This window comes from Psittacula echo, assembly GCF_963264785.1.
Source record: "Psittacula echo genome assembly, chromosome: 5".
Classification (NCBI taxonomy): Eukaryota; Metazoa; Chordata; class Aves; order Psittaciformes; family Psittacidae; genus Psittacula; species Psittacula echo.
The window spans coordinates 34,601,477-34,711,941 of NC_137739.1; the positions used below are offsets into that span (position 1 = coordinate 34,601,477).

The window sequence follows — 110,465 nt, forward strand, 5'->3', positions numbered from 1 at the left end:
GGCAGCTTCTACAGCTTCTGTTATAAGATATGCAATCTGAAGAATGATGGAGAGAGAGGCAGCGGCAGATGGGAAAGGGAAAAGAACAGAAAAAAAAGTAACAGTGATAGGAAGAGGGAAAAGGGAAGAAAAGTAATGGAAGGAAACAAATGTGATCGTGATGAGAAAAAATTATAATAATAAAAAAAGAAACCTGAAAAAATGTCTACAAAGAGCTCCAAATTCAAGAGTTTATGGTTAAAAAAGGTTACCAGGAGCCATGGAAGTAACCCACACATATTTGCTATATGCTGCACTGAGTTCATGCCTTACTCATGCCTTCCACTACCTAAGTCCTGACACCTATTTCAGTGGGTTGGGGTCGATATTCCTTGTTAAGCATCGACAACGTTTGCTGCATCTCAGTATAAGCGGGCAGTTCTTGTCGTGCGACATTCCTAGGAGGGAAGAGAAGCCCCGGATTTGCTAGCGTTAGTGGTGGGGTGCAGCCTGGCACTGTACCCCGGCGCGGAGACTTCGTGACAAGCCGTGGCACTAATTGTATCCCAAACCCGAGAAGGGTGGAAAGCTAAGAATAAACGTGAAGAGCTGGCTTCCGGCGCGGTAGATCAGAGGGCAGTGCTGATGGGGCCGGGGCTACGCTGCTGGGCGAGGGGCGGAGGACGGGCGGGTGACAGATAAACCACTCAGCCGCCCCGCCCGGGAGGGCGGGCTGAGTCCAAGGTGCAGGTAGAGACCGGCGCTGGAAGGCTGGAGTCCTGTAGGAAGTTGCCGTTGCTTTTCGTCCGTCCATATGGAGATCCGGCTCCTGGTCGGGGCGCTGCTGTGCGCCTGTTTAGTGGGTGAGTCTTCCACCGGGCAGGGCGCGAGGATGAAGCGGGAGAAGAAGCAGGGTGAGGCAATCCTAGCCATCATTAACCTGCTACTGTTGCCTTCCAGCCCTATATCCGTGGGGCGCCTGGGCGCAGCTCCCTGCCGGCGGGCACATACCCCTCCTCAGGTAAGGGCTTGCCGAGGCACAGTGAGGTGTGCGGCTGGCAACCCTGAGGAGGGCAGGGTGGGGTGGTATGTCTGGGCCGAGCAAACCGTGCCTTGTTCTCCTGCTCTCAGCCAAGGCAGCTCCGCGGGACCTCGGAAAGGGAGCGGCCTCGCAGCGGCGACGCAGGTATGGAGCACGGGCTGGGAGCTGCGAGGGGCAGCGGGCGGCCATGGCGGGTCTGGGTGCTGTGGGGTCTCCTGGGGGAGATGAGGCAGTCGGGACGAGCGGCTTTTCTCTGAAGAGCCCCCTGCGAGAAAGGCAGCCCCTTCCTGTGGTCCACTCCCTCGGACAGTGGTGCGACTGGGGCGCATGAGGCGGTGAAGTGTCTTGCCGGAGATGGGTGCCCGGCTTTCCCGCCCTGCACCGTCGCCTGGCGAGACCCCTCTGAGGGATGCCTGGCGTCAAGGTAACGTGATTCTCGTGTCTTACCTGAGTATGTCGGTACGTTACCATGAAATCGTCAATACATCTGATAGCGGTTGTACCCCTTGTGATTCTTTAGGACTTGTCCTTCAGTGTCGAACGTGTACCTTATCCTGGCCACAAGGAGGCTTGGGTTGGAAGGGACCTCAAGGATTATCTAGTTCCAACCGCTTGCTATGGACTGGCACAGCCAACCTGGTCCTGAATACTGCCAGGGCATCCACAACTTGTCTGGGCAACCTGTTCTAGTGTCTCACCACACCCTTAGCGTCAGTCATGTATGAAAGGAAACTTGGAATTTAAAGTGTTTAAGCAGTGAGGGAAGATGGTAGCTAGACCTTCAGCTCATTCAGAAATAGTTGTATGTAAATATGAAGCATCTTTGCTCCAAGGAAAGCTGGGGTCTGGTCTGGCTTACTCAGCAATAATTGCTTTGTGGGAGCCTTTTCACTGCTTAGTAAAAGTAAATGAGCTGGCAGTATCAGATCACTACAATTCAGTACTGGGTTTTGGATGTGGTTTGTCTTGGCAACCTGATTGTATCACTGATGGCATGTTGCTGAAATGTAATTAGGGTGTGTGGTTCCTGCTCCCTTGTTTGAGGGTGGGAAAAGGAAAGTTTGCTGTGTAGCCCTTGTTTGAAGCTCTGCAGAGGAGTTGCCTTTCTGCTTGCTCCTTCTGGGAAAAACTCCTCAGTGAAAATCATGGCACATAACTGCAAAGAGGTAACAGAATCAGCTACCGATAAGAGCAAATGCTTGTGGGTTGAGGTTCCCCTGTTTTGCACTCCCCCCCGTCCCCCCCGCTCCCCCCCAGAATTCCAGATACAATAATAGACTCTGTTTCCTTTTTGTTAACCTTCTGAGCAGAAATCTTCAGTAAGAAATAAGCTTAAGAGAAAGAAAAAAAAAATCACATAAAAATAAATATGTCAATAAATATATAAATTTGTTTTAAAAAAGGAGGAACCTGAGGAACCTTCTAGTCTTTTGAAGGGTCTAAACCAATAATGCATTTTTATATGTTCTTGCTTTTAATAAACTCCTTCAAGGCGAAGAGGTAAAGCAACACTAAGCGATGGTAGTTAAGCCCTCTGCAGAATTTTATGTCCATGAAGACTTAGTTAATGACATAGCTTCTAAGACTGGTTTTCAGTCAAATATCGAAAAAGGTATTTAGAATGCAGAAAACACCTGATATATTTTAAAAATACTTGTGGAATTGGGCAATAGATGGAGAAGTGTGAATGATAAAACTCTAGGATATGAAAATTAAATGCAATAGATCAAGCTAAGTCCTCAGGTAAAATTATGTAGCCATAGCTGGTGTTGTTTATAATGTCAATTTGGAAATATTTTGCTTGATTTTTTTATATCATTTTAGGCATACACTGTAGCCAATTTTAATGTTATTTTGGAAATATTTTGCTCAGCTGTTTGTAGCACTATACATATACATTGTAGCTGTTTATTAACAGATACTAAATTTGTCAACTGATTTTTTCCTTAATGGAAACTTTATTCTATAATTTTGTTACTGAAATATGAACATTTTAGAAGATATAGCTGCTGCTCTTCATAAGGTGAATTGAAGAAATAATATGAAATGGCTGTAACATTTGTGTTACTGTATTAAATGAATGGGTAAATGTAATTGCCTCTTCAATAAGGAAAAACTTACTGTGGTAAGCCATTGGCTTATTAATTAATACTAAACTGAGAAAAAGATTAGTCACCCTAGATGTTCTAGGGCAAAGATAGGTGATTATAGAGAAGGTGAGCAACATTGTTTTGACAAAGGCTTGCTAATTAGGACTTAATCTTCTAGCTGTCATGAATGTGGCAATATGACCACATCATGACAAAATTTCAATGGATTTTTGTAATTTGGTTAAGCAGGCCTGCTTTTCTGTTTTCTCAAGTAGATGATATAGGCTGAATTGGCTTTTTTAATTTGATGTGTTTCAAGTGCTAAAACTTAGCACTTGCAAGGGAAGGACCTTGTATGTTCACACATCATGCCTAAACTATGCACCATGCTTGAGTAAAACAGTGTGAAAGTATGTTGTCCCTCCAATTTACTTAGATGCTGTTGGGTGGCTAGTGACCATGAGTGACTTTTAAGTTGTTAACGCCTAATCTATGGGTTCTTTGTTTTGTTTTATTCCCTTAAAGTATTGAAGTGAATCCTTGACATTGTACTCTGGTATGACTTGGTATATTTCTGGTTCAGAAGTGATGCACGTGCCACTTTGTAAGTAGTTTGAGTTCAGAAAGAGTGCAGGGATTGTGACTGGCACCACTGATAGATGGAAGAATGAAGTGGAAGTTGGTTTAATAGATGAATGTGGGAAGAATGAAGGGGAGTCGAAGTATCATGACTTACCAATTTAAAAAAATTATTACAAAGTAGAGCAGACTAAAACCACTAGAGTTCCAAAGGGATATTTGTTGGAGAAAGAAGCTTCATTTACTATAGTATGGAAAACTAATACAACAAAACTCAAGATACCTTGCTGCCAGCTGTTGAAGGCAGAAGTGCTAATGAGAAAGGAAATACAAGAGAATAAATGCTTTAGTCTGTCATCACATATTTTTGAATGTTAGAACAGCAGAAGATTAAGGGGAAGATGGTAGGAAATATTTTGAAAACTAACCTGGGTGTTTATGATTTCTTGGTTGTGTTTTTTTTGGTTGTTTTCTTGTTTAAACAAAGAAACAAAAAAACCTTGATTCAGCTGTGTTTTGGATCAGGTTCTTGGAAAATAATGTGAATTCAGGACTTTATAAGACATTTTGCTAATTACGATGATGTTGCTTAGTGATTTATTCAGGCACATTGTTAAATATTTTAAGTAGCTGTAACTGAGCGGTAAGAATTTCCAAGGCTGCAGAATGTTTATTCTGAGAATTGTTAAATATATATGATGTACAGAGGCTGTAAATGAGAATGAAAGGAGAATGGAAAAGGGCACAGGGGACAGTGTTTAAATAGACAGGTTTAGGCGTGTTAGCTTAACTGACTTAAAATCTGCCAACTGTTTTCACGTATAATGTACTTTGCTCCTTTAGTGAAGTCTGGAGTAGAGTGCACTTTTTACTTTACGATAGTGTTTTTGATAACTTTTTAGTAAGATAATATGAGGCTGTGAGCTTACTAAAAGTGGTAAATTTACTGATAGTCTGTGAAGAGATTTTTAAAGTGTCTTGGCTATAGCTGGTGATATCTTTGTTCTTTCTGAAAGGAATCTGGAATGGCAGTTTATAATGCTTCATCTACTACAGTGTCCTTGTCTCGGAACAGGAGACTTCACAGTACGAAATGTGGACCATCCAGTAAGTTAATTACGTTTCTACACGATGCAACTTCAATTGTTCTTTATATTCAGAATAAATTATTTTTCTGAAGAAAAAACTGAAAATAGCTAATACAGACCTTTATGGTAAGTGGGGTCTACCTTGATTGGTCTCAAAATCATATTCAAATTGTCATATTCTTTTTAGGAATATGACAATTTATCATGGAGTTTGATCTAGCTTTAAGTTTACCCCTGATTCTGGTTTGGTCATTTGAAAGACTGTCTCTAACTACAGCTTTTTTAATGAAGATCTTTCAGCAGAGAAAACTGCTTTTGTAGTGATATGCCTGAAGATGTGGATTGCTGCCTAGATGCCATTAAATTATCTGTCCTGTATCTCCTCTGTGCTTTAAGGTTTTTTGTTTGTTATGGCTTTGCTGAGGTTATCTATGGGTTAGCAGGATGTAGTACTCTTAGCAACTTGCAGTGGTGGGTATTTGCTTGAGGAATTTGCATTTTGACTTTGTTTCATCTTACTTTCAACAATGAAAAGGACAGGCTTAAATATCTTTGTTCAAGGGTAAAGATCCTCTCTGTTAGTTGTGTAGAGCCTGTATCATGCTTTTCTTCTACAAAAGAGACACATCAGGCAAATGCTTTTCTTCTACAAAAGAGACACATCAGGCAAAGTAATTCAGGGTAATTTTAGCTAGTGATGCAAAACCTCTAGTTTCTTTTCAGTCAACCTGATTGGTTGCATTGGATGTGGAACGTACCTAATAGTGAATAGTCTGGATTTGCATTCCCTGTATTTATAGCATGAAATCCAAGACTGAGGTGTGGAGTAGGTTGTTAACTGTGATTAGGGTTGTGCTCTCTCCAGAAGATTGCTTTTAATACATACTGGCTTTAGAAGCTTTTAAGAAGTATGTAGCTGAATGTGAGGGAACAATAAAAGGGCTTAGAGAAGCACAGGATTACTCAGGTAAAGGTTATTACCTATGAACCTCTCCAGTATATGAAAAATATCATATATATATATATTCATTAGTGTATGATGAAATTGCTCTACAAATATAGCAATCTGTACCAGCAAAACCATCTGTTTTTTAGGGTTTCACCAGCTTTTTGTCCAAGAAGTTGTTATTTTCTTAGCTCTATTTATTTTTTTTTTCCAAATAAAGCAGTTTCCAAAGAGAAGATGTGTAAATCAAGCTGAGACGTTTGATACCATAATAATTGTTTGGTTCCCTAAGTTTATTTTTTTGCAAGTGAAAATTCCTTTAATGGAATTAGTGGATTTCATGTTCTGCTTCAGAACACCTAGCTCAAAAAAAGGCATTTAAGATTCCTTGTGTTGCTGTTAAAGTGTGCAATAATAAACTTGCACATAAACCCTTTGCAGAACAAGACTTCTGTTTAAGAACTCCAGCTAAGGGAGTGTAGGTTCATTGCTTATTAAATAGTCTTTATATTTGAGAAGGGGAAGATCAAATCTAGAAGGAGGAAGGATGAAATGGGTAGCAAGTACTGCATGTTAACTCCAAGTTATGGCCCTTCCTATCGGAAGAGAAATGCATGCTGCTATAGCTCTGCCTATGGACAGAGATTTGCACCAATGTCAGGACACAGTAAATATTTTTTCTCTTAAACACAGCAAGGTAGGTTGTCAGCTTCCCCCTCCCCCCCCCCCATTTTAGTGATGTCTCTATGAAAATTATTGACATACTTATGAAACTGTGATTATAACAGATTTACATTTCATCCTATTACAGTCAATTCTTGTTGCAGTAACATTTGTTCTTGCTTCCTGTAACTCTGTCTATATAGATAAATCAACATGTTTTATGTGAAACTTTTCTACGATGGGTGCATCACTTTTGTGTGCAATAGATCTCTTTTCCTTTGTGTTGTATTAGTCGGCTGAAAGTAGTTTAGAAAGTGACGTAATGTGTTATAGGTCAATGAAACAAAATGTTGGTCTAGTACAAATAAATGCCAAGAGATAAATTCTTGTGTTAGGTTTTTGTACCTAGGGGGAAAAAAAAAAGCCCAAACAAAAAACTTCAAAGCTGAAGCATATTAAGAACCTGCGACAGGAAAAACAACTTGTTTCTGGAAGAAAGTTTCAAACTATTGCTGAAAATACGTAACAGGTCACATTTTCTTATGTTGAAATGCTGTAGCAGCCATGAGTCTTCAGTTTAAAGTCACTGTTACTATAGAGGGTACTTGTGGCTTACAGTATGTGTGTTTAAAGACTGATTTCAAATGATGTAGCAGAGCAGAAAATCTGCAGCTCACTGGAAGGCCCTTAGAATTCAAGCATTAAAACTGCATCCTACTCATTTCACCTTAGTGTCAAAAAGGAAAATTTTACATCGTGGTGCAAGGAGACCTTTGTTGTCATTTCAAGGCTCTATTATATCCTCCTGAAGCCTGCATGCCACAGAAAACTTGTGCTGTTACAGGCAGATGTTTTCAAAGACTGTGAAGTTGAAGGTTAAAAGGTAATGCAAGAAATATTTGTTGTGTTAGTTCTCCTGGAGTCCAGGAAGTGCCTGAGAGATTTCTAGAGAAAGTGTACTATTGAAATTATGCAGAGTTACAAAATATAAAGTTTCAATAACACTGACAGCAAAATATAAAATACTCAATTTTAAGCTCAAAATATTGAATACTCAATTTTTTCTACTTTTATTCATGACTATAGGTCTAGATGATGTTTCTTGCAAATTCTTATCTCAAACAGTTTTTTTTTTTTTCTCTAATCAATCAATAATAATCAATCTTTCTAGTGCTTCAATAAACATCAGGCAGACCTCTCTTCTACACTTGCATAGAATTTTAAAAATGTGTCATCTTTTAAAGAATCCTGAAAACTAGAAAGTTTTTGTCTGTTTCTGTAAATGACTCCCTGGAGCTCTGAAACTGTTTGGGCTGAAGCTGGTAAATCGGCAGAATCCTAAGAACTGAGGGAACAGGCTGGACCTTGTAGCTTAAGTAAAGTGTAATCACTTTCAGATCTCTAATCTTCTGTATTTCAACTTTTATGTTCAAGTGAATCTAGTAATCAATATCCTGAAAGGAAACCTGTCTCCAGTGATTTACATTAAACAATTTTTTAATGGCATATCTTAAACAGTAGTAAAATACAGAATTCTAACACTAGGAAGTGCTTAATATTTGACAGAAAAACACTTATAGGAAGGTCCACATCAGTCACAAATCTTCAAGAGTTAATAATGTATTGATGATAATGGTATATAACAGTGAGGTCAAAATTCATCTGGAGCATCTGGATTCATGTGACAGCTAAAACTAAAGTCAAGTATTTCAAAGAAGAGCATGGTAATTTGAGTAGTCAGACATGTCCTTGAATGTGTTGGCTTTTATTTTTGTGAAAGCTTCAATTGAGATGTACATTTGATTTAGTATCTTAACTCTTGTACGGGATACAGATACATACTTTATTTGGAGTTACCTCTGTGTGCTCCAAGAGGACCTCCAAGTTTTAGTGGCTCTATCTCCCTTCACGCTAAAGGGCTTCACGTTATATAAATTACTTTGAGCTGTACTTATTTTATTCCTAATAAACATGTTAGAAGATGAGAAGATCAAATAACGGGTGAGCAAATTTGTACATGTAGTCCATTTGCAACTGAAATAAGTTTGAGATCTTAAGTAATCATTAGAGATAAGAAAGCATAATAAACTAAGGGGACACAATATTATAGATTCAAACTCATGATATCCATTGCATCTATAACAATATTTCAAAATAAATACTCATTTTGATGAAGATGCAAGATGCCTTTGAACAGTTTTTTTTGAAATTGGCATAATTGTGCTTGGAACCTAGGTGAAAAACATTTGGAAGGCCAACCAGCATTTGTTCAGACTGTAGTGTATTTCAAAATGGATTTTGGAGCTCCCTCTTGTTAGGTATACATGATGCTACTAAAACATCTCTTTTCAGAGAAGGACAACAGTAGCCACCCCTGTGAACCTTGGACAGTGATCTCTAAAAACACTTGCAATGAAATGCAAACAGGCTAGGTTAGTCTCCCTGTTTCAAAGGCTGTGATAAATAATGGGTGGGAGGTTCTGCTACTGCTTATAGGGTGCCAGCTCTAGCCTGAAGTCTCTCACTGCCTGACACTTAGTTCAGTTCCTTCTTCTTAATTCTTCAAAGAAAATTTCATGTGCCCGAGGGACTAAAATAATGTATCCATATTGAGTGGGGTTGCAGCCTATGCAGTAATTACCAGATGGTTGGAGTATTTAAGCAATGAGAGCAGCAGAGAAGAATTCAGACCTATGTTACAAGATGATCCCAAGTCTTCACTCTACCCAATAAGGAAGGAATCTGAGACAAGTCGCTTCATGACAACAATGGTCATATTATCAGAGGGACCTGCAGGTTGTAAAGGCCTCACTGGTTAGAAATCCCATTATTACTTATTCGAGACAAATCATGTTACTTAGGCCTACTACTTTCTGCTAGAAAACTCTCACCAGTTTTCAATTTCAGATTCCAATCCAATGCACTCAACTGGCATAATGTCAAAGGAAAAAGAAAAGCTAAGGACTTTTTAATAGAGGTCACTTTCAGGTAAACAAAGGACACAATATTCTGCCATGACCTTTCCTAATTTTAACCTTCACTTACTCTAGATGTTTACTACCTTTCCGCAGATGTCAAAACATTTCTTATGTCCCTAGAAGGGACCTAAACTTCTGACATGATCATATGGGTTAACTTGTTTAGGGAGCTTATATTTCTTTAATGACAGAGTGAACTGTTACAGGATCTTTATTCTGGATACCTGAGGAAGTGTTCCTGTGTTAGTTGAGCAGAATTGGATAATTAAAAAAGGCCACATTGCTTACAGTAGGAAGAGCACTAAATGTGATCTGAATCAATGCTGTATTCCACTTGTTACCTGGTTAAGGATAGCTAATGTTTGTACACAGAGCTCTTCTGCACAGTGTAATGAAAGAAATTCTACAGTGATGTGAAAAGGGAGATAAATACAAGAACTATATTTATCATATTTTCTTGGAATCATATATGCATAGAAGAGAACTTCATAAAGAAGAAAATACTCATTGTTGAGTTATTTAATTTCCAATCCACAACTGACTAACTCTCTAAAAGGGAGCCAAGGAGATCCTTCCCAGTGACCGCAAGGGTCCCCAGATCAGCTGAATGCGTTCACAATCTGAATAAATGTGGCTTGAAGTAGGTTACCTGAGCCATGCTTAAAGGAGAATCATTCAACCCGAAACATCAAAAGGGGGATAACTTCCTCTAGAGCTACAAGGAACATGACTTGAAGTCGAATTGCACATTATTGTAACTGAACAGCCAATGGGGCATATTCTTAGAGAAGCAAAGAACAGAGACGTATCTCTGATTACACAGGTCTCGCAACACTTGAGATGAAAGAGATCGATGTCTGCCTCTCTTGACAAGAGGAATAAAGCTTTTGCATTAGTGACAAGATTGGTCACTGTGAGTATGCAAATGAGATGGCTCAGTCCAAATAAATAGGGACCTTTCTACATGGTGCTTGCATTAGTTTTTAAATTGAACTCGTGCTGGTCAGGCAGGGAAAGGAGCAGTGTATCTGGGGTAGCCAGGAAAACGAGTGTTCTCTTTTACTTTGTCCACCTGCCTTGTTCTTCTCAGAATGGTCTCTTTTTTTTTTTTTTTTTGGGTGGGGGAGCAATGGTGTGTGTTGAAAATAAAGGAATCAAAAGTGGTTGTTTGGATACTTTAAAAGTCTTCATGTAAGTAATTAGTATTTATGATGTATTTGCAATACATTAATGAATGTATTTGCAATACATTAATGATAATAGCTAAGTAAACATTAATGAACTCTACTGACAAATTTTGGCAGAACTCAGTAAGGAAGTGTTCTATAAACTTGTAACTGAAGATAATATTTTGTAAAATCACATGGCCTAAAATAGATGAGCATGTAAGTGTTCTTTTTTTAATTATGGTACACTGTAAATTTCTTGAAGTCTTCCTCTTTCTAACATTATAGCTAGTTGTGAGCATAAAGCTTATTTTTTCTAAGTTTCTAGGATCCCAGAAGGCAGAAGGAACTTCAAATATGACCTTTTTCCTCATTAAACTTCTACATTGACCACACTTGGGAAAACCAGCTGATGATGATGATGTTGGAGGTAGCCACACAAAAAGCAGTCTTAACAGCATTCTATCCATAAATTCTGACTAGTTTGCATGTGAATTAAATTTTGGGTGCACTGTTACTTGGTGTGTACATCTGAAAGTAATTTGTGTGTGGTAGATACTTGCAAGCCAGGTGAGGTTTTTAAGAAGTATTTGGAAGTCTTTCTCAAGCTGAAGTAGGAGCTGGAGAGTGTTTGTAGCATCTTCTTAAAAATGCTGTTTCTCATTCTTCTCAGAGGTTTACTTGCTTTGGGGTAGGATACACTCACAGTACACCCCCCATGTGCAACTTGCTTTTGGATTATTTTAGTGTATTTAAAGCTTTTAGTAAGAGAGTATGGCTCACTGCCTTCTGTAATGGTGCTTCTGTTGATGTTTTCTGATGCTGACAAAGCAAACTGTGCTATAAAAGATGTTGGGAGGAAATTTGCATAGGTAAAACAGCAATAAAACAAGCTTCTAGAAGAGAGGAGAAGAATCAGTAGGGAGAATACAACCTCAGAAACTGATTTATTTTTCCGTTGCTCTTACTGGAATCAAGATTTCAGCGTCTGTTTAATGGCAGGAGGATGTCAATGGTCAAATCTTGTCTTCTTAGAAAACACTTGTTTCCTTGCAATCAATTTATAAAAATAGCATTTCAATTATTCTGTAAAGTAGTTCAGAATCTGCTTTTGATGTCTGTGTTTAGCGAATGCCAAAAGTGAGAACAAAACTTAAAGATGGTGTGGGCCATGAAATCATAAAACAAATCTGAAGTCTGTCAAGACTAACTCAGTTGCAGAGTTTACTTGGATTGTAACTAGTGGAGCTTGTTTTATTTTGCCTGCAACAAAGCTTCAAACCCTCTTTAGCAAAGCTTTCTCAAAAGCCTGAATGTACTCTAGGTATGTCAGGACTTCTGTGCATATGTGATATTTATAAGTGAGGATTTTACTGAAATGGAAGAAAGTGTCATCTGTGAATTCTGGTTTTCAGAACACCACTTAAAAATTCATATAAAAGATATTTTTTCGAGAATGTTGGTGTTTATAAAGAAAACAAGAAGGCTGAGTCTTTAGTTTGCCTCTTCCTGAAATAATTTATTGTGAGAAACTTGTCTGCAACAAATACAATCTCAGTTTCTGTTAAACAAACACAACAATTCCTAATTCAGTTGTTAGAAATCAAATGCTTTCCTAAAGAGACTTACATTATAAAAGATCTAATGTTAGAAAAATAAGTGAATATATTAGAATTGTTAGAAAAGCATTTAATCACAAAGTCTTAATCTAGTAGCAAGAAGCTTTGTTTCTGCTTTTGCACATCTTTCCTTAGACTGTGAAAACTTGTTTTGTCAGATTTTGATGGCGATCTTCCCAGGGAAAATAAGAAGTAAATAATCCAATACCTCTCTCCCACAAACCCAAACCTCTTTGTGAGTCAGGGAGCTTGCTTTCTGTACAGTAGGCTTGCTATACTTAAGCATTCCTCTAATAAAATAAGAAAAAATAGAAGTGGCCTGTGTCTTTATGGAAAATGTTTGTGGTTGGTACTCTTGAAACTTGCAAGATGAAGGAGGACCGGCAGCTCAAAAATTTACAGCTGGTGTGTTTCCAGAGCAGTACGTTCTCATCCTGGTAGAGCTTATGCATGAAGTGTTATTTGTAGCAGTCTTTTATGTAAGGATATAGACATTTTTTGATATGTAATCCTTGTTCACTTCCTCTATTCATGCTTAGGGGACTAAAACCATGTCAGGCTTGATTTGGCAAGTAAATATGCAATAGATTTACTTCATCTGGCTGTATTTCTTGAGGTGAAGCTTTTGCAATATGTTTCCTGTTCGTGGAGGCCTGTGGGATTTTCCTGGACATTTAAATGCTAAGCTGACATCTCCTGTCATTCATGGATTACATTCAGTGACAGAACTGGGTATTAAGAATACAAATTAGCATAATTTATATTTAACATGCCTTGTTTTTTCCACTCAGATTCACTTACATGTTTTAATGGAGGAGAATGTATCAACAGATTGCTGTGCAACTGCAGTCGATTTAATGCAACTGGACCAAGATGCCAGACAGGTGTGTAAACAGAGAAAATGAACTGGGTTTCTGGGATTGTACTTGGATTCCCAGTGCTACAAGAATAACTGCCCACTGCCAAAAGGATCCTTCGTGTCCTACTATTTTTCCCTCCCTTTCTTTTCTGTGTTGGTATTTCACAGCATAACACATATACTATTACATCTCAACTGCAGGTTGAATCTAAAAACCAGCACTATGTCTCAAGTGACTCTCCTTTTGTTAGTATATAACACAGGTGCTGAAAGAGATCATATATGCAGAACGTGGGGTCAATATAATTTTGAAACTTTTGATGGACTCTATTATTATTTTTCTGGGAAATCCACATACGTGCTTGTGAGACATACTGAATTAGATGAACAGAGCTTTTCCATACAGGTAAGGGTCTGTGCTTCTACATTCCTTTTAACTGTTGTTGAACATGCTAATAATGCATTAATTTTAAGATATTAAAAATAACTTGAGATGATAGTATGGTGTTCTAGAACGAAACGTTGGTTTAATTCTAACATGATGTAGTCTACCAGTTACAATAGCATAAACAGCTGGAAGAAAACTGGTGCATGTACTTCCAAAGCCTGCTGCTGCTGTGAAAACACCATTCCAAGAAGAGTGCTAATTGTACTCATCTTTTTGGGGATTTTTTTTGGGACCAAACTACTTGTTCACATGCTCACAGTGGGAATGGGGGTATTAGTTGTATAATGTGGATTACAAAGAATTTGGTTAAAATCTTTGACTTTGACACTAGTGGTTTTATTTGGCAGGTGAATAATGATCCTGAATGCCATTCTTCTCCTTATTCCTGCAAACGGTCCATTAGTTTATTCTTTTCTGGAGATGAACAGATAAAGATGAGCAGTGAAGTCACCTATAAAGGATTTGGGTAATTGCACTCATGTTTCTGATGCTGTAGTTACACTGAAATGAATCTCATGGTAATGCTTTGATAACAGAGATCTAAACTAGATCCCTTATTTGTTGGTAGCTCAAAGTAAGTATCCAGACCACAGCAATACTCCCAGTCTACTGAGTAGTGTCTGAGGAAGGTGATACTGTAAGTAAGCAGTATACAGTATTAGCAAGTGTAGCCATTGACATTCATCCTTTGATTTTTGCTGCTATTTGCAACTTCATCTCTTTTAGTGGTGTTAACTCCATATTTATATCAGGGTTTTTCAGATGCATGAGTGAGTCATTAAATCAGCAAGTAATTTATTTGTAATGGTGATATTCTTATGTGAAGTTGTTTTTGTTTCTGTGTCATTTCAGAGTACAATTACCTTATATTATCGGAAACCTTCACATCCAGAAAATAGCTGGATACTTCCTAGTCAGGCACCAGAATGCTTTTACTGTGGCTTGGGATGGTACATCTGCAGTGTATATCAAAATGGCACCAGAGTACCTGGGCAAAACACATGGACTGTGTGGGAATAATAATGCTATCCTGCAGGATGATCTTGAAACTAGTTACGGTGAGTATTTAAAATATTCCCCCTTGTGTAATACAGTGTTGTTTGGTGGTTGTTGTTGGGTTTTGTTTTGTTTTGTTTTATTTCTTTGTTTTGTGGGTTTGGTTTGGGGTTTTTTTGTTGTTTTTTTTTTTTTTTTTTTTTTTCCAGGTAAAATTTGTTACTTTGCTTAGTTTTTGATTGTAATGCTAATAGAATTTATGATGGGCAACTTCTAAAATGGAAGATTAACAGAAATACTTCTGGTAGATGATGCTGTTAGTGAAAAGGGACAATTTCAATACAGATGGAACTCTGGGGAGAAAGATCTTTAAAAAGCTGTCTTACTCACTTACTTACAATAATATTTGTACTTCAGTGTTTTGGGACCTGAAAGGTAAAATCTATTTTTAAATGTCCACTGCCCTCTTAGCAATTTTCCACCCTGTGGAAGTCTGAGATACAGCTATTGGAAATAAATTAATAATTTTCATTGCTAAATAATGTCAATGAAGACAAATCTTTTTTGATCTGGCTTTTCATTTATGCTAACACTTTCAGAAGTGACCAGTGATCCTTCAATACCAACTTTCAGACACTTCCAAGAGGCTTGGCTTTCAATAAATACTGAGTGAAGACCTCTACAAAATATAAAGAACTGGAAGGGGGTGGGGAGGGAAATCAGACCCCTTGAAAGGTATCTCAAGTTAGGTGATAAAAACTTCTGGAAATCTTTGCTTTGGGCTGTTTAAATTTTTGCATCTCCTCTTTAAGATTAGGATATTTCTGTGGAGTACTACGTCAACACTCAGATTATATGGGGTAGGCTTCTTTTATTGTGAGCCACTCAATTTCAGAAAACATCAGCCCTGCACTATTACCAGTCCTTACCCCCATTGAATAGTTTGCTCACTAAATCAAAATGTTTAACTTAATGGCAAGATCAATAGTTCATTGTCCCCATTGCCTTCAGAGACTTTACTCTCCCACCTTTCTCTAGGATATCTCAGTCACTTAAAGCTGGGATTGTAGCGTGAGTTGCTACACTGCGTACAGGCTTTGTCCAATTAGCTTGGGGAGCAGTAGTAATACAGATACGGCAAGATACGCATTCGTGGGTAGTGCAAGCAGTAATCAGTGTCACTATTTGTCTATGATGGACAGTACCCTTCTTAGCGAGCTTAACACTAGTGTAGACATACTTACATGAAAAAGTCACACCTTTTTTGGTTAATGCAGAAAATTACTTTGTTACCCTTGCAGTGACGCAGGAATGCCTCATCTTTCCTGGGTTTTAGACTCTGTTAGGAGTTTCAGATAAAGTATCAGTGTAGACCTACATATGCATGTACAGTTTGTCACATCTTCTTTCCTGTCTTCCATTCAAGGAATGTAACAGGCACAGTCCTGCTCCCTTAAAGCCCTTCCTTGCCAAAACGCCTACCTAAGATTTTCCTCCATTTTAGAGCCTTCCTACTATAGTCCTTTTAAAAAGTATTTTTGTGTTTCTTTAAAGGACCAGATTGTCATCAGACTAACAGCTGATTCATTTAGTTATAGGAAGGGTTTGGTACACTCTGCTTAATGTGGTGTTTAGATTATTGAGATGTTTCTCTGGGAAATCCTATAGAGATGCTGTTGTTCTTCCAAGTCACTGTGTGTATCTGTGTATGTATCTTGTTTAGGAAAACTGACAGATGATGTAACAGAATTCGTAGAGAGTTGGCAGGAAAATCCTCCACAAGGAACACCCATTTGGGATAAATCTCTTCTCAATGAACCACCCTGCCTGAGACAAAGCCATGAATCTCTACAGGTCTGGATCAACACAAAAGGATTATTGCAATAGTTGGTGATTCTAATTAGAGTGAGAATTTGTCTTGCTCTGAAGGAGACTGAAAATATTCACAGTTCTTCTTTGGAGAGATGGATTTAAATGGTTGCTGCAGAAGAGCTTCCCTTGTCTTCTCCTTTTGCCCCCACTTCTGTGTTTCATTCTTGATTTGTTCAAATATTATATTGTCTGTATAGCAACCAATAGAATCATTTGAGTCTGGGAACTTAAATGAGTGAAAAGTTGTAAAGTATGGGTACATTTTAGAGCTGGTTTCTATTTCTTCCCTTAGGAATGATGGAGAGAAGCAAGTAAGCAAAACCAGAATGAGATCACAGTTAATTTGCCAGTGTTTAAAAATTATTCTTTCATCCATCACATTGAAGCAGATTATCCTTTTAAGTAATATTTTCAAGACATAACCCTGAAATGAAGTGCTTTAAAACTAAAGTTTTAAAGTATTGAGTGCACCCTCAGTAAATTTGCAGATGACACCGAGTTGGGTGGGAGTGTTGATCTGCTGGAAGGTAGGAAGGCTCTGCAGAGGGATCTGAGCAGGCTGGACTGATGGTCTGTGGCCATCATGTATGAGGATCAACAAGGCAAAGTACCGGCTCCTGCATTTGGGCCACAACAATCCCATGCAGTACTACAGGCTGGGGGAAGAGGGGCTGGAAAGCTGTTTGGCTGAAAGGGACCTGAGGGTGCTAATTGACGGCTGAGCATGCAGTGTGCCAGGGCAGCCAAGAAGGCCAAGAGCATCCTGGTCTGTATCAAAAATAGCATGGCCAAAAGGGTCAGGGCAGTGATTGTCCCCCTGTACTCAGCTGCACCTTGAATACTGTGTTCAGTTCTGGACCCCTCACTACAAGAAAGATATTGAGGTGCTGGAGCGGATCCGGAAAGGAGCAAAGCTGGTGAAGGGTCTGGAGAATATGTCTGATGAGGAATGGCTGAGGGAACTGGGGTTGTTTAGTCTGGAGAAGGCTCAGGAGGAACCTTACTGCTCTCTACAACTACCTGAAAGGAGGTTGTAGCAAAGTGGGGGTCAGTCTCTTTTCCCCAGTAACAAGCAATATGACAAGGGGTAACAGCTTCAAGCTGCACCAAGGGAGATTTAAATTGGATATTATGTAAAATTTCTTCCCTGAAAAGGTTGTCAGCTACTGGAACAGGCTACCCAGAGAAGTGGTAGAATCACCATCCCTGGGAAGTGTTCAGAAACCATGTAGATGAGGCCCTCACTAACATGATTTAGTGGTGGACTTGGCAGTGCTGGGCTAATGGTTGGACTTGATGATCTTAAAGGTCTTTTCCAACCTTGCTGATTTTAAAGCTGATGCCATACATGTTTTATTTCTGTTGCCTTTCACTCTGTAATATGACTAAAATGAAGACTATTTCACATCATCTGGGCTTAGCTGCAACACGCCCTATGCCTTTCTTGGGGAATGGATATATTTTACTACCACTGTTATGACCTTGGATAAAAGAATGCTCTGGCATGGACAGCAATGTTGCTATCCACTGCTTCTTGTTGATGAAAGTGATTCCTAGGCACAGACTAAGATGTCTGTTCTGATTTACCATAGTCTTCTGTTCTGCTTAGGTTTATTTTTTAAAGCCTTCTCTTCACAACAGCTATCTTATTCATTTCAGAGGGCATACACGCTGTGTAACATCCTGTTACATCCCCCATTTGAAACATGTCATGAATATGTGAGTCCTCTTCCTTTTATGGCAAGCTGCGCCAATGATCTCTGCATGTAAGTAAATGTTTTTTGAGTAATTCCAAAACTATTTCAAAAAACATTGTCCTTCTATTATGAGAGTGAATTGTAAATGTTAACAGGACTAATTTGTGTCTTTTTCTGCATGTTGTTTTTCATCTAAGTCTTTTATCTTGCCTTTCTGGTTTACTTCTGTTTTTACTGCCAGAAATTCCTGTGGAGTTGTTCCTGTTTTCTTTGGTATAAGGATGACCAAAATCAGGCTCAGATATTTTCATAACTTGTTAGCATACCTGTCCTTGAATATGGCATCTGTTTTGATTCTGAGTGTGCAACATCATTAGTGTTTCTAGCCTTAATGAACAGTAATGGTGCATAGGTCAGTTTGTCATTTGCAAGCCAGATGTTAATCCAACGAAAAGAGGAATTTGATTACTATCTGATTTTATGCTATCATTTCACAAGCTGCTATGCTCCTTATTCAAGTAGTTTTGACTAGTTAACAGGCAGGGCAGAAGATAATTTCCATTTCTTGTACCATGGTGGAAACTTTACACTTTCCTCTTGTGAGTTTTCTTAACAATGTTATTCCTTTTGTAAAAATCAAGACATTTATTCAGGTCTGTTAATACTGCTCTGTCTCTGGCTTTCATGGATTTATTCAAGAAGTTAGTTTCAGGTCTCAGGTTTGTTGATGACTTGTCTTCAAGTGTGCAATTTAACACTTTTAACCTAGACAAACAGCACAGTACTTTAGAACATTATTAAAGTAGATTCAAAAACATGGTTGCATACAATGCAGGAGTATTCATGAGGTTATGATTACATGTTTGAATGTAGGAAGAAAATAATATGTCAATTTTTATTTGTGTAAGGTCAGCAGCTGATAATGCAACTTGGTGTCGAGCATTAACTGAATATGCCAGAGCATGTGCCCAAGCAGGAAAGCCACTTCATGGATGGCGAATGCACTTTCAGCAGTGTGGTATGAAGATGCTTTCGTACTTGGAAAGACTGCTTAATAGTTGTATTTTTAAAAGTGTTCATACTTTTACCTCTTTTTCCTTTCTCCTATTTTGAACTCATATAGCTCTCACTGAAAGCATAAATATAGACTCAATTCAAGGATACTTAAACAAAACAGAAGTTCTTTTTTTTATATGTGTAATTTGTACTGAATGTATTTAAAACACTAAGCTTATTAGAATGTGTTTTAAGAACCTTCTTACTGAAACATCAGAGATTCTTTAGGATGATTAACCATTTGTTTTTTCATAGAGCTACTCTCAAATATTGTCAAAGTCTTCATGGATTTCTAATACATAAAAATTTGTCAAGAGTGTTTAAAAGTAAACTTGAATTACTCTTGTATAAGTCATCATCTTAGAAATCACAGAAAGTAAGTTTGAAAGGGACCATCTAATTTATTTGCCTGTCTGGAATACAGGACCAGAACTATTATGTCATTCATGACAGCAGGTTTCCTCTATGTTTCTAAAAATATTTGTTAATGGATGTTCTACTACTTCCTATGCTGGTCTGAGTATCTAAATAGCTCTGCTGTGAGAAAGTTCCCTGAGCTTTCCTTGGCTTAATTTAAGATTATTCCTTCTTAGTGCATCTTTAATGGACAGAATATGAATATATGTATATTGTGTGTTTGTGTGTTTTATTAAAGCCATTGTTTCATTGTTCTAGACAACAGATGCTCAATTGACTTATCAAAAAGTAAATACCTGAAACAAATATCTGCAGTCTATTTTAAGTGCTGAGTCAGAAATACAATACTTTGCTATTTATAGAATCATAGAATGGTTAGGGCTGGAAAGGACATTAAGATCACGGAGATCCAGCCCCCCTACCACGGGCAGGGTTGCCTCACACTAGACTATGTCACCCAAGGCTCTGTTCAGCCTGGCCTTGAACACTGGCTTGGGAGACATGGTCTGTATCTGTTTCTATTTTTCAGTGATTACTTGTGCTGAACCCTTGACCTACAATGAATGCATCAACTGTTGCCCTGTTTCATGTCATCAAAAATCACAGTGCATTGACAGTGAACTTCCCTGCATTGATGGATGTTACTGTCCGGATGGTAAATTTTGCTTCTCAAATATATGTTATATAATGCCATGTAACTTTCTGATTGCTATCGCCCAAGGTTAGGGGCTAGATTAAGGCACTCACAGGAGCTCTTTATAAAGGCAGCGCAGAGAGTGTGGATGAACGACCTTGTTTTGCTTGTAACTGACAAGTGCTTTTTTCTCCCTTTAACAAGTGGGAATAGGTTTTAGCACAGATCCACATTCTAGCTGTAGAACTCAACCATTTGAATGAAAAATTGGGTTTGCTCTGTTGTTAACAGAGCAGCCATCTTCCTGATTCTGGTGGTATTTTGGCGAGTTGGGTTTTTTTCTGGTGTGCTTTGCCTTTAGGTTTGACTGATTTTATGGTTTGGTTTGGGTTTTTTTTTTTCACCCTGAAGAATTACTGCAAGGTCAGGTGTTTAGGAGAGCTCAGAAATGTGACATGACTAAAACTCATTCATGTGGCCAGAAACAGGTTTTGATACTGATATTCTTCTGCTGTTGTATAGTTATGGCAAGTGAGGTATTTAGCAATGCAGCCTGTGGCAAAACTTCACCCTTGTTACCAAAATATACTCTGATGTCCAGTTTTATCCTTGTTACTGGCTTCTCTTGGGTACATAATTCTATCTAAGAGAGGTCAGAGAAAGTTATATGCTGAATCATAAAGTCCTGCCTCTTAGACATACCCTGATGATTTATAAATATAATCATCTTTGTCATACGTTTTATCTTTTATGGCCTAGTAAAGGCTTTCAGTTCCTGGATCTCTTAGAATGGAACACACACAAAACCTCCCACAAGTAAAAAAAAAACCATTATAATAAAATAAAGACCAAACAGTACCTTAAAACATAGAAGCAAAAATTTGTGAATGTGTCAAAAAGGAAGCCAATGGGTACTCAAAACAGCATGGTTTGCTGTTTGTGTGTGGGGGGTGTGTGTGTGTGTGTGTTAGGTTTTTTTGTTTCTTTGTGGGTGGTTTCTTCCCCCTGCCCCTCAATATTAAATATTTGTTATTCATGCTACTGTTACTGTATCTCAAGCAATTCTGGTACTTGGTCCACATAATATAATACATTTAATATAGTTCAGATCAAACTACTGCAGAAATAGTGTAGAGTTTTATTATCATACATGACTATTTGTGTTGTTCTTGGGTATACTTAGTGCTCCATCAGCCATTCGTACAGATATTTTATTTTTTCCTTGTTGTTTCATTTTTTCTAGGCTTAATTTATGAAAATGAATTGTGTGTCAAACCTATGGACTGCCCTTGTGACTACCATGGAAGCTTCTTTGAAATGGGCTCAGTGGTTTATGAGGAATGTAATAACTGGTTAGTAATTTTTCTTTTTATGCTGTGAACTTAAGCCTTTCATGGTCATGAGAGACAACTTTTGTAAGACCTGTTTTGGTTAAGAAGTGAATGAAGTTGATAAGTACTCACTGTTTCTATGTGCAAAACTTGTTGTTTCATATATTTTGCAAAAAAGGGAAAGATAAAAGAAACTATAGAGCTATTAATGTGAAATAGGAGCGAATGGCAGATATTGCAGAGAATACTGTAATGTTTAATACACTTTTCACCTCAAACTCTGCCTCAAAGTAAAAGGAATCTAGAATTCAAAATCTGAACAGGAGAATGACTTTACTTTGTCTCCTGGTTTTGTTGTCTCACTTGGACACAAAGAGCGTAATGTCATTATGACACTAAGCTGCTCTTTTGAGAATTTCTAAGTTAATTTCATACATTGAAAAGAAAAGTTTGTAGGAAGAGATAATGTCTTTATTGGATAAACTTAGTTGATTAAATGGATGAGCTTGCAGATGTGCAACTTGTTTTTTCCTATCAGATTTTTTTCTTTTTAAAGTATTAAGATTCAAATTGCTTGTGTTTATTCTTATCAGTTTTAATAATCCTTAACTTTTATAATGGTTATCAAGGAGCTAAAAAGAAAGAAAAGTGTTACTGGATGCACGGATGAAATTTCACCTGATCATATCCTCATGACAAGCACTTGCCACAGCTCCCAGGCATTCTAGTGAGTGTGATAGCACTGTTGTACCCTTTTGTGAGACTCAAGATACCTGGTAACCACTTCATATAGAAGGAAACCAGGAAAAACAACTGAGGGACAGCCATATATACTTCAATTAAAAAAAAAAAAAAGTCTGAAACTTTTTTTTAATATTAATTTATTTATTTATTTATTTCAGCACTTGTATTGGAGGAAAGTGGATTTGTACAAATCTTACATGTCCAGGTATGTCAAAGTTTTGAATACTTAACTATTTAATAACTGAATTTCTACTTTGGGTAAAATATTACTGTTAGATCTGAATAAGCTCTTTCACTGTATAACTTGCATTTTTATTTCTATCTACATGTAAATGCATTAACACACAGTAGATCAAATATTAAAATAGTCTGAGGAGCAGGAATCTGCCTTTCAACTTAGTGCAATATGTCTCCCTATACATCACCATCATGTCTCTGGTAGATGGCACTACCTTGTCATTCTTGTCATTCAACTAAAGTTTGCTCTGCAATCTTCACTTGAAAGACATATGGCAAAATTGCCTTTCCCCTCTTCCCCCTGCCCCAGCATTGCTGGCTAGAGATATAGTATCTAGGTATTGCAAAAATACCAATTAATTTTTTTTGACATGCCTGTGGAATGAGGGGTGTTATTCCCACTTCACAGGTGGGCAGCTAAACTACAAAGAGATTAAGGTCAAAAGGATTTTGCATAGTTCTTATGGTTGCCAATAGATTCAAGCACTGTCTTGGAGTTGTCAATTAACTGTGGGAGTGTTTAATGTTTCTGTAAATCTAAAAATGTTTTTAGAGCCACAAATCAAATATCCGGAATGTAAGGATTACACGTTATTGTCACCTCCAGGGTAAATTGTTTAGATATCTTGGCCTGGCACCAGGTAGGAACTCCATAGCAAAAACAAGGATAAGGATCACTTCTTCACTGTGTTCCTAGTACCTGATTATAATATGAATGCAATTTTATAAATTATAACATGTATCAAAGTGTATGAACTCTACAGCAGTAGTAACTGTTGAGAGTACACTGTCTTTTCTGCATACTTCAATACATTATTTATGTTTGTCAGCTGAATGCTCAGTTTCAGGAGACACACATTTCATGACCTTTGATGGGCGCAAATACACTTTCCAAGCTACCTGCCAATATATTCTAGCAAAAAGCCGTGCATCGGGAGCATTTACCATATCCTTGCAAAACGCTCCTTGCGGACAGGTAAGGCTTAGAACTCTCTCGTAATGTTTATATGCTGAAGGGCTTACTAACCGGGGGGGGGGGAGCAGGAAGAATACTAAGAAAAAAAAATCATGAAAGCTACCTGCAATGGCATACATTAAAATTAATCAGTAGCAACAATTTTCCTTGATGATGAAGTAGTTGAACAACAGAGTCCAAGAAACCTGAGAAAGGTGGTTGTACGCAGTGTATATAACACTGTCCCACACGACATCCTTGTCTCTAAATTGGAGAGACATCAATTTGATAGATGGACCACTTGGTGGATAAAGAACTGGCTGGATGGCCGCATGCAAAGAGTTGTGGTCAATGGCTCGATGTCCGGCTGGAGACCAGTAACGAGTGGTGTCCCTCAGGGATCAGTGTTGGGACCGGTCTTGTTCAACATCTTTGTCAAGTAACATGGACAGTGGGATTGAGTGCACCCTCAGCAAGTTTGCCGATGACACCAAGCTGTGTGGTTCTGTTGATATGCCGGAGGGAAGGGATGCCATCCAGAGGGACCTCGACATGCTTGTGAGGTGGGCTAATGCCAACCTTATGAAGTTTAACCATGCCAAGTGCAAGGTCTTACACCTGGGTCGGAGCAATCCCAGGCACAGCTACAGGTTGGGCAGAGAAGAGATTCAGAGCAGCCCTGCAGAGAAGGACTTGGGGGTGTTGGTCGATGAGAAAATGAACATGAGCCAGCAGTGTGCGCAGCAGCAGGTCGAAGGAGGTGATCCTGCCCCTCTACTCTGCTCTCGTGAGACCTCACTTGGAGTATTGTGTGCAGTTCTGGTGTCCTCAACATAAAAAGGACATGGAACTGTTGGAACAAGTCCAGAGGAGGGCCACGAGGATGATCAGGGGACTGGAGCACCTCCCGTATGAAGATAGGCTGAGAAAGTCAGGGCTGTTCAGCGTGGAGAAGAGAAGGCTGCGTGGAGACCTTATAGCAGCCTTCCAGTATCTGAAGAGGGGCTATAAGGATGCTGGGGAGGGACTCTTTATTAAGGACTGTAGTGATAGGACAAGGGGTAACGGGTTCAAACTTAAACAGGGGAAGTTTAGATTGGATCTAAGGAAGAAATTCTTTACTGAGAGGGTGGTGAGGCACTGGAAAGGATTGCCCAGGGAGGTTGTGAATGCTCCATCCCTGGTGGTGTTCAAGGCCAGGTTGGATGAGGCCTTGGGTGACATGGTTTAGTGTGAGGTGTCCCTGCCCATGGCAGGGGGGTTGGAACTAGATGATCTCAAGGTCCTTTCCAACCATAACTATTCTATGATTCTATATTGAAGCTATATCCTGTACTATATGGTTGAAGATATGCAAAGGGAATACCCAAAGAAATACTCTAAGGAACTTTTCTTATCAAATTAAAGTTGAAGCATGAAACCCACAGTTAGATACCTCTCAGCCTGGCCTGTTAGAAAACCCATTAATTTGACAACAGAGGTCTGGAGCAAATACATACTATGGTAATATGCAGGATATGTATTGTGTGTCTCATTCCATTTTGTGTTACAGAATGCTTATTTCTGTGTTCAAAACAGACAGAAATGTGCCTTTTAGTTTAGTTGTTGTGGTGATACTTTTGTTGGGGGAAGCAATAATCAGATTAGTTGGTTTTCTGCAGCACTTGTGAGATCACCAAGAACCTTGCAGTATTTCTCGCGTCTTGTTTACCCTGACTTAGGGAGTTTGCTTAATATGTTTCCGTGTCCGAGTAGTTTGTAGGTGAAAAAAACCCCAGATTCTCTTGGCTTTTACTATATATTAGGCTTCATACTTAATTTAGCCTTCAACAAAGCTAGCCTAATCAGTCCCTCATAGGTACAGACTTTTACAGAGTTTTGAGTGAAGCTTTCTGGACATTAACAGCCAGGTGGGTGACCAGAGACTTGTGTGGTATGTTCCAGGGTGACATACTGCTAATTAAATTATCATTGTACCAGTTATGGGAGGGTAGTGAGAGCAGTCTGAGTACTATAATGCAAGAGTGTGAGGCTTCAGTGCATCTATTCAAGTGTCTTATCAACTAGCTGGTACCACTTGGCAGAAGATCTGCTTTACAGTTCTCTAGGCACCATCCATTATCTTTTTCCTATTTATAAAAATTAATGAATTGAAATGGAAAGCTAAAAGATTTGTAGTGCAGAATCTCATATTTCTTGGTATATCCAGATTTTGTGCTTTTTTTTAAAAAAAACCCCAACTTTATCAGTCCCATCTCCTTCAAGTAGATTAAAAAAATGTAGAAAGAAAATACCTAGGGAGATTTAGGTCTCTGAATCACAAAGAATCCAGTCATGTAGAGTCTTAGATCTGGTGACATAATCAGTCATCAGGCAACAAGTTATTTCACAATGATGTGAAATTTTCTTTAAGCACCTTTTGGAAGGAGAATCATTCCAGTGATCAACACAGCTTGACATTATCTGAGTTTCAGGTGACAACCTCACTGGCTTTGTAGTTTGTATGATGAGAAGATCTTCTGAATATAGACTTTTTTTTTTTTTTTTTTTTAAAGTGCCTACTGAGAGATATCACCATTCCTGTGAAAACACCTGCTGAAAGTTAGCAGGGGCAGTGCTGTGAAAGAAGCAGTTCATTGGAACAGAGAACAATTGTCAGGCAGAATTTCTCCTTTAGTTTCAGCATGAAAGAATAGTAAAGCTTTTGTCAACATTGTGTAGTAATTTATATAATATGGAGGCTCATTCTCTTGTTTCTGGTCTGCTACTCGTACCAGCTGGTATTGTTTTATTTTTTTTTCTTCTTAAAAAGCCAACAAAATTGTCCGTTTATAGCTGTTATTGCTGAATGACAGGCACAGAAACCTAATGTCTTAGTAAAAAGTCAAGACAACAAGGTAAGCTACAAGAACACAGCTTCACCATGCAGATATCTGTCTTCACTATCAGTCTGGGAGAGCTGGTTGAGCTGATGAAATATCTTCCATAATTTTTATAATTTGCTATTTTTAAGTTTCTTTTTATCATTTCAACTGTTGGTGAGAGATCACTGTTGCACTATCATTTAGAGACAGGAAAATTCTGAATGTGGTTTTTAATCTTTGCACACCACTGTGTGTACTTGTGTGTCCATGGTATTTGAAGGACTGACATAATCTGCTTTGTGCTAGTTCAGCATCTGTCAAAGCCACATGGTAGCCCTAGCAATTGTTTTCAATGAGTAGGGCAACATTTGTCCGCTACTAGGCAAGTCCCAGTGAAAGTCAGTGAGAGGAGGATGAAAGTGTAAGTCTTTGAACTGAACATCCTAATCTGTTTGCAGTGTGGATGGTATTCATGGTATAATTTTGCAGTTAGTGTGACAGTCCAAAGGTAGGGATATTTTAGCTGCATCTTGTCCAGTGCCTCTTTCAGCACTGCAGATTCTTAACATTTTAATATTTCACCATAGGTTATGTCTTTACTGTAGGCAGTGGGATTGAAAAGTGTAGCTGCCTGCACCTCTTATGGACATTTCTTGACTGCAGCTCAGGACCAGACCCAATCAATGAGATTTCCTTCAGTGACACCTAGACTGCTGTTTGCCAAGTGATTTCAAACATGTATGTTTTGGTATATAAGACATTATGAGACACTAAAGAGGCATAATCAAGATGAGACTAAAGTGAACAAATAGTGTGCCAAAAATAACTGGACTCAGTTTTTGTCATTGTTCTTGAATACCTTTTAAATGGTTACAAGGTCTTGCAGTGAAGGAGGGTGAACAGAAGAAACAGCAGTTGGATGCTTCCCCCTTTCCTCTGTAGATGACAGGGAATAGACAGTCTTCTAACTTTATCCAGCTACACTAAATCCATGTAAATAAGCTGATGTCTTAGCTATAGTAAAGAGATTTAAGTATAGCAGGAGTGGCAGAAACTTAATTACTTCCTAGAGAAAAGAAAAAGTAGAAGGTGGATTCTTATATCTTTCAGCGTGTAGCAAGGTAAATTACAGAATGCTGACATGGTTAAGTTCAAGTCATCTCTCAATCCACCTCTATGCTTGATTCTCTGTGATAGAATATTTTTCTTTTTTAAAATAAGTGGGTGATCAAATTAATTCTCTCAAGAAAAATTTGGTAATCTTCTGTGAGTAATAAGCATGCTTTAATGAGCATTCTTTCCCTATTGGCATCGAAAGCCAAAATACCTGTAGTTATTTTAAAAGGTGGAAGTCCTGGCCTAACTGTCCTCCTAGATAGGAATTGACTAGTGTTAACCTTTCTCTGCCTAGTTTCTATGTTACTTAGTGCAGGTGTATTTGTTGCTGTGGTATGTTGAAAGCAGTCAATATTCAGTAGTCTTCAGACTTGTGTTGCTTTCCACCCATGTAGTATGGTGTCTAGTTGAAGATCACTACAGTAACATAAAATGTGCATGAATTTTAAATAGTTTAAGACATCATTTATGTGCCGATTGGTTTCAGAACTTGAATGGAAAAAAAATCCATCATAACTAACACAGAACATGTACATGATGTACATGATACTCGACTTCTGTTTTGATTAAAGCAGTTAACCTCAATTCTTGATTTTTAAGCTGTGTGAAAATTTCTTCTCTAGGGCATGTAGCTTCTTTACGTTGTGGAATTTCAGCATGAGTCTCAATACTTTGATTTTTAGGATTTCAGTCAATAGCTGCTTTTGGTAATGTTGACAGTTAAGTGCCACTGAAGAAGGTGGTTGTGAGTTAGGCAGATGATGTTGAGCTAGGATTTCTTGGAGTATGTTTCATCCAGACTGAAATGCAGTATTTCTTTCCATGTTTTTTCTGTGTGACATTTTGACTTAGAGAACTGAAAATGAAAATAAGAATAAGCAATAGTAGTAACAATAAGATAGGTCAGTTGGATGTTGTGATACTGTATGCTGGTGTGATGCTGCCTTTCTTTTGTCAATATTCGTCCAGGGAGCTTATGAACACACTCCACAACTCCTCTCAGAAATAATGATTTTAAATGTTGTTTTAAATAACTATTCACAAGGTGCTTCTGTCTTTCATTATTGTGTGCCTTTAAAAGAATTTTATATCTTACGTATGCTTTGAAAAAACCTAGTTTATCAGAACACTTTAAAGTACAAATTTTGATTTTTGTGCACAGCAGTGCTGTGGATAATGCAGCCTTGTTTGTGAGCATTCGTTTAACCTTAGTGGGTCTTTAATCAGGGGGTTTAATCATGAATTGCAGGTGTGTTTGTACTTAGCTATGTAACAATTATTTAGTTTCTCTTTCCAAATCCCACTTTTGAGCTGTACTAAACACACATGTGAAATCATTCCAAATACTAAGTTTTCTTACTTAGCTGTAAAGCTGTTTTACAAGTGCTCTCTGCTAATAAGATAGATACAAATGAATATTTTCAATTCCCCACTAATTATAGCTTTACTTGCAGTCTTATGTAACTTTTATCCTTCTTAAGGTTTGCTTGTTTGTTTTAAATGTGTTTTGCTCTGATTTGTAGAACCAGGATGGATCATGTATCCAATCAATCAGCCTTATTCTTAAGCAGGACCTCAAGAGACAAGTGACTCTGACTCATTCAGGAGATGTTCTGGTATATGACCAATACAAAATTAACCTGCCTTATGCAGATGGTAAGGAATAATACATAAACTTACAACTTCTATCAAGCACTAAGGCAGTATTTTAATGGCATATGCATGTGTTGTGGTACTGAAGTGGTATATTTTTAATATTCTGTGTAAAATGTTTCTCAAATTAACTTTTCTGAGGAGAAATTTTCTCTGATTCCTGAACTTCATAATTTCTTTTCCTTTCTTTTGTAAACAATTTGAGTAAATATAAATGGAAGGAGCCCTGTCACGGATGATTTACAAACCAAAAAAGAATATTTCTTTTTGCTTCAGTAAGTTTTAAATCTCTCCTTCTGGAAGGTGTTACCAAATATTCTGTGTAGGAATATGTGACACTGTTCTGTGAGATTCAATGTTAACTTTAACAAGAGATATATATGCAAAAAATTAGTACATTTATTGTCTCTGCGGCCTTGGCTCTTTGGGAATTTCCCCAAAAAGGCTTTAGCACAGGAAGTAAGTTGCTGGTGTTGGTCTGCAATGTTTGTATCTCTAAATTGATTTACTTTTAGTTAACCTTTATGAATATTCTGGTGAACTCTGGATGCATTTTTAGAAAATGCAGTACTGTTGTAAGTTCCTTGTTTTCTTTAAAGTTTGAATCAGTGTAACGTTTGGTGAGAAATCAATGATTAGAGGAAAATTTGGCCTTAATAGGAAGAAAATGTAACTTACATAAAAATGATACAGAACAAAACCAGTGAAATGACAAGAAACAAAATGCAGGCAGGTTTCCTTTGCTTTTCAACAGTCTCTGTTTTTAATCACCAGACTTATTTGAAATACGGAAACTGTCCTCTGTATTTCTTCAAGTAAAGACACACATCGGATTACAGATACTGTACGACAGAGAAGGATTGAGGCTTTACCTTCAAGTGGATGGACGGTGGAAGGATGATACTATGGGCCTTTGTGGAACCTTCAATGGAAATACAGAGGATGATTTTTTGTATGAATAGCTGCAAGATTTCTATTTGCTAGTGTATATATATATCATCTACAGTTAGAGTGGTATATCAAATGTGGGCTGAAGTTGAATGTATAGATATCAAGACTAATTTACTTCAAGTTTTGTTAGTGAGATAGTAGGTTTTAGTTTACTAACAAAAAGATCTGTAAATTCAACTATTGGGTATCAAGCCAGGTTTTGCTTAAAATACTATAATACAAAAATACAGTGAAGTATATATGACTAGTGCTAGTTTATTTGCAAAGTTTTGTCCAAAATATGGAGTGGCCTGTAAAAGGGACTTCCTGTCTCCCTTCAAACCTCTTCTTTTTCCAGCTCCTATTTTCTGCTGCAGGTTCTAATCTGCTGTCTGTGGCAGAGCCTCCATTGTTCAGTGCCTTCAGGCTAACAACAGGAATTGACTGTTGCCTGAGCTTCACTTCACTGTGATGCAGTGAAAGGTGGTTAAAGCTGCCTAAGCACCACAGTCAAGATTGCTGCTTGTCCAGCTTCTTTGTAGCATGTTTCCTACAGATAATAAAGAGCAAATTTGCTTCCAGAGGACTGAGCAGCCTAATGGAAGTGGGAGAAGGAGAACATGAATTTGGAGCTTGGCAGAATATCTCTTTGACCAAGGGGAGGGGAAAAAAAGAGAGAAGAATTGAACTTCTTTTTCTCAAAACTAATAGCAAAATGGGAAATCTTTCCATAATGGTTCTTATTGAAAAACACACACACACGAATACATTAGTGTTTTTTTGATGAATTTCAATCTTAAAGATTAAGAAGTATTAACAAGATTTTTTTAAAAATGAGACTAGGAAATATATAGACAGGATCTCAATGAAGAGATTATTTATGTAAAACTACTTAAAAAAATTCTGTTTGAAGCACATAAGTTTTGTAGTGTGTTTTTGACAGTCTTTGAACTTGTTCTCAAATAAGTGAGAAATTGTTCAATAGTTGATATTTGTGAAAAAAACCCTTAAACTACCGGAATTTATGAATTGTGCTGAGACATGACACAAACCATAATGTGCAAGCATCTTGATATGTACACGCAACACCTGACCCACACCAGATTTGGGGCACTTGCCAGAGACAGTGATGCCTTTTGCAACACCTTCACTCCCAACTGCTTTACCAGAAGTAATATTACTGGTTGTGTGCTTAATGCAATCTTTCCCAAGAGTATAAAATTCCATGTTTAAATGCACTGTTTCAATCATTCTTCCTGTACAATAGAAATGTGCCTTGGTTATTTTGATCAGTCTTTCTATCTTTCAGCTTCTGCTGCCTGTTTGATTACCTCATTGAATCCTCATGGATTCAATTGCTTATGCAGTTAAATTTCTTTACCTTTGAATTTCTGTTCCTTCCTCTTTTGTGCAGAGACTAGAGGGCCTAGGAAGTCAGCTGCCTAGGAACAGACAGGAGAATATAGCTATAGGAGAGACAAAAATGAATCAGATATCACTGAGGAGGCAGAATTATGAATATGAAAATGCAGACTTTCAGGGCAATGGTTCTCCCTCCTTCTTTCTTGTGAAAATGGAACTTGTTCTGTTTTGATCTGTCCTTCCTTACAAAGTATCTAATGGCTTTAGAGCACATCTTCTCTTGTTTCTGGGCCTTCGCCTGGAAAGAAAGAGGAGTCCTGAAACTTAAGCTGACTGCTTTACATGGAAATGCATGTGAATATGGAACAGTGGAAGGGGAGCTTGAATCAGCTGTGCTGAAGAGGGTGGTAGAACTGAGGCCATTCTGTAAATTCACTGTGTCTTTTGTGACTGACTTCTGTTTTGTAAAAGATCTCCAGTTGGAGTAACTGAAAGCACTCCAGAGCTGTTTGGAAATGCATGGAAAACTTCTTCGGCGTGCATTCTTGTGCATGATGGTTCACAGATGGATCCATGTGATATTCATCTGCAGGCAGGTGGGCAGTGAAGGTCAATTGTTATGTACAAATGTACTTTTACTTATATCCATGCCGATTTTCCTAGTTGGATCAGGGTAAAGTGATAAACAGTCCTACCAACTGAAAAAAATAATACAGATAACATTTGCTGAGTTCTATTCCCTAACAAATCATGAAGTGTGTTGGTTAAGTATTTTATGATACTTACAGAGGCACTTGGAATACCTTTTTTTATTTCTGGATTGCAGTTACAATGTGTTGAGTTAGACATGCATGAAAAGTTGGTAGTATGTCTAGTATTGGTGATGCTGCTGGGTAAGATGGAGACTCAAAAGTATTACAGTATTCAATTTTGAAAAATACTGAAAAAATGAAATATTTGATTTTGTTGTCTGATATCGAGGAAAATGAATAGGAGAAAGATACCGATGCATTGCCAGCCCTTAGACTCAGCCAGAAAAGTCCAGTTGGGAAAGATGGTAGTGACTCATGCCATGAGGACCACAGATGGTCACTAAGACATCCTTTAATAGTGATGAACTCTGTAGATCATCAGTTATATCAGTTTCATAGTTCTTATCACTTCCTGACTTGGACTCTACATGCTTTTTGGCAAGATATAGGGGTAAAATATTGAATGAAGTTTTGCTTGTAATTTCAGCAGTGCTAGGAAATCATCACATCTCCTGCCACATCATCCCATCTTTTGAGTATTATACAATGTGCAGCACTAAGAAGCTGCATTCTTGTTAGTGGGTTTGGACATAAGTACAGAAAAAAGTGGCCTGTACAGGAAATCAGAAATCCTGGAAAAGGAATTTTGAAGTCCTAGTTCATGCATGCCTCTTATTCTGGGGGGAATACAAAGTTAACTCTTTCTGGGTATGCTAATGTAGCATAGTATTTCTTTTGATTATTGTTGCATAAATATTTAGTGCATTCAGAATTAAGATACTCAGATGTATGCTGTGTTTGGAGCTTCTTATGTAATTATTTGATACCGCTCTCCCTCTCCTGTGAGGTAGTGCCACCTTGAGCTGGGAGCTCTGGCTCTGGCAATGGAAACAATGGGTAACAGGTTATTCTTTAAAGCAGTATGCATTTATGAAAGGCACTGGGTAGTGTGCAGCATCTGTTGCCTAACCCACATTGATGAGTCAGTTTAAAGACTGTATGTAGGCACTGTCTAGGTATTGTAAAATTTCCTAAATACCTTAAAATCATTCCCTGAACAAGTTCAAAACTATGAGCAGCTACTTCTTTTCTGACTTTTCATGTAGCTGTATAGATAACAAAGATAAAAAGATATATATGGCAATAGTATATAACCATGATCAGTTGCTTGTTATAGAAGATACTTTTTATTCCAAGTCTCTTTAAACTCCCTCACTGAAACAGTGTTTAATCTGTTATTTGTATAGCCTCTTATGCAGCGGAAGCTTGTAGCATCCTTACGAAAGACCTTTTTGCTCCATGCTACCCCTATTTGAGTCCTGTTCCCTATTTTGAGCAGTGCAGAAGAGACACTTGCAAATGTGGACAGATATGTTTTTGCTCTGCTCTGGCCCATTATGCTCATCACTGTCGAAGATTTGGAATTGTAATAGATTTCAGAGGACATGTCCCAGACTGCGGTGAGTTGCCTTTCACTTCTAGTTTTAAATAGGCTTCAGACTGAACATAAAACTAAATGAATATAATATTTAAATGAGAAATTAATTAATTCGATAATGATCTGTTGTGTACAAGGCAAGGTTCTTTTTTGTCAAGATAGAATTAGTACAAGTGTTTTTAGAGGATTGTTGATTTTAATTTAAAATGAATGGTAGAATACAGATAATGTAGAGATAGCCAAAGGTGACATCTGTTAACTCCTCTGTAATGCCTCACAATTATAGGATTGGGGTTATATTATGAAATTTTTCAGTTTATATGGACTTCTAGTGATGTAAAAGATGTTGATTGGACGTGTAGTGCCCTTGTATAATTTTTTTTTTTTTTAAATTATAAGATTGAAAACCTTACAAAACAACACTAAATTGACACCCCTGATGTTTCAGTAGGTTTGGCTGCATAAACAAGGCTGAAAATCTTCTCTTAGGAATATTAAAGAATTTAACATGTTAGCTTTCATCACATCATGTAATTAACCATGCTGTAATGCATGGTAAAGAGGATTTTGGAAAGTTGGTCCAGCTTAAGTATCTTGAGCTGGAGTTGTCTGTATATCTGAAAAGTCTGGCTGGCTTGCCATCATTATGATATGCATGTCTGTGTCTATTATAACTAAATGAATCATTTAAACCATTTAATTTTATTTTACTCTTCTAGAAGCAAGTATAGTTTTATTAGAACATATTTAAAAGTCATGCTTGTCAGGTTTTAAATAGGTCTTTTTAGTACTTCACGAACTTCAGATTTTTTTTTTAAGGAGAGATTTATAGGATGTATGTATATATATCTCAGAAAACTTATGATGATATTGAGCAACATCTGCAAAGTACACATTTTATTTCTTGCTTCTAATGTTTTTGTTAAGATGCTGTGCATTTGCTAAAGCCCATGCACAAGAGCCATGCATATTCAGAGTTAAAGAACCTTCAACTGTTCTGTTTTCCCTGTGTAAATCTGGATTAACTGTGCAGACTTCTTTGTACTTGTTATTACTGTGGATTTACATCTGTGTAGTGTACACAGCATAGTGCCAAGATAGCAATTTTAGTGGAATTTAATGTGATTGGGAATGAAAGAATAGAGATGTTTACCAGAAAAGTGTTGGGAGGTACTTGACTCTCTCGCACTGTAATTTGAGATATTTGTTCCATTTGGACAGCTCTTTCATGTGAAGATACAAAGGAGTACAGTACTTGCGTATCTACCTGTGGCAGAAACTGCCAAGCACTGTCCATGCCAGAGACATGCAGCAATGATTGTGTAGAAGGCTGTGCTTGTCCTTCTGGAATGTATTTGAATTCCAAGACTGAACGATGTGTACAGAGGTAGGTAAAGTTGCATTTCTGATAGTCACATTCACTATTTTAGACCACTACATTTGCAAGTCAGAGTGAAAAACTAATAAACTTGTAACCTTGTGGATATTATGAATCTGTAAACTGGGAGGGATCATAGAATTATACAGAACCTGTGTGTTTATTAAAAATAGCTCTTTTATAGTACTGACACTCATCCAACATCTTCAAAGCTAGTTTCTACATATTATCTGGGTTTGGCAAATAAGAGATACAAAAGGTGTTCACTGTTGTGTAGAGGTGCTGCTTTGTTACTGATTTGGTTTGGAATGTGCTCAAAATATATGGCATGTTGAGATCAATTTCCTGTATTTAAAAATCAAACAAGCAAACAAAAAAACCCCCAACCACAAAACCCCAACCCAACCAACCAAAAAAACTCACCAAAACCAAGAAAGCAACCAATTGAACTTTGAACAGCAATTAAGTTATTGGGAATTTTTTTTCTTCCTTCAGTTTGAGTTAATCATAGTTATGTATTTTTCCTCTACTCCAGAAATGAATGCCCGTGTTATTTTCAAGGAGTTGACTATCCACCTGGAGAAAACATCATGACATCTTTGGGCAAATGGTAAGATACTTACTTACTGTGTTTATTTTTTAAGAGATCTGGGTCAAGTCATTCTGGATAGTCTGTTGGTGTTTTTTGGTGGTGTGTTGTTTGTTTGTTTGTTTTCATTTGGGTTTTTTTTAAGTGAAAAGTACAGAACAAGCTTACATCAGTTTCCTATGCATGTTGGGACAGAGCTTCTTTAGAACTTAGGTTTTCAGGTGCTTATAATCCAATATATTGATGTGCAAAGTAGAGAGAAAAGCCACTGTAATTTTGTACATCCGTAATAATGTAGAGAGCTCCAGAAAACCCCAGACACTTGCTGATTGTCGATTCAAATTTGTTCAGCTAGATCTTCATTGCTATTCTGCTTCCCTATACCAGATTGTAAATCCATATATATATCTCAATATATCTTTATTGGCAAGTTAGCTTATCTTTACCTCAGGGCAGATTCCCTGGAGAGTACCAGGCAACCCACTCTGCGTATGGGGATGTGCAAAGTCTGGGTGCACTGTTGCCTGCCTTCCTGGATATTTTTTACAGAGCTTGTGCCAGACAGCAGTTACAGGAAAGAGCTTCTCCTAGTAGATTATTTGATTGATTTCCTTTCATCCTCCTCCTTAACGGTCTAGTTTAGCTCATTATGCTAAGCACTATGGCGGAGATATGGCTGAATGCACACCAATCTGTGATCATTCACAAATGCATTGTTTCAGAAAAGAGTTATGTGGAATCTGGCAGCGTATGTTTCATGTGAATCTGTTAATTAAAAATATATCTACTGGTTTATACTACTAGTCTTGAAGATAAGAGATCTGTATTTCCTATTTAGTCATGAATTTGCCTGCCATGTTTTAATAAGGCTGTATACATATCTGTTGGGAGGAAAGGCTTTCAAGCTCCTTTGAATTGCCTTGTGCTAAGTAACACATTAGGAACTGTATAAGACTGTATGTGTGGATGAACTGGAAACAATGTGCACAACATGTATTATTTTTAATCTGTCATTGCCTTTTTTTTATTAGAAACAATTATGTTCTTTATTATGGACTCTCTATCTTTCTTATCAGTTGCTTCCTTTTTGGAACTTCCACTTTCAAACTTTAATTTCTTCCCATGTTTGTCTTGGAGTAGCTTTCTTTCTCTGTTCTCAGCCAGTTCTTTGAAATATTTTCATTGTGATACCAGCATTTTATCAGCATTTGAGTCCCCTATCATGCCTCACTATCAGTTTGCTTTAACACTGCTTTGCATGTTGGCTGTGTTATACTGTGAAGTCCTTGCCCACTTTTCGTGCAATACTTTGGAGTTCAGACACACCCCCAAACATGACAGCAGAGTGTCTGTAGCACATACAGAATTCAATTCTGAATCTGCTGACAAGCAGTGAGTCTACTGGGGGCATCCTAGCCACTGCGAAAGAACGGAGAATAGCTAGAGTTTGTGGACTCAGGTTCTCTAGTGAAGCACAGGAGCTGAAATAAAGCCAGTGTTGCTACATTTTTTCCCTGGCAACAAGTTGCTATCAGATCTGCTACCATTTTGTAAAAGGACTGGATAATTTTGGTTGGAATTAGACAGGGGCAGTGTTATGTTGCTCAGTGCTTCCCTGCACACTTTTTTCAGAGTTCTGAGGTTCAGTGCAAATATTTGTACAGTTACTTCGTGTTGACTCATACTGCATGCTTCAGTATTAAACATTCATATTTTTAGATCTTCCTGGCTCTTACGACATCTTCATATGTTTTTATTGCAGCCATTGCAGGGATGGAATAATGAATTGTGATAACAACATGATAGGTGAGTGAAGAGAGAGAGGGGAAAAGATATTCAGGTCAAATGAATATGCATTCTCTAATCTCTGTGGGACCTGTTATTTGTAGTAGAAGAACATGCAACATGTACAAATGCATGTACTTGTAGGAGAGGATCAATCATTTAGGAATTATAATTCTGGGTGATTGGAAGAAAGGCTGGTGAAAATCAGCAGTGTAACTGTCCAAAATACTGCTAAATCTGAGCAACTTTTTTTTTTTTTTCCAGTGCTTTTAAATACTTTTTTTTTTTTTCTTTTTTTGATTGTTAATATAAGTAATCTCAGCTACATGACAAAGAGCAGAACGTCAGAAGGACGAACAGGTTAGCTTTGCCCCATAAAATGTGATTGTAGGAACTGAACACTGACAGTAATTTTTCACAGATATTTGTTCTTTCCCTCCACAAACCTTGAGTAATTGAAATATGGAATAATATATCTTGTGTCATACTCAAGTAAAAGAATGTAGCAAGTGCTTTTTTTCTATTACAGTATATTTTATATATGATTAAGTATCATGGTCCATATTGTTGTTCTAATGCTCCTTTTACTTCAGTGAGAAAGACTTGTATTTGAGGTTTCAGCTCTAAAATTACCAGCTTTTTGGCTTTTAGCAGAAATCTCTTCCCCATGCACTTGAAGGCAGTGGTTGTACTGATTTGACAGCCAGAACCTCTCTCCCTAATAAATAAATAAAACCCTAGCAACCAACCAAAACATCTTTAAAACACTGCCACTGCTTCAGGCATTTTTGTTAACTCTACAAAGTATGCTAAGTGAAACCCAAAGGCAATTGTGCAATTGAATTGTTTTATTCAGTCAGTGACTAAAGCATGGAAAGTCACACCTAGCTCTCAGACCGCTTCCTGATTTTTTTTTTTTTTTTTTTTTTTTGACTTCTATTGATTTCTAATTCTCTCTTGGTAGCACTTTGCATTTCTGTTTCAGAGGGCTGAATCCTGACTGTTTAGAAGGTCATGTTCCTTACTAAACAAATATATTAATTTCGGTATTTTATATGAGATTTTACAAGGGCATGTAGGGATAGGAAAGAGGGAATGGCTTTAACTGTAGGAGGGTAGATTATGATTAGATGATAAGAAGAAAAGAGGGTGGTGAGGCCGTGGCACAGGGTGCCCAGTGAAGCTGTGGCTGACCCATCCTTGGAAGTGTTCAAGGCCAGGCTGGATGGGACTTTGAGCAACCTGGTCTAGTGGAAGGTGTCCTTGCCCATGGCAAGAGGGTTGGAAAGATGATCTTAAAAGGTGCCTTCCAGCCCAAACCATTATATGATTCTGTGATTTATAGGGGTTCTGTGAAGTTAACAATGCTCAGGAGAGACAGGTAGTCAGATGTTACTGAATGATACACCTTTGTGTTACATATTCTCAATCTAAATCTAATGCACCTTTATGAAACACAAAATTTCAGGCGTGAAGACTAATATGTTTGTCAATTTTTCCCCTCAGCACAGAGCTGCCCAGTTGGACAGATTTATATTAACTGCAGTAATCCACAAGTTGATCCTGAACTTAGCAGAGAGAGAACTTGTGAGAATCAGCTGTTAAACCTCACTTTCTCAGCACACCTTCCTTGTGTTTCAGGTTGCGTCTGCCCACCTGGGTGAGTACAGACAGATTTGTGTCTTTTTGCGCCCAAACACAGATGACCACCTTCATTAGTGATTGAGCAATTTATTCTGCTGACATAATACGTTTCTACTTGGAGAATTTGAGGTGTCAAAGTGTGAGCATCCAACCTGCAAAGGCTTATCATGCAACAATGTGGACTGTTTAAGGCATAAGGAATGGTAAACTGAGAGACAGGTGGAGCTAAAGGTCTAATACCTCACAATAATAAAACCAAAATAACAGAAGTATAGAAAGGCCATTGCAATATTTGGTCTAATCCCTGTACTGCAGTGGAATTATGTTTACCTAGACAGTTTTTTTCAGATACCTGACTTCGTTTTTGGACATATCACTGAGGGAGGCATGTTTCTTCATGCCGGGGCATTTCTTTCAGTATCTTCTCCATCAAAATATTTTCTCAGGGATTTGTGCTGAAAATTTGCAGATGAGCTGCCATTGTGTTTTGGAATCAAGCACTGTATTGCAGATATTTTTTGAATATAAAAATAGAAATTATGTGTTTAAGTTACATTGGTTTTGATGGGATTTAGTCTCTTAAGCACATAGCTAAGAAGTTTTTGAGTATTATTACCCTAAAATTACTGTTTATGCCTCAAAACAAAGAGTAAAAGCCAGATCCTCTGTCAAATTGTGTTGAAATAGCTAATTTGAAGTCTCTACTACATTTGGAACAATTCAACCTAAGAGTTTGCAGGTTTGTTTCTTTTTCCTCACTAATGTTCTCACAGAATAGAGCTATGAAAAGATAGTAAACTGAAAGCTGTAATATCCTGTAACTGTTATGAAATTTTGAAACAATGAAACCATTAGGTGCTACAGTAATATTATTGACACCTGCTGGTTTTTAAATGTTATTTTATACTGTTTTCTGTTTAGAGAAGTAATGGGTGGTGGTGGAATTCTGGTATTAGGAATGTTACCTGCTGCTTATTTAATTCTTTTTACCGCCCTGAAACTCTATCGCAGATGTTTTATTCTTGGGACAAAAGTCTACATGGCTGCATAAATCAGTTGGCAATAGGCTGTTTCCCAAGGGAGTGAAAAGAGCTCTGCAATACAAAGTATGGTGAAAACTGCGCTGCTGGAAGCTGAGAGAGTTATTTTTTAGTATTCTGATCCAGATTTGTGGGTTTTACAGAAGCAAAGAAGTTTTTGACTCACAAGTGGCACATTGCTTCTAATGGTGCCCTTACCAACGCTATTTATGTATTTGTGTTTCTGTGAATGAGTAAAGCTATAGATAATAAAATAGTAATTGCATCATCAGTGTAGTGAAGTCATAGGTGTCCTTGGATCTTTGCAGTTTATTGTAGGTTGGGGAGTAAGTATAAGCATCAAGAAAAACATCTGATACTTCAAAGAGGAGCTGTGTACAGCCTCTCTGTGCAGTATTTGTGGTGAATCCTTAGATCATTGAAATCTATCCATTTGCTTGGCTTTACAAGAGAGAAAGCAGTTATCACTTGTTTTAGCCAGGGTAAGAAGGTGAGGAAAAAACTGTATTTAGTGTTACTTTGTCAGTGTGACGCTCTTTGTCTGAATGTGCCCTGTCCAGTTCTGAGCAGCTTTCAACCAGTGGGAATTTCAGTTTCAGAGTTGGTTGTCTTCAAGAGACACAATATTTAAAATAAATATGGATTACGAAGAGCACTTCACATACCCTGAGTGAAAATTGTAGTTTCTCAGTTTAATGGGGGATGGGAGTTTAAGATGTCTGCACGTTCTCATTAAGAAGAGCTACAGAGTGGCAAATTTCTATCTGATAATGAACACAATGAAGAAGAATCTAGGTTACAGTACAAAAATTACCAGTTCATTAATATGAGTAAATAAAATGTTCCATGATAAATGCAAATCTTTCCTTTTGGATACCTGGGAAGCAAAACAATGTCGTCACCCTGTGCTTTACACCCATGATCTCTTGTCCATGGTTCAGGGCTTCTTTTAAAGTAAAAGCACGTACCACTAGTGCAAAGGGGCATGATGGCTCCCACATATCTTGGAGGATCTATTGTCTTCAATTAAATGTAAGTTAATTGTCTGAGTTACAATAAATTTGGTGAAATTTAGAGGTGGTCTGGAAAAATCTTAGTTTCCCAGACTTTAATAGTTATTTGTTAATGAATAAGTCTTCATGGGGTTAGTGGCTAAAGGGCTACAGCTGGAAGTGCTAGCACTTACCAAAGATTCACTTTCCTGTGAAAGGAAAATTCCAAATTACTTATATAATCATTAATAAAGTTATGCCTTTTCCATTTCAAAATATTTAAAATATTTTTTTTTTTTTTCAATAATAATAATAACGTTAGTAATGTGAAAGTTTAGGAAAACATTGCTGTATCTGGATACCAGGTGTACTTCTGCTGAATGCATGTATTTTTGGTTTTTTTTTTTTTTTTTAGTCTTGTTAAACATGGGGATGTGTGCTTGGATGCAGATGAATGTCCATGTTCATGGAAAGGAAAGGAATACTTTCCAGGTGATAAAGTAATTTCTTCCTGTCATACATGGTAAGCAGAGATCTGTTTAGGATAATTTTAGTTGTTTATTTATGAATTGATTATTCCTTCATGGTTTTTAATTATGAATTTCACACCAGATTTCAGTAAATAATCTACCCTAACTTTGTATTTATATTTGTTCAAAAAGCTATGAAAATGACTCTTTTTAGGGTTGTTTGTTTCAAGGAGCTTTTGCATAAAAAATTATAGCTATTTGGGATTTGGTTTTTGTAAAGCTTGATTTGTAAAAATATTTTATTTCATTATCAAGGCAATCTAAATATTCTTTGGCTAGTGTTCCTAAGCTACAGGTAAAATCCTTCAGTTATTACACCTGAATGACATTTGTTAGAGCTTTATACTTACTTGTTTTCATATTTAGCTTTGAGTCCTAGCAGTCTAAGGAACCAAAACATGACCTTGTGGCCATAAGCATGCGCCCACTATGATGATGAATTAAGGGGAATACTGAGCATAGTAACAGATAAATTGGTTCCTAATTTTGTGTGTGTGGATACTGATGAATCAATGGCTTTAAAAGGAAGTGTTCCAATAGACAGGGGTTGATAGGATCACTCAAATACATGCAGAAACCTATTCCATTTACTATCCAGTGTTGTAAATGCAGCACACACCCTACAGCTACATTACTCTGCCAAATTTCCTTGGGGACTGTCAGTAGAACATCATACACTACCATTTTAATAAGCTTCACAATACCTAAGATATTAAAATATACCCCATTTGCATGATCCTAAAGCAAACTTGTTTCTTGGTGGTCTCTGCCTGTTTTTCTTCTCTGACCACAGTTGAATGTTGCAAGCTGGCACTAAGCAGCACTATTTGTCTTACCAAAGCCTCAGAAAGATAAGCTGTACTGTCAAGTATCAAGATACTGTGGTAGTGGTGTAGCCTCTAGCTTCTCTGTCTTCCCAGCAGAGCAGTTCCTGCCTTTTGTCCCATTATTTTAGCTTACCAGGAATATTTAACTGGTGTCACCTGGTAAACTACTGCTCCTGGCCTACACAGCTCAATATAACCTAGTACAGTGAAGGCTTGTCCAGTCAGCCCAAATCACTGCCTTGTCTGGATGTTGTTGCCCCCTCCAGCCTTGTGCTGACTGCCTACCTCTGCCTCTCGTCAGGTCCTCAGTATCTGCTCTAGAAGATATTTGTAGCCCTTTGGTCGACTGGTGAAGCGACTTACAAGCCATCTCCACTGGGCAGGCAGGTAAAGCGACCCGGGTTATTCACCCCCTTATTTCTAAAGGCCTCTCCAATTGGACCTGGTGTGGGATTGCTTGCACCAGAAAGAACTATTATATCCCATTTAATCAATATGAGACTTCACCAAAGGCAGCAGCAGTGCAGGCAGAAAAACACTGGATATTTAGCCTTCTCTCTTTTTTTTCTGAGGCCAGGCCCATTAACTCATGTACAAATCCTTCAGGTTGTCATGGCTTGTCTAGACTTCCATGTCCAGAAGCAAAGATAGATTAAGTGATAATATTAAGCGATTATGGCTTTTTGGCAGCGAGTTTTCCACTGACAGATGGGAAGTCTGCAACAAGCTCTGCTTGATACAAAGTGTATAAAGTCTTTGAGACTCCTTTTGTGTATGCAGGGGTGTATTGAATATGTTAAAGTAAATGTGCATTTTTGCTCATGCAAAGTGTGAGAATACTCCTGTGCAAACCAGCCCACTTGAGCTCTTTTAGCAGTTATAATGACATTAGTGTTATGTAGTGCACAGAAATAGCGTGCATTCATACTACATATCATCTTATTAATGTCTGATGTAGTATTAGCTACACAACCACTATTATGATTTTTCTACTGAGCAGTAAAATAGCAAAATACTTTCTTAAATTGGCAAAACTACCAGTGGAGTGCCAGGAACTTTTAACCTAAGCACGGGGGTCTGCATGAACTACTGTTCTGGTTTCTAAAGTCTGGTTTTCAGTGCAGCTGCTTGAAATTGTTAGTATATGCTGGTGAGATTAAACACAAAAGGTTACTGCATTAACTGAAGCTATCAGAGTGACATTTTGGTGCTGTGCTGGGCAAGGTAAGATAGGTGGTGCAGTTAGCTGTGCTGGTTTGCTGTCATACTTTGAGACCATTGAGCAAATGTTCTGAAGTACTTCCTGGAGATATTTTTTTTAGAAAGATAATCAAAATTTGTAAGACGCAAAGTTTGGAAGTAGCTCTGCTTTTCCAACTTAGACTCTAGATTCTGATAACTAAATGTTAGTTCACTTAATATGAAACAAAACTGGTGCAGAGGACTTTGAAAACATTCTGTACTTCTTAAGCCCTTCCTTCTGACCGTAAATGTGTTAAGACTCCTGAAAAGGTATGCAAAGGAGCTCCCTACTGTTTGCATGTTAAGCAACGTTTCTGCATGAGTCTGTAACATGAAAGCGTGTAGAGGATTATTTGAATAGTCTTAAAAAAAAAAAAAAATAAAATAGGTAAACCTGAACCTTAATATCTTGCAGAGAGCATGAGAAGCAGCACTTATTCTGTCTGTCAAAATATACTTTCTTCTATTTGCCTCTCTACATCATCTTGATTAGGTTCTTGCCTTAGGTACCGCTTTAAGGTGACTAGAGTTAGTTGAGTGAGTCCTACTGCTACATACCTGTGCTTTTGTACAGCAAACACTTTCCACATGTCAAACTTTTATTTTAGCCATATGCTTAGTGGTCTTATATGTGTCATTATAGAAAACACAAGCAGTGGATACACGAAAGAAAATTCTGGCCATCATTTGTAAATCTTACATCATTTGTGATAATGTTGTTTAGATTGCAAGAGGGATATGCAGAAAGAGATGTAGTATCCAGTACTGAAAAGCCTCACTGTTAGGCAGTTACAAAATAAAGGTAATTCAGAAAGGTCTGAATAGTCAGTGTGTGTGTGATGAAAGCATTTTGATGCTTAGGGTGGCCACAGACAGAACTTGAACTGTTCTGGAACCTCCTAAACTGGCTAGGGTTTGGAGTGATATCTGGGCATCTGAAAGAAAAAGGAGCCTAAGAACCAAAATAGGATACTGAATTTTTTCCTTTGTACTGTGAAATTCTTGCTCAAGCAGAGAGTGCATAATGACTGTAGCAATAGGACACATCGCTTGTTGATTCTAAGATTCAGCTCATATAGAAACATATGTTCTGTGAGAAGCTGAAAAGGAAAACTTGTGGCATATCATTGGTATGAGTTATTAGAGAATAAGTTGTATTATTTGGGTAGTAATTCTTGTTTTCTTGTTTAAACAAAGAAATGCTCTTTTGGTGTCTGTATTTTCTAGAACCTATAAATTCTAACAGGAAGAAACATGGACTGTATAAGTTCAAGATGCAAATTTTTATTCCGGAGAATCAATTTATACATGCTGCTTCTAGGTAGCATTCCAAAATGCCTTTGTCCACAGTCATCATATCCGCATGGCTTTTGTTTTTTCACTTCTCAGTGCAATAGCTGTAATCATTTGCCTGTGGTTACAATTGATACTACCATTATTGGTCATACATTTTTCAGCATTTGCCAGCATGGATCATTTCAATGCACCTTCCATCCGTGCCCATCGATGTGTACTGCATATGGGGATCGGCATTACAGGACGTTTGATGGACTAACTTTTGACTTTATTGGAACTTGTAAGGTTTACCTAGTTAAGGTGAGACTTCTTTTGTAAAACCTCTCTAAAACTGGATTTAAAAACTCCCCTTCTACTTATTTCCTATCTGTCCATTTTACTGAGTTCGTCATACTGTTTTTAAAGCTTTGATGTTGGTTAGACTTTGAATCATTGTTATGGTTTAAGCCCAGACGGTAGCTCAGAACCACGCAGCCTCTTGCTCAATTGCCCCTTAATTCCCCTGAGCTCCTGGTGGGATGGGGAGGAGAATCAAAAGAATGTAAATCCCACAGATTGAGATAAGACCTGTCCAATAACTAAAGTATAATGCAAAACTACTACTACTACTAATAATAATAATAATGAGAAAGAATATAAAACTAAAAAGGGAAACAAGAATAACGAGCAGTGGTGCACAATACAGTTGCTCACCTCACGCCAATAGATACCCAGCCCTACCCAAGCAGTGATCTAACCGTTCTGGGTAACTCCCCCCCATTTATATACTGGGCATGATGTGCTATAGTACGGAATACACCTTCGGCTAGTTTGGGTCAGGTGTCCTATCTCTGCTCCCTCGTGGCTTCTAGTGCCCCTTCTCACTGGCAGAGCATGAGACTGAAAAGTCCTTGATCAGGGTAAGCATTACTTAGCAACAGCTAAACCACTGGTGTGTTATCAGCATTGTCCTTAGACTGAAGTTGAAAACACAGCACTGCACCAGCTACTAAGAAAGAGAAAAATAAGTTACATCTGAACCCCCTCAATCATACACTACATAATAATTATACTCCATAGTTTCTGCTATGTGATTTAAATATTTATGTCAGTATACTTAAAAGCGGCCATTTCACTTTTATTTTTTTTTTCCCCAGGGTACTTCTTCAACCAATCTTTCTGTTATTACAGAGAATGTTAACTGCTTTAATACTGGAATGATTTGCAGAAAAAACATTTTCATTAATGTTGGAAAATCTTTTTTAATATTTGATGATGAATCTGGAAATCCAGTAAGTTTCAGTCTTTAACACTGATCAGAAGTACTTCTCTGGATGTTTTTTCCTTTCATTAGCAAAAACTTACTGTGCTATGTGAGCAGCAGAGGTGTGAATATCATTGCTGTGTATGCTAATCACATCTAGATTGTTCAACAAAACCTTAAACAAAGGTCTGCATTTAACAAAAATGTTAGATAATTGTTCTTTTGTTTAGACTTAATTCCTGTTTAGTGTCTTTGGAAAAATCCAAATATTTTGAAGTCACTGGGAGTTTTGCTATTATTTCCACTAGGACTAAGAGTTTGGTCTGGAATGCATAGGAGGAATATTCCTATACAGTTTTAAAAAAATAAATTGTAGTCTCTGGTTTATCTTCCACAGCCTGGATTTCATTTTTGTTTTGGCCAAACTGCAAGCTATTGCTCTAAATATTTAGTGGTTTTAGTAACTTTAGTATAAATAGTACTAGTTACAGTTAATAGACTGACTATACAAAAGAGGTATTCTGCAGTTAAACCAGACATCTTAGTCCATGCTACAAATAACTTAGAATCTGATTGTTATCAGACAGTGGGAAGAATGCCTTATACAAATAACATGACAATCTTTGGGCATATCTAGATAATTCCTTTTTTCAAGAAGTTGCTCCGGATGCCATTGCCAGCGACTTAAATTTGATAGAAGATCAACTTTTAAAATAGCAAAAATATAAAAATACAACATAGTTCACAATCAAAATCCACACCACTTTTGTTTAAGCATTTGACCCTCTGTGGCCTTCTGTCAGTTTATTGACTTTTGTCAGCATCATTCATTTTATTTAGGTGTTTTATTTCCTGTTAAATGAACATTTTGTGAAGACATTACTTCCATTATAAGCTGCCTTGTTTTATTTTGAACAGAGCTTATCTAGTTACATAGACGAACTACAGAAAATGCAGGTATGGAAAGCTGGATTTTTCACTGTTGTTTATTTTCCTGATGAGCACATCACCATCCTCTGGGATCAGAGAACAACAGTTCATGTTCAGATGGGTCATCAGTGGCAGGTAAGTGGAAGTCAACGTTCTTATTGCCTGCCATTTCTTTGAGGTGTTTATATAAGTTTTATTAAGACGTTAGTATTTGCAGAATAGACAATCTCTCACGATCTCTCAGAAGTCATGAAGGAGAGAGTCTCTCACAATCTCTCAGTCAAGGAGAGAAACATCAACTACCTTGTCAATTAAAATATTTTTTTAGTTCCTATTTACTGTCTGACTTCTATAACAACAGAAACAAGTATCTTTGGGCAACATTCTCCTTCAATACTGATTTCTTATACGACTGGTGCAGTTGTTTTGCTGAAGCATCAAAAAGCACATAGCTAGCAAGCAGGTCACTTCCTTGAAAAAAAGATCACCTCCTTTCTTGAAGGCTTGGAGATAGTTAGTTGAAAAGAAATAATATTGGTGTTGTCAAAGTAAAATATTTTCCGTAGCTTTATTATCACAAATTGCTGGACTGTTTTGGCTGAAATGTAGCTGAAAGGGGTCAAATCCCGACGAATTTAGAATTAAGCAGCTGAAGACAGGAGCTTAAGAAGCAAGTTTTTAAAATGGTCGTGGCTTATAGTGTTTTGTGTCAAGGGGAAATATGGTGGGTTTTAATATATGTGTGTGTATATCTTTTTTCCCCAGGGTGAATTGACTGGATTATGTGGAAATTTTGATTTGAAGACAGTCAATGAATTGAGGACTCCAGATAATTTTGAATTAACAAACTCACAAGAGTTTGGAAACAGCTGGACAGCTGTAGAGGTACATAGTAAAAAGAATATGTCTGCTAGTAGATTTTTTGCTGTTACATCACCTAATTTACCTAGAATGAAATCATATGATACTTCCTGTAACTATCAGGCAGGCAGCAACACAAATAACAATATTGTTCTTAGAGATGTCCTAATCCATTAAGGAGAAGAAAATAATCTCCTTTTTTTTCAATACAGTGCTGTTGTGTAGAGGAAAATGCTGTACAGTAGTATGAATCTACAAGTGTTTTTGAAGATGTTTAAACAGTAAAGTAGTAATTTTTTACATAATGGAACAAATTATGGGTTCACTTTAGACTGTTGTCAGTTTAGCTGATCTTTCATAGCTGGGAGTTATATAACTGTGAAACCACAGCAATGGAAAAAAAATATGCTTTCATATGCTGTAAAATTAAAAATGGAACTATTTTTAATGTCATGTGTTTAGGGGTGTTCACAGAAAGGTTCCTTCCTAATAGTTATAGTAAAAAGTTCTGATTTCTGACCCATTCATGTCCTCTGAGTGATCTTTTTTGCTTATGTAAGCTAGACTATTCAGGTGTAAGGACTGTTTAGACCTATATGTACATAAGTGTTTTCGTGCTGCTCTCAGGCAAATGAAACATTTCTTCATATTGTGTACTTTTCCTTTTCTGCAGATTAGCATCTCCTTTTAATTCCATATCTTAGTCTGGCTTTAGTTTCATATGTGATGCATTTGTTTCGTGGTTTACATCTATTTAAAAAAGACAAAAGAAAACAAAACAACTCCAAGAAAAGAATCAAAGCTGTGTTTTACAAGTTCAAATACAAAGTGGTTATGAAACATGTTTCTCACCTTAATTTTGTTTTCTGGTTAAGTGTATTGACAGCTCTGACATTCGAAATCCATGCAGTTTGAATCCCCTCAGAGAGCCATTTGCCAAGAAGGAATGTGGAATACTGTTAACTGAAGCATTTGAAACTTGCCATCCGGTGGTGAGTTGTGGTCATGTATAGAAAGATATGAAGGTGAACATATCACTAGAGAGAAGCTCTACTCTTCAACTTGCATCACTTTGAATCTTCATCTTGTCTTCCGTAGCATAATAATTTTGACTACTATAGCAAAACAGAATACAAAGAAAGGCTAACCCATAGTGATTCTGATTCTAAAACATGAACGTTTCACTGGTCTATCCTCACTTAGCTGAGCTTGACAGCCACTTTGGCACCAATTTAACATTCTACAATACTGGTAGTTATCTTCTTAATGAATTCAGCCAAAATTATACCCAATTTGTGTGGTGGTTGTTTTTTTTTTTTTAATCCCAATCACTATTTGCATCAGCATAACCTTTTGCTTTGTTTTGCTCAAATATATTACACAATATGCACATTTTTCAGACCACAGTTAAATAAACTGACAGTTTCTGCTAGGTAACATTAGATGTGAAGAGCTCGTTCCTAGAAAAAAAAAAATGCATATATCTCCTCACTCAGGAAACTACCTAAGGAAATAATTGAGCCAGTCAACGTTTTCTGACAGCCAACAGGCTCAGGTTTGGTTGGAGAAAGGGGGGACAGGGGACAACCTATTTCCAGAGATAGGTCTTCTATGGAAAATGACATATCTCAAGATGTTCAGGTATTGACACTATGTGCATGGCTTAAAGAGTGTGTCAGAATGCAGGAGATTTCATATGAAGGACAACCAGGAGTCTTGCAGAGCTGCTTTGTAAATTATTTTTGAAGACAGTGGGGGTTGATGTTAAAGTTGTATTAATGTAACATCAGCTTAGTCCACTGTGTAAGGTAGGTAGCAACTAAATCCCTTACCAGTTTGGAAGTATTAGTCAAGTGTAAATCCATGCAGAATGTGTCATGATTCAATAAGCAAATCAGCATGGAGAGTTTTCTTTGGAATTTTGTCACTTAAGACAAAATTTCAAAATAATCTAAGGGAAAAGTCACAAATTCACTTGTGAAATTGTTTAATAATATGAAGAGAATGAACTACTCTCATGTAAAGAAGGGGTTTCTGTCTACTTTATTATTTCTTTCTTACATTTTATGTATATCTATCTTAACATTTCTGCACTTTATTGATTTGTGATCAGTTTAGAGAGAGTTTCTCTTTTTTTTCATAAGCTTTTGTAGTTTATTATGGTTTAAATATTACAAAACCATATAAAACACAAGCTCACATGAACATCTTAGTGTGCATGTTCTTAATGGGTCATTGATTTAATTGTGTTACTAAGTACTGTGCAAGATTTCATGATGTGTTCTAATAAACTCTTTACCTTGTGTTTCAGAAAACATTAAAATTAAAATCTTTCATGCTTCAAAGTCTTACATATTAAATTTTGAAAGAGTCTTAGCTTTGTTTCGAGGTGATTGTTGTCTGTGTCTATATGAATATTTTTTTAAGTGATATTTATATTTCCAGATTGATGTCACCTGGTTTTACTCAAACTGCTTGACAGATACATGTGGTTGTAACCAAGGAGGTGACTGTGAATGTTTCTGTACAAGTGTATCAGCATATGCTCATCAGTGCTGCCAGCATGGAGTTGCTGTAGACTGGAGGTCTCCTAGAGTGTGTCGTAAGTTTACTTAACTAGCATTGCCAGTGGCTGCCACTGCACTCATGAGACCCAGACCTGAAAAATCAATCATATTAAGTTACCTGAGGTCATGAATTGAATCACTAAGCCACACTGGTGTGAGTGGGTGCCTCTCACTGCCCTCTGTGTTCATTTTGGTCTATCTGGATTACACATTTCTTTCCACATTTGTGTGTGGTACTCTTCTGCTTTTTGATTCCTTGTCCTATGATATGAAAGGAAAAATCATGGCAAGCCTATATTGGGATATAGAATGCTTCCTTGAAACCAAAGTTACAAAGTCATCAGCTCAAGTAATTTCCAACTTCAGGACTTCACTACTTAACAGGGTCTAGAAAACATAGCTACCTTACTACTGTCACCAGAGCAAAAGTGAAACAAAGGTCTTCCAAAGAAAAACAAGTAGGTTTTTAAGCAGGACTTTGTCATTACCTTAGCATCCTTATTCAACAATGCTTAGAAGTTTTAAAAAGATCTGAGGCCTTTTTCTAAAGTATCTAGTGCAAACACATAACAAGAAACAGTCATTTCCCCAATGATGTGATAAAGCAGACACAACAGAAAGAATGGGAGGAAACAAGTATTTTCTGACTTTGCAGTTGCATAGAGAGAGCTTGCAGCTTGCTCAAAGATGCGCATCAAATTGGCCATAGATCAAGAGAGTTACTCTTAGTTTTTAATGAAACTACATGAATGCTTTAATGTGAACACAAAAAAGACAGCAGAGTTTAGTCTTAACCACTAGAGGTCACAAAAAGACAGCTGTAGATATGTAAGCTTAATATTTCCTGCTAGAAAACTGTAATTTTATTTAAAACAGTGTCGTTTAAATTAGTATTTTATTTAAGGCGGCAATTATTTTTTAAAATATTTGTGCTTTTGGTTTACCTCTTAATTGTGAAGGATAATAGAAAACCTGTATATCTGCAGAATGCCTGCAACTGCCTTTCTTTTCCTTTTATTTTTTAGCTTATGATTGTGAATATTTCAACAAAGGTAAGTCCTAAAGGAGTTTATAAAATCTCAATAGAATCTTTGCATTCTTTATATAACTCTTAGTACCTTGTATGAAAATAATTGTGTTAATTAAAACAGTTGTGAATAATTTATTATTTAAATAACCCAGATTCTGTTTTAGTCATTTATTTTGCTTTTTAAAAGGCTTTTGATTTCAGTAACTTTCTTATTCCTGGGCCTTTCCCAAGAATACACATTTAACTAATTTTATTTTCTTTTATGGATCATGATTAAACAATTCAATCAGTAAGTAATTAATAGACTATTCAACTCGCTAGCTCTAGTGGCAGTACTTTATCCGGGCTTAGCGCAGTTCAAAACCGATGCCCTGTGGGTCCTTTAACCAATTCGTGACCACCTGTGCAGCCTCCAGAGGGAGCTAGCTAGTAAGACATTACAACTTCTGCGCCCAAATGGGGAATAACTCTCCATTTAGGTATGTCTGACTGAGCTTTAAGTTCCTGAGCAACAACCACTGCTGCTGCACTGAAACGGCTCTCAGAGAGAGGTGCAAAACTTGTGCATGGTGCTAGAGGAAACCTTGAATCTGCACTGGGTACTGTACTGCTGTGTTAACACTGGAATGCATTAAGACTATTTTGAAGCTAAATTGCAAGTGTCTGCATAGTTAGATGTAACATGCAAGCCATCCTGATGTGAGGAATGGTCAGAACTCCTGCTATTTGTTGTATAGCTCTTTTTATCAAGCTCATGTAGAAGCCTGTCTATCCAGATGGTTTGTGATATTTCGGTCTTCTGTTAGATTCTATATTGCAGCAGCTCACCCCCAGGATAATCTCAGAAAGGAACTGAGTTTAAATTAGAAGAGACTAGTGCAATGTGCCAGGCCCAAACAATATTGCCAATAAGTTTGCATTTTCTCATATTCTGACTGCTGAAAATATTTGGAGCGGGGTCAAATTTCTAATGCAGTGGAATTTTATCTAAATCTAAGCCTTTAATTTAAATAAAAGTCCATTGAATATAAGAGGTGATTGCAGTTTTACATTTCCTTTTTTATTCGTTTTGTTTTATCAATGAAATAGTTTGATGCTAAATAATCTTATTGCACTTGTGAAAGGTTGAAAGTGCGGTGCCTCCAACATCAGTGGTAGTAGTGAAGTTAGATTATATACTTTTATAGCGCTTTTTTAGTTTTACTTGTTACTGAATTCTTACTGACAGAAATGGTGGAGAGTTTTGCATGTGACCAACTTTTAATAAACATGGTTATTGTAAACTTCTCCTTTTATACCCTGCTACTGTTTGCTAATCCAGCTCATCAGTATTCAATATCAGATGTTTCAGAGCTCCAATTGGGGGGAAAAAAAAATCTCTATGCTGAAGATCTTATTTTCTACCTCAAATATAGAAGCATTCCTGATGTTTACTTTGTTTTGGATATGGGAAAGTTAAGAAAAAGTCTTAGACCAGGGAGAGGTTTTCTTTATGTAACTTTGTCATGAACCCAGAGTGAAATAGTTTCAGTCCGACTAGAAGCAGGAGCAGAAACTTTTTGTCTTTGGTAAGGGGAAATTCTCAGCTGGTAGCTGTGCTTTCTCAAGTTTTGGATGGGCCTGAGGTATCAGACTTAAACATATGCTAACATTTCCAGATCACTGAATGTTTTAAGCAATTTATAAAATGTATTTTAAATCCCTGCGCTGAAGGCAACCAGATATCACTGTACATGTTTAGCATGGGCTTGTCTTACTTCCCAGTGATTATGTTTGTACCTATACTCTTCAAGGAGTTCTCTGATACTTGATGATAACAAACTTCTATTCCCTGCAAAATGGCTAACACTTTAGACACTAATAAAATAGGTTTTAAAGAATAGTAAGAAGTGTGTAATCAGTTCAAACATACAAATAAACCATTTGAAGGGATCCCAGGGTGGTCTGTAGAACATTGTTTGTTTCTAAATCAAATAACAAAGAGGTCAGATAACTTTAATAAAGTGACTATGAAACTGAAGTGGATGAGAGGGAGGAAAAGCAAAAGCTAATCATGAATCTTGAAAATTGAAGATAGGTGTTTTGGACAGTTTTCAGAACATGTATTTTCTAAAAGAGTTTGGCTTTATTTTGGTGGTCGTTATAGTTTAGTGCATGGTACCTAGAGCTGTTTTCAGAGCGGAAAGATATGCTTTTATGTGCTGTATCATAGTATTTAGAGCTCAAGCATTTGTGACACTTGACATGAAAGATAATTCTGTTTTTTTTTCTCAACAGCTCTGGGAAAGGGCCCATATAAACTGGTCAGCTATTTGGCTGGGGAATTTGTAATGGCAGTGGAACTAGTGGATGGTGTTGTTTTCCCAGTGAGAGAAGAAGATATTGTTCCTGGACATACAGTGACCTTTATGCTGACTTCAGGACTTTATAAACCCAAAGCACATGGTAAAGTCACTGTAACCTAGAGGCTTTGGATGCAATCCTACATTTAAGAATAGACCTGGGTGAAAGAATCTTTTTCTGTTAGCTGATTGTGCGTCTTAATGTTGTCTGCCAAAATTTTAATTTGCTTGGTTTAAAAAGATGATTGTAGCCTTATAAACAGATAATTTTAGTGGAAAAGCAAGAGCCCCTCTGTGCCCCAACTTTCAGGAGGACCAAACCAGTGATTAGCCCAGTTCTCTAGGTATATGTTGCTCCCTGAACCCTTCCTCTGGCAGAACTGGGACATGGGAAAGAGTGAGGGAGAAATGGTACAAGAAAACTATTCCCTAATTCTCTCACTTTGCCACCATCACCCTTCTTTGCTTGCTTGTACGGAGATGCCTATTGGCACTAACCTAAGCTGCACAAGGATGCATACTGCAAATTTGTCTCCTTCAGGTCCCAACTTCAGTTTCTGCTGAAGAAATGTGTTGCTTATGCAGGTCTTGCACACCTTCAGAAAGGTGGAAAAAGCTTACAAGAGTATATTCAGCACTTTGTGACATTGATTAAATGCTAGAGTTGTCTGCATATACAGCTTTAATTTGAGCTTGAGTCTCAATACCATTTTACTGCCCAGAGTCCCCTGATCAGCTCTTTGGACAGCCTGAAGGTGTCTGCCTTTGTGTAACCAAAGAAGGGATATGGGTCAGTTGAAAAAATTACAGACATATGATTAGTAATACTGCTGTCTGTAGAACTGACACAAGAACTCATATAACAGAATATCCAAGGCCAGATTTCTTTTACTAGTCATAGTTTTGAGACACTTGTATGTTGCGTTCAATACACATTTGGAAAGGGAAGGAGAATCCTACTGCCTTATTTACATATATAAATCTCTCTTGTTAAGAATTTAACCTGGCAAATGGAATTTCGGCCTTATAGTCCAATTTGAGCATGTCATCATTTGGCCATGAGAATGTTTGTACAATCAATATGATATTTTTCATATCCATGTCTTCATTTATATTGCATTCTTGGTTCTTTGAAAAGTGGATGTGTTTTATCATTTTTAGACAAATTGTAGACAATGGAAAGTTTTGTGCCTTGATTTGCTATACGTCAGATATTATAAATCACACTGACTGTCCATTGTTACTTTTCAAATAGCTACCTGCGGCAGACAATTAATAAGGAGATATTCACAGGATCCACTGTGTTTTTCAGATTAATCGAAATGTTTATGCTCAGAAAACAAGTTGGTCTTCCAGAAGTGTTATATCAGAATGTGATAGTTATGCCTGGAGGGTTAGTTGATTTTGCAGTAGTTTAATGGCTGTTTTCAATAGAATAGCAGAGTTTACCACAAAATAGAATGGTAATTCTGTGAGCAACAGATGCCTGTAACAGGCTCAAGATCTGCCGCTCTGCAATTGGTTGTACAGAAGCTTGCTTCAAATCAGTACTTTTTTCAGGGTAAGGTATCATGGGGGTACACTTGCCAGAAAACAGACTTCACTGATAACATTCTTAGAAGTATTAGGGAGCTGGCTGCTTAGAAAGCTGAATGCAAAATACATTTTTGTAAGTTATTTTTAATGAAAACTCCTAAGCTATAAATTCCTGATGGCAAATGTTCCTTCTAGGGCTAGCTAGGTAAAGTTTAAGGGTTTTTAAATAAATGGCTTAGTGAAGGTTGTAAACTGAATCCTAGTATGGGCAAATGTCTTAATCTGTTTGTATTCCTGTTGAAATCTGTAGGGTACTTAGAAAACTAAATATCCATCAGAATCTAGCACTCTGAAATCAGTGTATTTTCTTAGGAGATTCAGGCTATTCACTGGTAAAACCAATGTCATCTTTCATTGCTCATGCTACTATTAACAGTAGTGGTACATCAGAATGAGTTCAGTTTACTATGCATATATCAGCAAGTAAATGAGTTCTGTGTTGGTTTTGTTTTGTTGGGGTTTTGTTTGTTTGTTTGTTTTTATTTATTTTTCTTAAATTTTATTTCATTTACTTTTCTTTCCCAGATTCCAACTTGATTTCATTTGAAACAGCTGAGAGACCAAACTATTTTCTTCAGCTGGTCTCCAATAACACTCTTGTTCTTTCTAAATGGAAAAAAACTGAAGAGTTTCACAACAGATCTACATTTGTCATTCACAAGAATACATGGCTTTCAGGATATAGTTCCTTTGAGTCATTTGCAAAACCAGGATATTTCATCCACATTTCAGCTTCTTCAGTTGAGCTTTTGAAGTATCATCATTCGGAGGAGTTCAGGTTGTCGACCCTTTTTAAACTTGTAGGTGGGTAATTAAAGTTGTATTTTTATGAACAGCAGTTTGCTCCCTGTGAAAATACAAGCTAAATGGTATTCATATTTTCAGAGGTGATGAGATGGCTTACTTCTCCCCTACATAACTGGGAGCTGTAGGTAAACTGTCATGTGCAGACTCAAAATCTTCTCCCCTGATATTTGTAGTGAGCATGAGATTTTGTTTTCTTATCAAAAGCCATTAAATAGTGTAACACGCCTTTGCTATATTTACCAACTGGTTTTGGAAATACATAGCCTAGTGTATAGTTTCTGGGCAATAGTTGCTTTATAGGTGGTGAGGAAATTATTAAGGAGTAGAAAATTCATGCTGATGAATAATGGATTCATAAAGGGAGTAGAAAAGAACTGAATTCTTTTGAATATTGCTAAAAGCTAAGGTCTGTGGGTGATGTTTCTTCTCCTTTCCCTCTGATGCCAAGAGGTAGTTTTCAGTGCATTCTCATTGCAAGCTTTGTGGCCTCCTCAGAGGTTCATGCCATCTAGTGCTAAGGACATTGTCTGTAGATTACACTTCACAAACTCATGTTTTCCCTGAAAAACACCTCAGACTTTACCCACGTACTCACTCGCAGAGCCTCTGCTTTTTAGGATGTTATCCCTTAGTGTTTCAGGGACTATATAAGTGGAGATATATACCTTTAGTTGGGGATCTAGATGCCCGTTTCTCTAATGTGTCTTGGACAGCTTACACTCTTGAATACAGAACATAGCTTGCTGTGAGAGTGTTTCTACCTATGTGACAGATTCTTATTCCTGAAATAGTAGTCCCATTCCACTGAGACATAAGAGTCAAGAGTTGTAGCAGATATTCTGAGGACCCTTTGTAGGACCCAGACACAGAAGTTGCTCCTACAGGAACTGATGTAAAAAAATACACATTAAAAAATCACCAATCAAGCTCTTTGTTTTTTAAATTAGTAAGGAAAGGAAATAATAAGAATAACTGTTTTCACATAAACACTTGGGAACCTTGTGCTGAAATGAAGATGGCCTTAAAGGTCAAGAACAAGATGCAAGAAGTCATATTGGCCTATAAAATCAAACAAAGCAGATTATTCATTAAACCACCATTTTCTTTAGCTCTGCTTTAGTCTGCTTTTTTTGATACATCAGATATATCAAACCTATTTGTACAACTTTAGTTATGTACTTCAGCAACAAGTACTTCTTGCTGAAACCACCAAAATCACTACAAGTGTTTATTTTTATGTTCTAAAGCTTTTTATTGTGCTGTAATTTTAAGTGCATTAGTAATCTACTAATGGCCATATGCAGAGTTGTGGTCAATGGCTCAATGTCCGGCTGGAGACCAGTAACGAGTGGCGTCCCTCAGGGATCGGTGTTGGGACCGGTCTTGTTCAACATCTTTGTCGGTGACATGGACAGTGGGATTGAGTGCGCCCTCAGCAAGTTTGCCAATGACACCAAGCTCTGTGGTTCGGTTGATATGCTGGGGGGAAGGGATGCCATCCAGAGGGACCTCGACACACTTGTGAGGTGGGCTGATGCCAACCTTATGAAGTTTAACCATGCCAAGTGCAAGGTCTTACACCTGGGTTGGAGCAATCCGAGGCACGGCTACAGGTTGGGCAGAGAAGAGATTCAGAGCAGCCTGCAGAGAAGGACTTGGGAGTGCTGGTCGATGAGAAAATGAACGTGAGCTGGCAGTGTGCGCTCGCAGCCCAGAAAGTCAACCGTATCCTGGGCTGCATCAAAAGGAGCGTGACCAGCAGGTCGAAGGAGGTGATCCTGCCCCTCTACTCCGCTCTTGTGGGACCTCACTTGGAGTATTGTGTGCAGTTCTGGTGTCCTCAACATAAAAAGGACATGGAACTGTTGGAACAAGTCCAGAGGAGGGCCATGAGGATCATCAGGGGACTGGAGCACCTCCCGTATGAAGATAGGCTGAGAAAGTCGGGGCTGTTCAGCGTGGAGAAGAGAAGGCTGCGTGGAGACCTTATAGCAGCCTTCCAGTATCTGAAGAGGGGCTATAGGGATGCTGAGGAGGGACTCTTTATTAAGGACTGTAGTGATAGGACAAGGGGTAATGGGTTAAAACCTAAACAGGGGAAGTTTAGATTGGATCTAAGGAAGAAATTCTTTACTGAGAGGGTGGTGAGGCACTGGAATGGATTGCCCAAGGAAGTTGTGAATGCTCCATCCCTGGTGTTGTTCAAGGTCAGGTTGAACAGAGCCTTGGGTGGCATGGTTTAGTGTGAGGTGTCCCTGCCCATGGCAGGGGGGTTGGAACTAGATGATCTTAAGGTCCTTTCCAACCCTAACTATTCTGATTCTATAATCTGTTTATTTGTGTAGCAGATATGTTTTAATAGGTATTCCTGGCAATACCATTTTTAAAACCCGTTCTTTATTCTCAGAAACCAAAATTTGTTTTGTAAGCAAAGAAAGAAAATGAAGTATTGTAACACATGAAGTGTGTCCTGGCCATATTTTACAGTGACCACGCTGAATCTCAGCACAGATAAATCTAAAGCAGGCATTGACTTCTGTGACAGAAGAGGCCAAGTGTATGCCTTGTGGAGCTTCTTGTTATCAAAACATTGAATTAAAGTGTTAATGGTGGCATTGTGAATCTGCTGATGTTTTGCGGTGCATTACGCTGACAGCCTAATGCAGCTGTTGACTGGCACACTCCAACTTCAGAAAAAATGACAGATTTTGTCATTGCCAAATGCCTGTTGCCTCTTGACAAATGCTTGTAATCACAAAGCTGTTGAGGGTTTTGAACGGCAGAGTTACAGAGCTAATGCTATTACCAGGATGTTCGTACAGCATTTCAAGCAAGTAACTTTTTTGGGACATAACAAAAATAACTCCTTAGTCTTTTATCTTTGAGGGAGAAATGAATAAGGTTAAAATGTGTTCCAATTCTCAGTGGTCATCCATTAGCAGAGTGGTATGTCTTTTCAAGTGTGAAGTCTTTACCCTCCAGTCATTATACCAAAAAATCCTATCTATGCCAATGGAAAACTAAAACAATTTACCTCAGCAAGTGGGATCAGATCAAATGATCAAGAGGCATTTCATTAATCACCACATCCGAGGGCTTGGGTTTCAGAGTTTTATAAGCAGAGAAACATAGGGCTCGAATCTTTCTCCAGTGTACTTTCACAAGGGCCAGCCTGCTGATGTAGGGTAATTACATGGTCTAAAAATACAGCAGCATTTGTTTAAGTTAATGGAAAAGTTACACCAGCTCCAGAGTGCACAGGCAAAAGCGTATTGAGTTTCCTGCTGACTATTGTAAATGCTTTGCATATTAGATCAGAAACTCTTGAACCGGGAACAGCTATTCCTGCGGAATCAGAGGATAAATACTGGGAGCAGAATAATAGGCCCAGTAAATCCCCTTGGCCAGAAAGTTCCTCATGAGACTTCTTCATGCTCTGACGCACATTCAAAAGGAAGAATTTTAAATGATCTGATCACCACAGCAATAGATATATCTCTGTTTAAAGTCAGCTGACGAGTCACTTTTTCCAGTTTCACTGCAATAAATATCGTCACATTGAAATACTTTGACTATAAATTGCACAGATATGATGGGCTAACACTGCAAAGTATTTTCCATGAGAATTCACTTTGGCTTCTAACTTGGGTTATTTTCATTATACTTAGATTTGTTTGCTGTCATGTTCCCACAAACATTTGCGGGTTTGAGTTGATAACTGAATTTTAGTATCTAGAGTATACTTACAAGAAAATACATTTTGTGCGGGAATTTTTACCAGTAGTGGATTGGTATGCATTCAGTCAAAAGCAGGAATGCATTTATTCTTAGCAGATGGACAGACACAGAGGTGTCATGTAAGAATAATCAATTCATATTTGAAATTATTGGGAAATTTGTGGATGTAAGGAATTGATGACCTTTTCATGGATATAGCTGCAGTTTTCTTATCCTTTTTAAAAAGGTCAGGTTGGATGAGGCTTTGATCAACCTTGTCTAGAGGAAGGTGTTCCTGCCCACTGCAGGTGGGTTGGAACAAGGTGATCTTTAAGATCTCTTCCAACCCAAACCATTCCATGATTTTATAATAAAAATAAGATGCTCAAACTAGTTACCTTTTACCATTCATAGAATTATCATAATATGCTTTACCCTTTTAAGGTCACTGTGAATTGAACTTACATATATTATAAAAATGTGATTTGCCCTATATAAATTCCACAGCAAAGTTCCTAACAATGTTAGCTACGTGCTTTATAAACCAACTTGCTGTAAATAGAAGGCCTGTTATAGAATTTTCAGCCAAAATTAAAATTAAACCCCCAAATGTATTAAGTATATGTATACTGCATGGAGGTATGTATCAATATTTAATTTTCATACAGTGCATCTTTGGTTTCTTTTAATGTTTGCATTTTAATTAACTGAAACACATTAGAAACATGCTACAAAATGGAAAATGAAATTAAATTTACAAAAAACTTTGTTTAGAAAAGCATCTGTCCTGGGTTCAGCAGCAGCAGTCAGGTTTTCTCCTTAGTAGCTGGTGCAGTGGGGGGGGGGGGGGAAGTGGTTCTAATTTACAGCCTGGGCTTAAACCAAGACAGCATCTTGAATCTAAGTAAGATTTATACATGATATCATTTACTATCTTAACTTTGACTTATATCCATCGGGAGAGTTAGTTTTCTAGAACATCCAGTTTTACTCATGAGTTGTTCGCAACTTTGATTTGAGCTTCTACACTTTGTCAGTCTAAAAGATTATGACATGAGACGTGGAGCTGGATAATGCTGAGCAAGTGCTGTTGTACCTGCAGATCCCAAGTATGTCCCTGAACACATCTGCTTGGTAGCTCTTGGAATCAGACTGAGGGCACTGTAGAATTGTAACACCTTTCCTATTTATACCACAAACACAAACATTAGACCTCCCATTTTTGACTGAATAAATAGATTAAATAGTTACTGGAACAATATTATATTCCTCTAACATTGTAATAGTAAACTAAACAAAAGCATTTGAGAGGTAGATAATTATACTTTGCTTTCAATGATGTTTTGGCTGGGCACGAAGTTCAATTTTTCCAGTGATATTTGCTTACACTTCTCATTGCAGAAATGTAGAAGTCATGAGCAGAGTTTGTTAGTAGTTTGTGTGTGTTAAGTGAGTAGATAAGATTTCATGTTTCTAAACTTGTAACTGAGGAGGCAGGCGATCTACGTTACTAAGCAGAGTTTTGCTGCTGTTACAAATAGAACTAATCCTAAAGCAAATTTTTCTCCTACTAGATTTTTTTTTTTTTAATCTTTGGGAGAAACAGCAAAATAGAAGAAAGCATCAGATGAGAGCAAAAATCCTTTTTTTTTAAATTATTTTTAAAGTCTTTGTTTTAAATACAACCTTTTATTAACATTAGAAATTTCAAATTTAGCTTAGTTCTTTTTTAATTAAACAGCCATTTTTTAAGCATAGCATTAAATTACTGATAATATGCAGATGCTGACAATGGCAGATATTGTCTTTATGAGGTAAAAGTCAACATAGGAAAAAAGGTAGGATGGACTTGTGAACACTAGGAATTTTTAACACACAGAAAAGTGGCCAAGTTACTTAGAAAGGTTGCTGCAGCTCAACAGAACACCACAGTCTGTCAGTGATGAAAAATTAAAATTCTTTATAAAGGGTTGCAACAGTTCTCATTGCCACAGAATTATTTTTGAAAGCCCTGAAGAATGAAAATCATAAGTTACTGTAAGAAAATGCTTCTCTGATGTCTAAGCATGTGAGAAAACAATGGAGTTGAGGAATATCTTTTAATATGTTGTCTTTGGCAACCCATATACCTGCAGTCATACAAAAGCTCTCCACAATAGTGTAACCTGTTGATATGCTCAGCTCATGTTAGGTAGAAGAACTGTGGGCTCATTTGGAGTATCAACTGGAGCGACTGTCACCCAGGGCATAATTTAACATTTTGTGAAGGATTTGCTGTGTCACTGAACAGAAGACAAATGCTGGTAGACTTCACCAGGAGACACATGGTTATTTTCAAATGCCATGACAAATCCTTTTGAGGAACACATGCCCCATATAAGAAGCTTGACTCATTGTCTGTAAACTATGTATCATTCTTTTGTTATGAGTGAACTGTGCTGTTGCAGAGAGTACAGTAAGCTCATATTACTGGTTGCAGGAGGGGGAATTTAAGTATTAAAAAAATGGAAAGCGTGTGGTGGAGGTGGCTGATTAGCATCCTGCCTAGCATGAAGCGTTTGTGTCACGACACTGGCAAAATCCAGAGTTTCTGAGCTATAGTAGTTTCTGCCATGGGAATAGTAGTATTGTAGCAACAATAAAGCCAAGGTTGGTCTGGCTTGGAGGTTAATGTCTAAAATCAATAGAGTGAACTAAATATTTCCCTCATTTTAGGAAGAGGGATGTTTGAATGGCTTTAAAGCATGTTGTTGCTGCTTTTCTTTGTACCTTAATAACTGTGGGTGTTTCGATCATTGTTAATATACAGATGTATTAAAAAGAGGCAAAATAATCTGTTATTTTAACTAGTTACAGAGATAGTTTATTGTTCTCTTGTCCTAGAAACGGATTCATGTTCGTTCAGAACATGGCTCTGTGCCTCTTTTTCTCCTCCCCTTTGCTGTCTAATCTCTGTAGAGTCTAAACTGTTTAAGTAGGAACTGCATCTTGCTGTGTGGGTTTTTTTGGTGGTGTGGATTTTGGTTTTTTTTTCTGATTTTTTGCAGTGGCTTGCACAGTCAACAAGCTAGGTCCTTGGGCTGCTTAAGCATTCCGGAAGTGATGTTGCCAGTAGTGAAAACTTTAAATATGATGAGTGACTGAACAGACATTCTTCTAATGCTGGAAAGGCATTTTCCCATAATTCATAATAAAGCATAGATTTCACTGTATCTGATGGATTTACTGGGGCATAATGACAATTTTTGAGATACTGGAAACCAATTCATGCAATATATTCTATTGGAAACCAATTCATGCAATATATTCTGCCTTTGCTGTGGTGATTTGATCTGTTCTTTCATGCAATTTGCACACTAAAAACACCTAATACAGCTTGGCCTGGCATATTCAATTCTCTAAAATCCCTTGACTGGAAAATTGAATATCCATTGGTTCTACAGCTCTTCGAAAACTCTTCTGAATTTTTTATGACCAGGTTCATGAATTCATCTGTTGTCCATACTTCTTTATGCTGAAGTAGAGACAAAATTTGCGGAGAAGCATGACTCCCTTCTTGACTGAAAACAGTGTTTATGAACCACTCAACAAATCCTATGCCTTTATATAGAAATTTGCTCTGTTTCCTATGAAGGCATGAAACACCAGCAAACTCTGTGAACTTAATCTGTAGGAGAGCTTGAGGAAATCGTGGCAATCATTTCATAAAAGTCTTAAGTTTATTTGGAGAATGGGAGTTAGTATGTAAATCCCAGCACTTAGAAGTATCAATTCACGAGCACTGTTCTGCCAAATTGAGAAACTACCATTCTTCATTGAGTTACAGTGTGATATCTGCAAGGCTTGTACCTTTATTGTGTTTGAAACTTCCGTGATTAATGTGAGGTTTGTGGTAAGAGTTAAAAGTTACAGATTGGTCTCTGTACTTAATTTAGGGTAGTCTGATGAATGAGATTTCCTAGATTCCATTTGGATATACTGTTATTGCTGACTATTACTATTGTTGGTGGTTGCCTGTGCCAACAGGTCTCTGATATGTTCTTTTTGTCATATATCTTCTTTTGTCCTGAAACCTTAACACTCTGACCTGTCCATGCATGCAAACCCCCATACATCAGTCAGCAAAATGTATGGAAATAATTCCTTTACTCCACTAGCTTTAAGCAATTCGAGTTGGTTTCTTTAGGAAGGGTCACAGAAGAATTCAGAGTCGTGTACTTAGCTTATTATGGGAAAGTAACTTTATAAATGCATTTGTTACTGTCATAAAAATCACGTTTTCAAAAGCAGTGACATGTCCTCAGATAGAGCGACTTGTAAAATGGAAAACACTAGATGGCAACATACACACTCTTTTGTCTGAGTTTAAGAGAATTATATGAACTTAAAAAGAAGGCAGTAATGGTTAATAATGGCAGAAGTGCCGATGTCCCTGAATTTCAGGGAAAACAATTTCTTAGGATCTTCAAGAAAAACTGTCTCAAGAAAGACGTGAAAGAGCTACTCTCTTCGTGTATCAGTCAAGCAAAACTTAAAAGCAGAAAGACATAAAAACCCCAACAACCCCCTCAAGCCCCCCAAAAAAACAAAAATGAAAACTCTTTCTAAGTAGTAAGCATTTTCCTTCTGGTAAACATTGAGAGCAGCTACTCTTGTAGACTCTGAATCACATACCTCTAAGATCAGGTTTACCAATCCAGAGGGAACCCATATATCATGATGATGGTCTTCTCTAGGCATTAAGTGTAAGTGAAGTGTCACTGCCCTGCCCTGACTGCCATAGGCAGAAGCTGGGGTGGGCAGTTTTAGTTCAAGTACTGAATCGTGCAGTTGTTGGAAGAGCCACTGTGCTAATCTAGCATTGTGTGAGAAACTGTTCTGCATGCAGATGGGGCAGCGTTTTAGTGATAAAGAAAGCATGATGCTGCATTCGAACATGCAAGTGCGCCTCACCCACATGATGATTGCCACAAATTTATTTCTCTCAGATTCTACTTTCAGTCTCTACATTAATTCTGTAAAGTTCCTGCGTAATTTAATAAGCACTGGAAGTATAGCTAATCCTTATTTCTGTTTATTTTTCTTTTAAATTTAACTTTTCCTCTACCTGAATTCATACTTTGAGTTTCAATTAAGTGAATTTGAAGTCTTTGAAAAAATAGTATCTGCACAGGTACACTGAAGGCAGTTTGGGTTTGGGGGAGAAGGTTTTGTTAATTTTGAGGAGGGCTTATTTGTTTGTGTTTTTTTTTTTTTTTTTTTAAATTGCTATAGTGTCTCATTGGTGCTATTTTGTCTGGTGAAATGTATATTTTGAGTTAATTTTTGCAAGACTACATCTCTTATCTCATCTGACTTCCTTTGTTCATTATAAGAGAAGTTACAATTTCAGATTCAGAATGTTACGGGTTTGAATTAAGTCCTCTTGGAGTGCCTGTCATGTACTGCTTTTGAGAAGATCAGCTGTTAAGATAAATTGCTTTAAGGAGCCTAAATCGGCATAATTTCTGGTTACTTTATTTGGAGTGGTGTTTGATTTGGCTTTTAAAATATAATTGTATCATACAAGTTATGTACACCTTTGTGCTGTATCAGTAAATTTTATACATGAAGTAAACAACTGTTAATGATATGTTATAATGAGTATCACTGTATCTAACTGCTGCTTTTTATTTTGATTCTAATAGCAATAATTGCACTGAATCCACATAATCTCAATTTTGCTTTTTGTTTGAATAACCAACATACAGTTTCACTATTGATATGGTCTTTCAACTTCAAAACAGCTCTAATTTGCCTGGCTTTATTTTCAAGTGATTGTAATACACAATAAATATGAATAATGCAACATCATGTTTTATAATACAAAACCAGATTGCAGAGCCAGCACACTCAAATATACTCTGCATATACTCTCGTGGTTTTCTATGTTTTAAAGACCTTGGCAGCTCAGGAAATACTACTGGTTTTATTTGTATAGAATATAGGTAGAAACAGGAAGAAATTTAGAACTGCAGTGAACTTAAAGCATGCCTCTTAGTGATATGTATCTCTGTGTGTATATATATTTCTAGAAATATATATGGTAATAACAGGTCTTCATTGTTTTTCAGATGTAAAATTTAAATTTCTATCCCATTCTGCATGCGAATGGCATTATGATACTTGCATAAGCCCTTGTTTCAAGACTTGCAGAGACCCTTTGGGAAAAAACTGTCAGGCAGTACCAAAGTAAGTATCTGTATTTTTATGGAAAAGTATGTAATTTAGGTAATAGGCAGTATAATAAGAATATGAGGGACCAGGTGTAAGCTCAGTATAGCAGGACTATGTTCTTGTATAAGGAGGAGTGAAGGAGAAAAGAAATGGAATAAAATCTGCTGTGGCTGTTGTGTGAAAGTGACGTTTCAGTTGTTAGGTAAATATTGTCAGGTTCTGGAGTTGTTAGTATATCTGTAATGTTCAAGATGGGGGGAGGGAGTATTACAGAATATTAATAAAGAAAGGGGATAAGTTCGTTTCAAATAGCTGTGCCCTTACATTTTTATTATGAGATTAGAACAGCTATATCTGTCCTTGCCTTTTCCTCCCAATTGGAATTTGTACTAAGTCTGGTAAAACAGGCATTTGGATTTTGATACGTGAAAGCGTTTGGCACTTCTTAAGCAGAAGCATTCACTATTGAACCTATGACCATTCATTTCAGAGGCTGAGTTCATGCTTTATTTTAGATCTGAATAAGAATGGAAGCCATGGCAATGACATTTTGAAGGAGTACACTGAAGTGACAAGATTTAGATAGAACAAGATGGTCTACTTAAAAATACTTTATAAATAAATTCTGTTTTCCTAAAAGGAAATGCTAAATCCAGATCCTGCTCAACTAGTTAATACTTACTGTTTTTCTTTTAGAGTGGAAGGATGCATCCCTGATTGTCCTCTCAATATGTTGCTGGATGAAATCACTCAAAGATGCGTGTATTTTGAAGACTGTATGTTTGAAAAATTATATGTATTATGTATGAGACTTAGCTTATTAATTTCTTAGGTCTTTAGTAAAATTTTCAAATACTAGTGCTTAAATTTGTGTAACTTTAACCTTAGTTATATGAATCTTGAGCTCACTAAACATACATTTTAGGTAAAATAATTTCATCTCTCAAAAACCAAACTAAGTATTTCTTTTTTCTTAAAATACTTCAGCAAAATTATTTAATGAATTTGTTTCTTAAGTTGTCTATGAATTTCAGGAGTTTCAAGGCAATTGAAAAGATCAGTTATATGTGTTAACCTATAACTCTGTTAGCTTCATGACTATAACAATTCAAAAAATTTCAGACTACTGTTTACTTTTGTCTGATTTCAGGCATTGAACCTGCAAACGATAGTCTAGCTTTGCCACTCAGCATTCAAACACCATCAGTTTCACACACAAAATCAAGTACAAGTTTGGCAGTGATCAGTGAATCGCTAACTTCATTTCCTGTACCTGAAGCAATAGACATGGCAACAATTGCTTCAAAATTGCACGTGACTGCAACTACAGGGAAAACTGAGTTTTCAGCTCTTACATCTCATACAACATTTCTGAACATATCTTTATCATCAAATATTTCTTCACAGTCAACAGAAATTACATCTGGAAGAAGCACTACAGCAGTGTTTGGGACAACAAAGTCTAATGTAAGCTTGTCTTCTCCCATTGACGTTTCTCCATTGTTTCAGTCTACTGTCACTTCAGAAACTTCCACAAAGATACAACCAATCAGTATTGATTCTACCAAACTGCTGAGGGCTACAGAACCTCAGACAGTAACTGCTACAAATGCAGTGACTACAAATACAGAATCAGAAACCAAAACAATTGCTACTTTTATTTTCACTGGAACACCACTAATACTTAGTACAGCAGAAATGCCAGTCAAAACTAAAAAAATGGAAATATCAGAAATAGCCACAAGAACACTTACCACAAAAGAAGCACAAGTAAAACCAGAAGGACTTAAGACACTTACACCCAGTACATTTGAATCAATAACAGAAAAAACTACTGCCTCTCTGCTCCAGTTTTCCACATCACCATCTCTGGACACGCCTTCTTATGCATCACCAGTAAACCTAACAGGAACTTCAGGAGAGACAAAAATAAGCATAGGACAGTCTTTTCCCACAGCATCTAACATTACAGTAATATCATTTTCTCCTATGATCAGTACTTCATTAAAACCAGCATCTTCAGCGACAACAAAAGCAGCAACTGTTTTAACTGAGCAAAGCGAGAAGACTACATTGTCACCAACATCCATACCACCTATTTTATTAGGAAAGGCAACTACACAACCCCCTATTGAAATGATTCAACACCTCCCTGGTACTGCAGAGATACCTTTCACTACAACTCTAAGCCCAAAGACAACAACTCTGCAAACTCAAGAGAGAACATCAGAAACAACTTCGCTATCATTTACAATTCATAAAAGGGAAACTCCTAAAACAACGTTTCATGTGGAGCATACGTCAAGTTCTTATTTCCCTACATATTCACTACATCCTAGTTCTACAACTGAAAAATCCCTTACTCTTTCTACAAAAAGACCTTCAGTGTCTGTTCCTACTCATGCTTCCCCAGCTTCAGATGAATTAAAAAAGACATTTAAAACTGTTTCAACTACAAAATATCCCTCATACACAGTTCTAAACACAACAGAGTTCCTAACTACATTATACACTGAACATCCTGTTGTGGCTGAGACTATCAAAGTGACACCTTTGTCTGTTGAGGGAACATCCAAAATAACATCCCCTTCTGAATTAATGGCAAAGTCAACTTTTTTTTTTGGCAAAACATCTACAGAACACAAGCCAACTCTGCTTTCGAGTACAGTGAAGACAAGCACTTCAGCATATTCAGGTAGTGTTACCACATCAGCAATGAAAACATCTGTCTTGTCAAAAGGAACCACCACAGTTCCTTTCAAAGCTACAGAGTTGGCTCAAAGAGCATCCGTCACTGTATCTCCACTTACTCTTCTTAGTGCAACTGAAACCACATTGTTGACAACACAGCCTGATACATCACAAGTAGAAAAAATTACTAGCATCTCTACTAGAAAGCCATCTGCCTTCCCTTTTTCACCCTCAAGTTCTCTAATCTCCTTAAACATTTCTCTTCCTTCACTACCTTCCTATGGAAAAGAAGCATCACTGACAGCTCTCAGTCCCATGCACACATCCCATGAAACAACCTCTTTTTATCCAAGAACAACTCTGGCAAAATCTACATTACTAACAGAAAAGACCTCTCCAGTCCTGAATTTCTCTGTTTTATCCACTGTAACAGAACAATCAAGTCCAATAACAACAGTATCACATGACAAATCGCCAGGCAAAGCCATTTTAAATGTCACCTATGCCACATTCTCCCCATCTTCTGAATTCAGCAGTCAGCTCATAACAACCAAAAAAGTAATGACAGCCACAGAAAAATCAACTCTGTCCCCTTCTTTTATACTTCCAGTAACAAAGACCTCTTACATTTTGTCCACCTCTCAGTCTCTAGCAGATAAACTGGTTTCTTCACCTTCTTTAACACGAATTATACCGGAAGTAATAACCACACCAAAATATCCAGTAGAAACTAAAACAGTTTCTACAGCATTGGAACCTACAGTCCAAAGTATAACAGATAAAGTAAAACTTACAGCAGCTAAAACTCAGCCATCCTTTCCTCCATCTTCAGTAGGCCCCTTCTCTTGGCAGACATCTTCAGGAGACAAATTTTCAGTACGCACCACAAAGACCATAGTTATACCACTTTTTTCTACTCAGAAGGCTACGGAACTTGGTCGTCAGACTTCTGAGCCTTTGTTGACAAGCCAAAGTATCACCCCAATATACCAGTATACTGCAAAAACTTTGTCAAAATCTACTGATCAATCACAACAGGTCTTCAGCACAACTGAAGCTACAGTAAAATTCACTTCCTCATACCCCTTAATCACCTCTCTACCTGAAGGCATTCATTCAAGTGTATTACCTACCTCAGTAGGTACTACACAGGTTACTTTGCCAACTGAAAGAGAGTTGCATTTAACTGATTCAGTAACACAGTCTTATACATCAAGGACTTCTATTTCGCAACCTACAGTCCCAACTAGAATGACAACTGATTTGACTTTTGGCACCAGAATTCTCCCTTCCTCACCAGAAGTGTTTGCATCTTCATCTTATTTAGCAACAATTAAAAAAGAAGTATTTCCTTCATTTTCCACACAAAAGGCTGGTACTAGTCAAAAATTCACATGGCAGGCCTCATTTACCAAGTCACTTGATTCAAGTCAAACACTTGAAACAACTACAGCTTCTACAGGATCTAAGTCAACCTCTTCATCAGTTTTGTTAACAGAATCAACAGAAATTCCCATTGTGATGGGGAGTGGACCATCCACATCAACGAGCAAAAGTGATACAGAGGAAACTGCAGTGTTGCCTAAGGAAGTCACACTTTCGACCGCTGCCTCCAGTTCCATGTTTCTAAGAAGTACAATGTTGTCAGCTATGGCACATTCATCAGCTGCTGCTTCAGCTTCTTCAGTGATAAGCAGTAGCAGGCAAAATATTAGTATTGTATCAGCGACTTCAGACAAAGCAGAAGCAGTAACAGAATCTATCACAAGATCTGTGAAGCCCACCTATTTTTCTGTTACTTCCAAAGCAAAAGGAGCTTTGCTCCCCGATACAGTAAAATCTGAGGAGCCAGAATTAACAAGAGAAGTCCAAGCTGCCCACGTTCAAGGTGCTATCACTACTCCAGAAACACGTCGGACATTTTACTCTCCGTATTTCACAAACACAACTGCAGTTCGTTCTAATATAAGTGTATCAGTACTGTCTACTGTACATTCATCCTCTGAACCAAAATCTTTTTCTTCTATAGCTGCGTCATCAGTCAGTGCAACTCAAACTTCGAAACTTGAAATATCATCTGAGGTACAAACACCTTCTGTGAGTTCACTGCTAATGATATCTGACCATCCAAATGACACAACAGTTCCATCAGTTTCCTCATTTGCCTATTTATCTACCAAACCACTTTATGGCTTGACTACAACTTTTTCTGATGAATTGGCAACAGCTGAAGCTGTGTCAGGCATGACATCATCAGCTTTTATGCTGCCTAGAGAAACAGCAACTCTTCAAACTTGTACAGTGAGTAACTATATCTGTTGGGTTTTGAAAATGTCTTGGCTGCTTTTACACACCGATTAAAAAAAAAAATCGTGCACCATATTTTGATCTTTAAAATATCTGTATCAAACAGGGAGCCCTATTTTCTCAGTTATGTCTGAAACTTTGGATGATTTCATTGTGCGTAATGATTTTTGCAAGTGCTATAATACACTGTGGTTTAGGCCTCAGTTTTCTGAGTATGACTGTTACAAGAATGTTGTTTCGACAAAATATAGTGATTCATATTGGTCAGTGGCAATTTTCCTGTCAAGTTGCCCTCCTTGAAATACATCTTTCCAGAGATCCATGTTATTATTCCTACTTGTGCCCTTCCATACTTTTCGTGCTCAACTCTTTTTTAAATGTAAAGTTAAAATTCAGTAATGCTGTTCTCTGCTTTACAACAGGACAGCAGTTTTAAACTGACCTCAGAATGGATGGGTTTTCTTCATCAGTGTTACGGGGATTCATAAGCATTCTGTACTTGAGGAATGTGAGCAAATACTCTGCAATATTGTGATGTTAGCTTCGAAAGAATGGTAACCTATGTCTTCTATTAAATATGCCTTAGCCAATCACAGGGAATGAATGCATAAAACACATTTGCTTGGATGGACAGCTGATCCAAGTTAATAAGTCACAGAACTGCCCATACAATGCAACTCAACCCAGCTGTGGAGTTTTAGGATTTGCTACTCAAATGAATGGTGACAAATGCTGCCCAAAGTGGGAATGTGCATGTAAGTTTTAATTACGCACTACTTTTAAAGAATTTAGGTAACAGTTTAATGCATGTTTAAGAAGGCTAAGAACTGGCACTTCTACACCATGGTGTAGAAATAGATGATTGTCTAATGCAATTTATAATTCTAGTTCTACATTATGTAGGAAATGAAATCAAACTGCTCTTTTAATATAGAATATTCCCCTTGCCAAGCTTTAGATGTCTGCAGAGACACCTCTACATCTGTCTTAGACCTACCTTGTCTTAGACCCACTTCTGCCTAATCGGAGGGCACCTAGTCAATATAGTCAGTGATTTTTTTTGGTTTATCTTAGATGTACTTTAGAATGAGAAGATTCCCTAGACTCTGTTAACTAACTCTGTGAACGGTTTGGGGACTCTGAAAGCATAGCTGTACTGTACTCACTCCCATCAATTACTTAGAATTGGGCAGAAAGAATCCTGCCCAATAAAGAAAATTTAGTTTAGTCCAGAATAATAAAAAAAGTATGCAGGGAAAGCCATGCAAATTTCTGATTATGCTCTAGATTTTTAAATAACTGAGAATAGAACTCCAAGCCCTTTGAAAATGCGAAAGCTTTAGCACGAAGACTCTGAAGAAGAAACTTTCCACATGAGATCCCATCTTAGGAGCAAGACTATAAGGGCACTAATGATCTGTCATAATCCACTGTTATTCACATGTTTTGCTAGTTTGGGGTTTATAAAAATTACAATCCGCTGCTGGCAAGAACTGTAAGAAAGTTACTGATTGCAGAGGTCTGCAGGTTTCCCACCAAAATATGCATTATTTGACAGGTCTCCATTTACAGAGATGCAACGGTTTCAAATATAGCTGAAAATGTGCTGCGTATATGGAACTTTAGTTTAACACATAGTAAGCAAGCTAGTTAATCTTACAAATATTATTGGTTTATCTTCATATTTTGTAATATTTACATAAATTATAAAATAAGTTACAAAAAAATTTATTTTTATTTTTCTTAGGTCGTTGCACAATTTTCTCTGATCTGAGCATTGTAACCTATGATGGAAATCATTTGGCATTATTCAAAGAAGCATCCTATGTTGTTAGTCAAACTCAAGATGAAACTATAACCATCCATGTCCTTGACTGCAGACTGGTAATTACACATTAGCTAACAAATGATGTTAAATGCTGCTAATAAGACACATTTTAAAAGAAAATGCATATTATTACTACATAGCTGTGGTTAATACTCACTTTTGTGTAACATCTGTGAATTGTACTTGCACTTTACAACACTTATGAATTGTGTAGCACTTTATTACCTGACTGTATATGCACAGTTCCTTCTGAAACAGCTGGAAGGTGAGAAGTAGAACCATGTTATCCTACAAATGCTTGGTTTTTATCTATGTTCATATGGAGAAGTTTGCACTAGAAACACCAGTCTTCAGAGCCATAAAAGATTGTGGGATTGTCAGACTGAATTAGACTACCCTATGCATTCCAAGTCTCTCACAGAGAAATACTTCTTATTTCAAAGAAGGAAGAGATAAACCCTAATGAGTATCCTGCTAATGGGTAGTGTAATTGGCTTTATGTCATGAAGAGTTAATTTCTTGTAAGCCTTTACAAAACTCTTTAAACTCCATTTTCTTATATAAAAACTAGGTAATCTTGATGTCTATATAAATGTCCTTTGCGAAGTTTGGTCTGAAGTAATACCTTATGGGAATTAATTCCAGAAGCTCACTATGATTGATATCAAAAAGGACATCTGGCTTTCAGATTTGTTTTCCTGTTAGATTCAGCACTTTCTCTTTTGTTCAGTACCTTGTAGATCAGGAAGTATGCACGTATTTCTGTTCCATTCCTTCTGTACATATGTAATATTATTCCCAGTGTCAGTCTTGCTCACCTTCAGACATGTTCATATTTTTGGTATCTAAGTAGCTAGTCCGCTGAATTTTTTTTCCTGAAAATCTTTATTTCTGTTGTAATTTCAAAATCAGGTGATACAGCACAGTTGCTGAACACAATGAGATCATACTGTTTTGTTTATTTTGCAGTATTTTTATCTAGCTGAACTTTGTAGTTCAGACTTGAAACTGCAATCAGCACCCTCTTAAAACTATACTCCCTAAAACCTCATACTGCCGCAATACCTAAAACCAATAAGCAGCTAATGTATAAAAATTTTGCACATCATGACTATGGTTTATGTATTTTTGCTTTCTCCACAGAGAAATTCAAATTCAACTTCTTTGTGCCTGGCAATGTTGAATCTAACCTATGAATCAAACCAAATTATTATCAATCGTTTAAGTAGAAAAGTAAGTATTTTGAGGGTTTGTTTTTCTTTGCCTTTTAGCTAGCAACTCCTGTAATCAACTGCCGCTTTATTTGTATACTGAAAATTAGAGTACGATACAGCAGATCATATAATTCATGGTTCCAACTTTGCAATGTACTAAACTGCTAGTAAATTCAAAAAGTCAAACTGTGATACAAAGACAGTTAATTAGGTAAGTCAGAGTGAAGCACACAAACGTTAGTCTCTTTAGTACCTATATTATTTTTGAGAAGGTGAGCCTGACTGTTGCTGAAATTAGTTATCAGTTAGATTCCTAAACTGTTGAGAATCTGGCCTTAGTTGTTCTACCTACAGCACTTGGTAACCTCTTTTTGGTGTGTATTTTAGATTACAGTAAATTCAAGATTTGCTTGGCCTACTGTTAGACAATATGGATACAAAGTGGAGGATTCAGGCTTCAAGTATGCGGTTGAAACCCCAACAAAAATCAGAATTCAGTGGTTTCACAACACAGGGGTGATGATTATTGAGTTTAATAGTACCAGAGAACCAAGAGCTTTGGGACTATGTGGTGAGTATAGAGTAGTGCAAGAAATAAAGGCATTCACATGCTTTGCTAAGGAGGCACATTCCTAATTATATAAACTATCTTTTGCATGATCTGGGCCAAAAAGAGTTATTAAAGATTATAATATTGTTAAAATTAAACTATTATTAATTTTGTTAATTGCTGAAATCATGTTTGATACCTACCCATGTAATCACTTTTTAGCCATAGTGTTATTTCTGTCTGTAACCTGTTTGGATCATAGCCATGATTGCTGTAACCAAGCCCAAAAAAGTAAGACAGGCATAAGTCCATAATATCAAATAAGGTAATTTGCAGATTTCGTGTTTGATATCCATCTGATAGAAAGCTGTATGTACTATTTTCAGTTTCTAAAGGTCAGAATTCACAGGAAATGTTAACTTGAGAGAACCAATCTTAGTTTATCTGTTGGAGGAAATAGTTCAGAATTAATTTCTTAATATTAATGGGTTAAATACCCTCATGTTGATTCTGTTAGGATTGCTCAGTAGTTTCACCTGGTTTCTTTTTTTCTAAAAAGCACAGCCTTGAATAAGTTGCTGGTGCTATGGTTTTATACTTGTTGATGTAAATCCCTACTGTGACATCTGAATCTGTAAATTTATCTGCTGTAAATTGAAGCTGGAAACCAAGGTTGCAGAGTTCATATAATTACAGTGGATATCTTTCCAGTTTCAGAAAGGGCAAATGCCTGTAGCTCAGTATCAAATACCAGTGATAGCTCAGTCCAGTTCCAAGTCCTGCAGACAGTAATGTGATTCTCACAAAGGAAGAGAGTTTGAATTTACTGTGATTTTGAAATTAGATTATTAGCTATAATTGCCTTAACTTTTGCTTTCAAAGTCATTCTTGCTCTTTTTGGCTAATTCTTATTATTAAGAACTGTATTTTGTAGTAAGCCTGATTCAAGTTATTGTGAAAATTTCTTTTGCCTTTACCTGTTTGATTATTGTAATAGTGAGAACTGGGAACATTACATTCCTGATTTACAAGGTGCTTTAGCTAGAGGACAGCACATTTCTGTGGTTGGTGTTACAAGTACAACTTCTTCAGAGAATGTGCTGTATTTTTCTGGTATTTATCACTGATTGGGATTCTCTGCATAAGTCTGTCTGTACAGTGATGTCTGGTGCCAGCTTTAAATATTCGGTTGTACTTCATCTTTTCAGGGTAAATTAGTCTACCTTCATCTCCTGTGCTGTCTATGTTAGTCTGCATCTTTTATTTGAGCTTTCTTAGATGTCTTTTATCTGAACTGCAGTATTGGTAGATCCTGTTTTCTAAACTTCATGGAAATGATAAAACTGAAGACATCATTACCGTTCTATAGCAAAAGCATCTCTTGAAAGGGTCTGTGTCAAAGATAACAGTATCTTTTACAATGGAAAGTTTGGGAAAATGTGGCAACTGGTGAAGAGCTGGTGTGGGAGATCAGGGATATGGAAAGGTAACATGGACATCTCCATAGCAAAACTGGTGAAAGACAGCTCAAGCATGTCAATTTTAGCTGCAATCTGGTCCTACTAAGCCAAAAGTGAAGCCTTAGTTTTGCTGTGCTAAATCTCATCGTCAAAGAGTAAAAGGAGTGAAAAAAGCTATTCCAGACAAGACAGCAATCCTTTGAAGTCTCTCAGAACCATCAAGATCTTCCTATTCGCATTGCATAGACTCACAACCTCAGAAAGTTCACCCAGAAATATTTCTGATAGAATAATGGTTACAGTTTCAAAAGATGTTTTACTCTCTGAATACCTATTGCTGTATCACTGATTGTCAATGGCTTGTTCTTGTGATCAAGAAATTTGAAAATGGTAACCAGACCACTTCTCTAGAAAAGGATTAAAACCACAACTAGTTTTTGAACAGATAAAAATTTAGAATTGCCATTCAAGGTTGTAGAGATATCAGAAGAAAACATTCTAGAAGTCTGATATGAAAGTCTGAGAAATTGTACTTAGGAAGAAAGAATGAGTGACTGCATTTTTATACCTGCCGACTCTTAAAGGACTTCCAGAGGAGACTATTGTCTCCTGGATGCTGTGTTGACGAAAGTCACTCTCCATGTGTTACATTGCTTCCTTTGTTCCAAAGTGTTGCCAACTACCTTAGTTTAAACAAGAATAAAATGGTATGCTGCCTTCTGAGAACTAAACACAGAAAAGGTTGGGGTTTTTTGACCCTGCTGGGGGATAATATAAGTATACCTGGAAGTGACAAAAGATGCACTTTTATAGTAGTTTTTAAGCCAATAGATGCTTAAGACTGCTCAGAAGCATAAGTAGAATAGTACAAGATTTCTGCAGTATCAGATGAGTATCTTGGCATTTTTATGGGAGTTCCCTTTTCTGATAACATTTACAGTTACATGAAGGTGCTTTGTAACATTTTTTAAACTACATTTTTATCTAGTGCTTATGCAACTGAGAGGTGACATTTGTGTGCCATAGCTGGGCTATCTGAACAGCTCTTTGATATGGGATGTATTTCCATTTATAGATGCATCTTTACTTTTGCTTTGCTTAACTTGTCTGAATTTTGTGTATTTTGTGATCCTCCGAAGAACTTTCTACATTTGTTGTGGGTTGTGATAATGTCATGTTATAAAAGCTTTTTGTAAGCTATTTATTTGTTTGAATATGCCACTTCAAACATACTTCAGAATGAACCATTCAGTGTTAACCTGCTTTTTCCTTCTGATCATACACAGGGGTTTGTGATAGAAGCTTGGAAAACGATCTGATGCTACCCAACAGGACAGTTTTAAGCAAAAGTGATGCTCCAACGACTTTTATAGACAGCTGGCAAGTGCCAGACACGTTAAAGTATGTTGGAGAAGACAGGCATCAGGAAACTAATTGCTCAGTCATGGACTGCTCAGAGTGCTTAAGAATGGTGTTGAACCAGACCTTCAGCAGCTGTCATCCTTATGTATGTTAACTATTTCGGAAGCTTACACTTCAAGAGAGATGCAGTTCTGATGTTTTTGTATACTTTATAATTTCATTAATGTGAAACTACATGCAACCACATTTATGGAATGAAATATATACTTTTTTGTATCTACAGTTGCAAGGTAAAAGATACTGAAGAGAGTGGCAGCTTCGTAGGAGATTTACAATATGCAACTCACACTTTCAGAATACATTTATATATCTCTGTTAATTTTGACAATACCATCTAATTTATAAATTAGTCCCAGATAATTCACTTGTATCAATATGATGTAGAGCAAAATAAAATAAAATACTTTTAGGATTTAATTCATCCTCAAGCTTTCTGTAATTTAAGTAGCTCCAAGTTGCAATAGGTAATTTGAGAGCCTGCACTCTGAAAGGCTGTAGAGACAGGGAGCTCCAGCCTAGAGAGATGAGAAGGTAGAACAGATCATTTAAAGCAAACCCAAAGAAAATAACAAACTTGCAGTGTGCAAATAAAGTATTCATTTGTGATCATATGAGTAAATTTGCCATTTCACCTTTAGTATATTGTTGAGTTTGATGAAGAGGAGGCCAAAATAGACAAATACAGAAGTAAGGAAGAATAAAGAACTATGAGTAATTGTGCCTTCTACTGGAAAAACTGTATTAGCTCTTGTCTTGCAATTCCAAGGAATGAGATTGCAGTGTATAAGGAAGTCACCATTTGGAAAGCCTTTTAAATACTAGTAGATTCTCTTTGTATATCAGTGAAGCCTGATGGCCTCTTGTTTATTGTGAACAAAGAATTTTTGGCTTCATTTTTTGTAGCTGATATTTTAAACGGTCAATCTTTTTCCTACCTAGCAGGGTCCCAGTGAAGGTGCAATATTTTTTTTTTTTTCTTTGTTAGGTTCCACCTGAGCTATTCTGTGATATATGGGTTCAAGACACTGAGTACATTCGAAATCCATGCATTTCGCTAGCTGCCTATGTGGCAATGTGCAACAAATTTAATATTTGTATAGAATGGAGGAGCTCTGATTACTGTCGTAAGTATTCTGCATGTATGTATACCTCTAGTGTTCAGAGACAAAATTTGCCTAATATAAAGTTACTGTAAGTTGAAAATACCAGTGCTCCTTGAGTCCTCATGTACTTCGGAAGTCATGATTGAGATGATAAATTCAGCGTTTTTTTAATGATACAGTTAAAAGCAGTGTGCAAAAGGTATCAGGATCATTATAGCCATTTCATAAATGGAAAAAGTAACCTTGCTCAGAAGCCTACCTCTGGCTTATTTTGTACTTAACTGTAGAAGTCAGATATTCTCACTTGCAATGTAGTGTTCATTTCTCTTAGCCACTTTCCATTGATAAAACCTAAAAACCCAGAATTGTTTGTGGAAAGGAGGAAGCCACAGAAAGCAAGTTCTTTGAAGGTGCTTTGAATTGGTGATATCTGCTTTGCTGCTGCTGCAGAAAGCTGTGCCTTTGGCAAAAGCATTAGAGAAATTAAACACCTTTGATATCAGAGGGAAGGTAAGGAGTAAAATCTGAGAGCTAAGGTATCCTGGTGGAAGTCACCTCCCATAGCAGCATACTAAAATGTAAGGCCAAATGTGATTTGTAGTTGTCAGTGAATAGAAGATGTGGATTACAGCATCTCTTTATGCTGTCAGTGATCACTGAGGAAGAGCCCTATACAGTGATGACGTAGGGACACCTGTGCTTGAAAAGGGAGACTTATTGGTGAAGTGTGGTCCCCAAAACTGAGAGAACTCGCTGTACATATAAATCATAAATGATGTCTGTTTTAAAGTGATTTAAGGTGTATATGCATATGCAGACTGTGTGCAGGCATGTTGTAATGCACTGCAAATACTTACAGAGTCTAAAGCTTAAAAACAGTCAATTAAAAAAAATCTTCAGTTTGTATGGATTTTATTAGAAAATAACTGTTTAAAAAGATATTACAAAATATATCTGTAAATATAGTTATCTATTCCATTTATTGTGAAGGGACACATTACTCTTGTACCACAGTGACCTCTGGTGGTGCGTGCCCAGTAAGGAAGAACCATGAAGCCGCATCTGGATTTAGTGGTCATTAAATGTTGACTTGATGTACAATGATTTTTAAAAGTCCAAGTTCCTGTATTTTCAGGGCTGTAATACATTTTCTGTAGAGCATTATGGCCATTTTTAGTAGTGAGGAGCTGGATAAAATCAGCCTGCTCTCCCAATTAATCTTTGAAGTCTGAACTGGAACCTTTGTTTTTGAGCAGACAGACCCGCTGTGAACTGGACTTTTTCTCATTACCATGATTCCAGATGATATTGCTGTATAATTTAGGCATCATTAAATGATGAATATAATATATTTTGGTCTTCCACACAACCACACTGTTGGCATTTGTAGTCATTCTCTGTTTGCCATATTTATGAAGCTTTTTTTGAAAAAATCATGTTAAGTTTTCGACAGCAAAAGCTAAATCAAAATGAGATGCTTTTTTTTTTTTTATCTATTTCTGCAGGTACTCATAACATGCCAATGAATTTACACTAGTAAAGAATGTAAAATTTAACTGTGTTCTTTGACTTAAAAATAACACAGAAGAGATTAATTAATGTGGATATCTATTAAACATAATAAATAATTGATCCCATTCTTTATTATTTCGTGGTAAAAATTGCTAAATTTGCTTTTACATATATATTTTTGTAATTAACAAACCTTTCCACTTTACTAATTACTGCATTTTGTTTAGCCACTGCAAAGTATTCAGAACGATTCAGAACACTGCATTATTAACCCATGTAGTCTAACTTACAAATGTTTTTGAAGTTTAAATTACTTTACATCAACACTGTTGCATGATTTAATATATCTACTGCCAAAATGCAAATTGAAGCGTAATGAAGATGTTGCTACAAGAAGAGGAGTAAAAGCACATGCAAGTTCCATTTGTTTGAATTTGTCATGTAGAAGGTAACTAGTCTGCATCAGTGTTTTAGGCTGGTAGATCCAAGTGAATTGGCAAGCACAGGAAACTGACAAGAATACTATAGCGTCTTCTCTTAGGTATTGCCTCATGTGATTACAATTTCAGAATGACTGATTTGTTTATTTCCATCCTAGCCTTCCCCTGCTCTGAAAACTTCTCCTATCGGGCTTGTATAGCTGCCTGTGAAGTTCCAGATAGTTGTCAGAATAACGAGGTTGTTTCTCTGGACTCAGACTCCTGCTCAGTGTTGACAGAAGGCTGCATCTGTGCTGGAGGGACCATCCTTCACAGAGCTCACACTGCTATCTGTATTCCTGAAGAAAAATGTGGTATATTTGGATGTGATTTTCTTCTTTATTATCTGCAAGTTGGTGGTCAGATACTTGATTAGTAATAAGTTGAGTTCTGGCCTGGTGTTGTATGGGTTCTGCATATGTCATTCAGTTGAGGACTTTAGGTAGTCAGTAAACTTAAACTGTACACGTGAACAATCAAGGAATGTCCTTACGACATAGAATTTTGCTCACCTTCTCTCAGCTAAAGGATGCTTTTTAAAATCAAAGTTTTTGCTTATGTTTATGCATTCCTGGCGTTCTACTTATGTTAGTTTGACCTCCTTTTCTCTTAGTCATTTGCCAAGGGTCCAACCTGTTGAAAGTAAATGGCATTCAAAAGACATGTGGCAAGAGTTAATTGCACATTTTGAATAATACATGTATATGCCTTCTGTTCTTTCTGCTGGCATTGATATTTATTTTCATTACAATTCTGCCTGAACATATCAAATTATGGACCAATTGGACCAATACTTAACACTAACTACATAAACTTTAAAGATGCAGTTTATTATAAATCAGATTGCATAAAGCCCTGTAAATTAATAATGGTTTTGATGTGTGTGAAATAAAAAAGTAATTTATTTTCAGATCATTGGTTTAAAAATGAACGACTGGATAGGGATTTTAAGTGACTAGCCTTGCAGGGGCGACACAAAACAAAGTGGAGGCCTTGATCCTCTGGGGGATATTGAGTGTCTTGCTTTCTCAAACAAACTTAGTCTCAGATTGTCTCCTCTTTCACTTTTTTGTGGGATGATGGGGATAGGTGATGCCTTTAACACTCTGGGATTTTTATACTTCATAGATCCACACCCACTGTGTAAGAAAATGGTGGGCAAAATTTAAAGTAAAAAGGAATTACTTCCATTTTCTGTTGTCTTGATCTAGCTTGTACAGATAGCTCAGGAGCACCTCATGCAGTAGGTGAGATCTGGAAAACTTCTTTGAGCGGATGCTGTATGCAAAAATGTGTTGACAGTGAGACCATTGTTCCGGTGGAGTATGACTGTTCAGATATCCACAATTTACACTGTCAGCAATTTGCAGAAGTGGCCTTGCTTGTTCCTAGTGACGAGACATGTTGTCCTCAGCAGATCTGTAGTAAGTATGCCTCAATAATTATGAATGCTGCCTGATGGAATTTGCAGATATCCTTTCTCTGAAGTTTGTTTTCTTGTTACACATTCTACTTTTGAAGTGAATGAAAAACTTGGATTTGAATTTACAGATTATGTAGAAAACTGTAAAAACTTTGTATTATTTGGCTCAGTATCCTCAATAGCAAGGTTTTGGGAGAATGGTAAAGGGAGAAAAGGGTTATAAAGACTCAGATAGCACTGTGTTTATCTGGATATGAATTGTGTTTCAGCTGTACAGGCTACTGATTTATTTTTAATATCCAAATACAAATAAATGATACAACTAATTGCAAGAAAAAAAAGGATCAGATGATTATCTAATTTACAAAGTGAGCAGTAAAAAAAAGGATATAAAACCTTCTTTTTTTTTTTTTTTTATCCTTATTTAGATTAGAAAGTCCATCTTTATAAAAAAATGGCAAGCAGTTTTCATGTTTTTACCACCTGGGATGATGTTGCAGTGCCTTTTCAATGGGATATTTTATATTTTATACTTTTATATTTTATTTCATTTTATTTTATTTTATATTCTCACAAGGACTCAGCTCTAGTTTAACTTTGCCTCCATGGAGAGTGCTGCAAATGCCAGACACTTCTGAATACTGGCTCAGAGGATTTTGCTGGCTTCTTGTGGTTTTCATATTCATGTTGTTATTCGGAGATTTGGGTTATCAAACTGCAAATACTGCTTGCCATTGCTCTACTCAACTTATAAAATCATAAGATAGTTTTTTCTTTCCCTTTTCGTAACAGTTTGTAATCAAAGCCTCTGTGAAACCTTAATCCCTGAGTGTAATGGCTTGGAAAAGCTGGTCACTTACTACAGTGAAGAATCCTGTTGTCCCAACTATGCTTGCGGTAGGTTTATTTTCAAAAGATGAGAAAGTTCATCCTGTAAAAGATACTCAGTAAACTAAACAGCTCAACTTTGAAGCAAAAAGGTAGTTAGTGTAGACTCATTGTTAATATGGCCATTTATCATATTCTCTTTCATCTAAAAGCTCAGGGTTGGTCTGTGCCTCTATTTGAGCAGATAGAATGATGAAGCAGATGAATGATGTGCTTATTGGTCAGGCAAGAATGTGTCTTTGCTCTCTTGCAATACAAGGTAAACATTTTTTTGAAAACACCTTTGTAGTACCTCTGCTCTGCACTGCCATTTGTTAAAGATATAGCATAGCAAAGGAGGAATGCCAGATTTCCTATACAGAAATACATCTCTTGTGCCTTTTTTCAGAATGTGATCCAGCAAAATGTGAACCAGTGGAGCAGATGCCAAGCTGTCGAGACGATCAAACGCTAATTGCTGCTCGGGTGGAGAGTACCTGCTGCATTTCCTATATATGTGGTACAGTATCCTGGCTGTTTGAGACTATAAGTGTTTTTACGTATGCAATGATGTCTACTAGTATCTTGCTAATTAAGGCTCCTTATACTTCCTTTAGCTCTCCCAATATAGTAAGACTTGAAAGTGGTTAAAAAAAAAGGACATTAATTTTATAAAACACAAGAAATGTCAACAATCACCAAGAGTCACAAGACAGCTTTGTGAAGCTGAGTAGTTGGGTCTTGGGTGGTGGTGGAGTCCATGGATGAGGTAGCTGAGGGCTTTTGAGAGACTGTCCATGTACAGTGCACAGACATTTCATCTGAAAAAAGGCTGAAGTTGTATATGCTCTTGCTTCCTGTATCCTGTTTTATCAGCTGTGGCCCATCTTACTCAATTGTAAATACCCCATATGAGCCTATAACACAAATTTTTTCAGTTTCTTTGTGGTTTGTCCTTTAATGACTGAATTCAATAATAAAATTGCACTTTTAGCATCAGTGTAGGAGATCTGATGTTACCATATGGGTTTTCTGATAATAATGTTATAATGAGGTCCTATTGAATTTACTCTGGTTTTGCCATTTTGCCCATAGATATCTGTGAATCAAAGGCTGACTCATCTTGATTAGCTCTTCCATGTGCAAAAATTTGAGTATGAGCAGTAATAGAAAACTTGACCTACACTTCTGCTATTTACAATAAACAGGGGTTACTTTGATCATGTGACAGTGATGTGTTCGGCTCTTCGTTGTCTGCGTAGCATCCTTCTGTCTCTTTTTTGATATAATGAGTCTTTGCACTGTGCATATCAGAAAGTACCTATTGTGGTTTTCATATGTGTTCAAGTAGGAGATTAACACAGGAATCACAGAAGATGCCCCTTACTGGGGATCAAAGATCCTATGATTTGGGCAGAAGCACATTCCTGAAAACAGCAGTATGACTTGGTAGGAGAGAAAATCTAGCAAAATTTTGCATAACAGAAAGGCAAGAAAATCCTGTTTGTTGTGATCCATCTCACAAATAGTATATTCATTCTTTATAGTAGGAGACAAAGGAAAGGCAAGCTGTACTAAAACTAGCCTCTTGTTTAGGGCTATAAGGAATGAATGTAGAGCATCTCTGTTCTCTTTCATATATGTCTGTGACAAAATTATGGGCATGCTTCCTAGGAAGTGGTAAAATTTCTCCCTGTGTTTTTAAATACTTGTTTTTTCCAGCATGCGAGGCTTGCTCTGATCAAATACCCAAATGTCAAGAAGGAGAAGTTCTTATCGTGGATGGCAACACTACAGAGCGGTGTTGTCCTACATACCACTGTAGTAAGTTTGACTTAATTTTGATATTTTAAGTAATAGAGAACATGTCAAATTTTGTAGTGTGGATGTTCAGTGCCAAAAATGGTGGCTCAGAGAGATAGTTCCACTTGTGCATATAAGCATGCTGTCATCTGTAGTCTTGAAAGATTTTAAAGGTAATAACTTTACTTCTAAAACTTCATATGCCTAAAGCATTATCTCAATATCTATACCATAAAGAAAAATTAATACTTTCAGGCCACAAATTATGGAGATTTATAATTGTTTTAAATATTGCCTAGAGTGGTTGTACTCCATGCTATTATTATGGCTAATGTTTACATTTAGATTATTGTCTTTTCAAGTAAGATATTTTCTAAAAGTATTTATTATGAATAAGTAATTTGCTCTCTCTTGATTCATATTTCCATTCATCAAAATATGACAAACTTGTATTTGTTGGACTTTCTTTTCTTTAATTTTAGTTTGTGAAATACATCGTTGTCCTGAATTCAAATGTATGCTAGGCATGTCTTTGGTGGAGGTATGGAGCCCAGAGAAATGCTGCCCCTTTCGGACATGTGGTAAAGTGATTGATTTTCATTTTAGTTAATTAGACAATAAGACACTGACAAGAGCTTTGGACTCTTGGGTTTAAGTCTTGTTTCAACCAACTATATCGTTGTGATCTGTTCATGAACAAATGATATGGAAAAGTCATCTTATGGTACAGAACTTCTTAATCTGCCTGTTTTGTTTTTTTCTTGCTTCACATGGATGATAGTATGCTGTAGAATTTGCCTGTTCCAACTGGGTGATTTATCATTTTGAAAACTTTGTAAGAGTTAGTGTATTTGGGTTGCATGGCAAGGTTTTTGTAGCAGAGAAGTTACAGGAGTGGCTTCTGTGAGAAGGTGCTGGAAGCTTCCCCCATGTCAGTTAGAGCCAATGGCAGATGCTCAAAGATGGAGCCACTCTGGCCAAGGTTGAGCCCATCAGCGACAGTGTAACGCTTCTGGAATAATGTGTTTATGAAGGGGGAAAACTGTCAACATGACAGCTGTTGCAGCCAAAAAGAGGAGTGAGAATACGTGAAAGAACTCTGGAGATACCCAGGTTGGTGCAGAAGGAGGTGAGGAGGCGCTCCAGGTACTGGATCAGAGATTCCCCTGCAGCTCTTGGTGCAGACCATGGTGAGGCAGGCTGTGCCCTGCAGCCCATGGAGGTCTGTGGCGGAGCAGATATCCACCTGCAGCCCATGGAGGACCCCACACCAGAGCAGAATTCCCAAAGGGAGGCTGTGACCCTGTGGGAAGCCGTGGAGCCTGGCAGGACTTGTGACCCCAGGGGGGACCCACACTGGAGCAGTCTGCTCCTGAAGGACTGCACCCCATTTTAAGGACCCACACTGGAGCAGTTTGTGAAGAACTGCAGCCTGTGGGAAGACTCACATTAGAGAAATTCATGGAGAACTGCCTCCTAAGGGAGGGTCCCCATGCTGGAGCAGGGGAAAAGTGAGAAGTCCTCCCCTGAGGAGAAAGGAGCGCAGAGGTAACATGAAGAACTGACCACAACACCTATTCTCTTTCCCATTGCAGGGAGGAGGTAGAGAAAATCAGAAGTCTGAAAAGAAGGGAGGGGTGGGGGTAGATGTTTCAAGATTTGGTTTTATTTCTTATTATCCTACTCTAATTTGATTGGAAATAAACTCATTTCCCCAAGTCAAGTCAGTGACAGTAATTTGTGAGTGATCTCTCCCTGTCCTTACCTCAACCCACAAGCCTCTAGTTTTATTTTCTATCCCATCACAGTTAGTTAATTATTTATGGCTAACCTCCCCACCTCCAAAAAAAAGCCAAAAAACCCCCCCAAAAAAAACCCAAACAAAAACAAAACAAACAGATGAAGAAAAAGCAAACCAACAAAAACACCTTAGACTCACAGGTCAGGAATTTATCAATTTAGAGAGACTGTAATATATCGTACATCTCTGTGATGCCTTAAACACAATTCTCCATTGCTTTATATTGATTGTAACAATTGTTGTCACTGCGAGGAGACTAGCAACTAGAATGATCATGTTTTTTTTAATGTGTTCAGATGGATTGCAGTTTATACTGTAAATTGTTGTAATAAGTAAAGGTGGTCATAGAAGCTGGTATTATTTTTCAGGATGGAAAGAAATCAAATATAATTCTGAATTCCCCAGATGGGTATATTTCAAAAACCAGCAGAATTTCTTCAGTGATGACTTGTAAATCTGGGTTTTTCTACTCTCTTTGATGCTCTGTTTTAAGCAAATAGCATATAACTTTCTAAACTGTTGTTTCTGTTATTGTATTTTTTTTAGAATGTGCATGTGACACAATCCCCAAACCTCAGTGCGAACTGGTATGGAATTAATCTTTGTCAGTATTTTTTACTTAATTTCTTAATAAATCTATTTCTCAGCATCTAATAGTTTTATCAGTGAAATATGAAATGCCATGTCATTCTCCTTTTTATTGCTTTACAAGAATATATATCCATTTTTAAGAAGCTAGTTAAGCTTAAATATCTTGCAGAATAAAATGGCAGTATAGCATTGATATTTCTGGAGTTTTTTATGACCATATCCTGCCCTGAAGCATTTGTAGGGTGAGATTGCTTTCGTGCACCACAGGATGAAATTTTGTTTTTAAAGGGTCAGAAGTAAATGCTTTTAAAGCATCAGTGTTTTGTTAATCTTATTTGTTATAGGGAGTATGTTAAGATACATCATGCGCTCAGATCACTGACAGAGCAGAAACTGTGTTTCATTGTGACTTGTTCTGCATTGCAAAAGTGCTTATTATCATTGCTGGGTTAGGTTCTTGGTCAGTACTGGGTGTACTTTTTGCTTGTCATTATTTTATGGAGAAAATAGTATTTCCATGTGAGTAATTAATAAAAATTATGATTTGGAGTCCTAGGAAGAAATTGTAAATAGTATTTATATTTATAGAGGAAATTCAAAATGTTTTGTAAGCAAGGTTGTTGTTAGTACTTTCATTTCATAGATGGGCATAAGGAATCAAGACTTGCAGAAAATTAGGAGAAAAATTTTAATATGCATACATATAAATAATAAAAGGCAAAATATAAAAGTACATCTGTGCTATTGTAGTACTATTTCCATCCATTAAGTTATTACATGAAAGAATACACTTCAGGGATATTTCTGTACAAAAGCAAGACATTTCATTTATTTTTTGGCCTCCCATAGTCTTTTCTGTCCTAAATGTCTGCTGTACTGACACCAACAACAATTCCTCTTTTTCAGGTGTAAAAAAAAATTAATTCCCCTTTGGTTGTCAGTAACAAATTAAGTGTCCCTGTGGCTGATGAAAATGGATTCAAAATAGGTTTCTAGGGGCAACAGATAGTGCTATTCAAACCCCGACTGAAAGGTGTCTTAAAGAAAAAGATCATACAGATAAGAAAACACTGTTGTTTCACTTCTTTTTTTTTTTTTTTTTTCTTCTTTTATACACTTAGGGACAGAAACTTCAGAGAGATGATCAGTTTCAGAACAGTACAGAAAATATCTGTAACTGTGTTAAGTACAAATGCGGTAAGTCAGAAAATAATTTAATGCAAAGAAATACCCTTTAAAGTACTAAGGTATATTAGGAATTATAAATCAAATGTTCACTTTGAGCATGTACAGAGGAGGAAGGGTTGACTGACTTAATTCAGAAGTAGTGTAGGAAAAGGCAAGAAAATAAGACCCCCCGCTAAATACTTGGTTGATTATGGCCTGTTCTTGTATTCTATCAGTTCCTGCAGCAGGAGGTCTGTGCAGGAAATAGAGGCATTTTGGGCAAATTGATTGGTGTTGACTGAGCAGCCTTCATTTTGCTCAGGTGAAGTAAGGACTCCAGCAAGAAACTAAAACATACACTCAATGTCCACAAAAAAGAAGTCCCACTAACCCATTATGGGACTTATCAGGAGCTGGTGGCATGGTTATGTGCTTTACAAGATCAAGACTAGTATTCAGCACCATGCAAATTCATCTTAAAGTATACCCAATCACATCTGTGAAAACTCAGGAAAAAATAATTCCTGTGACAAACCCAGTTGGCCAACAGAGTTGGGATTGTCCTTGTCTAGATTTCTACAGCAAAGATGTATACTTCTGAGCTAATTATCCTCTGTGCCCTCAGTAATCATTGGGGAGAAATAGATATTTCTTAGGTACATTTCTTATCATAAGTAGACTTACAAAACAAATCAGTTGAAGAAACCTGCACTGCCACTATGGTGGTTCAGCTAATACAATATTACATATTTATTTAGATTACGTGCATGGTTATGTTTGAAGTAATTTGACAATTGTAGTGAAGCACTGGACTGCTATTAAACATTTATATATGCAAATCTGACCCATAATAGTTAAAGAGGTAGGGTAGCTTTTTGCATTCCTGTTTTACTGTTTAAAACATTTTTTAACAGAATTTTGATACCAAGTTGATTGCCTGAGCGTGCTGTTTATTTTTGTGTTTTTTTGTAGTGAGAGACAAAGTTTGTCTGAGTAATGAGAGAGGTGTGCTGCTTCCTGGACAGACAATCGTAGAGCATGGCACAGGCGGCATTTGCCATATTTATCATTGTACTAATGTGATTGATCCCTCTACCAAATACTACCGAATAAACCAGTCTTCAATAGATTGTGCTGCCAAGTGCAAAGCTGTAAGAAATTCAGAATTGTAGATATGTGTATTGTGACGGGTGGTCTTAATTAAATTTTAGTTGTGTTTGTGAGTAGCTACAGTCATAGGAACAAGATGGAAAGAGTAATTGTGAGATCTACCTCTATGCTACTGCATTTCTCATGGAAGTTTATAAAAGTCTCACTCCCTTCACTTTTTTCCCCCCATGTAAATCTTATAGAAACTGAAGTACACAGTACAGTGCCCCATTGCATCCCTATATTACTTCAGCTGTATTCACAAACTGGTACAAACTAATGGCAGACATTAGCACAATCAGAACTGGGAAGAGAATTATTATAAATAAAACAAGAATTCTAAATTTGGTGAAAACAGCTTTATAAAATAAGCAAATGATAGGTTGTCTTTTTACAAAGTATGATTGCTATGGGAATATATTATACAGATGACTGTCTAGTTATGTACTTACTTGATTTCTAATGTAGAAAGTAAAAATTTCGGTGGTCCTTGAAGTAAGCTGTCAGTCTTACATTTGAAAATGGTAGAAAGACCAGTTCATTCTCTCAGAGTTGGAACTTCTCCCCATTTACTTCAATTAACATCAAAGGTATTTTAGAAAAGTCTCATGATTGTACAGTGTGTACAAATGTAAACTATGTGATTTTGAAAGTTATTTAAAAAACATCCCTAAAATCAGATACAAAAAAAAAAGTAAATTTGCCCATTGCAGTAATAAATGTTAAGCTGCAAGACAGTCTCATACAAGGAATAATCTATTTGATTTTGGCAGAACCAAGTCTATCAGCCTTCAAAAGATTTATCAACTTGCTGTGGTAGCTGTAAAAACTTATCTTGTCTCCACACTTTCAATAATGGCACAGTTTCCAATTTTAAGGTAAGTCTATACGTCTTACTCCCTCAAAATATTTAGAAGTAAGAAAAAAGTATGTGATACTGTACACACGTTGCCATATAAAATGTGCAAAGAAGAGATTTGTTAGGCGAAATACTAGGAATAGTTTTGTATGTGCACAACATTAATTTCTTGGAGAGCCAATCATATACTTGTCTATGAAGATTAAGGGATTTGATATAACAGAGAATTATCATCAACTTGATTATTTTAGAATCTGTTTAACATTTTGTATGTTTAATGGACTTTTAAGTTGAGTATTTCAACAGAACTTTAACATGAATCTAAATTATATATTGCCATAATTATTACTTTTGATTCAGACAAGATCACATTCAATGCAATTGTATTATAAATACTCATAATACTTTTTTTGCTAAGTTGCTGAGTAAAGTTTCTATTTTACAATTTTTTAACAGCCTGGTACTGTTTGGATTTCAAACTGCATCAGATACGAATGCATTAACACAGCAATAGGGCCAGTTCTGGTCTCCTCTTCAGTTGGCTGCCCACCCTTTAATGAAACTGAATGCGTGAAGGTCAGTGTTTGATACATTGTTTGCATGATTTATGTTTGCATGAAAAGATTAACACTGACAAAAGATGTTTTTACTGGAAGAAGGGAGAATTTATGAATTCTTGCAAAGCCTGCATTTTTGCCCAGACATTTGAAGGTGAGAGGCTCTAACTATACACATACTGTGCCACCAAACTTCCAAGTTACACAGCTGAGAGACCTCTTCTTAACCTCAGAAAATACTTTTTTTCATAGAGGCTTGTAATGCCAAAATAATCCTCATGCAGCTGTCTGAACTTGGAAGATATTCTGGGTTGGACTTTCCCTTTCTAACTGATTTTCTGTGTATAGCAATTTGATTTGTCACAATTGAATATCAGGAAAATATTTTCTACAGTGAGACATAAAGTTTTGTGGACTAGTTTTGCAGCAGAAGCAAAAGCTCTATTTGAATTTGGAAAATGAGATTAGACTAAATGTCAGAAAATGTGGGCAGGCGACATCTCACATTGCTTTCTGTAACTCTACATTTACATGTGAATGGGAGGATACTTTTCTTAATGAATGATGGTGCACAAGCAGAAAACAGTCCTAAAGAAACTATCTGGGTGTAGTTCTTCCTTGCAGATAACAATGTATTGGTTCTTCAGAAAGTCTCAGTTATGTAGCAGGTGAAAGGCTTGTTGATGTGGGTATCAAAAATTGAGCTCTTTCTCAATGTACCCTTGAGAGAGCTTTTGAAAAAGCTGTTCTTCCCACAGTGCTCTGAGGAGTGCTTCATGCTACAGCACTGAAGGCAGAGGTGGATCTCCTCTATGAGGATTGGGTGACTTCTCATTTAGATGAGATTTCTTCCTGCTTTGAATTCAGAATCCGGGGGGTTGTGATTTTTCTTTCTTTTTTTTTTTTTTTTTTGTGATTGTCAATATGGCCTCTACAAGAAGTCAGGGGTTTACTCTAATGATGGAGTTGTACTTAGCACAGTTATTCGCTCTCCAAATGTGGGAGCTATTTTGATAGCTGGTGATGTACAATGGCACTCAGTAAAAGCCACTTAATACTCACTTGTGCTAAAAGTCAAGTTAGATCATTTACGGCCAAACCTTCATCCATTCACCTGAGTGCAGCATTTGTCTGAATAAAGTTGCAGAGCTTTATCTGGGAGATATTTCTAGTAGTGCAGATATACAGGCATGAATGTTAGAAAAAAATCAAGTTTTTTCCTCTTTATTTCTTTCTTCTTCAGGTTGGAGGCTATGCTGTGCCATTCTTAGAGGGATGCTGCAGAACATGTAAGTGATTAATGATGCTTCCTGCCTCACAAGTCTGTCTGATTTGATGTTACCTTGGAAACTAGGTTAATTCTTTCCTGCATGAAAGCTTGATTCACTAATCCCAAAGACCATTCTTTTCTTAGTTTTACTCATGTAAATACCAGTGAAACTAGTGGCGTTAAATCAGGAGAAAGCAGTTTAACACCAAAGGGTTTACTCCACTGAAAATGATTGTGGCTGGCCAAGTCACTAAAATTGCTACCTTGAGTATTTTGTAGTTCTTATGTAAAACTCCTCAAAATACTAGTAACTGCATTTAGTATAATTAAATATACTGTGTTTTGAAAGGCAACTTAAAACATTCTTTATCTACATTCATATCTTTAGTAAAAGATTGATCTATGCAGTTTCTAAGTCGATACTGTAAATAATTAATTGAATGCAACATAGTCTTAGAGTCCATTAGTATACATAGTTCAGACGCTTTCAGGCAATATCTTTTAAAAGAATTTACAGTAAAAAAATCTCCCTTAATTGATCACCAAGATATATATTAACATCTATGAAAGCTAATGAAGGTTCTCTGGAAAAAAATAAAATAAATAATTCCTTACGGAGTAGGTTCCAAATATGCTAATCCTTAATATAAACCATAGATAAGTATATATTTTCTTAACATATTGGTACATAGCTGAAACATTTTGGCTGATTTCATGAAGCACCTAGCCTGGGGCAGATACCTGACCTGAAGAAATTAAGATCAAATGCTTGAAGTTGACAATGTTATAAATAATTATAAAGGAGATTTTATACTGGACAGTGTAATGTACTATCTTTTAAAAGGTGCAAATATCTCACTTTGTTTGCACAAGAGGCTGGAGTAGTGACCTAAAAACTAAAGAGAGTAGGAGATAAATTGTGGGAAAGAATTGAAAAAAAGTGCAGGTATCTCCTGCTGGGTGCAATGGAACTTGACGTGACTACCCGATAGGGTACTATGTGCACAGTTACTGCAATGGGATATATGTTGCCAAGTGGGAGGTATTTTTTGGTGTTAATCACTATGTATTACATTTTGTAGTACAAAGTTTTTTGAAACTGTGGAAGATTTACATGCTTTTTTCCTGCTCCTCATCACTGTGAGGAAATGGTAACATCTCTTCATGTGTTTTCACTCTGATGGACCTGTGTTTCAAGCACTTGTCCTAGTTCTGTAGCCAATTTTCCATAGGCTCTTTGAGATTAGTTTTTGATTTTCAGACATTACCCTTCAATGCCTTAGCAGCCATATAGCATGGCTTCTGACCAGTTTATTAAGACCGTTAAAAATCCATTAAGCTACTTTTCAGCAAGGTAGAAGATCTTGCTACTATACTTACAAAAAGGTCATAATCACACTTTTAAATAATGAAATGAAAGTAAGTTATTAATCTGAGGCATGCATCACAAAGTAAAATTAAAGCCCTGAAAAATCCAGTGACTTCAGAGATGCTCAGAGAAAATTATACTACTTCTTTCTTGCAGCCCTAAAAGACAACTCAAATTTAGATATCATATTGTTTTAGTTATACTAATGTAGATCAGATTCTTCCTGGTTTTGACATTAGGCTTAGCAATGTAAATAGTACCTGGAAATGGTCCTGAGCTGCTGTCACAGTGATCCCTGCTTGAGCAGGCAGGTAGGACCAGATGACCACCAGAGGTCCTGAAAACGTCAGCCATTCTGTGATCCTGTGAAAAGCTTGAATTTTTTTCTCAAATATGCTAAAATCTAGTAACTCCAAAATGTTTCATACTGATACGGAATCCTCTGTAACATGTACTCTCTTCAATATGTAATATTCTTACCAGGTTCTTCAGTGTCAATGCTCCTCCCATTCCCTGTTAGTCCAGTCACACCTACAGCCTATGCTAGCTGTTACACAGGTACATTTTCCTGGAAATAAGTAGGACCAACCCAAACAGCATCATTGTTGATTTCCAACAATGTACTCCCTGATAGGAATGTCAGGCTTCACGTTACCCAATTATGCCAAAAGCTGCAGTGTAGTATAACTGCTCATGGTTCACAGTGGCTCAGATTTTGGTTTTATTTTGTTTTTCACTTTGCACTGTGTGGGCAGTGCATTGTTGTTAGCCAACAATGTACTGTTGTAGTAAGCACTCGTGTAGTCTTTAGCTTGCTGCATGTCTAAAATTGCCACGTTTAAAAATGTTTTACAGTGCTGTAAAACATTGAGACTGATGGCTTTGCTTGTTAAAGCTTATTCTGTAAGCAACATTTTCACTGATGATGTATTGTATAGTTTTGCTTCCAGTGGCATATACAGTAGAGCAGCTCATTTCTTTCCCATCCATAGTTAGGACAGTATACTGAAAATAACTACTCTGTGTTTACTTCATAAAAGCTGGAGATTATCTTTGTTCTTCCTAATAGAGTATGTTAATTTTTTGAATTGTAACATGGAATGAGTGCAATTGTTTTGGCATTTGTGAAAACATCCCCCTATATTTCTGTAAGAAAAATTACGATAATTTTGTACATCACTGATACATCCCTCATTAAATTACACTTATGACTCCAGGAGTACTACACTGAAATCTATACTACTCTTGCATATTGACATCACTTTAGATGACAGCAGTGTTACAAGTCAACCCAAAAACCAAGCAAGGATTTTCAATTGTACATCTGTGAAAAAAAATCTCATTATATTACCACATGTATATGATGCTCACATATTTTGTAAGGTTATTGATGGAAAAGTATATTATGTTGTAGAGCTCATTAAAAGCCACTGGACACTAAAGTACATGCATGGAAATACATTCTAATCTATTTCTTTGAGAGATGATGTACTTCCACTAGGGCCTGGATGAAGTCATAGCCATAGCTGCGCTGAAAACTCCATCCTACACGCTATGTACGATGTAAGAGAAAGGACGTGAATAGGACTGTGAGAAACATGAAATAGTCATAAGGTTTGTGTTTTCAAAAACAATTTTTTCCTCTCCTTCCTCAATTTTTTCCCTAAGCAAATTAAGTTCAATGATAGTCGAGCAGTAGCCAGCTGTTTCTGATCGTGTTTATTTGCTTCCAAGAAGATTGACTGCTGTACTTTCTTTCATGCTCTAGAAACTCTGCTATGTCTAGAAAAAGTAGCAGGCTCACATATTAAAAAAATAAAATAAAAAAACCCAAACCCCAAAACCCAACACAAAAGATGTTTCTCTTTGGGAAGCATTATTTCCTGGTTTGACAGTGATTAGAGCAGGGAACTGGACATCGCACATCAAGATGTAATAAACCTCTGCCACAGTTCAGTATTGGGTATTGGTCAAACCAATGAGCCTTTCATTGCCCTTGCTCGTCTGGAGCTAACAGTATTCACCTTTTGTTAACAACTCCGAGGTTTTTGGCTGCAAGAAAATACAGCTTTCCAAGTAGAGAACCATGTAGGACTGCATCATAGTGTGCAAAATCTGCTGTTGAACCTCGTGGAAGCTGTTATAATGAAATGGTCTATTCATTTCTCTTGCAGATCTGCAATGTGATGTGGCTTCTTCAGCACAGAGAGGATCATCATAAGAAGATACTCTGCTTTCTGTTCTCTAACAACTGAACTCTACACTAAACTTCTTTGCTTTTCTTCAAATGATCGTTATTCACTTCTGAAGTTTAACTCCTCATTTCATTTACTTCTTCTTATTTCTTTTTTAAGATTTCTTCTTATCTTCTTTATTTCACCCATTTGCTTTGTACATAATTCTGTGAGAAAAATTGTGGAAATAATGCTAATAAAATGTAAATTAAAAATTTCATTTGATTACTGGTGTTCTTTTTCTTACTTAATAAATACATACAGAAAGGTAAAGTCATCTGAAGCCCTATTCTTCATCAGGCTCCGCTGTTAAGCATTCAATTTAACTTTATTTATGCCACTGGAATGCAACTGCTGCCATTAAAGCTTGTTACAGTTATTTCATAGAAAATGCATTTTATGCATTATTAACAAGCCATCTCCCAGGGGTGGTTGATCAATTTTACAAAATTCTTTTAAAGACAGTTGGCTTTCTCTTAAAAGGCTTCTGAATGAAGAATGAACCTTTTCAATTGTTATTGGAGATATCAGAGATACTTTAATGAATTAAATAGAACAGCTTTAAATGCAATGCAATGTATGTCACTTTGACAGAGTTTTGTGTGTGCAGTGATGTATTGGGTATTTTCTTCTTTGTGTTTCTTGACACCGTAAAATGTTCAGGAATGTTCTTGTCACTGGAATGCTTAAAATTTTGAGCTAATATTTTTCAACCAATACCCATTTTGCAGGTAAGGAAGATGGAAAATTCTGCAAAAAGGTGACTGTTAGGATGACTATCCGCAAGAATGACTGCAGGAGTAACACACCAGTAAGTAAATAACTATCACAATTCCTTTTAATACAATACAAAATATAGAGAAATAAAAATGAAGAAAAGGAACACAAATTCCACAATGCTATTGTCTACATCTTTCTTTCAGCAAGACAGAGGTTTCTGTGTTTCATGGAGCTGTTTTACTGTTACACTCCACTCTCAGCAATCATCTTCTCAAATAATAAGAACAAGGGGATGTGACTTCTGCTTTTGTATGCATTTAGGCATACAAAATAATGCAATTATTATATGCAAATTGAATATAACTTTCAGTGACATAGTACAGATAAAATGGCTGCAGATGTGCTTAATTTCCATCTGTTTAGGGAAAGTATTTAAATGCCAACTTCATGAAGAAAACAATCATGGGTCCTGAAGGCTTGGGGTTTGTAATTTTTTAGACAGTAGCACGAGCATACTGTGAAATGTGCAGAAAGAATGAGGCACTATCCGTGTATCTGCTGAAGGATTTACTGTAGGAGCACACCAACAGTGTCCTGCTAGGCAGTAAGGCAGTGTGAGCAGCAACAAGGGTACAGACAGACATCTTATGTGAGATGTGTAAGAGCACCTTGAACAGTTGTAATAAAAGAGAACAGGGAAACAACCGTAACCTCTAAAATTACTCTGGAAGTACATTGTGTAGAGTAAACCATTGAGCAGCCAGCAAATTTAGTTTCAGTGTCTCATTGAACAGAAATACAAATCCTGACTATTAAACTTGAAAATATTATGAGTTTATATGACTGTTTCTGTTACAGTCTGTGTTATAATTTAGGTATCATTAGTAACAATTTCCTTTGCCTTTTCAAAGGACTGATTTTTTATATTCCTCCTTACTGCTACCAGTATAACAATACTGCATCAGTGTATCACTGAAATAAATACTGTAGGGAGTTTTGGACAGACTGTTTGGTGCTATATTCAAGCTAATGTTGTTATAAATACTTTAAAATCCAAAACTGAAGTTGTTTCTTTGTGTCTGTTAACAGCCAAAATCTGCTCTTACTGAAATTGATGGTAAAGTCATCATTCATCTCAATAAGATGAAAATTAAGACGTACCTGTGCAACATACTTCAGAGTTTATTACTCAGATATTGTGGGATTTCCTAAGGGGTAGAAGAAATAACTCCAAATTTTTCACTGCTTTGCATTGGATATGGGTGTCTCATATCTTTGAACTTCCCTGAGAACTCCTAACTTTATTTCACAGCTACTTCAATTTGCTGATTATTATTCATGTTTGTTACCAGGTGAACATTGTTTCATGTGATGGAAAGTGCCCCTCTGCAAGCATTTACAACTACAACATCAACACATATGCAAGATTCTGCAAATGCTGCAGGGAGCTTGGACTACAAAGACGAACTGTGCAATTGTATTGCACCAGTAATTCAACCTGGGTCAGCTATTCAATCCAAGAGCCTACAGATTGTTCTTGCCAATGGTCTTAAAAAAACTTGAAAGAAAGCAGCAAGCCCAGCTCTTCCCAGTATAAGAAAATACGAACAGTTTATCTATTAAAAATGTAATACCAAATCCACATAATTTTACCAATTTAATGCTAAAAAAGTAGAAAAATTTTTGGAGTCTTCTAAATTTCAGAATATTTTTTTTTTCATTGTTTGTATTGTGATTTGTCTTTGTGTTCATTCACAGGGACTGCTTAAGAGTTCTTGTGGTATGTGCCAACTTAAAAGGTGATTTTACATTAGAGATACCACAAGAGCAAGAACACCCTCTATTTTGTTCTGGAAGGCTGGCCCACAATTTGTCAGGCACCCAATCCTGTTTTAAATCATTGACTTATCTGGCAGCAGTCCCTATTTTGAATAAATTGTAACTGTGCAAATACAGTCAGTGTCTATTAAGAAAAAGTGCTTGGACAACATGAGGTGAATTTTTCAGTTTAAATCATATTCCTATTGTAAAGTAAAGCATGTATAAGAAATTCAATTAAAGATTTATTTTTTTTTTTTAATCAGGGAAATATTGTCAATACTGATAGCTGTACTTAATATTCCCTGGTAACAATTCCAATTTTTCTAACATATTTTGTATTGCAGTGAAAAGCATTATGGCAAATGTAGTTTATGAACAGATAGGTTATTGTTAGGCTATCTAGATTAGTCATTATTTACTTTATCTTTCTGCTAAACAATATGACACAAACTGAAAATACACAGATTTAACAAATGAAAACCATTTTACAATCCTTTATATATCCTATCCATAGAATATATATATATTCTATCTATAGAATATATATATATTCTATAGATAGAATGTTTAAATGAAAACATCTGCTAATGAAATACACTATACTTAAACTGGTTTTGCAGGAGAATGAACTTTGTTTAACAGTAATTTTAAAGATGTGAAAATTCATTAGGAAAAAGAAAGCCAGAATTATGTGTCTGTCTAAAAGAGAAACAAAGTTGAAAATCTTGGTCACCAGTATAGTGGAATGTACCTTCTTATGGCAAGTATTTGGTGTTGAAAATGTACAATTTTAAGGTTTGAAAGTTCAAAAGCAATTTTGCTTATGAACTTCAACAATTAACATTTTGTTGTAATGAACCTTTTTCTTCTTTAAGTTAATGTTGCTGTTTATTTTCCAATGATTGCCACCAATATGCAGCAAAAATTCAGTAGCTTTTATTTTGTAGATTTAAATTGTAGACAGCACATAGTGATATACTTGAGATCTATAAGAGAAAATAGATATCAACATAACTTCTTAAAAAGCTGCTTGTCTGCAGTTAATCCAAAGAAAAATGTGTTGTTAAAATCAATTATGTGAACATTTTTGATACTTATTTTGTATACTGTACATTCTTACAATATCTAATAAACAACAGGAAGTCTTATTTTGTTACAATTAATTTTGTTATCATTGTTAAAGCTGCTTCCTATCATGTGATTCAACACATGGTGTTTAGTAATTTCTTTTTCAGCACTACTTGTGGTTAATTTTAGGGTTTGCTGCTATCACAAGTACTGGTGATCTTACACTACAAGGAAGACTTGCATATGTGGTTTTGAAATTTGTATCTTTTTTTCCCATTTCTTCACAGTTGACTTTCATCCTCAGAAATGCAAAATTTAACTATGTCAATTTATTCAAAAGTTGGAAAATCATTGCTCATCAAAGCAAAACAACACGTTTCTGACACCAAGTGTCAGATAGGCTGTTCGCTCTGAAAAAAATGGGGAAAAGGGTAAATTTCTGCACAGTACCTTTCCCCAGCTTTTTCCTAAACTGCCTGTCAGGATTGACTTCAGTGAGTAGACTGTGTTTTGAGTGAGTGTAGGCATCTTCTTACAATATAGTTGTTGTGTAGTGATGATTACCCTGCAGTACTTAGGGCCAGGTAAGTTGTTAAGATCTAACTGTAGTATGTGCAGTCCCTACCCATTTAGTTTCCTTTGCTCTCAAGCAAGATGGTATTAGCTGTGAAATGCCAACCAAGAGCATGAGGGACAGAATAAGAGCTGGAATTAGGCCAGCCACCGTGCTTCCGTTGGCTGCGGTCTGGTCCCTTCTCTTGCCACTTGAGCCAATAGCAAAGCCTTCATTGCTTCCAGCAGCACAAGACAGTTAACTCTGAAAACTATCCAAGACACAAACTTTGAACTCTTGGTTGAAGAACTAAGTTAATACTGGCAGTGAGAGTAGAAAGCAGACTGTAATGTATCCAGTAACTGTAATCAAACACTGCTGCTCCTTCTACTTCAGGAATAAAACAATAAATATCCTGTTAAGTCCTTACTTGCAGTTTTGTAAACATTAGGCTTATGCTGACAGAGACAAGGGGAAAGATCCAAACTGCCTGTGGCTTGATACGGGAAGCTACTTTTATCCTTTCCTCATTGTTAAATTCCTCCATGGCTACTTAGCCTATCTGTCTGTGGTTTGCTCAGCCTGGGCCCTTAACACGTATTTTTCTTACACTGTGTTCACATAAAGCAGCTCAGCTGGAAAAATATTTTTTGCCTTATTTGTACTTCCATGTCTTCAGAAACCAAACGACCTCAATGAGCTCTGGGTTTCATCTGACCCTCCCAAGCAGGACAAGGCACTTGAACTGGAACAATATCTGGGTCCTAAACCAACTTTACTTTCTTTTTACTAAGAAGTTGTCTTTTTGCTTGATTAGATATAGGTGCAATACAAAAGGTATACAGCACTGAATCTGTACTCTTTAGAACACATCCATTTTACTATCACAATCTTGTTTGTGTCTGTGTTACACTTAAAGGCATATGAACGCTTACAGATAATGAAATATTGGAGCTTTTATGTAAAATCTCATAGCGGTGAAAGTTAAATCCTGTATTCAGCACGTAAACCAAGTTGCTGCAGAGAAACTTGCTTTCTAAAAGCATTGCTGCCATGACATGCTCTACTGTTACAGTTACTCCTGTTGCAGCAGTGCACTGTATATGCTTCAGGGACAAAACCATGACTGGATCCTTCACTGAGTTCAACCACAATTTTTGCAGTATTTTGTAGAACAGTGTTTCCAAGGGATGTGAAAAAAACCCCAAACCAATACCAAACCAACCAACTGGTTTTAGAAGCCCAAGAGAACAAAAAAGCTGCCTATGTAGCAGATACTAGGTAGTCTTTTGGAGGCCCACCTCAGCTGGATGACTGCTGTGGCAGCAATAGGTGTGAAGGCCAGAGCAAACACAGGGATGAGGCAGAAGAAAACACCAGTGCTGATATCATTCATTTACTGCCTTTCAGAGGGAAGCCTGAAAGCATTAAGAAGAGGCCTCCTCCCTCCAACTGAAAAGCCAGTTTGCACCAGCTGAAGCTTGTTTCTTTGGGAGAATAAAGGTGGAGGTGGTGGTAGGTAGGGTGGCTTTGAGATAAAAGCAGTGTGGAAGAGGAGAAGTGAGGTGGGTGTTGTTTTGTTGAGTTGCCCCTTTTTGTTAGAAGGGGGGAATTCTCAGTTGATGTGGCATCTTGGGCTGTAAAATGAGAAGTAGGAGGTGTGTGGCCTTAGAGCTCTGGCAGAGGTCTTTACTCTTTCCATTGTGCCTATTTTGGTGTGGCTGTGAGAAAGATTTGAAAAGGTAGTCTTTTGTTCTGCAAAAGCTGACTTGCAGGTGGTGAAAGAAGCAAATAAATAAAAATGGTGATTGTTGGAAAGCTTTGTGCTTTTAAACAAGCTGTGGTGTTTCCAAGGTGTCGGAAAGCTTTGCATTCGTACAACAATGTTGAATTAGCTCTTCAGACTCTGCTGAGAGAGGTGGCTCTTGGCTGGAGAGCAGACCTGTTTCGCCTCTGCAAATCTGCAACTGATGGTTGCTGGAGGACAACACAGCTACTGATGTCCTCTACTTTTCTTGCCTTTTGTTGGCTCCAAGGCTGTCTGCAAAAATGGACTTCTAGATGCTCATTACTTTAGACAAATTCAGATACATGCTCAGGTGATTCCTCCAAACAAACACCCTTGGTGCTCTGGTGGCAGGCATTTTGTGATGGCTGGTCTGCAAGGCTGAGTGTGTTGTGGAGTTGTTTATCCTCAATAAAAGAAACCAAATCTGAAAAACTGTCTTCAGACTTCTTGATCTCTAACATCACAGTAAATAACTTTGTTTAACATGAATGAGAATGCTGAGGGAGTGAAACTTTGACCTTGAAACTGAGGCCTGGTTCATTTCGTCACAAGTGTCAAAGCTATACTGCACCTCTGAGGGCCATGTTCTACTCACACGTGTTTGCATATGCAGAGTTTCTCCACAAAAATGATTCCCAATGTAGGTACAAAACCATCACAATTTGTATCCTGTTAAAACCAGCATTTACACTCTTTCCAATGCTGCATTGTTTTCTGTCTTTGAATAAAACATTTGGTGATTTGAGTATGGAAACACTGCTTGTTGTGGTCTTGATCACTTACTGTTATCTCCTTTAAAAAGTCACCTTACATGCATTACCTCAAGCAAGCTTACCCAGTTGTGACTCACAGGAAAATATAAATGAATTGGCAGCTGGAGCCCTAAGTATGGTGGATATTGGCCATTAAGGAAAGCCTTTAAAAAGAAATGTGATGATATCAATTGTGCTATCTAAACTGTCACTGTCTGGGTTATTAGTACATGATCTGGTTTCAGGATAACAGTCTCTTGAGTAATGCTTCCTCTAATTAGCGATAGTGTTGCCTGGTGTTTTGGTAAATTAATCTGAAATATTGGCATCTGTTGGTCTACATTTTAGTGTGAGCTATTAGTCACAATTAAATAACTCTCATCTCCTCAGACAACCTTTCAAGTATGCAGTACATGAAGTCAGACCAAAATCACTTGAAAAATTTCATCCTCACTCTTTGGCCACACCATTATCCTTCTCCCTGGTGCAAGTGTCTAGCCATGAATAATTAAAATGAGGTAACAGCTGCTATGCAGGTGGGGAGATTTTAAAAAGATCCCCTCTCAGTCGGATGAAGACATTTAACCCCTTTAGAAATAGTACCTGACAGACTGCCACCCCTCAGGTCTGCTTTCTGTATGGACTTTTGATCAAGACTTTGATCATGTCAGCTCACTTCAGCTGTTTAAAACAAGATATGTGAATTAATTCATGTGTCCAGGTTCTGTCCATTACCAAAGAAAGGCACCTCCAGGGAGTGACTCATACCGCCCTAAAATAAATTTCTATGATTGATGTGATGAATCCAGATGTATCACTCTAGAGAGAACCTGGATAGCAAGATGTGGTTAGGTACCTCAGTTTTAGGTTGTTAAAATTAGTTGGAATGAAATTCGCCTTGGTTAAGGATCTAAAGTCAGCTACTCTAACAGTGTATATGGCATGTTTTATCTGACTTCCTCATGAGGTAATTAATGGTAGTATTCCATTTGCATGAAGCTGAATGTTATGTGATTTGTCTTGCACAGTTTTTCTTCTATGTCTTAAAGTATATTCATTTTGTATGACAGCTATACCTGAACTATCCCTGTTATCTCTAGAGCTGATGAAAGATGTTGTCGTGAGCCAAATATTCAAGATGGAAAAGCACAACTGAATTTCAGAAGATGTGATGTGTTAACTGCCATGACAAGGTGTTATAGTAGCTGGAAAAAATCTTCAAGGTGAATGAATTTTAAAGTGTTTCTGTTTTATAGACTTTTTATTGTGTAGGTGTTGGCCTGAGCCTTGTGGGTGATTTGTGATCTTGCTTTCTGAGCTGTTGGCTTCCAAGAGCCTTAAGGCAATGCAATTCTTCAGAAATTTATGTAACCTACTTTGTGCTTTAGCTCTTCAGTGTCTATGGTTGAGGCTTTTCAATGCACAGGTCTTTCCTTCCTGTTTGAGATTTTGTTTGGGGTTTTTTTTGGATAGAGCTGCCCAGCAGCAGATTTTGACCCTCATTAACACACTTGAATGGAATATTCAGATTTGGTGATATGTTTGTTTGGTTTTTCTTAAGACTGATGTTCATCAATTAAATATGTGGGATTTGTCCAATATGCACCTTGTGTTGCAGAAGATTGGAAAGGGGGGGAAAAATTATAGCAGATCACTTTATCAACATTTCTTTTTGATTAATAATGCAGAAGTCTGATCTTAAGCATGAGATATCAAAGGCAGAATAGCTGGAGTAATGCCTAATATCGAGAGCATGCCTGCTCTTGGTCTCTACTCTTCATGCCCCAACTGTCTCTTTTGGACCACATTTCCTGTTGAGCTCAATGTTGATGTTTTATTTTTACCAAATAGGGGAAAAGCAGAGAAAGGACCTTCTGAGATGATGGCACCCAAGTGCCTCGTAGGCCTGATCTCTGTCATGATCTATACCTGACTGTATGCAGCATGGTGTCATTTGAATGCAGAACAGGAATGTCACTAATAATGTGATCCTCCACCTCCTGTCAGCAGAAGAGAGGTGCTGTATTTCCTTACCCCCACTCTGCCAAAGCAAATGTTTTTTGATGAGTGGCAAAAGTGAGCTGTGTGACAATTAATCACTGCGAAGTGTTCTTGTTAAATATTGCTGGAGTTATTAAAGGTTGCTAGATAACCCAGTCAGTAGCATGTGAATATCATTATTTTGTATTGGAATGGTAACTTGTATAGCCCATCATTGTCTTCTCTTGCTCCTGAGGAAAATTCAAGAAGGGGGAAGTTTTAGATTGGTGGTTTTGGAATAAAAAAGGTGATTTAGGATTTTGCATGTGAAACTTGCATTTTTAAGCAAAGACACCTATGGGCTAACACTGTAATAGCAAAGTCTCACATCTCTTACGAATCATTAAAAAAAAACAAAACCCAAACCTTTCAATAATATTTGCTCACAAATTCACAGGCTAATTGGATGCTGTGAGGAAACATATGGCTTCACAGTTAGGTGCTTTTCAGTTTACAGGAGAGGAATAAGCCCTGGCTGTTGGTGCCATTATTGTTACACGTAGGTTCACTGTAACCCACTTTAGGGCCACATTGTGCACAGGCAGCTAGGGCACACTGGAAGCAGATTTTGCCGATGCAGTCTATATGCCCAGTTTTGTAAAAAGCTTCACCTCACCTCTACTCGTTTCAGGCTCTACACCCGGAAATCCCCTTGGCCTATCCTAGTACTATTGTTTGTTTCTCCACTGCCCATCTGATGGGACTGCAAAAGCACCACTAGGGGCAGGACAAACTCTGTGGAGAAAGAAGGACAAGTGCATGTTGCACTCCCACTTACATGTTTTCCTAGAACTCAAAGTGTTCCATATGAAAACCTTTTAAATGAAAACTGAGGCCTAGCTAAAGGGCTGGCTAAAAAATTAATGAATGCCAATTGTATCTGCTTGGGATAACTTGGAATAAATAGGAAAAAAAAACCCAAAAAACAAACCCTTTCAGCTAAAATCCCTATAATGCTAAAAATGGTTTTCTAGTAACCTCCTTATTTTCAAGCATTTTGTTGGAATGTCAGTATTAAAGATCCAGACGCTCAGCCTTTTCACTTCTTCTCTCAAAGACAGGGAGAAAGGAGATGACGGGTGAGATTTTTGAGGAAAACAGGTTTTTCTCTTTAAATTGGACTGGCAAACAGAATTCTCATGAAGTTGTTATAGCAGGGAAAATGGGAATCAGTACCTAAGGGGCCTATTGTGACTTTAGACACTGGTGGGGGGAGCCCTCTCTTGATGGTGAAGGAAAAATAATGTGTTTTGTGGTTATGATGGTAGCAATGGGCTTGAGTGCTACTTTGGTGTAGTATTAACATAAGTTTGCCACGTGTACCCAGTTCCCACTGCCCATGTGTTTCGCTGGCGATGCCAGAATATAGTCAGAGTGAGCCAAAAAGGCAGCAGTTGAAGATTGCTGCTATTTTCCCTAGCAGATGCATGTCGGATATTTGATAAAGGGTTCTGGCCCTCTGAATTCTTTCATATCTGGATCTGTCTGTGCTTTTTCATGGCTGTGGTTTGGGACTTGTCTGTAGTCAGTGATGGAGCTGTAGTGGCTGCACAGGGCCACAAAGTTCATTCTTGTTATAGCTTGGCAGTGAAGTTTTGGGCTGCCCACCAAAATAAAGAGTTGTAGATCACAGTTACTGCAACAACACAGAAATCACACCCTTGCATTATCAGGAATTGGTACTTCATTACCGGGTCTCTCTCCTGTATTCTTTTAAATAAGAAGAAATATTCTGCAAACCTGCATTTAATGGGAAATCTTGCAAATATTGCTGTGCTTAAAAAATACAATTTTGTAAGATTTTTTAGGAATAGTTACACTTCTATCTCATCCATGTGTCAGGCTGAAGGAGAAATATGAGGGCTTTGGGTAACTTTAGTAATGGGAGTCCTATAACTACCTACAGTGAACATGAAATGAAAGAAAATATCACCTAGTGCCCTATAAATACTGTACTCAAGCTGATCTCAGGAATGAAATTCACAGCACTGTTGCACATTTGTTTCTCTGCTCCATGACCAGAGGAGGGGGGGGAAGGGAAGGTAGTGTTTTTAGGCTTTAGATTTGGCTGGATTGTAGCACTTCTAAATCTTCTGTCAACACTGGTGTGACGTTGCATTTGTTACAAATGCACGACCTTTTCAAACATCCATCTGTTATATAAATAAAAATAATGCAGCCCTATATTTTTTATGGTATGCTAATCCTGCGTGGCCATGGTCTAATAATCAAATGATTTCATGCTACCCTGGTGGCATGCAACGTCCACACCACTGAACACTTGCTATGGATCTCTTATTAAATCCCTTTTGCACAGTTTCATTCATAAATTTACCATGGCTTTTAAAGCAAAACAGTTTGATGCTTATACAGCAATATCAAATAAGAGCAGTATGTTTCCAGAATGCAGCAACATTTTTTCAGATGCTCCACTTCATGCATGACTGAATAATTGGTGGCAAACTCCATTATTGATGCTGTTTACCTTGAGCGGAATGCATGTTGCTGGTAGGTAGTGCTTGCTAGGTTTGCTCAAAGATGAGATGCCCTGAGTGTAACCTGTTCATTCTTTTGTGGAGTGTGAATGTTCTACTCTCTGCACCAAGTTTTATTTTGACAGTGGATGTCCTAAGTTGGGTATCAATGCTCCTGATCTACACCATTTTCCCTGCTCTGTTCTGGCTGTGTTGGAGTAGCACAGATGTGCTGGGGTGCTTGAGGCTTCTTCTGGCTCCAATATTTCTCCATCACTACTCTGTGTCTGATCCCAAGAAATACATGGTGCCTTAGCGCTGGCTTTGGAAACATGCCATGTTACACATGGAGAAACAAAATTAAAAAAAAAAAAAAAAAAAAAAATTACTTGGTGGAAGTGACACTTTTTTACCTTTGAATACAATGCAAATGGCTTATTCCCAAGTGACCATGCAATTAAATGCGTTAGCAATGGAATGATTGAAAACAGAATTAAAGTATTTGTCCAGATTTATCTTACACTGCACTTAACCCCAAACAATTTCATGCCATCCATGCCAACCTAGTGCCATCTGGTCTTTTAAGAAGGAAGATTTGCAGCTTAACAAGAAATCTTCTTTTTGTCTTATAACTAGCAGTGCTGTGGTATTATCACTTTCTCTGGGCTTGTACCACCCCCCATTGTGTTTTTTAAGGCAGAATGTATCCTATAGATCCATTTCTTTTGCTCTGCCTCTTGATCTAGATCATCACTGTCTTCAATGGTACCCTACTGAAGTGGAATTGAACAGAATTGTTTCTACCCTTGTGTGAGGACTGATACAGAGCCACTCAGCTGGGCACAAGTCATGGTGGTGATAAAGAGCCTGTGACCCACTGAGGGCAGATGAAAACACTGACAGCAGTAAACACCACCAGTGTGCAGGTAGTTGGGGGGCTGCTGGGGAGATGGGAGAGATTGTGAATTTGGATTAATTTCCCATCCTTCCTGTGGCTTTTTTCTCTTGCTTGATGAAAGGTTTGTCACTTTCCATACTTCCATATGCTAGTTCAGTCACCTCGCACAGACCAAAATATTTTTATTGGCTTTTTATGTTTGCCCAAAATTGTTTCAAATAAAAATGAGATAGTACCCCAGGAGTGATTTACATCCATGTGTTACCAGCATCCCTGATCTCCCGCTGAAGTTTAACAAATTAATTTCTCTCTTCTCTGACGCAACTAATTCTGATTTAAGTAGTTGTAATAAGCTGGAAATGTCAATGACTTGTGTGCTTATTCACTGAAGTATACGACTTGCTCGTTGCTTACAAAGTCTGCTTTTTTTTAATCAGGTCATTTGAAGTTCAAAGTAGTTGAAGCTGTTTGCAGCATGATCTTTAAGATACTGTTATTCCCTGTGTAAGAAAATCCTTATGCCCAGCATTTTGAGAAATGCTTGTTGAACGTGGAATTTGGGCAAATTTTCTTCTAAACCATTTGAATAAAAGGTATGGACTACCAGGGTGACAGCCTGTGGCAGCATTCCAGCCACTTACTTCCCTGTTCTCTTCCTGCCAGCAGTGGGTCTGCTTTAACAATGTCACTTGTGCCCAAGTGTCTGAACTGCTATTGTCAGCAGAGTTTAGAAAAGCACAGACAAGGGAGAGTGGCATGTTGAGGCATTTTTTGCACATATTTAAAAAATAAAAATAAAGTGTTTCTTTTTTTTTTTTTTTATTTTTTTTTTATTTTATTTAACCTCTTCTGTGGATTATCTGAAAGCTGTGGCAATACAGATGGCAACAGAAAAGTCCCCAGTAATCAGAGCAGCCTTCCTAATCACTGCCAGCTTTCTCTGCTTCTGCCTGCCCCAACCCGGACTCTTTGACTGTTCTTTCTGTCAGCTGGTTTGCTCTCTTCGTGGTCCAGCTGGCATGTATGACCTACAGAATGGTGGAGTGTGGCTGAGCTGGGATGTGGGGAAAAAACTATATCTGGGCAAACCAAATGAACTTCTAGAAGCTAAAGGGACTGTCTTTGTACTCAGGCCAGTTCTTGCCATGTTTCTGTTCTAAAGCCTTTAAGTGCTAGAAGGCAAATGACTCCACAGACATATATATATACTTTAATTACAGGGACAAGTAAACAACTGTTTCAGCTGAGGTTTTCAATAACATAGGTAGTAAACTTAGGAATACATCCATTACAGAAAAAATTCTGTCCAAATTATTTGCTTGTCAAAACTGTAAACTTGCAAAATTAAGATTTTTAAAAGGGAGAGTTCTAGGTAAATTATTTGGAGGAGTGCTGCCATCAGCTATGGCAAATAGTAATAATGCATGGAAGGTTAATGGATGTATGATGTATGTAGGAACTATAACGGATGTATGAACTTTCTCTAGGCTGAAGAAGTTGGGGCTGTTCATTCTGGAGAAGAGAAGGCTGTGTGGAGACCTCATAGCATAGCAGCCTTCCAGTATCTGAAGGGGGTCTATAAGGATGCTGGGGAGGGACTCTTCATAAGGGACTGTAGTGATAGCACAAGGGGCAACAGGTTAAAACTTACACAGGGGAAGTTTAGATTGGATATAAGGAAGAAATTCTTTACTGAGAGGGTGGTGAGGCACTGGAATGGGTTGCCCAGGCAAGTTGTGAATGCTCCATCCTTGGCGGTGTTCAAGGCCAGGTTGGATGAGGCCTTGGGTGACATGGTTTAGTGTGAGGTGTCCCTGCCCATGGCAAGGGGTTTGGAACTTGATGATCTTAAGGTACTTTCCAAACTTAACTATTCTGTGATTCTATGTGCAGCTGAAATGTATTGCTTGCTCTGCGGCAAGTGCTAGTAGGAGGGAGGAGCAGGAGTGTCAGCTTACAGGTGTTTTCATTTTGTATTTGTTGGATATTCCATGAAAACATCTTTCATTTTATACATGTCTGTTTGTACAGGTAGATAAAATCAGATGTTACTGTATAATATGTGTGGTAATACGGTTTTTTATTCAAAGCACTGGTTACTAATCAGATTTTCAGTTCAGTGACCTTGTCACATCTCTGCTGAGTTTTGAGATTTAAGAATGTTTTCCAAATGGCCAAATCTCATATTTAAAATTCTAATGTATTTTACATAACATAAGAGGGTTTTAGTACCAGAAAAATTCCATTTTCCTCAGTCCAGTTTCAGGTTCCTAACCTGATTTTCTGTGCTTAATCCTCTTCCTGTTGAAATCAATAAGTACATTGTAATATAATGATTCACGTTTAAGGTTCAACCATAGAAAATTAAGGCTGCATGCTGATTTTACTGCCATTGTTGAAAGATGATCTCTTAAAATGTGTAAAAGCACAATAAACTTTAACTCTTTCAGCCCTATTCTTTTTTCTCTTCAGAGGGTCTAAACACTTAAAAATAGATCTTTGTTCTAGACCTAATGATGGCAAGAATATGTTATTTAGATAGGAATTATCT

General features: G+C 37.3%; 1 protein-coding gene across 1 annotated transcript; it reads left to right on the forward strand.

The window, feature by feature from the left end:
• Nucleotides 1-1,375: 1,375 nt before the first annotated feature.
• On the forward strand, nucleotides 1,376-98,072 carry OTOG (otogelin; the record flags this gene model as incomplete). The annotated part of the gene is made up of 55 exons (XM_080618194.1): nucleotides 1,376-1,480; nucleotides 4,707-4,797; nucleotides 12,942-13,034; nucleotides 13,261-13,415; nucleotides 13,805-13,923; nucleotides 14,310-14,515; nucleotides 16,177-16,307; nucleotides 17,985-18,091; nucleotides 18,931-19,040; nucleotides 20,025-20,150; nucleotides 21,373-21,481; nucleotides 22,363-22,409; nucleotides 23,272-23,417; nucleotides 28,900-29,032; nucleotides 29,804-29,981; nucleotides 31,793-31,917; nucleotides 33,321-33,533; nucleotides 34,733-34,898; nucleotides 35,425-35,499; nucleotides 37,241-37,284; nucleotides 38,770-38,923; nucleotides 41,355-41,462; nucleotides 44,996-45,134; nucleotides 45,971-46,105; nucleotides 46,996-47,142; nucleotides 47,773-47,892; nucleotides 48,744-48,860; nucleotides 50,314-50,470; nucleotides 51,461-51,487; nucleotides 53,743-53,910; nucleotides 55,929-56,207; nucleotides 66,041-66,158; nucleotides 66,840-66,919; nucleotides 67,294-69,162; nucleotides 69,409-71,135; nucleotides 71,728-71,896; nucleotides 72,889-73,025; nucleotides 74,113-74,202; nucleotides 74,571-74,754; nucleotides 77,480-77,700; nucleotides 78,601-78,739; nucleotides 80,829-81,023; nucleotides 81,921-82,133; nucleotides 82,925-83,029; nucleotides 83,409-83,519; nucleotides 84,722-84,823; nucleotides 85,285-85,383; nucleotides 87,150-87,190; nucleotides 88,316-88,391; nucleotides 89,334-89,512; nucleotides 90,284-90,388; nucleotides 90,826-90,945; nucleotides 92,170-92,215; nucleotides 96,531-96,610; nucleotides 97,872-98,072. The coding sequence occupies 55 exons, from the start codon at nucleotides 1,376-1,378 to the stop codon at nucleotides 98,070-98,072; spliced, it is 10,437 nt and encodes a 3,478-aa protein (XP_080474320.1).
• Between the last annotated feature and the right edge of the window lie 12,393 nt (nucleotides 98,073-110,465).